General features: G+C 46.6%; 1 protein-coding gene across 1 annotated transcript; it reads left to right on the forward strand.

Moving 5' to 3' along the window:
* Positions 1-19,613: 19,613 nt before the first annotated feature.
* CST7 (cystatin F) lies at positions 19,614-74,354 on the forward strand. The gene is made up of 5 exons (XM_073673372.1): positions 19,614-19,746; positions 19,954-20,071; positions 70,220-70,380; positions 70,476-70,589; positions 72,515-74,354. The coding sequence occupies exons 1-5, from the start codon at positions 19,744-19,746 to the stop codon at positions 72,620-72,622; spliced, it is 504 nt and encodes a 167-aa protein (XP_073529473.1). The 5' UTR covers positions 19,614-19,743; the 3' UTR covers positions 72,623-74,354.
* The last annotated feature ends 30,193 nt before the right edge of the window (positions 74,355-104,547 follow it).

Genomic DNA, 104,547 nt, shown 5'->3' on the forward strand with positions numbered 1-104,547 from the left:
CACAGGAGCTCTGTATATAGAGTAAAATGTGTGTGTGACGCCTCTACTCGAAAGCCCTTTTCTTTACCCTGGGAGATGGGGGACTCAGAGTCGGGTCCTGTCATGGAGAGATGGGGTGCAGCCATGGCCCGGACCCGACTCGTGCTCAGGACCGTCACATTAAAAGGATGGTGTGGGCTTATCCGGGTTGAGCGGCTGATTTACGACTACGCCACCTGTGGCACCTGGTGAAGGCCACCAGCGCCGCTGCAGTCCGCTGAGGCATGGCGTTATGGCGGCCAAAGTTATTACTACTCCCCACAGGCGGAGCAAGGCTTCAGGGCAGAGGGACAGGATGGAGGGGGTAGTAGTAGAGGAGAACGGGTGCCGCGTCGTGCGGTGTAGCGCAGAATAAACAGTCCGGAGGCCATAGGGGTGAACTTCCAAGGCTTTACTCACTTTAGAGATGGCAGAAGGAAGGCGACTCCCTGCTCCCCGTGGAGTCCTGCGGTCACCAGAGACGGGGGTCCGACAACCTGCGAGTAAGTCCAGCATTCAATCGGGACCCTGCACCAGAGTGTTCCTGAACTACAGACCGAATCCTCTCCTGTCTGTGTGTGTGAATAGGCCGGGTCTCCCTCTGAGCTCCTCTCAGAACAAGGGCACGGGAGGCAGCTCCACTCCTTCCGATACCCGGTGGGATCCTCAGGGCCTACCGGGCTTTCCTGACCAGGACATAGAGTAGCAAGGTCGGGTGTCGGGGGCCGGTACCCCTCTTGCAGCCGGACTCCCTCTGAATATATCAGGTGGTGAGGACAGGTGGCGTACACGGCTCCGTCTGCATCGGAGTACACCTCCGATGTACACCTCCCGGCTGCAGAGGTGCACTGTGTATAACCGGAAACCATCTTCTGAACGTCCGGACATGCGCAGTGCACCTCTGAACCCTGTGATAACAAGAAAAAAGGGCTGACTAGTTAGGGTCAACTATTGCCCAACAGCTGCAGCCCTCAGATGTCTGCTTTACCTTGGCTGGTTATCAAAAATAGAGGGGCCATTTTAAAAAATTGTGTGGGATCCCCCTTATTTTTGATAACCAGCCAAGGTAAAGCAGACAGCTGGGGGCTGGTATTCTCAGGCTGGGAAGGTCCATGGATATTTGGTCCTCTCCAACCTAAAAATAGCACCCTGTAGCCGACCCAGAAAAGGCGCATCCATTAGATACACCAATTCTAGCACTTTGCCAGGCTCTTCTCGTTTGCCCTGATGTCTTGGCAAACAGGGTAATATTTTGGGGATGATGTCAGCTGTGTAATGTCCGCTGACATCAATCCCAGAGGCTAGTAATGGGGTGACGTCTATCAGGCACCCCCATTACTAACCCGGTAAGTGAATAGTTAAAGAAACACAGACACACAGGAAAAAAATACTTTACTTGAATAAAGACTCCCCCACACTCTCGTTTACTCATTTATTAATTCAAAATAAATCTAGAAAGTTCCGATGGTTTTCCAAGAACGTATTGTCCCACGACATCCATCGAATCCTATGGAGTCTCGTTGTGAGAAAATTCTCAGAACAAGACTTCATAGCTCACTTGCAGTCAGCGGTAGGCACGGAAATTCTCCTGCTCCTGCTTGCGGATGACTGCGAGTAACCCTATTGAGCTTGTTTCTGAACGAGACTCAAAAAAATGTCACGAGGTCCCCCCAACTTTTAATAACCAGTCAAGGGAAAGCGCACAGCAGTGAGCTGGTCTTATACTATCAACGAGAGCAGGAGTAGTCATCAGCCAGCACCTGACCGGCGGTAACCTTGTCACCGTCGGTCACAGCTGCTGGCTCATATACAGTGGGTACGAAAAGTATTCAGACCCCTTTAAATTTTTCACTCTGTTTCATTGCAGCCATTTGGTAAATTCTAAAAAGTTATTTTTTTTCATTAAAGTACACTCTGCACCCCATCTTGACTGAAAAAAAACAGAAATGTAGAAATTTTTGCAAATTTATTAAAAAAGAAAAACTGAAATATCACATGGTCATAAGTATTCAGACCCTTTGCTCAGACACTCATATTTAAGTCACATGTTGTCCATTTCTTTGTGATCCTCCTTGAGATGGTTCTACTCCTACATTGGAGTCCAATTATGTTTAATTAAACTGATAGGACTTGATTTGGAAAGGCACACACCTGTTTATATAAGACTTCACAGCTCACAGTGCATGTCAGACCAAATAAGAATCATAAGCTCAAAGGAACTGCCCAAGGAGCTCAGAGACTGAATTGTGGCAAGGCACAGATCTGGCCAAGGTTACAAAAGAATTTCTGCATTACTCAAGGTTCCTAAGAGCACAGTGGGCTCCATAATCCTTAAATGGAAGAAGTTTGGGACCACCAGAAGTCTTCCTAGACCTGGCCGTCCAGCGAAACTCAGCAATCGTGGGAGAAGAGCCTTGGTGAGAGAGGTAAAGAAGAACCCCAAGATCACTGTGGTTGAGCTCCAGAGATGCAGTAGGAAGATGGGAGAAAGTTACACAAAGTTAACTATCACTGCAGCCCTCCACCAGTCGGGCCTTTATGGCAGAGTGGCCCCACGGAAGCCTCTCCTCAGTGCAAGACATATGAAAGCCCGCATAGAGTTTGCTCAAAAACACATGAAGGACTCCCAGACTATGAGAAATAAGATTCTCTGGTCTGATGAGATGAAGATAGAACTTTTTGGTGATAATTCTAAGCGGTATGTGTGGAGAAAACCAGGCACTGTAGTGTTGGCGTTTCTGCCTCCTGCCGGGCAGAGACGCCGTTCCCCTCACTGCCACAGTCCCGGTCCAGCGTCCTCCAGCTCCCCTGACAGAGCCCAGGGTGCGCGAATCGCGCACAGCTTCCCGGGCACTGTACTTGGGCGTGCACGCTCCCTCCCTCTTAAAGTCGTCGCACGCGCCGTCCTAAAGAGTCCCCGGCCAATGGCCGGTGAACCATTCCTATTTTTAGCACCTCCTCCAAAATGTTGTTTGTGTGCTAACACTCTCCTCACCCCTCAGGTTCCAGTGCCCGCCAGCCTGTCTTTCAGCTGTGCCTGCCTGCCTGTCTATCAGCCGTGCCCGCCAGCCTTTCTATCAGCCGTGCCTACCAGCCTGTCTACCTGCCGTGCCCGCCGGCTTGCCTACCTGCATCACCTGTCAGTTTACCCGCCATGTCCGCCGGCTTGCCTACCCGGTTCACCTGTCAGGCTACCTGCCGTGCCCGCTTGCTTGCCTACCCACATGTACCTGTCAGCTTCATCCATCTGACCCGTGGGAGTCGCCTGCTCTCACTCAAGGTCAGTCCCAGAGTGGCACCTGGTTCATCTTCCCGGTCCCTCCTTGGTTCGCGGAGTCGACTAAGCCGCTGTGTGGCCAGGGTCGGTGCGGGTTGGCACTTAGTTACGCCCCTCTGGTCCCTCCTTGCATCACAGCACAGAGGTTCCACCACCGGGATCCATAACAGTTTGCACAGGCCATGGAACCCTTGGCTCCCAGGCTCCTTCGCTCTCAGACCTGTACCAAGAGGTTTCTCGCCAGAGATCCCAACAGGATACTATCCTGTCTTATCTGCGGACAGTCAACTCCCGTCTGGATGCGCTGTCCATCCTGACTGTGTCCGCCTCTAACCGAGCGGCACCCTCTTCGGCGGTACCTCAACCCAGTAGCACTGTGGCACCCGGTTTTGGACCCCAGTTTTCTGCGCCTCCACGTTTTCGTAGTGACCCTGTTCTATGTCAGGGCTTCATAAATCAGTGCACGCTGCACTTTGAACTCCTGCACACCAGTTCACCTCCGACCGGGCCAAGGTGGCATTCATCATGTCTCACCTCACCGGAAAGGCGTTGGCGTGGGTTAACCCTCTGTGGGAGAGAGGTGATCCTCTGGTGTCCGATCTCCAGGCTTTCCTCCGGCTTTCCGGAAGGTGTTCGATGAGCCTGGACGAAAACCTTCAACTGCCTCCTCACTTCTCCAACTCCGCCATGGGAGTCTCTCTGTAGGACAGTATGCCGTACATTTCCGAACCCTCGCATCTGAACTTGCCTGGAACAATGAGGCCCTGGTGTCCACCTTTTGGGAGGGCCTTTCCGGACGGATCAAGGATGAGCTAGCTAGTCGTGACATACCTCCCTCCCTGGATGACCTGGTGTCATTAGCTACCCGGATTGACATCCGTTTTCTGGAACGTACTAAGGAGGAGACCCATGAGAGGAAACCTCTGCGCCTCGCTCCAATTCTCCAAAGTCCAGTCTCGCAACCAGCACTCCCCCGAGTGTCGTCTCCAGAGCCTATGCAAATTGACCAAGTAAAGATGGTCAAGTCTTGCCAGGAGACCCACCGCGCCGAGAGGAGTTGCTTCTACTGTGGCAATGATGAGCATCAGATCCACTCCTGCCCGTTGAGACCGGGAAACTCCAGCGTCTAGGACCGCTCGAAGAGGTCATCCTAAGCAAGAGTTCTTCCTCTCCGCCCTTGACGCTGCCCGTTTCTGCTACCAGTGGTGAGACCCGTTTCTTCGAGACTGCCCACCTGGATTCCGGAGCCGCTGGGAATCTCATTCAATAGGCCGTTGCGTGGGCGTTTTCAGATTCCTACCATATGTCTGGTGAATCCTTTAGCGGTTTCCTCTGTGGATGGAAAGCTTCACCCTGAAACCATCTTGTTGGTCACTGAGCCAGTAACTCTTCAGGTGGGAATGCTGCACTCGGAGAAGATCTCCTTTTACGTACTGTCCGGTCTCTCTCATCCCCTCTTGCTTGGTCTACCTTGGTTACAGAGACATGAGCCCGTCCTGAATTAGAGCTCGGGTGAGGTGCTCCATTGGAAGGCAGGAATGCCATAAGACTAGTGTTGAGCGAGCACTAAAATGCTCGGGTGCTCGAAGCTCGGGCCAAGCTCACCGTGATACTCGGGTGCTCGACCCGAGAAATGAGCCCAATGTTAGTCTATGGGAGACCCGAGAATTTTTGCGGCAGCACCCCCAGCAGTCTGTAGAAAGCCTAAAAAGTGCCCAAAACGATAGTGACAGTGCTCAAATGACATGGGGACAGCATGGGGATCGCTCCAGGAAGCATTTCTGACCTCCAGGTCACTGCTGTCAACAACATGGTCAGAGGTATTAAGCCACTTTTACGGGCGCACAATAAAACGTTCAAAAACAAAACTGAAGCTGTTTTCCTGTGAAATATGTTAAGGAACATCCTTTCCAGGGTAAAGACTTGTGTATAAGGTAAAATAACCAAAAACAAAAATACTCCTCCACACCTTGGGCTATGTTCACAAGTAGCATTTTTTATGCGTTTTTGCACTTTTGTATTGCTTTCAACCATGACAAATGCATTCACCGGGAAATGTCATTTTAACATTTTACAACTTTATCTGGCCATGTGCTGTGTGACACATGCATACAGTGCTGAAAAGACATGGGAATAGCATGGGGAAGACCCCTGGAAGCATCTCTGACACCCAGGTCACTGCCTAAAAGTGTGCCCATCAGAAGTGATCCTTGCCGCATCAGAAGATGCAGACTTGCAAGTACTTATCTATCTGGGATGGATATTAGTACTCAGAAGGACTGTTTGTTTGATTCTGCAGGCTTTAGAGACCCTACACTGCCGATTTCGCAGTATAAATATCTCCCTAGCTCAGCAGCACTCTCCCTACACTGTCTGATCCGGAGCGACTGTGTCCATGATGGCGGCGCCCAGTTTTAAATACTCGAGGTGACGCTGTACGGCCAGCCAATCACTGTAATGCCCACAACCAACATGGCTGCGGCATTACAGTGACTGGCTGGCAATCCCTGCATGTTCATTGGCTCTGTAAAGAGCGCCAAACATGCAGGGCGGAGACCCGAGCTCCCGCCCGAGTAACCCGAAAATGCTCGGTGCTCGCCGAGCATCCCGAGTAGTGAGATGCTCGGGCGAGTACCGAGCAGTGTCGGCTCACTCAACACTACATAAGACCTGTCTGGTTCCGGTTCGTCCTGCTCGACCTCCGTCTACTCCGACTAACCTACCTGGCCTGCCAGCACCCTACTGGTCCTATGCAGATGTCTTTGATAAAAAGGAGGCAGAAACACTACCACCTCATAGGCCGTATGATTGCCCCATCGACCTAATACCTGGTGCTTCACCTCCTCACGGGCGAATCTACCCCTTGTCACTGGCCGAGACCCGTGCCATGTCTGAATACATTGAAGAAAATCTTGCTAGAGGATTTATCCAGAAATCCACCTCTCCGGCTAGAGCAGGATTCTTCTTCGTCAAAAAGAAAGATGGCTCTCTTCATCCTTGTATCGACTCTAGGGGCCTAAACCAGATTACCATCAAAAATAAGTACCCCCTGCCTCTCATCTCAGAGCTGTTTGACTGCCCAAAAGGCGCAAAGATCTTCACTAAGCTCCATCTTCGTGGGGCGTACAATCTTGTCCGGATTTGTCAGGGAGACAAATGGAAGACTGCATTCAGCACTCGGGATGGTCACTACGAATACCGCGTGATGCCCTTAGGTCTCTGTAATGCTCCAGCCGTCTTCCAGGAGTTAGTAAACATCTTCCGAGATCTCCTGTATTCCTGCGTGGTGGTGTACCTGGACAATATCTTGGTGTTCTCCACTGATCTGCCCTCTCACCGGAGGGATGTTCGTCAGGTCCTGCTAAGGCTCCGGAAGAATCGCCTGTATGCTAAGTATGAGTAATGCCTCTTTGAGCCGACTCCCTACCATTTCTTGGGTATATCATCTCTGAGACCGGACTGAAGATGGATCCTGAGGAGGTGTCTGCCATTTTAAAGTGGCCCCAACCTGAGGGGTTGAAGGCTATTCAGCGATTTCTGGGATTCGCTAACTATTACCGCCTCTTCATTCCTCATTCTCCTCCCGCACAGCTCCCATCTCTGCTGTCACCCGTAAGGGAGCAAACCCCAGGGAGTGGACTTCCGAGGCGGAGAATGCCTTTGTCTCTCTTAAACAAGCCTTCTCCTCCGCTCCAGTACTACACCGCCCTGATTGCAATAAACAGTTTTTCCTGGAGGTTGATGCCTCTTCCTCTGGGGCCGGAGCAGTGCTCACCCAGAAATCCTCGTCCGGGCGTATGGTGACCTGCAGTTTCTTCTCCAAACTCTTCTCTCCGTCCAAGCGCAATTACTCCATAGGAGATCGAGAACTGCTGGCCATCAAATTAGCACTGGAGGAGTGGTGCTACTTGCTTGAGGGGGCTCTGCACCCGGTGGTCATCTACACTGACCATAAAAACCTTGCTTATTTGCAGACCGCCCAAAGACTAAACCCGCGTCAGGCCAGATGGTCTTTATTCTTTTCTCGATTCTGATTCACTCTTCATTACCGTCCGGCAGACAATAACATTAAAGCCGACGCTCTTTCCCGTTCATTTCTGTCTACTGACCAAGAGGAGGAGCATCATTGACCCTTCCAGAATAATGACTGTTGCTCCGTTCGACCTGTTCCATCTACTTCCTAGTAAGACCTTTGTAGCGGCTCAGGATCGGAAAAGGGTCTTACTCTGGGTCATTCGTCCAAACTGGCTGGCCATGCCGGCCAGAGGAAGACGCTTCTGCTTATTGCCCGGCATTATTGGTGGCCCACCCTGCGCAAGGATGTTGTGGATTTTGTCGCAGCTTGTCACTCTTGTGCCCGTAACAAGATACCTAGGCACCTTCCAGCCGGTCGTCTTCTTCATCTTCCCATGCCTTTCACTCCGTGGCAACATATTGCAATGAATTTCATCACAGATCTTCCTGTATCGGTCGGTTGTACTGTCATTTGGGTGGTCGTTGACAGCTTCTCCAAGATGGCTCACTTCATCCCTCTGCCTGGTCTTCCATCTGCACCTGTGCAGGCTAAGGACTTCATCCATCACATCTTCCGTCTCCACGGCTTACCCCTCCATATTGTCTCGGACCAAGGAGTTCAGTTCACTTCTCACTTCTGGTCAGCTACGTGCAAGCTGCTGGATGTCTCTTTGGATTTTTCTTAGGCCTATCATCCTCAGTCCAATGGTCAAGTGTAACGTATCAACCAGATCCTTACCAGTTTTCTTCGGCACTTTGTCAACGCTCACCATAGCGATTGGGTAGATTTCCTGCTCTGGGCCGAGTTTTTCTATAACAACCATGTGAGTGAGTCTTCTGCTAAGTCTCAGTTTTTTGTGGTTTACGGTCGACACACCCAGATTCCGTTTCCCGTCTCCTCTTCAGTGGACAATCCTGCCGCAGAGTCTCTCGTCAGTGAATTTTCTGCGATTTGGGAAAACACGATCTGCGCTCCTTCAGTCCTCCGAGCGGATGAAGAAGCATGCTCATAAGAGACGTCTGGATCCGCCTCAATTCCGTCTGGGAGACAAGGTCTGGCTTTCCTCCAAATATGTCCATCTCAAGATACCATCATACAAGTTGAGTCCGCAGTTCATCGGTCCGTTCGAGATTCTGAACCAAATAAATCCAGTGGCTTACAAACTGAAACTCCCGGTCTACTTACGGATTCCCAACTCCTGTCACGTGTCTCTCCTCAAGCCAGTTGTCCTTAATTTTTTCTCTGACGATCCAGGTACCACTCCAGCTCCAGTCTCTGCTGATGATGTCTTTGAGGTAGAAAACATTTTGGCCATCAAGAGGGTAAGAGGAATGACTTTCTTTCTTGTGGATTGGAAGGGGTTTGGTCCTGAGGAGAGGTCTTGGGAGCCCAGGGGGAACATTCATGCCCCTCGCCTTCTAGAAAAATTTCTTGTGGGCCTAAAGAAGAGGGGACGTAAAGGGGGGGTACTGTGGCGTCGGCGTCTCTGCCTCCTGCCACCAGAGACACCATTCCCCTCATCGCTGCGGACCCGGTCCAGCGTCCTCCAGCTTCCCTGCTGCTGCCTGGGGTGCGCGCGTCGCGCACAGCTTCCCAGGCACTGTGCTTAGGCCTGCGTGTGTGCTCCCTCCCTCTTAAAGGGGCCACCCCTATTTTTAGCACCTCCTCCAAAATGGAGGTGCCTTTGCAATGCCCGCCAGCCTGTCTTTCAGCCGTGCTCGCCAGCCTGTCTTTCAGCCGTGCCCGCCTGCCTGTCTATCATCCGTACCCGCCTGACCAACATGCCGTGCCCGCCAGCCTATCTACCTGCCGTGCCCGCTGGCATGCCTACCTGCATCACCTGTCAGTTTACCCACCGTGTCCACCAGCTTGCCTACCCGGTTCACCTGTCAGGCTACCTGCTGTGCCCGCCTGCTTGCCTACCCGGATCACCTGTCCGGCTACCTGCCGTGCCCGCATGCTTGCCTACCCACATTACCTGTCTGTCTACCGGCCGTGTTCATCCACTGTACCTGTCAGCTTCAGCCATCTGACCCGTGGGCGTCGCCTGCTCTCACTTAAGGTCGGTCCCAGAGTGGCACCTGGTTCACCTTCTCGGTCCCTCCTTGGTTCACGGAGTTGACTTAGTTACGCCCCTCTGGCCCCTCCTTGCATCACAGCACAGAGGTTTTACTACCCTGATCTGTAACAGGCACTGCTCATCACCTGCCCAATACAATCCCAACAGTGAAATAGGGTGGTGGCAGCATCATGCTATGGGGGTGTTTTTCAGCTGCAGGGATAGGAAGACTGGTTGCAATTGAAGGAAACATGAATCCGGCCAAGTACAGAGATATCCTGGATGAAAACCTCTTCCAGAGTGCTCTGGACCTCAGACTTGGCCAAAGGTTCACCTTCCAACAAGACAATGACCCTAAGCACAGAGCTAGAATAACAAAGGAGTGGCTTCAGAACAACTCTGAGACCATTGTTGACTGGCCCAGCCAGAGCCCTGACCTAAACCCAATTGAGCATCTCTGGAGAGACCTGAAAATGGCTTTCCACCAACGTTCACCATCCAACCTGACGGAACTGGAGAGGATCTGCAAGGAAGAGTGGCAGAGGATCCCCAAATCCAGGTGTGAAAAACTTGTTGCATCATTCCCAAGAAGACTCATGGCTGTACTAGCTCAAAAGGGTGCTTGTACTCAATACTGAGCAAAGGGTCTGAATACTTATGACCATGTGATATTTCAGTTTTTCTTTTTTAATAAATTTGCAAAAATTTCTACATTTCTGTTTTTTTTCAGTCAAGATGGGGTGCAGAGAGTACTTTAATGAGAAAAAAAAATTAACTTTTTAGAATTTACCAAATGGCTGCAATGAAACAAAGAGTGAAAAATTTAAAGGGGTCTGAATACTTTCCATACTCACTGTACTGTCTTATGTGTGACAGAGTGGGAACTGTGATACCCAGCGGCTCTCACCTGCAGTGACTTCAGTAAGGTTACCGCCAGTAAGAGCCGTTGTTTCCAACGCTATCACACAGAGGACAGTGTGGGAACCGCCGGATGTTCAGACCCCCCATTGACTTGAATGGGGTTCGGGTATGATATCAAGTTCGGGTATCGCTCTGGTACCCAAATCAAACTTTTTAGAAAGTTCGATCGAACCCGACGGACCTAAATGTCCACGGGTACGCCCATCCCTTGTCAAGATGGAACTGCAAGTTTCAGCCTTATTATCATCAAATTATTTGATTACCGTTAGACCTCATTCAGACGTCTGTGTTGCACGTAGGTGCTGTATTTGTTTTCTTCACGGATACAACATGTACCCATCATAATCTACAGTGCTGTTCACATGTCCAGTTTATTCTAGATGAAAAGAGCCAATACAAGTTTCTTGGTCCGTAAAAAATCTGAGTTTAATTTTGCAATGGATAGGAGAAGCTTTGTAATTTATTTATTTCTTTATCCATCCGTGAAAAACACTGATGGCTAAAAACTGATACACTGATGCACAACATCATCATGACACCTGTACCATTTTTTCATAGACATGTGAATGAGGCTTTTGGCTGCGGTCACACATTACAGTCACATTGCTTTTTTTAAGTTGTCCATTTTTCACATACTTATTCTATCCATATTTTTCACTCATAGAACACGTGCCATTATAGTCTATGACAGACCTGGTCAAAGTGCACCCCCAGGCCACATTTGGCCCTTTGGCAGTTCCAGTCCAGCCCCGTCGACCAAGACAGCCGAAGGGCTGAAACAGTGTCCCACAGGCCACACAGTGCCCTCCCCCGCCCACTGTCCATTCGCCGCTGCCATCACTGTTTTCCACATTCTCGGGACGCAGACAGCAGTGAATACATTATATTCATTCCGTATATAGGAGGCTATGTGGGGGCTCATACTGTATATATATATGGGAGGCTATGTGGGGGCTCATACTGTATATTGGAGGCTATGTGAGGTTCATACTGTATATGGGAGGCAATGCGGGGGCTCATGCTATATATAGGAGGCTATGTGGGGGCTCATTCTATATATAGGAGGCTATATGGGGGTTCAAGCCATATATAGGAGAGTATGTGGGGCATCCTACTGTATATAGGAGGCTATGTGGGGGCTCATGCCATATATAGGAGGCTATGTGGGGGCTCATGCCATATATAGGAGGCTATGTGGGTGCTCATGCCATATATAGGAGGGTATGTGGGGCCTCCTCATGTATATTGGAGGCTATGTGGGGCCTCCTTGTATATATAGGAGGCTATGTGGGGCCTCCTCGTATATATAGGAGGCTATGTGGGGCCTTGTCCTGTATATAGGAGGCTATGTGGGGCCTCCTCATGTATATTGGAGGCTATGTGGGGCCTCCTTATGTATATTTGAGGCTATGTGGGGCCTCCTCATGTATATAGGAGGCTATGTGGGGCCTCCTCCTGTATTTAGGAGGCTATGTGGGGCCTCCTCGTGTATATAGGAGGCTATGTGGGGCCTCCTCGTATATATAGGAGGCTATGTGGGGCCTCCTTGTATATATAGGAAGCTATCTGGGGCCCCCTGCTGAATATAGAATGCTATGTGGGACCTCCTGCTGTACATAGGAGGCTATCTGGGGCCTCCTGCTGTATATAGGAGGCTATGTGGGGGCTCATACTGTATATAGGAGGCTATGTGGAGGCTCATTCTATATATAGGAGGCTATGTGGGGGCTCAAGCCATATATAGGAGAGTATGTGGGGGCTCATTCTATATATAGGAGGCTATGTGGGGGCGCAAGCCATATATAGGAGAGTATGTGGGGCCTCCTACTGTATATAGGAGGCTATGGAAGTGCATTGAGCTGTAGGGTGCATTGCTGGAAAAGGGGGGGGGAACTCTTTAAATCTCTTAGTTTGCGAGTGTGAACGAGCTAACTGTGACTGGAGCGTAAGTGCGAACGAAAGTAAGTGTGTGACTTGTTTTTCAGTGACTTTGTATTCAGGGAGTTTGGAAGGGAGGACTTTGGACTGAAATGCTGTCTGTATTTTATTAATTCTTTACTTTTCTTTTTACTTAACATTCTGTCTATTGCAATCCCCATTAGGAAATGAGCTCCATTATTGACAATGCTATCCAATGTACATCTTTCCACATGTATGCATTCCTTGAACAGCCGGTCGGGGTTGCTTACTGCTGCGCGAGATGTGTGCACGTTGTGCGCTTGGAAGCCCAGGTACTGGATCTAAATGAGCAACTGGCAACACTGAGATCCATTGACAATATGGAAAGGAGTCTGCTGCTCACTGAGCAGCAGCTCACTGGGGTAGATGTGGGGGAGGGTGGTAGTCGGGAGCTGCAGGACAGTGAGGCCACTAGTTGGGTGACAGTTAGAAGGGGGGGTAGAGGGAAGAGTGCCAGGGAGGCTAGTCCTGATCTGGCACACCCCAATAAGTTTGCAAAGCTGGCAGATGAGGGGAGTGACGGTACAGGGGTAGCGCTGCTGCAGCAAGGCATGTCCCCTGAAAGCCGGAGGAGTGTCAGCTCCAGTAAAGAGGGAAATAGGAGAGCAGGGCAGGCCAGGCAGGTGCTGGTAGTGGGGGACTCAATTATTAGGGGAACAGATAGGGCAATCTGTCACAAAGACAGGGATGGTCGAACAGTGTGCTGCCTACCTGGCGCTCGAGTCCGCCACATCACTGATCGGGTTGACAGATTACTGGGAGGGGCTGGTGAGGACCCAGCGGTCATGGTGCACATTGGCACAAATGACAAAGTTAGAGGTAGGTGGAAGGTCCTTAAAGATGATTTCAGGGAATTAGGCTGCAAGCTGAAAGCAAGGACCTCCAAGGTGGTATTCTCTGAAATACTACCGGTACCACGTGCCACGCCAGAGAGGCAACGGGAGATTAGGGAGATAAATAAGTGGCTCAAGAACTGGTGTAGGAAGGAGGAATTTGGGTTCCTGGAGAACTGGGCCAACTTCTCAGTTGGCTACAGACTCTACGCTACGGACCGGCTGCACCTCAATGGGGAGGGTGCAGCTGTGCTGGGGGAGAAAATGGCTAGAAGGTTGGAGGAGTGTTTATACTAGGGATTGGGGGGGGGTATTCATTTTATAGGTGGGGAAGATAGTGCAGATAGTGACCTGGGCACAAATAAAGAAATTGGGGGTGGGGTTAGAACAGTCAATAAAGTAAGAAGGAATAGAGGTACAGAGAGATACATAAAATGCATGTACACTAATGCCAGAAGCCTCACCAACAAAATGGAGGAATTAGAATTAATTTTGTTGGAAAATAATTATGACATCGCAGGGATATCTGAGACGTGGCTGGACGAGAGCCATGACTGGGCAGTTAATTTACAGGGCTATAGTCTGTTCAGAAATGACCGTACAAACAAGCGAGGGGGGGGGGTGTTTAGATGTAAAATCATCCTTAAAACCCGTCTTGCGGGAGGATATATGTGAATCTAATGAAAATGTAGAGTCCCTGTGGGTGGAGATAAGGGGAGGGGGAAAAATAATAAATTACTGATAGGGGTTTGTTATAAGTCTCCAAAAATAATGGAAGTAGCGGAGAATATCCTCGTAAAGCAAATAGATGAAGCAGAGACTCAAGGAGAAGTCATTATTATGGGAGACTTCAACTACCCTGAAATACATTGGGGGACAGAAACCTGTAGTTCAAGCAAAGGTAATAGGTTTTTGACAACTATGAGAGACAATTACCTTTCACAACTGGTTCAGGACCCAACAAGAAGGGGGGCACTGCTAGGCCTAATATTAACCAATAGGCCAGACCGCATATCAAATATACGAGTTGGGGGTCACTTGGGTAATAGTGATCACAAAATAATATGCTTTCATGTAACCTTTAATAAGATGTGTAGTAGAGGGGTTACAAGGACACTAAACTTCAGGAAGGCAAATTTCCAACGGTTGAGAGATGATAGTAGTGCAATAAACTGGGACGATATCCTGAGACATAAAGCTACACAAAGCAAATGGGAGACATTTATTAACATCCTGAATAGGACCTGTGCACAATATATACCCATTGGGAATAAACATGCTAGAAATAGGAGGAAACCACTATGGCTAAATAGAGCTGTAAGGGGCGCAATAAGTGACACAAAGAAATCATTTAGAGAACTAAAGCAAGTAGGTAGTGATGAGGCATTAAATAAATATAGAAAATTAAATAAATTATGTAAAAAACAAATCAAGGCAGCAAAGATTGAGGCAGAGAGAATCATTGCCAGAGAAAGTAAAAATAACCCTAAAATATTCTTTAACTACATAAATAGTAAAAAACTAAAAAATGATAGTGTTGGCCCCCTTAAAAATAGTCTGGGTGAAATGGTGGATGAGGATGAGGAAAAAGCCAATATGCTAAATGATTTTTTTTCAACCGTATTTACACAAGAAAATCGCATGACAGAAAACATGTTTAGTGATAACAAAAATTCTCCATTAAATGTCACTTGCTTAACCCAGCAGGAAGTATGGCGGCGTCTAAAAATCACTTAAGTTGACAAATCCCCGGGCCCGGATGGGATACACCCGCGAGTACTGCAGGAATTAAGTAACGTCATAGATACACCATTATTTTTAATCTTTAAAGATTCCATAATAACAGGGTCTGTACCACACGACTGGCGTATAGCAAATGTGGTGCCAATATTCAAAATGGGGACAAAAACTGAAATTATAGGCCTGTAAGCTTATCCTCTACTGTGGTTAAAATCCTGGAGGGTTTTCTAAGAGATGCTATACTAGAGTATCTGAAGAAGAATAACCTCATGACCCAATATCAACATGGGTTTACGAGGGACCGTTCCTGTCAAACTAATCTGATCAGTTTTTATGAGGAGGCAAGTTCTGGACTGGACCAAGGAAATGCAGTGGATGTTGTGTATATGGACTTTTCAAAAGCTTTTGATACGGTTCCACACAAAAGGTTGATACACAAAATGAGAACAATGGGGATAGTGGAAAATATATGTATGTGGGTTAAAAATTGGCTCAGTGATAGGAAACAAAGGGTGGTTATTAATGGAACACACTTAGACTGGGTCTCAGTTAACAGTGGGGTACCACAGGGGTCAGTATTGGGCCCCCTTGTTTTTAACATATTTATTAATGACCTTGTAGGGGGCATACAGAGTAATATTTCAATATTTGCAGATGACACTAAACTCTGCAGGGTAATCAATACAGAGGAGGACAAATTTATATTACAGGAGGATCTATGTAAACTAGAAGCTTGGGCTGATAAATGGCAAATGAGCTTTAATGGGGATAAATGTAAGGTAATGCACTTGTGCAGAGGAAATAAAATGTATAATTATATGCTTAATTGTAAAACACTGGGCAAAACTGTAACTGAAAAAGACCTGGGTGTATTGGTGGACGACAAGCTCACGTTTAGTGGCCCGTGTCAGGCAGCTGCTGCAAAGGCAAATAAAATAATGGGATGTATTAAAAGAGGCATAGATGCTCATGACGAGAACATAATTTTACCTCTATACAAGTCATTAGTGCGACCACACTTAGAATACTGTGTACAGTTTTGGTCTCCGGTGTATAAGAAAGACATAGCTGAACTAGAGAGGGTGCAGAGAAGAGCGACCAAGGTTATTAGAGTACTGGGGGGTCTGCAATACCAACACAGGTTATTATGACGCACCCCCTGGGCCATGTTCAGGGGATACCCGGAGCCGGATCTGGATAGGGGTAGTAGTCCTTGTGGCGGTGACCCGGTCCGTGCCCAGGGTGTCAAACTAAGTGGCAGTCTATGGCAGTAGATGTTAACTTGGATGTCGACTACGCCACCCGTTGAGTGCGGCTTTGCAGCCGCCGCTGCAGAACAGTCCGCTGAGGCCGGTGGTATGGGTGCAGCGATGATGGTATAACCCCCAACGGGAGGGGTATGGCCTCAGGGCAGCAGATGAAGATGATGGGGGTTGTGACGGTCAGTAAGAAGAGTCAGAGTCAGGAGATGCAGTTTCAGGGGTTTTACTCACAAGTGTTCTCTCAGTCACTCTGGCCTTGAGTGACCACCCGAGCCGTGCTGCGTCCACCAGGTCCTGGACTCGGCTAACCCCCAGGCAGTTCTGAAGCGTGGTCCTGAGCTCCCTTCTCTCTCTCTGTCTCTGGCCGTTCCCACCAGGGATCCACCTTTGGCCGGCTCCCTCGGGTCTCTTGGTGGTCAAGCCTCCTCTGGGCTCCCTGACCCTATACTTGGTGTGCCTTTCTGGTGGATTTGGTGAGGGTCGTGGCAAATCTTGACCACGACCTCCGGTTCCTGGCTGAGGATAAGTGGCCTCCACCAGTTCGGGTTCCGGTACCCGTGTCCGCCAACCCTTCACCCTTTCTGGTCTGTTTCTGGGTTCTTGGGGTTCCCTCTGTCTTTCTCTCTGGGTCCTTCTTTCTCCTCTCTCCTCTGCAGGCTTAGCTCTGGAGCTGGGCCCAGCCGGAGCCACAGCTCCCTGTCAGCCCTCCTGGCTGAACTCCTCTGCTCTGCTCCTCAGGCTAAAAAGACCCTGTCCTAAGATGGTGCCCACCATATATACTCCCTCTATGTGTGAGCCCAGGTGACTAGCACCCAATGAGCTCCTAGCTTTACCCAGACTACTCCCCCTATCTGCCCCTACACTACTGGGATGTTCCACCCCCCTCCCACTCCAGCCAGGGACAGACGCTGTCGTACCTGCACATATACTGGTGGGAGTACCGTTGATCTGTCCCCCGGAAATGGGATGTATGTAGTGCATGCAGCCTACTGAGCTCAGTCCCACACTCCATCCTTACCCGGGAGTGGAATACCACACCTCTGGCTTGAGGCGTAATACCCCTGTAGCAGCCGAATCCTCAGGGTGCTACAATTACACTTGGGGTTATTTACTGTGGAAAAAAGAAGGCTTAGGGGTGATCTTATTACTATGTACAAGTATATGAGGGGACAGTACAAAGACCTTTCTACTGATCTTTTTGCTCTGAGGCCAGAGACGGGGACAAGGGGGCATCTTCTAAGTCTGGAGGAAAGAAGGTTTAATCATAATCACAGACGGGGATTCTTTACTGTAAGAGCAGTGAGACTATGGAACTCTCTGCCGTATCATGTTGTAATGAGTGATTCACTATTAAAATTTAAGAAGGGCATGAATGCCTTCTTGAAAAGTATAATATTACAGGTTATATATACTAGATTCCTTGATAGGGCGTTGATCCAGGGAACTAGTCTGATTGTCGTATGGAGTCGGGAAGGAATTTTTTTCCCCAATGTGGAACTTAGTGTTTGCCACATGGGGTTTTTTGCCTTCCTCTGGATCAACATGTTAGGCTATGGGTTGAACTAGATGGACTTAGTCTTCCTTCAACCTTAAAAAAACTATGTGGGGGCTCATGCCATATATAGGAGGCTATGTGGGGGCTCATGCCATATATAGGAGGCTATGTTCGGCTCATGCCGTATATAGGAGGATATGTGGGGGCTCATACTGTATATGGGAGGCTATGTGGGGGCTCATACTGTATATGGGAGGCTATGTGTGGCATATACTGTATACTGGAAGATTTGTGAGGCTCATACTGTATATGGGAGGCAATGTGGGGGTTCATGCTCTATACAGGAGGCTATGTGGAAGCTCATTCTATATATGGGAGGCTATGTGGGGGCTCAAGCCATATATAGGAGAGTATGTGGGGCCTCCTACTGTATATAGGAGGCTATGTGGGGGCTCATGTCATATATAGGAGGCTATGTGGGGCCTCTTCCTGTATTTAGGAGGCTATGTGGAGCCTTGTCCTGTATATAGGAGGCTATGTGGGGCCTCCTCATGTATATTGGAGGCTATGTGGGGCCTCCTCGTGCATATAGAAGGCTATGTGGGGCCTCCTCGTATATATAGGCGGCTATGTGGGGCCTCCTCGTATATATATGAGGCTATGTGGGGCCTCCTCGTATATATAGGAGTCTATGTGGGGCCTCCTCGTATATATAGGAGGCTATCTGGGGCCCCCTGCTGTATATAGAATGCTATGTGGGGCCTCCTGCTGTATATAGGAGGCTATGTGGGGGCTCATGCCATATATAGGAGGCTATGTGGGGGCTCAAACTGTATATAGGAGGCTATGTGGGGCCCCCTGCTGTATATAGAATGCTATGTGGGGCCTCCTGCTGTATATAGGAGGCTATGTGGGGGCTCATGTCATATATAGGAGGCTATGTGGGGGCTCATACTGTATATAGGAGGCTATGTGGGGGCTCATACTGTATATAGGAGGCTATGTGGGGGCTCTTATGGTATATAGGGGGCTGTGTTTGGGCTCTTACTGTATATAGGTTGCTGTGTGCGGGCTCATACGGTAAATAGGGGAATGTCAGCATACTTAATTCTGCTCAATATTAAGTGATGCAATTAATATTAATATAAAATAATTATAATGAATATGTTAATAATATTATTATTGAGCAGAATTAATTTATGCCTATTGGTTTGACCTGTACAACAGTCAACAGTCTCTCATGTGGCCTCTTGGTTAAATTAATTGCCCACCCCTGGTCTATGGGCAAGAGCAATCACTCCGCAAAAAAACCCTGAAAAGTGAATTTTTTTATCTGAATTGTGGATTAAAATCACCCAATTAAATCAATGCATCAGTGGAAAAAAAAAACGGATAGCACATGGATGCCATCAATGTGTCATCTGAGAGCTGTCTCTTTTTATTACTGTTTATTACTGTTGAGTTAATGTGCTATCAGAGCATCCTCGGGCTCTATCCAAGCACTCGTGCTTGGCGTGCTCCGCTAATATGCTTATCTCCCTGCAGCTGTAGACGGACGCAACACATGCGGGGATTGCCTAACAAACAGGCAATCTGTCTACTGCCACAAAACATGGAGCCACAGGGAGACAAACATATTAGCAGATCACGCTGAAGATACTTTAATAACACCTGAGCATGCTCATATAGCATGTTATCCGAGCACGTTCGCTCATCACTAAAAAAGATCCATTTTTTTTTTCTTTTATACAATAAAAATAGATGCCTTAGCAAATAGCAGCCTCTAGTGGTTACAGGTGGGATTAACAGAATAACAGGTTCTGGCAAATAAAAATAAATATAATAGATTTAAGAATAAAAAAAAGCAAATAAAGAGAAACTTCGAAGAGATTCTGCTACCAGACAGCTCTTCATTGCAAGTATCAGTAAGCGGTTGATAATTGTGCAATTTTTATGCACCATGAAAAAGTAGCAATTTCCCATAAGTCAGTGCAGCAGGGGTCTGATAACCTCATCAAGGCAGGAAGTGGTTAACACATACTTGTTTTTTCTATAGGAGGCAGCAGTGAAGTAATTAGCTGAATAGTCATTTCCAACTCAAGGATGTGCAAGATACACAAAAAAGAAATATAATTCAATTTCAAGCTCCTGCTTAGACCAATACATGGTAGTTCCTTTTTAATAAGTCTGACCCAATTATTTAATGGTGTAAATGAGGGCTTATCAGTGTGTGTGGAGCTGCATTGGCAGTGGGCTGAGTGGGTAAGATCTGTGCATTGCAAGTAACAGGAAGACTTCAGGGCAAACCAGTAAGCAGAAAGTTTCCACACAAGCTCATCTTCCTGTGATAAGTGCTGTTCTCCTCTGTCCGCAGCTTTCTCATCATCATCATCATCATCTGCTGCTCTGTCACCTGCAGGACAACATGGCAGCTCCCTGGAGCTTTGTGCTCCTATTCCTAGCAGCCAGTGCTTCGTCTGGGCCGGTCAGTGGTGAGTATACAGCGTATATACCTCTGTCATATCTTGTATAGGACATCTAGCCGGATGAGTAAAAAGTACTGATCGGCTAAATAAAAGCTTCATGTTGTTTGCGAAGGTTTTTATTATTTTCTTTTCCTTTACTTGCCGTGACACACTGTCGTTTTTGTTTTTTTTTATTAGATTTTGATAACGAATGATTTATCATTATAGAAAATCCAACAGCTACAAAATTATAAGGCTACGTTCCCACAATCAATATTTGATGAGTTTTTTTTATGTTGCAGATTATTAGGCAAATTAAGTTACTTAAAGTTTTTATTTTTTTCATTGCATTTTTGACTCTGCAGTTTTTGTTTTTCTGGTAAGTTATATTTTAAATAAAGCTGCTTTGTTTTTGATACTTTGGCTTTGACCAAACTTCATTGATACAGTTATGTTCGGATTAGATGCATTTTTTGGGGGGGGGGGTTTTGTGCGTTTCCACCACACAAACTGCACTAAAAGCGGATGTGTTTTTTACCTGCGGATTTTCCACCTCTAATGTAAGTCTATGGGGAAAATCTGCACAGAAAACTCAGCGTAAACACAAGAGAAACTGACATGTTGTGGATTTGTAACACGGACCGGAGCTCAGTTTACACTAAATAGGAAAAAAAAAACGCTGTGGGCATGAGATTTTTGCTGGAACTTTAGGACGCTGCGTTTTTTTGCTCAGCATCAAAGATTTACCAAAAACTCAGTGTTGGAACTTAAAGAAGTTGCCCACTGCTTTTACATTATTGACCTATCCTTAGGATAGGTCACCAATGTCTTATCAACCAGGGTCCGACACCCGGCACCCCCATCCTCACCAAATACTGAATGTATGCACGTGGCCCAAGAAAGATTAGTGGAAACACGAGCATTGTGGTAATAGAAGACTTATGAATAAGTTGAACTAAAAGGCTTTTCTTTTAAAGATGAAGCATGGCTGAAAATGCTACTTCTCTGTTGTATAGCAGAGCAGGGAGCCTGTACAGCTTCATCTAAGGCCTCATTTAGATGTCCAGTAATTTTTCACAAATATAAAAAAAAAATAATCCGAGAGTCTTCAGTATTTTTCATCTGAGTTTTATCAGTGTTTGATGTGTTTGTCAGTATTTACCATCATGTATGAAAAAAACCTTCTCCTAGTCCCTTCAATTTTAATCATGGGCAGCACGCAGATTGTAGATTGTCCGTGATTTTCACATTTGACACATGCTTGTATGGGTAATGTGTATCTGGATTCTGCCATCAAAAACGGACATGGCGAACATGTGAACAGTCTCATAGATTATAATGGGTATGAGTTCTATCCAGGAAAAACATAGATAGAAAATGTACATGAAAAACTGACGTCTGAATGAGGCCAAACCAGTACTTTTAGGTTATGTGCGCATGACCAGCATTTGCTTGCAGAAATTTCGACAGCGGTTCTGCACCTCTTGGCAGTAAAAACACTGTGGAAATTCCGCCGCATTTTTTCCAATGAATTGTATAGGAAAAACGCACAAAGAATGGACATTCTTTTAACGCACATGAAATTCTGTAAGGAAAAATCCTGATCATGTGCACAGATCTTGCAAAATCTCATATAAAATGCTGGGGTAAGATTTGCAATGCATTTTTGGAGCCAATTCCGCTTGGATTTACCGCATCATAAACGCATAAAAACGCACTGTGTGCACATAGTCTTAGGGGATGTTCACATGTTGCGAATTTGCTGTAAATCTGCAGTGTCCTAGAGTATTAACTAGATATTATATTTCAACAAATCTCATACATATTAACAAGAGATATGGATTTAAAAATCTGCAGGATGTCAATTCTTTGTGCAGGATCATTGTGTTTTTCACTCTTTGCTAAATGTGAAAACTACCAAAAAAAATGCTGCAAAATCCACAACTAGTGCATATAACAATGTGTATATTGAATGATACTATAGTAGTGTTGATGGGAAACACACTGCTCAAAAAAAATAAAGGGAACACTAAAATAACACATCCTAGATCTGAATGAATGAAATATTCTCATTGAATACTTTGTTCTGTACAAAGTTGAATGTGCTGACAACAAAATCACACAAAAATCATCCATGGAAATCAAATTTATTAACCAATGGAGGCCTGGATTTGGAGTCACCCCCAAAATTAAAGTGGAAAAACACACTACAGGCTGATCCAACTTTGGTGTAATGTCCTTAAAACAAGTCAAAATGAGGCTCAGCATTGTGTGTGTGTGTGGCCTCCACGTGCCTGTATGACCACCCTACAATGCCTGGGCATGCTTTTGATGAGGTTGCGGATGGTCTCCTGTGGGATCTCCTCCCAGACCTGGACTAAAGGATCCGCCAACTCCTGGACAGTCTATGGTGCAGCGTGACGTTGGTGGATGGAGCAAGACGTTGTTGGATTGAGTACATCTGGGACATCGTCTCGCTCCATCAGATTCAGGTCTGGGGAACGGGCAGGCCAGTCCATAGCTTCAATGCCTTCATCTTGCAGGAACTGCTGACACACTCCAGCCACAGGAGGTCTGGCATTGTCCTGCATTAGGAGGAACCCAGGGCCAACCGCACCAGCATATGGTCTCACAAGGGGTCTGAGGATCTCATCTTGGTGCCTAACCACAGTCAGGCTACCTCAGGCGAGCACATGGAGGGCTGTGCGGCTCTCCAAAGAAATGCCACCCCACACCATTACTGACCCACTGCCAAACCGGTCATGCTGAAGGATGTTGCAGGTAGCACATCGCTCTCCACGGCGTCTCCAGACTCTGTCACGTCTGTCACATGTGCTCAGTGTGAACCTGCAGGATATTCAGTCTCTGGACAGACTGAACATTGGAGGAGAGATCCAGTAGCTAGGCAGCGGAAACTAGGAGCAGGAGACATCAAGGTGTATGTGTGTGTTAATCTAACTGAACTGTGTGTATTCTTTGAGTTCATCATACTGTGTTAGGATGGGCATCATACTGTATGGGGGGCACTGCGGGGGCCATGAAAAGGGTACCTTACTGTGTGGGAATACTAATGGGCTTCATTAGGAGCAATATGTTTGTGTGGGCGTATATAAAGGATGTTGATGGTGAGGCTAGGTTACTGACAAAAAATAAAAATTGCCATATCGCAGTATGTGTCCCTCTTTCTTTTATTTCATAGTTGAGGTATGTATGTCCCTATACAGTGGGGAAAAAAAGTATTTAGTCAGCCACCAATTGTGCAAGTTGTCCCACTTAAAAAGATGAGAGGCCTGTAATTGACATCATAGGTCGACCTCAACTATGAGAGACAAAATGAGAAAACAAATCCTGAAAATCACATTGTCTGATTTGGAAAGAAATTTTGTTCAAATTTTGGTGGAAAATAAGTATTTGGTTAATTACAAAAGTTCATCTCAATACTTTGTTATATATCCTTTGTTGGCAATGACAGAGGTCAAACGTTTTCTGTAAGTCTTCACAAGGTTGGCACACACTATTGCTGGCTTGTTGGTCCATTCCTCCATGCTGATCTCCTCTAGAGCAGTGATGTTTTGGGGCTGTCGCTGGGCAACACGGACTTTCAACTCTCTCCAAAGGATTTCTATAGGGTTTAGATCTGGAGACTGGTTAAGCCACTCCAGGACCTTCAAAATGCTTCTTACGAAGCCACTCCTTCTTTGCCCTGGCAGTGTGCTTGGGATGATTGTCATGCTGAAAGACCCAACCACATTTCATCTTCAATGCCCTTGCTGATGGAAGGAGGTTTGTGACGCGCCCCCTGGGCCGTGGGGTACTCGGTGCCAGGTCGGTAGATGCTGGGAGATGGCACAGTGGCAGTGACCCGGTCCGTGACCCAGGGCGGTCAATTAAAAAGGGGTTTATTTACAGGGGATTTATGTACAAAGTTCGTGACGCCACCTGTGGTATGCGGCTAAGGGAGCCGCCGCTGCGGAGCAGGTCCTCTGGAGCTGATGTTACTGCAGCAGGGATGATGTGGCTCTCCACAGGTAGAGCTTAGCTCCAGGGCAGTGTAGATGTTATGGGTTGTGCTGGGCGATGTAGTGCAGGGGTGATGGCGCAGATAATAATCACAGAGACAGTGGGGTGCAGTCTTCCGAGTTTACTCACAGTTGTTAAGTTCCCCAGGTTGCACTGTCCAGCTTACAGCCTCCCACGTCGCGCTGCGTTCACCAAGCAGGGGTTCAGCGATCCCCCAGATAATTCAGGAGCACTTAACGGGACCCCTTTCTGTGTGCCTTTCTCAGTCGTCTTCCTGCGCTGGCTCTCACCCTCCTGCCCTGCGCCATGCAACCAGTGTCCCAATCCGGTAGCCTCTGGTTTTGTCGGGCGACCTGCAGTCCCCTGGACCCTCTGTGGCCACCTTCTCGGCAATATAGTTGCGGATGTGGCCACTGCACCTTGCAAGTACAGCAGCCTCCGGTTCCTAGCTGAGCCTTGTAGTTCTCCACTAGTTAAGGGGCCGGTCCCTTCTGCGGCTTGATCCCTCCACCGCCTGGCAGATTCGGGCGTACGGGTGGCCTCCAGCACTTCCCGTACCCCTGGGATCCCTTCTGTTCCTGGATCCTTTCTCCTGCTCCCTCTCCTCTCTCAGTCCTGGGCCTCTCACTAGGCCCGCCTCCGGAGCAGAGCTCTTGCAGAGCCTCTGCTCCCCACACTTTCCTCCTCTGACTGACCTGTCCTTCTAAGATGGCTCCCCTTTTTATACAGCTTCTGAAGTGCTCCCCTAAACTACGTCCCCCCCCCACTCCAGCCAGGAAAGGGGCTCAGCAAGAATCAGAGGCATCTTGCCCCTCCTGCTGGCCTGGAGTGGTGTGTTGGATGCAGGTGTTAGGGTCCCGGGCAGTACTCCATCCTTACCTGAGAGTGAGATACCACACCTCTGGGTGAGATGCAGTACCTCTGTGGCGACTGAACCCTCAAGGGCGCCACATTTGCACTCAAAATCTCACGATACATGGCCCCATTCATTCTTTCATGTACATGCATCAGTCGTCCTGGTCCCTTGGCAGAGAAACAGACACAAAGCATGATGTTGCCACCCCCATGCTTCACAGTAGGTATGGTGTTCTTTGGATGCAACTCAGCATTCTTTCTCCTCCAAACACGCCGAGTTGTGTTTCTACCAAGCAGTTCTACTTTGGTTTCATCTGACCATATGACATTCTCCGAATACTCTTCTGGATCATCTAAATGCTCTCAAGAAAACTTTAGATGGGCCCGGACATCTAATGGCTTAAGCAGGGGAACATGTCTGGCACTGCAGGATCTGAGTCCCTGGCGGCGTAGTGTGTTACTGATGGTAGCCTATGTAACGTTGGTCCCAGTTCTCTGTAGGTCATTCACTAGGACCCCCGTGTGGTTCTGGGATTTTTGCTCACCATTCTTGAGATCATTTTGACCCCACGGGGTGAGATCTTGTGTGGAGCCCCAGATCGAGGGAAATTATCAGTGGTCTTGTATGTCTTCCATTTTCTAATTATTGCTCCCACAGTTGATTTCTTCACACCAAGCTGCTTGCCTATTGCAGATTCAGTCTTCCCAGCCTGGTGCAGGGCTACAATTTTGTTTGTGGTGTCCTTCGACAGCTCTTTGGTCTTCACAATAGTGGAGTTTGGAGTGTGAATGTTTGAGGTTGCGGACAGGTGTCTTTTATACTGATAACACGTTCAAACAGGTGCCAGTACTACAGGTAATGAGTAGTGTTGAGCCACCCCCGTAGTGTTCGAGTTCGGTTCGTCGAACACCCGTGTGTTCGCCGAACTGTTCGTCGAACACCTTCGAACACCGTTAAAACCAATGGCAGGCAAACAAAAACACATAGAAACACATAGAAAACACCTTCAAAGGTGTCCAAAAGCTGACAAACTGCTCTGAAGACACAACTAACACATGGAAAAGTGACAAGTACATATAGTCATGCGAAAAGAAAAGAGGTGGAGGAGTAAAAGGAGGGGGAGACACAGATATAGGCATGTCATGCCCTTCTAAAATCCAAAAAGTGAGAAGCCGACACGTTCAGTCCGCTCCTGCCCGTGCCACCTCCGTGTCGCCGGGTTTGTGCCAGAGCCGCGGTGAACCCTGACGGCCAGCCCCCCTCTCCCAATACTGGTGCCTGTCCGCTGGTGGGTCGAGCGAGCCCCCCTGTGGTGGAGGCAGCTCTAAGCTTTTTAATTTAAATTGTCTCTCTAATTTGAATGAATACACTTTAAATCCATTTACAAGGATCTATTGGAGGGCAAGTCTCATGCCAGCAGCCGCGTAATTCCAGCTCCAGTAGCGTCCACTAAAGCTGCTGCAGTTAAAAAGCTTTTATAAGGATCGAGCTCGGCTGTCCACCGCAAGGCATCCTACTGCCAGTCCCAGCCCCTATGCCTTGGGGTGCCTCCTGATGCTCTTCACTAAGTATCCCATGGTCCCGAAGCATTTCCTTTGAAAAAATTAAGTGTCTAAACTACAGGTGGTGTAGCTTGCTTAACAGCCGGGATAATCCGCTGACTAGCAGACACTGCTACTAGGCACAAAGTATTTCCTGGGCTAGATGCAGTTAAAAATTTGTAATTAGATACTCTCGTTGGATGCTGAGAAAGCATTCCATAGAGTCTCCTGGCACGCCATATATGATTCTCTTAAAAAGCTTGGGGTAGGGGTCTAGGGGACCCTTTTATAGCCAAAATCACGGCCCTGTATCGCAATACGTCACCTAGGCTGAAGATAAATGGAACTGTATTACCCTGAGGGCTCGGTTGCTACAGAGGTATTGCACCTCACCCAGAGGTGTGATATCTCACTCTCAGGTAAGGATGGAGTGTGGATCAGGACCCGACACCTGCATGCATTACACCACATTGCCGTGGGGCAGGGCGACCAATATGCCCCTGAGATGGGCACGACAGTCCCTGTCCCTGGCTGGAGTGGGGGGAGGGAACACTGAGGAAGGGGAACCCTGTAGTGCAGGAGCAGGGAGGAAGCAGTTCCTGGGTGCATTGAGAAGGGAGTATAAAAGGTGGGCACCATCTTAGTTCAGTGCAGAGAAGTCTGAGCAGAAGTGGCAGGGAGCAGGGGCTCTGCATGAGCTCTGCTCCCGAGGCGGGCCTAGTAACAGAGGCCCAGGCCTGGAAGAGGGAGAAGGAAGGAAGAGGAGCGGAGAAGGCTCCAGGAACGAGGAACGAAGGGATCCCAGGGGTGCGGACGGGCGAGTCGCCACCGCACGCCCGAATCCACCTGTGTGGAGGGGTCAGGCCAAAGGGGGAGACCGGTCCCCGAAACTAGAAACAGGAGGCTGTGACATTTTATGTGGCGCAGCCCCTCGCTACACCCGCTAGGAAGGCACCACATAGGGTCAGGGAAACTGGCGCCAAGTTTACCAAGAGGAGGCCCGAGGCAGCCGGACAGAAGGGTTGGTAAGAAAGGCCAGACAAAGGACACACAAAGGGGGTCCTGTGAAGCGCTCCAAAGTTATCTGGGAGTTGTCTGAGCCCCTCACCTGGTGAGCACAGTACGACGTGGGCAGCCGTTACCTGCAGACGTGGTCTGGATAATAAGAACTGTGAGTAAAGGCCCTGGACTGCATCACTGACTCCGTGTCGTTACTGCTGCTGCCCTGCACCATCACCCCCATCCTCTGCATACACTGCCCTGAGGCTATACTCCTCCCGTGGGGAGTTATGCTACACTCTGCTGCACCCACAACACCAGCCTCAGCGGTCTGCCCTGGAGCGGCGGTTCACTCTGACCGCAATCCACGGGTGGCGTAGTCGGACATTTAAACATCAAAACCACATAAATAGTTCCGCCACTGGTTTGACCGCCCTGAGCCACGGAACCGGGTCGCCGCCACGGAGACTACAACCACCAGCATCCACCAAAAAGGGTCCGACTCCGGGTGTCCCAAGGCCCAGGGGGCGCGTCAGAACATTTTCATCACCTTTCACAATCACCAATGGGACAAGGCAGGGATGTTCTCTGTCCCCTCTCTTATACATCCTAGTGACGGAGCACCTGCTCTCATCAATTCGCCATAACCTCAATATTAGGTGGATTGAGGTGGGAGGCACCGAGTACAAGTGCTCTCTATTTGCTGATGATGTCCTAGTATATATCACTCAATCACATATATCCATTCCTGTTGTTATGGCTGAAATAGATCACTTTGTTACATGGTCAAATTTTAAAATCAATGCAGCGAAGTCTGAGGCCCTCGATGTCTCCCTCCCCAAATCCATATAGGATTCCATCCAGTCCAACTTTCCCTTTGCCTGGCCCTCACAGGGTATCAAATACTTAGGAATTCCTATTCATAGAGACCTCTCCCATCTATGTTATCTTAATTTTGGGCCCTTTATTGAACAACTCCATACAGACCACGGTTGGCAAGTTAGAACTGTAAGATTCACTACGTGAACCACTGGTGTTTTGTGGAAAAGCACATGTACACTGTGTTCCAAATTATTATGCAAAAAGTGTTTAGGAGTGATAAGGGAAGAATTTGTTTGTTTGTCAGTTAAACTCATTGATGGTGATGTGTGTCAGGGCTCTTTATATCACTGTAAGCAATTGCAGACACCTGTGCTAATTAGTTTGGCAGGTGTGTCCAATGAAAGGCAAGACTACTTAAGAAGGCTGTCTCACATTATTAAGCAGCCTACATTTTCTGCCAAAATGGGAAAGAAAAAGGATGTGTCGGCTGCTGAGAAGCAACAAATTGTGGAGTGTTTAGGTCAAGGCATGACTACAATCAACATTGTGCGATGATCAGGATGAAGTGTCTTGGCAATCAAGAAGTATGTAGCTGATTCACAGTACACACGTGTGCGTGCTGATAAGGGCAAATTGAGGACTCTTTCCTACAAGCAATTACGTCAGGTTAAAAGAGCAGTGGCAAAAAAGCCTTGTCATAGCAGCAGACAAGTTTTTGAAGCTGCTGGTGCCTCCAACGTCCCCCGAACAACAAGATGCAGGGTCCTTCAGAGGTTTGCAGCTGTGCATACGCCATCCTGTCGACCTCCTCTATCCACTTCACACAAGCAGAAACGGCTTCAGTGGGCCAAACATTACATGAAGACTGATTTCAAAACTGTTTTGTTCACGGATGAGTGCCGTGCAGCGCTCGATGGTCCAGATGGATGGAGTGGAGGATGGCTGGTTGATGGACACCCCACGCAAACACGGCTACAGCGCCAACAAGGAGGAGGTGGAGTAATGTTTTGGGCTGGAATCATGGGGAGAGAGATTGTCGGCCCCTTTAGGATCCCTGAAGGCGCTAAAGATGAACTCCATAATGTATGTGGATTTTCTCAAACAGCACTTCCTGCCATGGTTCAAGAAGAAGAACCGTGTATTTCACAGCAAGATCATTTTTTTGCATCATAATGCACCATCTCATGCTGCACATAAAACATCTGCATCTCTGGCTGATATGGGCATAACAGGGGACAAACTTATGGTGTGACCCCCATGCTCCCCTGACCTCTACCCCATTCAGAACCTCTGGAGCATCATCAAAAGGAGTGTCTATGATGGCGGGAGGCAGTTCACATCTAAGCAACAGTTCTGGGAGGGTATTCTGTCCTCATGCAAAACAATTGAAGCAGAAACCATCCAAAACCTGACAAATTCAATGGACGAGAGAGTTCAGAAACTCCTTTCGAACAAGGGGTCCTATGTGAAAATGTAACATCACCTAGAATAAAGTTTTGAGTTGAAAACTGTTTGATTTCAGTTTCTAATAACCTGCTAATGCTTATAATTTCAAAAATGACCATTTTTTTTGGTCTTTATTAAAATGAAAAGGTTGATCGAAAAGTTTGGCGGATCTAAGAGTGTGGCAACCCAGTAGTCATGATTACTTCGAATTCTGACAATATGAGGGTCATGTTGCAGGTAGTGCAGCAAGAAGGCACTTATGTGTCTTGCGCATCTCGGAGCCCCAAAATTATTTTCCGGGCTAGATGCAGCTAAAAATTATTATTAATTTTAAATCTGGTGAAGCTTAGTATAGATGGCCTAATAGGATCAGTGCTGCACACTGCTACAAAGCCCAAATTATTTTCCAGCCAAGATACAGATAAACATGATTAGTAATTTTAAATCTGGTGGAGCTTATTATAGATGGCCTAATAGAATCAGTGCTGCACACTGCTACAAAGCCCAAATTATTTTCCAGCCAAGATGCAGATAAACATGATTAGTAATTTGAAAGCTTAAAACGGTTGGTAAGGTGATTTTAACCAATCATCCATCTTTTACTCTCCCCAGGATGACACAGGGGTAGAAAAGTCGTTTCGGATCCATGATTTGTTCATCTTTATGAACGTGAGTCTGTCTACATTATCAGTGGAGAGCCGCGTGCGCTTATCTGTCAGCACACCACCAGCAGCGCTGAACACACGTTCAGACAGAACGCTGGCTGCGGGTCATGACAAGATCTCCAAGGCGTAAGTGGCTAGCTCCGGCCATTTATCCAGATTGGAAGCCCAAAAAGAGCAAAGGTCCAGTGACACAGTCATGGCTTCAATGTTTACTTGGAGATACTCCTGTACCATCGTCTCTAGGCGTTGACTATGTGTCAGACTTCTTGTCTCCTGTGGCCTTGCAAAGGATGGGCTAAAAAAGTGGTGAAATGATTCCGCAAAATTGATGTTACCAGAAGATACTGTGGTTCTGTTATGGTTTGAGTGCTGAACACTTGACGGTCCCACGGTTGGCAAGTTGGAACTGTGAGATTCACTACGTGCACCACTGGTGTTTTGTGGAAAAGCACATGTAAGATTCTGCAACAGTCTCTACTGATACTCCTGCATGCGTGCATCCCTTTCTATGGCAGGAATAATTTCTGCAAATTTACTTTTGTACCGGGGATCTAACAGTGTGGCAACCCAGTAGTCAGGATTATTTCTAATTCTCACAATTCGAGGGTCATGTTGCAGGTAGTGCAGCAAGAAGGCACTCATGTGTGTTGCGCATCCAGGAGCACCAAGTCCCTGTTGTGTTGGTGGCGAGGTAACAATCATGCTTCCTTCCTCTGTCCTCTTCCCCCAACCTCGCACAACAGAAATGTGATCAAGGTCTCCCTCATCTGATGAGTCTTCCATCAGTTCGTCCTCCACTTCTTCCTGGGCTCCTGCACCTTCCTCACTAGTTTGACTGCTACCATGCGCCCTGGTAAAACCATCTCCCCCACCCTCACATGCCTGCCGCCTTGGTGCTGCCGACCGTCTGGACCTTGCAGATGTTAGCCCTTCCGCATACAACTCCTCCTCCTCTACTTCCTCCACCTCCTCTTGTGCCACCACCTGACTCCGAATTCTGTTTAACATGTGCTCCAGCATGTAAATCACCGGAATAGTCATGCTGATAATGGCATCGTCAGCACTAAACATCTTCGTCGCCATTTCAAAACTGTGCAGAAGGGTGCATAGGTCCCTGATCTGAGACCACTCCTCCAGCGTGATTTGCCCCACGTCTGGATCTCGTTGGCCCAGGCTATACGTCAGAACGTATTGCACCAGGGCTTGTTGGTGCTGCCACAGTCGCTGCAACATGTGCAGAGTTGAATTCCACCGGGTAGTCACATCGCATTTTAGCCGGTGAAGTGGCAGGCCCAACGACTTCTGTAGAGATGTAAGTCGCTGAGCTGCGGGATGCGAACGGCGGAAGTGAGCACACAGCGACCGTGCCCTCTGCAGAAGGCCATCTAGTCTGGGATAGTGGCTAAAAATTGCTGGACAACCAGGTTCAACACGTGAGCCATACAAGGCACGTGTGTGACATTGCCCCGGCGAAGGGCCGCACCCAGGTTTGCAGCATTGTCGCACACGGCCTTCCCTGGTTTCAGGTCCAGTGGAGACAACCATTCATGAAATTGGTTCTCCAGAGCTGACCACAACTCCTCAGCTGTGTGACTCACATTTCCCAGACATTTCAAAGTAAAAACCGCCTAATGACGTTGAGCCCTACTGCCAGCATGGTAAGGAGGTGTGCAGGATCCCTTCTGCGCAGTTAGAAAGCTTGTGGCATGACCAGACAGGCTTTGGGTGCAGGTGGAAGACCGAGAGGAGGTTGAGGAGGCAGAAGCAGTGGAGGAACTTTGACATAAAGAGGATTGACGCACAACTCGTGGGGACGGCAAGACTTGGACAGTAGCCCCTTGTCCTGCTGTCACCATAGTTACCCAGTGCCCAGTCAGCGACATGTAACTCCCCTGTCCATGCCTACTCGTCCAAGTGTCTGTGGTGAAATGCACCCTGTCACACACACAGTTTCTCAAAGAAGCGGTGATGTTGTGTGCGACATGCTGGTGGAGCGCAGGCACACCTTTCTTTGAGAAGTAGTGCCGACTGGGCATCTGGTACTGGGGCACTGCGACGGACATAAGGTCTCGAAAATCCTCTGTGTCCACCAGGCGGAAAGGCAGCATTTCTGTAGCCAAGAGCTTGCAGATGGTGAAATTCAACCTCTTAGCTTTCTCATGGCTAGGAGGAAATGGTCTTTTACTTGTCCACATCTGAGGGACCGAGGGCTGGCTATTGTGCTTAGACGGGGTTGATAAGGGTGTCCCCGGCAAACTGCCGGTCTGTGAGGAAGATGCAGGCGGACATGTTAGGTTGCCTTGATCCAAAGGTGGTGCTATCGATGTCGGACAGCGCTCAACACCAGCTGGTGTTACCACCTCCAAAGAAAATGATGACCTGCCAATCACGCTGGCTGTTGCGGGTAAAGAGGTGGCAGGTCTGCGCCCCAAACCAGGTGTGACTGCTGTCCCCCCAGTCACAGAGGATGAAGAGGCCGTGGATGCACAAGATATGGCAGACGATGGTTGGCCCGGCCGGCTAGGCCGCATTGTAGCACACTGAGCTTCCCACTGCAACTTATGCTTCATGTCCATGTACCGGTTCATGCATGAAGTACTCAAACTATGTATTTTTTGGCCTCTACTTAGCTTTTGCTGATAAATGTTACAGATAACACGAGTTGGGTCATCTTTATCGATCTGAAAAAATGCCCAGGCTATGCAAGGCTTAGCACCCATGCGACCTGAAGAGCCACCACGACTTGTGGTGAGAGGCAGAGTTGTGTTTGAGGATGCAGTTGTTGACGTGCTTCCAGTACTACGTCTCTGTCCAGGAAGGCGCAACCTGACCTCGTCGTCACTAGCATCTTCCTCCACCTCCTCTGCTGACCTCATCTCTTGGCTGACTGTGGGTTGACAGTAAGTGGGATCTCCAACCTCATCATCATCACCCTGTGCGTTATCACACCCGTCGTCCTCAGAGCCAACCTGTTCCTGCCCTAACAAAAAACTAAAGTTGTCGCTCCAATCAGGTATTTGAGTCTTATCATCGTCTTCCTCATTGTCTCCACCAACAGGAGTTACAGTTTGGGAATGAGGGTCTACATTATGGTCAGAACCTTCTGCGTCTGGTCCTGGATCCGACTCATAAAGATTCTGGGCATCAGTGCAGATCATTTCCTCGTCTGGATTCACAGAAGCGCTGGAGTCGACCTCTGATTCCCAGGCTATAGTATGAGTAAACAGCTCTGCAGACTCAACCATCTGTTCTACCTCATACTCAGACGGGCAGCTGGAGATTTGGGAGCTGTGAGGAAGCAAGTGCGATTGGGGTGACACCTTTGAGGACTGGAGTATTTGTGATGTTGATGTGGAGGAGAGCCCACTTAAAGGAGCACTTGATATCCATTGAAGCACCTGCTGTTTTTGTGCCTCATCTAGAATTTGTAGCGATTGGCGTGGCCGTAAGAAAGGGATCTTATCACATTGTCCGCTAAAAGAAGTAGACATTTTAGTTTGGCTGGAAGATGGTCTTTCTTCTGCAGATGTTACTGTTGCTTTAACACCTACCCCACGGACACAACCTTTTTTCCCCTTCCCAACACGCCTATTCCCCTTTCCACCAGCAGCAGGCCTTTTTCCACTCATTTTGGTGGTTAACTAATTCACAACTCTGGAGTTGTTTGCACAAAAAAACAATGGATGGGAACCGAGCAGAGCTGAGTGGCCAAACTGTGGTATTAGGCCAAAACTATTGGCTGGGTTAGATATAGAAAAAAATTATATTCAATTTGCAACCTGATGGAGGTCAGTATAGATGGACTAAAAGAGAAAGTCCCACACACTGCTAGAAGGAAAAATATTTTTTCAGAGCTAGATGCAGAAAAAAATTATTTTTAATTTGCAACCTGATGGAGGTCAGTATAGATGGACTAATAGAATGATGCTATGCCCAAAAGATTTTACTTCACTAGGTGCAGTAAAAAAATTGGTATTCTATACACAGGTGGTATATCTTGCAACACAGATAGGCTACTCCACTGACTAACACACTCTGCAATAGGCCAAAAAGGATTAGCTTTGCTAGATTCAGCCAAATGCTGTGAAAAAAACTTGCACAGCACTGGCACAGACCTGCCTGGCAAAAACTGATAGGAACTGATGTAACCTAGTCCTGAAAAGGACTCCAATTACAATTAGTCTTTACTCCCACAACCTATCTATTTAAGAGCACAGACCTGCCTGATAAAAGTCGTAGGAAATGCTGTAACCTAGTCCTTAAAAGGTCTGCAATCACAACTATTCCCTACTCCCAAGCTATCTGTAGATTTGTGCGAAAATTGGCTTGAAATTAACAAGGTATAGCGCACACAGCAACAGCGGTGCCGTCTAACACGCAGCTGCAGCAGTGAGAAAATGGTGGCCACGGGGAAAATGGCTTGGTCTTATAGGGCAAGGACATGTGACATACACTGCCAATGACACATGCCCTTGCTTGTGTGAAAAAAAGCACTTCGCTCCGTGTGTGCGCTGCTGATAGGCTGACAGATTGCACCTCCCCACTGTAAATGCGGGAAAGAGAAAAAAAAATGGAGATCTTCATTATCCCTGCAGAGATCCATCCCCTGCCCCTCCCCCCACCCCGCTGTACACTCAAACTGCGTATTAACATTAATTTTTATCATTACTGAGGAAAAAATCCAGTTATGATTTTGGTGCACGAACAGTTATCGATCATAACCTCCAACAGCCGAATTTTTCTCAAATCGTTCGTGTTCGCCGAACGGCTCGAACACCGCCCAAAACAGCTCGAATTTGAGATTGGCGAACAGTTCGAGTAGAACAACGCTCATCTCTAGTAATGAGTGGATGGCAGAGGAGCCTCTTAAAGAAGAAGTTACAGGTCTGTGAGAGCCAGAAATCTTGCTTGTTTGTAGGTGACCAAATACTTATTTTCCAACAAAATTTGAAAACATTTCTTTCCAAATCAGGCAATGTGATTTTCAGGATTTGTTTTCTCACTTTGTCTCTCATAGTTAAGGTCTACCTATGATGTCAATTACAGGCCTCTCTCATCTTTTTAAGTGGGAGAACTTGCACAATTGGTGGCTGACTAAATACTTTTTTCCCCACTGTATAACACTAATGCCAGCACTCCTGCATGATCCCTCTTCCCCCTCCATGCAGGGACGCCAATATACTCACCGCCCCGGCTATGAGCCCCCCATATCCTGCTTTTGTCTTGCTCCTGCGCACACCACACAGGCTTCCCAGCGGCGTGCCTAGTGCACTCTCACTCCCCAGTTCTTAAAGGGGCAGCGTGCATACTTTTCAAATGCCCCATCCAATAGTGAACCTGAAACCATTCTAGCGGTACTTGAACCAGCACCAGTGTCTGTCCTGGTTAGCGTTCCAGAGTCTGTACTGTCGGAGCCTGTTACAGTATAGGAATCCAGCCCTGCCTGTGACTCCGTGACAGTATCTGTTCTTCTCGAGGATCGAGAACCTGTGTAGTCTGAACAGAGTCCAAACTCTGTCCTGACAGTAACTCCGAGCCCAGTCTGTGTCTGCGATCCTGACCTCTGGGGTCAGCAGCTGCAGTATCAGGGACTGCCTATGAGTGATATTTGGCGGCTACCTGCAGCTCAAGTCTAACTCCACAATTAGGAGCTCTAGAAAAGACAGGGTAGCCTCTTAGCCATGCCCCTCCTAGGTAAGCCCAGCCACGTGGCACAGTGGGTCCATGATCCACATGCGCCACACGTGTCCGTGACACCCTATAAGACTTTTAAATTCGGGAGACCCACAGATACTCTATGCATCATGGTACATACTCAGACTAAAACACAGATGGCTGAAGTTGGCAAAATGCCTCAGACTTCCATATATCACAGTCTGAAACTGCCATTTAAGGACTAACAGCGGGTTTTTGACCTGAACTTAACAATCTTATATATGGCTATGTGGCTGTCTAATTTGGGTCAGGAGTCCAGAGGTCAGTCCGAAAAATCATGGGACCGTAATATACATCTGTCTTAATTCAGACTTGAGCTAAGTTAAAACTTTTTTGCGGCCCATGTAGTAAAGGTTAATCTTTGTGCTGTGCAAAAAAATCGCAGAATGCAGTAGTCTGGTCTGATCTACAGGCCAAACTATTGCAAGGAAATTTCAGACGGCTCCTGGACATGTCCACGATGTGGACAATCAGACGGAGCCTCATTCAGAGCAAGTTGGTTTCTAAATTGTGGACATGACAAGCCTAAGTTTTACAACACTTATATCTGAATTTACCATAGGAAAGAGTGGTAGTAACACTCGCCCACTGACACACATTAAGCTGGAAAACCCAGAATAACCCTCTAACGATCCATGATTGGTCGCAATATGGCTTCTATGATTTCTTGGCACAGATTGTGGCTCACGACCATGTCTCAGAGTGGAATGTAGCTCTCTGGGTAAAAAAGGTTGCGGATCAGAGGTTCAAGTCCCCAAGGGGACTAAAAAGTAAGATATTTAAAAAATAAAAAAAAAAAGTATTCAAAAAATTAAAAGGATATAAGAATTCCAATCACCCCTCTTTTCACCCCCCAAAAATAAAAATATAAAAAATACACATTTGGTATCACCGTGCCAGTAAAAGTCAATAGGTAAAAATGGCAGAGAAAAAAATGTAAACACCAGTATGGCGGGGTTTTTTTGTACACTGCAACTCTGTAAAAAAAAAAAAAATTTTTTTTTTTTTATCGCTCAAAATGCTGTATCTACTCCAAAATGGTGTCCGTAAAACCGTCAGTTCGTCACCAAAACAGACCTCCACACAGTTCCATCAACTGGTGGAAAAATAAAAAGTTATGGGTATTGGAAGAAGTGGAGGGAAAAAAAACGAAATGCAAAAATGAAAAGTCTACGGATATTTAACCCCTTTCTGGCCTGGGGCGTATTAGTACAGCCCAGGCCATCAGCCCCAGTTCAGTGAGGGCTCCGGCGATGAGCCCGCACTGAACCGGGCACATGTCAGCTGATTATTACAGCTGACATGTGCCCGCAACAGCCGCAGGTGGAATCGCGATCCACCCGCGGCTGTTAACATGTTAAATGCAGGGTGGACAGCAGTCTGAGCTGCCACATTTTACCTCAACACTCCCTGGTATCTACAGTATTAGATCACGGCAAGAGGATTGACAGCAATGTGAGCAGCCGTTTCTTACCTCAGCACACGTGGTATCTCCAGTATTACATCAGAAAAATATGGTGGACAGCAGTGTGAGCAGCCTCTTCTAACCTCAGCACCCCTGGAGTCTCCAGTATTACATCAGAAAAATATGGTGGACAGCAGTGTGAGCAACCTCTTCTAACCTCAGCACCCCTGGAGTCTCCAGTATTAGATAGATAGGGTGGACAGCAGTGTGAGCAGCTACTTCTTCTCAGTATTAGATCAATGTATCCACTGTGGGCACATCTTGGTGATTACCTCCCTACACAAAATAATTGGCATTTGCTCACTAAATGTATTTTATCATTTTATTTATATTGACATTTCCTATAGTTATTTAAGCTTTTTTTTCCCTATTCCCAGAGAACCTAATTAATGAGAGACTGTGAAATGATACACTTACAGAAAACCATTACATACCCTACATTTACTGTACTTGGTTGAATAAGCAAAACAGCATTCTACAAATCAGGGGTGCCCAACCATTTTTGGTCTGAACTCCACATTGCTGGTTTGACCCAACCCAATGGGCCACAATAAAACTTCATAAACATCTAATAGCTGCTGATTCCATTTTAGGACTCTTATCTATCGTGAGGATAGAGGTCACCGTTTCTCTCGTTCACATTTCCGAAATGCCCAGTCAAGTGTTTCCCTTCTCCCATAAACTACAACGGTTATGGCAGCATTTATATGCAAGGCAACATCTTTACTTCATCTACTCCTTATCTAGATGATGACATGGTCACAGACATTGCTACACAGTGAACCATTAATAGTTACCCTATGGTGCTACCTGACTCTCTCTCCTACTCCCTAACATGGAAACTACTTATGAGTGGCCACCAAACATGGTTAGTTATATCTGTGGCCATGTAGTTGAGGACCACAGAGAAAGGCATTTTTTTCACATTATATAATTAATATAAATGCCAAATATACATATTAAAACTTATCTGTCCATGCATTTTTCTTCAAGCCTTTACTCACTTGGGCATTGAATCAATAAATTCTGCTATCTTGAGGTGTAGAAGGTTTGGCCCACTCTGCATGCTTTACATGGGATCTCACTGCACTATCAAGCATAGCCAAGACGTGTTTTTTATAGGATCCATGTCAGGTGACTGACTAGCCCATGGGTTCTTTTAGATGTTGATTTTTTTTGCCTGACAATCTTGGGTCTTTTAAGCAGTATAACAAGGAGCTTCATCCTCCATGAACAGAGTAGCTATTATGCTAAGCAGCCCACCTAAAAATATTGGAAGAAAACCCTACCCAACATTCCTCTTGACCCCGTAGCCTGTACACTTGTATGTTGTACGCACGTGTTCTAAACAGGGACAGAGAAAAAATACCTCTTTATTTTCCATGAAAACAAAAGGATTGGACATGTTAAAATCCACAGCCTGATCTTTCTTATCTGCCACATATGCCACCCCCATACACATTAAGTCTACTGACCCTGCTGAAATCTATGGGTTTGGCTGACATTAATCTAGCATGTATGGCGACCTTAAAGGAGTTGTCCACTGCTTGAACAACCCCTTTTTATTCCCCATGTTTGGCACCGATAAAATTAAAAATGCCTATACTCCCCTCCGGTGTCGTTAAAATGGTGTTTGCACTCGCATTCCCGGGGCTCACGTGCGGTTAAGACATGTAAACCCTGCGCCCAATCACCGCTGGCGTCCCTGTCCCCATCTTCGGACGTATTATTAATCAGGAGGGAGTTGGAGGGTCGGCCATAGCTCTCACTTACTCTTGATTACTTATATGTTCAAGGAGGGAGGACAGTGACACCAGCGGTGATTGGGTGCTCACCACACGTGAGCTCCAGGAACGCGAATGCCAAGACTGCTGCAACAGCACCAGAGGTGAGTAACTATTTTTAGTTTATCGAGGCCAAACATGGGGAATGAGAAGGGGTTGTCCTAGTAGTGGATAACCCCTTTACGAGCTACACAAAGAAAGCTGTCCCATATGTATTATTTTTATATTTTTGTGGATTATATTGTCCTTTAAAAAGAATTTCATCTGCAAGGAACTATTACTGGGGCACTACATGCCAGTGTTGTCCGAGAGAAGATTTATTAAAACTTTCTGTCTATGGTCATCCAAGGACCTCACTGATTACTACTGTATGAGACAAACGAGTGTTACTCACATCTGGCATTTTATTTTGACATTCACTCGTCCAGTTATTGGTAACATTTTTGTAACATTATGTGGTTTTCTCTTTGGCAATGGGTCCTATATTAGAATGTGTGAATTTTGCATGTTGTTAGTGAACCTGCCTCTAGATAGAAATAGGATTATTGTTAAAGAGGTTGTCCACTATTAGAACAACCCCTTCTCATTCCCCATGTCTGGCCCTGATAAAATAAAAAAGCTTATACTCCCCTCTAGTGCTGGCACTGTCCCAGCTATGTCCGCATTCACTCTCCCAGGGCTCATGTGACGTTATGACATGCGAGCCCTGCGACCATCCCCGCCGGTGTCACTGTCTCCTCCTTCGGACATATAAGTAATCAAGGGGAGGTGAGAGTAGCCACAACTCCCACTATCTCTTGATTACGTATACGTCCAAAGGAGAAGACAGTGACGCCGGCGGGGATGGTCGCAGGGCTAGCATGTCATAACATCACATGAGCCCTGGGAGAGCGAGTGCCGACACCGCTGGAACTGCACCGTCACTGGAGGGGAGACTATAAGCTTTTTTCATTTTATCTTGCCAAATATGGGGCATGAGATGGGGTTGTCCTAGTAGTGTAGTAGATACCCCTTTAAGAGTATCCATAATTAGAAATGTTTCATAAATGGTATGCATCTGTCAAATTAAAAATGATTTGTCTCGTCTTATACAGAGCTCATAACTTTTAAGTGCTTGTATTTCAAATCAGCTAAATTGTTCATTTTGCAATACAAGCCAGAAAACTGGCAACACTTCTTGTAGATAACAAATTAATACTTTTACCGTATTTTTCGGACTATAAGGCGCACCGGATTATAAGGCGCATTAACAAAAAAACTCTGCTGAAACGTTTTGGTCCATATATAAGGCGCACCGGACTATAAGGCGCATTAAATTAAACAAGGCTCAGACCGTAAATCAAATTTTATTTAACTCTTTCACAATAGCTGCAAATCAATACATTTGCTTTTTCAGTTCATTCTTCTACCACAAATCCATCAAACTCTTCATCTTCAGTGTCAGAGTTTAATAGCTGGGCGATTTCGGCATCAAGCATGCTCGGGTCCTCCTCATCATTATCCGAGTCGGTCTCGCCGCTGATGTTTAGCTCTTCTTCAGTGATAATTCCAGACTTCCTGAAAGCTCGGATGACACTGGAGACTGATACCTTCTCCCAGGCATCCACGATCCACTTGCACATAGTGGCATAACTCGCCCGGCGTTGCCTCCCGGTGTTGGTGAATGTGTGGTCCCCTTCTGTCATCCAATGCTCCCATGCAGCTCTCAATTTAACTTTAAAAGACCTGTTGATGCCAATATCTAGTGGCTGGAGCTCCTTGGTTAATCCACCCGGAATGACGGCAAGCTCCGAATTAGTTTTCTTCACTTGGTCTTTGACAGCTTCGGTCAGATGGGCGCGCATAGAGTCACAGACCAATAGGGATGGGGATCTGTGAAAAAAGCCATCCGGTCTCCTGACGTAGACCTCCCTCAGCCACTCACTCATCTTCTCCTCGTCCATCCAGCCTTTTGGATTAGCCTTGATGATGACACCAGCAGGAAACTGTTCCTTTGGCAAAGTCTTCCTCTTGAAAATGACCATGGGTGGTAGTTTCTGGCCATTAGCCTGACAGCCGAGAACTACAGTGAAAGATGACTTCTCGTTTCCTGTGGTACGTATAGATACCGTACTGGTCCCTGTTTTCTCAACAGTACGGTTTACGGGGATGTCAAAAGTGAGGGGGACCTCATCCATGTTAGTGATGTGTTCTGGTTGGATCTTCTTTTCATTTATTTTGGTTATACAGTAGGTGCGGAAAATGGCCAGCTTCTCTTCATAATCCTTTGGCAGTTGCTGGCAGACAGTAGTTCTGGTGCGGATAGAGAGATTACGCCTTTTCATAAAACGAAAGCACCATGAAGGACCTCCTCGAAAGTCCTTGATCTCCATGTCGCGTGCTATCACTGTGGCTTTTAGGCGAATAGAGACAGTGGAGACGCTTCTACCTGCGGCTCTTTGTTCGATAACCCACTGTTCTATTTTTTCCTCCAAATGTGGCCATCTTGCTTTCTTTCCTCGGAAACTCAGTTTGGTCTTCTTTCCCTGGCGTAGGGCATCTTCTTGTTTCCTCCACTTACGCACCATAGATTCATTTATGTTGAATTCTCTTGCAGCTGCTCTATTTCCATGCACTACTGCATGACTTATAGCTTTAAGCTTAAAATCTGCATCATAAGCATGCCTCTTAACAGGAGGCATTTATGGGGTAGTCGGTATAGAAACTTAAGCACGGGGCTCCTGCGCACAGAGCTGTATGTGTCACCGCGCTCAGTGAGGATCCTGACTACGGTGGCCGTATTGCTTAAGCCAGGTGCGGGTCCATATATAAGGCGCACCGGACTATAAGGCGCACTTTTGATTTCTGAGAAAATTCTGAGATTATATGTGCGCCTTATAGTCCGAAAAATACGGTACTTTGCTATATGAAGCTACATGATTTCTTATTGCAGGGGTCTTCCAGATGTTTTTTTTCCTATGGGGCTAAGAACTTACCGGCAGGTAGTTGCCAACTAACTGCCTGTTCTGCCCATGACCTTTCTCCCAACTCAGGCGTCGATTCTATGGTTTTATTTGACCTGACATCAACAAAACAGATTTTTGTCTTTCGTGCTGCTCTGTTGATGGGGCATTACTGATGACATCGCACTGATTGACATCTGGCTACTCGCAGTCAATCGTCATGACATCAGCTGTGATGTCCTGTCAACAGAGCAGAGAAGAAGAGAAGGAGCTGTTCTGTCCGCATAACATCATGGGAAGTAGAAGTCCATGACCTACTCTGAGCCAAAACATATCATCACAGGGCAGAACAGACAGGTAGTTAACAACAACCTGCCGATAAGTTCTTGGCTCCATTGTAATAACCCCTTTAATCCAAAACACATGTCCTTTGCTACTTGATCTCTGTATCTGAAAATCTGACTGTGTAGCTATAGTAACTTGTGCCGCTTCAAGATTTAAAGGGATTGTCAAAACCTCTGATGACAGATTGAAGTCACTCTGTCGTATGTTACTGCAGACTTCTTAATGCTGACAGTGTATGGTGCGAATGCCATCAGGATTCCCCAGTATTATTGGAGAGCGAGCAGTCACGTGTCTGTAAGTATGCGATTTTCATACATGCGGTTATGTGCCAGTTAGACGTGCTCAGCTGCTCTCAATTCATTTGTATTGAGAGAAGGGATCGGAATGTGATCAGATGTATATAAATCACATTCTTACAGTCATATGACTGGCTGCTCTTACTTGAAATACCAGGAAATCCTTAGAGCATGCATGCCAGTGGTGGACATATCATTGGTGCAACCTGTGCGGCCGCGGGGCCCAAGAGATAAGGGAGCCCATTTCTACCTCCGAAGAAGGTGCAATTTTGCATTTTTAGGAACTCTTGGGCTGCCAAGGGCCCATATATTGTTCTTGCACAGGGGCCCTTTTCGGTCTGTACCGCCAGTGATGCACGCTGTCAGGATTCAGATGTCTACAGTCACAGAGCGACTGCAGGTATTTATTAGAAGACCGGACAACCCTTTTAAGTATTTTCTAATACACAGATAAGACTAGTCTGTCTGGTAGAGCATCAATATACAACATAAGCTTATTATGTGCATTAAAGCTTGTCAGCACAAAATGACTGTCCGAACAAAGTAGGAGATCTCTGTGTACCCTTGGTGTGGCCAAACGGTTCAGTGATCTCCTGTAAAAATCCCAAAGGGGAGTTTAGAAGGGAGAAGAGTGTGTATAAAATCTAACTTTTATTACAAGTAATTGTTAAAACAAATGTTATTAAAACAAATTGTATCCACATACATCCTATTACAGATGTAAATAGGAGCACAGTCGTTAATATCTTATAGCTCTGACGACTGCGAGGTCTCGATAAGGTCAAGTTTAGAAACACAAATGAGTGGTATACCTGACTATTGTCCCTCATAAATTGTATCTCCTGTAAAGCCAGACCTGTCAATCAAGGCCAAGAGTGGCAGAGGTAGATGTAAAACGAGTAAGTGGAAAGGTGAACTGTTTGGCCACACCAAGGGTGCACAGCGCACTTGTGCTTGGTTTGAATGGTCATGTTGTGCTTTTATGGTCTTTAGCAAAAGGGGTGGTGATCACAGGATTCTCTGGGGGCGTGTCTTTACACTGTTAAGTATAGCCTACTCAAAAGAAAAAAAAATTGAATAGACACTCAGGGTATTAAATATAAAATATATTTTTTATTAATACAAAAAGATAAAATAGAAACGGGGAGAAAGACATAAAATAGGAAATTTACACAGGAAAAACATAATCCCAAAAATGCATGTGGGGAGTGGGTATGTTAAATAAATGGTGATTTCCCTGAATGAATACAGTATAAATATATGTAGATCTAAATATAGCAGCAAGATACATAAATATATAATACATATAAATAAATAAATCTAAGTGGATAGTTTAGATATAATCATACTGCAATAAATATTAACTGGGAAAAAGAACAATACCATGTAAAGGACACCCCAGAACTCCAACGCACGTTTCGCCAGGTTGCTTTTTCAAAGAGCATGAAAATGTGTGAAATTATATCCCATTTGCCTTTTTTTTCCTCTTTTTTTGTGGTGTTCCACTACACACAAAGGAAATAAACATGTGTATAACACATGTGTAATTGTAGTATTTCTCCCCGAAAATTATTGCATTTTCTGGAACAATTTCAAGGATGCCAAATTATTCGGCCATAACTGTACATGAAAATAAGCAACTTCTGATATATCTTATCAGAAAAATCTGCTTCATTTTTTGCCAGAATTGATCAGTCATTATCAAAATTGTCAATTCTGAGTAGTGTTGAGCGAGTATGTTCGTTTAAACCTTTCGCCGAGTATACTCGGCCGAGCGCCGAGTATTTATAGAATGTTCGGACTTTAAGTTTTTGTTGCTCAGTGAACATGATTTGCGACTGTTTGACAGATTTAATACATGTGAGGAATGCTGGAAAAAACAGGAATTCCTTACATGTATTAAATCTGTCAAACAGTCGCAAATCATGTTAACGGAGCGACGAAAACTTAAAGCCCGAACACGCTATAAATACTCGGTGCTCGGCCGAGTATACTCGGCGAAAGGGTTAACTGAACATACTCGCTCATCACTAATTCTGAGGTAAAATCTGTATTCAATGAAGACAGACTTTCCAATTAGTGAGCTAGGAGATGGCAGCTACTATGGATACAATTCTATGACCAAATGCAGAACTACTGAACGTGTGAACTTGGCCTAACACAAACTGTATTTTTCAGACTATAAGACGCACTTTTTTCCTCCAAAATTCTGGAGGAAAGTGGGGGGTGCGTCTTATAGTTCGAACATATGTTCGGCTGTGGGTGGTCTGGGGCTGGGGGGAGCGGCAGCGGGGGATGAGCGGGACACAGCAGGTAGCAGTCACCTGCTGCAGCCTATCCTGTGCCCACTACTAAAGAAAATGAATAGTTCCATGGGCGTGGGGAGCAGGGAATATTCCTTTTCCTTAATAGCGGGCACACTGTAGCCGCAGCGCGGCTCCTGCTGCTCTCGGCGGTCAGTGTGCCCGCTATTAAAGTCCATGAATATTCGCTACAACCCACTCCCATGGGTTGTAGTGAATATTCATGGTCTTTAATAGCGGGCACACTGACCGCCGAGAGCAGCAGGAGCCGCGTTGTGGGTACAGTGTGCCGGCTATTGAAGAGACTGAATGATCACTGCTCCCCACGCACAGAGTCCCGTCATGGAGAGAAGTGACTATTCCGGCACAGTACTTCACTGTGTAACAGCGCATGGCAGGAATACCATGCGCTCCCTGCCATGCGCGGCTCACACAGAGTGTCCGCAGCAGAGCAGGATACAGCGCTGGAGGAGAGAGGAGGTGAGTATGATTGTTTACATTTTTTTGTGGGCAGCACGATGGGGCTCAGAGGGTGCCAAGCATACCAGGATTAAGGGGTGTTGTGTATACCAGAATGGGGGAATCAAGAGGTATCATATATGCCAGGATGGGGGATCAAGGGGTGCCATGCATACCAGGAAGGGGGATCAAGGGGTGCCATGCATGCCAGGATGGGGATGAGTGCCATGTATACCAGGATGGTGATGGGGGGGGGGCATGTATAACAGGAAGGAGGAGCCATACATACCAGGATATAGGATATTAACAGAATTGGGGGATATTACCCCAATACCGGTGTCAGCAGCAGACTCCCTCCCCCATAACAGGGCATCATGGCCACATTTTTTGCTTACATTTTTTTTTCCATTTTCCTCCTCTAAAACCTAGGTGCATCTAATAGTGCGAAAAATACGGTATGTTATGCTCATACACTCTGATGAAAATCAGATTCAAAACTCTGGTGAAAAACAGTTGGTGTTTTTACATACAAGAAAAGTCGCTGATGTCTGAATGAGGCCTAATGCACTTACTAAGCACACACGCTCTTTACAAATACTTAGCATATTGATGCTCTACTGGTTTCATCACTCGTAGCTTGGAGTGATACCAGAAATCTTTGCAGTCAGCTTTTCGGTTAGATATAAGGTGATGACATGCAGATAAACCGCCACTGTTTATCTCACTTTTCATATCCTTGTAAAAAAAAAAAAAAGTCATATTCTACAAGTCATAAAATAGATAAAATCCTCCGACTGAATGTTCTTTTCTGCTCTATTTCCTGCCAATCTCTGTTTAGGACAAAAAGTATCAGAATATGCTACACACTGTTACATGTGTAAATGGCCATGTCTGACCGCTCCTGCCTAAATTAGTGGTTCAGCTGACTGATAATTTAATTTATATGGGCACCTCTATTATGATATACAATATACAATTGTTGGTAGACTAAGACAGTTTTTGTTCATGTTTGGGCCCTTTGTGAAGCACAATTGCTAAAAAGCTCCTTGTATTATTTGGTCAAACGTAACCACAGAGCTTTATCCAGGTAGATTACATTGGTATATTTACCTTTTATAATGAAATAAATTGTATATTGGCAGTTAATGCTCCTATCGTCTATATAGTGGCATGAGAAGGTAAAGCAGCGCCGTGAAATCCATTGTGGATGAGTGCAGACTCCATCCCCAATGTAACCAACGGATGTGAAAGAGATGAAAGCCGCACTCCAGAAGATTCGAGTGAACAGTGGTGTATTCACCCAAATTCATAAGACATCTGACATTTCATCCCCTCATTTAAGTTATTTTGCAAAATGGCTCCGATGACGGGCTGAAGCGTCGCATGTCTCTGGATTTGGGTGAATAAAACACTGTACACATTGATCTTCTGGAATGCTGCTTTCATCTTTTCTATAGCTATTGGTTGCATTCGCATATGTCGCAGTCTTCCATTGGAGCTGTACATCAGAAAATCCTTTGGACGAATACTGCCGACTGGAAGTTCAAATGTGATGTGAATTAATCTTTAAGGGTGAAAATCAAAGTGAAGCCCCTTTTACTAGATAATTTAGGGTGCTGAAGGGGTTTACACTAGTACCACCCTTGATGGTAAGTGGGTTGATTGTAATCAGTCGGACTGGGTTGCCAAGGGCCCACCAGTAACCAACTCCAGGGTCCCACTTTTCAGCTACATGCAAATGTGACATTATCCTCTATCACAAAAAATTCTATAACAATGATCTGGGTAGATTGGTAAATGAATAAGATGTCGTCTTTGTCTGTATATAGTGATTCAAGAGTATTGTGCCAAGTACTGCTCATATAAGAGGGTGGTTGCCTACTCCTGCACAGGGGCCCATCGGAGGATTCTCCTGTTCTCCTGTGGGCCAGTCCAAGCCTAAATATAATATCCCTGGTACAACTCAGGCTCTCGCATTACAAAACTAAACATCTAATCAGAAGTATTTGAGGGGAACCTGGGACAGATATACTCTGCTTTTACAGTTTTATTTTAGCTTCTAATTGTTTCAAAGCAAAAGTTAATTATTCAAAACGCAAGAAATGTTTAGCAAATCACAATATTTTTAAAAAAAATTACAAGAAGAATATACAAACAGTTGACAAATATGGGCTCTAAAAGCTAAAGAACTTGCATCATTCAAGACTTTTATAAAGCTCCTGAGGTAGTAGCAGTGTGGGCAGACTTTCAGCTGGCTCCAGACCCTAGTGCCTCAGTGAGTCCAAAAAGTCTGCCAATTAAAAAGACAATGTACTTCATGATGGTGGTAAAATTTCTTAGATATGACTTTTGTGAAAAAAACAAATTTGGCAAAAATGTTGCAATTTTTAAACTTTTAACTTTTATGTCCTTAAACCATAGTTATGTCACACAAAATGGTTAATAAATAACATTTCCCAAATGTCTACTTTACATCAGCACAAATTTTGAAACATCATTTTTTTTTTGTTAGGAAGTTATAAGGGTTAAAAGTTGACCAGTGATTTCTCCTTTTTCCAACAAAATTTACAAAACCATTTTTTAGGGACCACATCACATTTAAGCTCACTTTGAGGGGTCTATATGACAGAAAATATTCAAAAGTGACACCATTTTAACCACTTCGCACCAGAGCCTGTTTTTGCTTTCGTGACCAGGCCAATTTTTTTCAATTCTGACCACTGTCACTTTATGAAGTAATTACTCTGGAACGCTTCAACGGATCCCCCTGATTCTGAGACTGTTTTTTCGTGACATATTGTACTTCATGATAGTGGTAAAATTTCTTCGATATCACTTGCGTTTATTTGTGAAAAAAATGGAAATTTGGCGACAATTTAGAACATTTTGCAATTTTCAAATTTTGAATTTCCATGCCCTTAAATCAGAGAGATATGTCACACAAAATAGTTAATAAATAACATTTCCCACATGTCTACTTTACATCAGCACAATTTTGGAACCAAAATTTTTTTTTTGTTAGGAAGCTATAAGGGTTAAAAGTTGACCAGCGATTTCTCATTTTTCCAACAAAATTTACAAAAACATTATTTTAGGGACCACATCTTATTTGAAGTGACTTTGAGGGGCCTTTATGACAGAAAATACCCAAAAGTGACACCATTCTCAAGGTGCTCAAAACCACATTCAAGAAGTTTATTAACCCTTCAGGTGTTTCACGGGAATTTTTGGAATGTGAAAGAAAACAATGAACGTTTAACTTTTTTTCACAAAAATGTTACTTTAGACCCAATTTTTTTATTTTCACAAGGGTAACAGGAAAAAATGGAATACACAATTTGTAGTGCAATTTCTCATGAGGGAAAACCACTATTTGGGTACACTGAAGGGTTCGGAAGGGAAGGAGCGCCATTTGACTTTTTGAATGTAAAATTTGTTTGAATAATTAGCGGACGCCATGTTGCATTTGGGGAGCCCCTAATGTGCCTAAACAGTGGAAACCCCCCACAAGTGACACCATTTTGGAAACTAGACCCCTTAGGGAACTTATCTAGATGTGTGATGAGCACCTTGCACCCCCAGGTGCTTCACAGAAGTTTATAATATTGAGCCGTAAAAATAAAATTTTCACATTTTTCCCACAAAAAATGTTTTTCATCCCCTAATTTTGCATTATCATAAGGATAACAGGAGAAATTGCACCATGAAATTTGTTGTGCTATTTCTCCTGAGTACGCCGATAACCCATATGTGGGGGAAAACCACTGCTTTGGTGTACGGCAGGGTTCGGAAGAGAAAGGAGCGCTATGTTGGCTGGGATAGATGGCAGACACCATGTCACATTTGAAGAGTCGCTGACATGCCGAAACAGCAGAAACCCCCACAAGTGACCCCATTTTGTAAACTACACCTCTCAAGGAATTCATCTAGGGAAGTAGTGAGTATTTTTTAATTTTTAAATTTATACCATTGGGCAGTGAAGAAAACATTTTTATATTTTTACCACAAAAAAATGTTTTACCCTCAGATTTTACATTTTCACACAGGGCAATGGGTTAAAATGGTGCCGAAATCTGTCACACAATTTCTTCTAAAAGTGGCAATGCCCCATTATGTGGCTGTATCGTACCGCTTAGCCATACGGCGAGATCTGGGAGGGACGGAGCGCTATTTGACAATTGGACAACAAATTATTGTAGAATAGGCATTTGGGATTTGGGAGCACAAAATTTTCTGAATTTCTTTTGGGGGGCAAGGGCCATTTCACTTTTCCAGAGCCTTTCTGCTACCAGTAACTTGGAAGTCCCTTATATTTTAAACAGATGACGGACCTGAGTGGGGACTAGCTTTTTTTGAGGACTGAGTTGAAGCTTTTATTGGGAACATTTTGCGTAACATTTATCCGGCGCTCTAGGCTGAGCACTTACATTGGAGTTCCCATCTAAATTTCCAAGTGATGTAATTCAGATGAAACCCCTGCGGGATCCATTCACTGTAATGAGGCAGCAGAGTTACTCTGGACTCCGTCTGGCCTCTGTTTAGCGGTGTCCTTTTTTTCAGAAGTGCACAAAACTGTGGCCAACCGCACTTTTATGCATGCCTAAAAAAACTGACACCGTGGGATCACAGGCCAGACGGCATCCACAGTGGCCTATATCTGCCTCATTACAGGGAATCTTCCGTCATGGGTTCCGTCTGAATCACGTATTTCAGAGATTTACACGGAAACTCTGGTGTAAGTGCTCAGCGCAGAGCGCAGGATAAATGTGAGCAGAGCCTTACTGCAATCTTTGGGAGACATAATAAACAAATCAGTAGCAGGTGAAGAAATGGTTTTATTTATTTTTTACGGCGTTCCTCGTGCGGTATAAGTGATGAGATTACTTTATTCTTCGGGTCGGTGCGATTACAGAGATACCAGATTTATATTGGGTTTTTATGACTGACAGCTGTCACACACTAAAAGACGCTTTTTTTGCAAAATCTAGTTTTTGCATCGCCATATTTTGAGAGCTATAATTTTTCCATATTTCGGCCGATAGTCATGTGATGGCTTGTTTTTTGCAGGAAGAGTTGACATTTTTATTGGTACCATTATTGTGTGCGTGACATTTTTTGATCGCTTTCTATTCCGTTTTTTGGGAGGTAAAATTAACAAAAACCAACAATTCAGGAATTTGTTTTTTGAGGGTTTTTTTTATGCCGTTCTGCATGTGGTAAAAATGATAAGGCAGCATTATTCTTCGGGTCAGTATGTTTACAGGGATACTACACTTGCTGTATATTTTTTTTATGTTTTGGCGCTTTTACACAATAAAACAATTTTATAGAAAAAATATTTTTTTTTGCATCGCTTTATTTTGAGAGCTATAACTTTCTTTTTTATTTTTCGGCTGATGGAGCTGTATGGCGGCTTTTTTGTGTGGAACAAGATGAGGTTTTCAGCGGTACCATGTTTATTTCTATTTCTTTTTTATCGCATTTTTTTTCCACTTTTTGTTTGGCGATATGAAAAAGCATAGTTTTTTGCTCCGTTTTTTATTTATTTTTATTACGGTGTGCACAGAAGGAGTTAATTAGTGTGACAGTTTTATAGATCGGGTTGGCGATACCAAATATGTGTACTTTTTTTGTTTTTGCATAAATATACGGATTTATTGGTTTAATATTTTATTTATTTATTTTTATTTTGTGTGGGTTTTTTTTGTTTGTTTTTTTTAAACATTTTTTAGACTTTTTTTTACATTTTTACCTAGTCCTGTATGGGACATTAATTTTTATTTTTCTAATCACTGTTCTCATGCAATGCAATAGACATGTATTGCATTGCATGAGAGCTTTGCTGACAGTTTCACACTGTCTGTCTCCTGCTAGACTTCAGCGGCAGGCTGAGCCTAGCAGGACACCATACATGGCAGATCCGGAGGCGGTCATGTGACCTCCGGCTGCCATGACAACGGCAGGTCCTGTAAGACATCAGGGGGCTGTCGGAGAGGTAAGTGCACGACCCCCTCTCTCACTATCTTCTAAATGCCGCGATCACTATAGATCGCGGCATATATAAGATAGAAAAGAGTTAACATCATTGGGACCTGATCCAATCAGGTCCCGATGATGTCCCCTGTCAGAGCTGTCGCTCTGCACCACGCTTGCTGAGCGCTGCGGGACCACCGACCGTTCATAAACGTCGGCGCTGCACAAAGCCCAGGCAGCGCCGACGTTTATGTACAGTGGGCGGTCTGGAAGCGGTTAAAAACTGCACCCCTCAAGGTGCTCAAAACCACATTCAATAAGTTTATTAACTTTTCAGGTGCTTCACAGGAATTAATGGAATGTGGAAGAAAAAAATGAACATTTTTAAAATTTTTTCACAAGAACAGCAGAACTCCCCCCCCAACCCCCCCCCCATAAGTGACACTATTTTACAAACTACACCTCGCAATGAGTTCATCTAAGAGTGCAGTGATCATATTGACACCACAGGTGTGTCACAGAATTTTATACCATTGGGCAGTAAAGAAAAAGTAATTGCATTTTTACCACCAAAATTTGGTTTTAGCCCCAAATGTTATATTTTCTCACTGAGAAATGGGTAAAAAATGGTACCAAAATTTGTCCACAATTTCTGCTGAATGTAGAAATATCCTATATGTGGCTGTACAGTACTGCTTAGCCACACGTCGAGACTCGGGAGGGACGGAGCACTATTTGCCTCCTGGAGTGCATATTTTCCTAGAATAGTTTGTGGACTCCATATACAGAGACCCTAGGTACCAGAAGAGCAGAATCCCCCCTCAAGTGACCCCATTTTGGAAATTATACCCCTTTGGAAATTTATCTACAGGTGTGGTGAGGATTTTTACTCCATGGGTGTTTTCCAGAAACAAGCAGCAGTGGATGTTGCTAAGTGAAAGTTGCAAACTGCCATTGTAGTGACTAGTATGTTATCCCCAGCTTGTGGTTCTGGAGACATGCACCCATAAAATAGGGGGGGCTCTCATCGCTACAGAAATGTTAAACATGTGGATGCTAAATGTGGTTTAGGCACACTGCGGCTCAGAAGGGAATGGTGCATTTGGAGCTGGGAGCGCAGAATTTGCTGAATTTCTTCTGGGGGGCGATAAGCCATTTCGCTTTTCCAGAGCCTTTGTACTACCAGTAACCTGAAAGCCCTCTATATTTCCAATAACAAATAATGGACCTGAGGTTTTTTTTTCTGGATTTATTTGAAGCTTTTGTTGGGAACATTTTACATAACATTTTGGATCACATTTATCCTGCGGTCTACGTTGAGCACTTACTTTGGGGTTTCCATCTAAATCTCCAAGGATCCATTCACTATAATGAGGCAGCCAAGTTACTCATGACTCTGTCTGCCCTCTGTTCAGTGTTGTCCTTCTTTTCAGATTTGCACAAAACTGTGGCAGACCGCGCTTTTATGCATGCCTAAAAAGGCGGATGCAGCCAGATGATAGGCCAAAGTGCCTCCTTCTGCCTCGCTATAGGAAATCTTCCACCAGTTCCGTCTGAATAACGTATTTCAGAGACTTACATGGAAACCCTGGCTTAAGTGCTCAGTGCAGAGCGCAGGATAAATGCAGTCTTACTGCGATCTTTGGAAGGTGGAAAGAAAAAATCAACAGCAGGTGAAGAATTAATTTCATTTATTTGTTACACCGTTCCTCGCGTGGTATAAGTGATTAGACAACTTTATTCTTCGGGTGGGTGCTATTACATCAATACCACATTTATATACTTTTTTTATGTTTTGGCGCTTTTACACAATAAAACTATTTTATAGAAAAATATTTATTTTTGCATCGCTTTATTCTGAGAGCTATAACTTTCTTTCCCCACTGATGGAGCTGTATGGTGGCTTGTTTTTTGTAGGACAAGATGTCATTTTCAGCTATACCATTTTTATTTTCGTTCGTCTTTTTGATCGCGTTTTATTCTACTTTTTGTTCTGCGGTATGATGAAAAAGCAACATTTCTTGCCCTGTTTTTTTTCTTTTATGTTTTTATGATGTTCACTGAAGGTGTTAACTAATGACAGTTTTATTGGGCAGGTGTATATACCAATCAGCGATATTGGCGCCAAATTTAAAAACCGCTGTGCTGATTGGTCGCGGCCGCCGGCCACGACCAATCAGCGAATTGTATTAGTGAGGACCGCTCCCCGGTCCTCCCTTCACACTTGCCATGGGGAGATCAGCGGCCCTAGCCGCTGATCTCCCGACGGTAGCCGCATGGAGGTCAGCGGCGCCGCCGGTCGGGGTACTTCGGCTGCATCGCAGCTGACCTCTGTGAAGAGCGGTGTTTAAAGTTGGTGCCAATATCGCTGATTGGTCGCTGCCGGCGTATTAGTGTGGGCCCGGGAGCGGCGCTGCTTCTGCGGGTACTTCCGCTGCGAGAAGCTGGGAGATGACCGGCTGCTCGCAGCAGAAGCATCCCGACCGGTGGTGCCGCTCCCCGGTCCTCCCTTCACACTTACCGTCGGGAGATCAGCGGTCCTAGCCGCTGATCTCCCGACGGTAGCCGCATGGAGGTCAGCGGCGCCGCCGGTCGGGGTAGTTCTGCTGCGATCACCCAGGAGATGACCGGCTGCATCGCCACTGACCTCCGTGCAGCAGATGAGCCGCTAACGGCCGCCATCTTTTTTTCTGAAATCCCACGTCGCTGATTGGTCCGGACGCGGGATTTCCTGGACAGACAGACAGACAGACGGGATAAGACAAATATATATATATATATATATATATATATATATATATATATATATATATATATATATATATATATATATATATAATACACACACATACAGGGTGGTCCAAAAGTAGGTGGACAGAAAGTGTAATAGAATGTTCCTGTGCTGGTATAATCTTATGAGTGTGCCCCTACTGTGTAATGGCTGTGTCTGACCATACAGGAACATGGTCTGATCATTCCACATCTCCTGGGCAGGGGAGGAAGCAAAAGAGTATACAGACAGGACAGCAGGGGATCGCATCTGATTCTTTCTTCTAAGAAAAACATTGTTTAAAAACAGGCAGGGAAATGTTTTACCTCACAAAAAGAATCAGCTGTGATCCCTCTGCTGTAATATCTGCATACTCTTTTGCTTGACCACCCACCCACCCAGGAGATGTGGTATGATCAGACCATGTTCTGTACGGTCAGACACAGCCATTACACAGCACACAGCAGGGACACATTTATAAGATTATCTCAGCACAGGAACATTCTATTACACTTTGTCCACCTACTTTTGGACCACCCTATATATGCACACTGAAGGCATCAAAACTATGAATTAACACATGTGGAATTATATACTTAACAAAAAAGTGTGAAACAACTGAAAATATGTCTTATATTCTAGGTCAGGGGTCTCAAACACATGCGGCCCTTCAGGCTGCTTCATGCGGCCCACAGGCACAATAGACCCCGATCGTGGCCCGATCCAGGAGCTGCCGGCAGCTGCGCTTCAGTTCAGTGTATTGCCGCGCAGAGACCGACTCTCTGCACAGCAATACCAGTGGCAGCCGCCGGCCTATCAGAGGCCAGCAGCTGCCATGTGCGCGTGTCAGTGACATCATACGCTGCTGCGCTGGGACGCAGATGTCAGCTGCTAGCCTCTGATAGGCTGGCACTGGTATTGCTGTGCAGAGAGTCGGTCTTTGCGCGGCAATACACTGAACTGAAGCGCAGCTCCTGGATCGGGCCGCGATCGGGGTCTATGGTGCCTGCGGGCCACAGGTGCAGAAAGGACGCCGAGGGAACGGAGGACAGGTGAGAAGACTCTTTTTTTTTTTTTTTCTCTTGTATGTGTAGAATGGCACAAGGGACAGTCCTCCTAGATGGGGAGCAGGCTGGGGACAGTCCTAAAACATGGAGAGCAGGCTGGGGACAGTCCTAAAACATGGGGAGCAGGCTGGGGACAGTCCTACAAGATGGGGAGCAGGCTGGGGACAGTCCTACAAGATGGGGAGCAGGCTGGGGACAGTCCTACAAGATGGGGAGCAGGCTGGGGACAGTCCTACAAGATGGGGACCAGGATGGAATATTACGACAAGATGGGGATAAAGATGGGGGCATTGCAAGATGCAGACCAGGGTGGGGCACATTACTACAAGATTTTGGCAGAAAAACTTCAAAATACAGCATGAAAAAATATTTTTCCACTAAAAATGCTGCTTTATATCTAAACTAAATTAAACAAAAAAAGTGCATGTTTTATTATCGCCACATCCATAACGACACAAGCTATAAAAAATAAAACAGCAAAAATGTTCAAAAGGTGTATATAAAAAAAAAAATGGTATCACTAAAATTGTCACTTTGTCCTGCAAAGAATGCGGCCCCCCAAATTAATTTTTTTCCGTGTGCGGCCCATATACCCAGCCGAGTTTGAGACCCCTGTTCTAGGTTCTTCAAAGCACACTCTTGGAATTCTCTTGATTAATTAAGTATATAATTCCACATGTGTTAATTCATAGTTTTGATGCCTTCAGTGTGAATGTACAATTTTCATAGTCATGACAATACAGAAAAATCTTTAAATGAGAAGGTGTGTCCAAACTTTTGGTCTGTACTGTATGTATATGTATGAATTATATATATATATATAATATATATATATATATATATATATATGTATGAATTAAATAAATATATATATATATATATATATATATATATATATATATATATATATATATATATATATATACAGTTATATGAAAAAGTTTGAGCACCCCTATTAATCTTAAGCTTAGTGTTTTATAAAAATTGGCGTTTTTGCAACAGCTATTTCAGTTTGATATATGTAATAACTGTTGGACACAGTAATGTTTCTGCCTTGAAATGAGGTTTATTGTACTAACAGAAAATGTGCAATCTGCATTCAAACAAAATTTGACAGGTGCATAAGTATGGGCACCCTTATCATTTTCTGTTTTTAAATACTCCTACCTACTTTTTACTGACTTACTAAAGCACTTTTTTTGGTTTTGTAACCTCATTGAGCTTTGAACTTCATAGCCAGGTGTATGCAATCATGAGAAAAGCTACTTAAAGTGACCACTTGCAAGTTGTTCTCCTGTTTGAATCTCCTCTGAAGAGTGGCATCATGGGCTCCTCAAAACAACTGTCAAATGATCTGAAAACAAAGATTATTCAACATAGTTGTTCAGGGGAAGGATACAAAAAGCGGTCTCAGAGATTTAACCTGTCAGTTTCCACTGTGAGGAACATAGTAAGGAAATGGAAGAACACAGGGACAGTTCTTGTTAAGGCCAGAAGTGGCAGGCCAAGAAAAACATCAGAAAGGCAGAGAAGAAGAATGGTGAGATCAGTCAAGGACAATCCTCAGACCACCTCCAGAGAGCTGCAGCATCAACTTGCTGCAGGTGGTGTCACTGTGCATCGGTCAACTATACAACACACTTTGCACAAGGAGAAGCTGTATGGGAGAGTGATGCGAAAGAAGCCGTTTCTGCAAGCACGCCACAAACAGAGTCGGCTGAGGTATGCAAAAGCACATTTGGAGAAGCCAATTTCTTTTTGGAAGAAGGTCCTGTGGACTGATGAAACCAAGATTGAGTTGTTTGGTCATACAAAAAGGCGCTATGCATGGCGGCAAAAAAACACAGCATTCCAAGAAAAACACTTGCTACCCACAGTAAAATTTGGTGGAGGTTCCATTATGCTTTGGGGCTGTGTGGCCAATGCCGGCACCGGGAATCTTGTTAAAGTTGAGGGGCGCATGGATTCCACTCAGTATCAGCAGATTCTTGACAATAATGTTCAAGAATCAGTGACAAAGTTGAAGTTACGCAGGGGATGGATCTTTCAGCAAGACAATGATCCAAAACACCGCTCCAAATATACTCAGGCATTCATGCAGAGGAACAATTACAATGTTCTGGAATGGCCATCCCAGTCCCCAGACCTGGATATCATTGAACATCAGTGGGATCATTTGAAGAGGGCTGTCCATGCTCGGCGACCATCAAACTTAACTGAACCGGAATTGTTTTGTAAAGAGGAATGGTCAAAAATACCTTCATCCAGGATCCAGGAACTCATTAAAAGCTACAGGAAGCGACTAGAGGCTGTTATTTTTGCAAAAGGAGGATCTACTAAATATTAATGTCACTTTTCTGGTGAGGTGCCCATACTTATGCACCTGTCAAATTTTGTTTGAATGCAGATTGCACATTTTCTGTTAGTACAATAAACCTCATTTCAAGGCAGAAACATTACTGTGTCCAACAGTTATTACATATATCAAACTGAAATAGCTGTTGCAAAAACACCAATTTTTATAAAACAATAAGCTTAAGATTAATAGGGGTGCCCAAACTTTTTCATATAACTGTATATATATCATTCATACATATATATATCATTCATGCATATACATATATATACATATATATCATTCATACATATACATATATATATATCATTCATACATATACATACAGTACAGGCCAAAAGTTTGGACACAACTTTTCATTTAAAGATTTTTCTGTATTCATGACTATGAAAATTGTACATTCACACCGAAGGCATTAAAACATGTGGAATTATATACTTCACAAAAAAGTGTGAAACAACTGAAAATATGTCTTATATTCTAGGTTCTTCAAAGTAGCCACCTTTTGCTTTGATGACTGCTTTGCACACTCTTGGCATTCTCTTGATGAGCTTCAAGAGGTAGTCACCGGAAATGGTCTTCCAACAATCTTGAAGGAGTTCCCAGAGATGCTTAGCACTTGTTGGCCCTTTTGCCTTCACTCTGCGGTCCAGCTCACCCCAAACCATCTCGATTGGGTTCAGGTCTGGTGACTGTGGAGGCCAGGTCATCTGGCGTAGCACCCTATCACTCTCCTTCTTGGTCAAATAGCCCTTACACAGCCTGGAGGTGTGTTTGGGGTCATTGTCCTGTTGAAAAATAAATGATGGTCCAACTAAACGCAAACCAGATGGAATAGCATGCCGCTGCAAGATGCTGTGGTAGCCATGCTGGTTCAGTATGCCTTCAATTTTGAATAAATCCCCAACAGTGTCACCAGCAAAGCACCCCACACCATCACACCTCCTCCTCCATGCTTCATCGTGGGAACCAGGCATGTAGAGTCCATCCGTTCACCTTTTCTGCGTCGCACAAAGACACAGTGGTTGGAACCAAAGATCTCAAATTTGGACTCATCAGACCAAAGCACAGATTTTCCCCTTCTCCCATGACAGCACCACCTGAGAGAGGGTATCCGCCCACCAAGGACAGGAACCTACTGAATAAAAAGGCGGTACCTCTCCTCCGCATCAGTTTTGGTTCCTGTCCCTGATGGGAGCCTCACCAGGTGGTACCTCACGTACCTGGATTATGGACGGTGCGGCCTGGAGGCCGTGGAAGCAGCAGATGGTCCCTGTTCCCAGCCCGTCTGGCTGCTGCCCGGGTCTGCGTGTGGGGAGGAGGTGCTGTTTTTTTTTTTTGGATTCCTCCCCGCGTGCGCCGGGGCCTGCGGCCGGGTCTGCGCCTCGCAAAGATGAACTGAGCGCGCCGGCCGGCAGGTCTTCCGGGCTGCGCACGTGGGGGTCGCGTCGCACCCTGTGATGGAGCGCGCCGGAAGTCCGGGCTGCGCACGCGCGGGGTGCTGACGCGCCCTATTACGGAGTGCGCCGGAAACCGGGTCTGCGCATGCGCGGGTGGGAAGCTGTCATCCCGCTGCAAGCGCGCCGGGTGCCGCTGGGCTGCGCACGCGCAGAGGCAGGTGGATCTGCGGGTAGCGCGCCAGCTGGCTAAAATTTTAAAAAAAAATTTAAAAAAAAGATTTGAGATGAGCACGCTGCCGGAAGGGAGGAGCCTAAAGGAGGTGGAGCCCTACTGCTTTTAAGGATGGGGAGCAATCAGGATGGCGGTGTCTGCATCCCCGCCATGATGGATGAGGAACCGCAGTCACCTGGGCAGCAGCTGTCACCGCCACAGGAAGTACAGCAGCAGCCACCGCCATCAAAGCAGCGCAAGCAGCTCAAACAAATGGAACGGGAATCTTCCCATTGACAAAGTCACAGCAGTGAGGGGCGTACGAGTTCCGGCAAGACTGGTCAGAAAAGACTTCGTCAGTCCACCTCCGCCAGATGGGAGCCCTCATGTGAACGGCAACCACCGCCTCCGGTACCCTAGTCTGAACAGCAGTGTGGTGAGTGATCTTCGTGAAAGTCTCACCTTGAATAATGTGCTCTTCTCTCTCTCTCTTTTCCTCCTTCTTCTCCTTTTATTTCTTGGGGCAGGAGGCGAAGAAGTGTAGTGCTAAAAGTAAAAACGGGGAGTGTGCTTTATGCAAAATCGGTCTTCCCACCTCCTATGCCAAAAACCTATGCTCGGACTGTATTCAGAAAACCATTGCAGAGGAGTCCCCCAGGTTTTCTTTAGAATTAAAGGATCTAATCCAGACAGAGGTCAGAGAGTCTTTAAGAGGCTTAACCTCACTCAAAAAGAAGAAGCGAAAACTAGTTTCTTCAGAATCAGAGGAATCAGTGGAGTCCCGTTTTACGAGAGAACTGCCTTCCTCCTCTAATCACTCCTCATCGTCATCGGAGTCTTCGGATGATGATGGGGGGGGCAGACCTTGTTTTTCGGTTGATAATACTGAGAGACTAGTTAAAGCCGTCAGAGGGACTATGGGTATTACCGATACCAAAGTGCCCAGAACAGTCCAGGATGTTATGTTCGGGGGCTTAGACCAAAGGAGGAGACGCTCATTCCCGGTCAATGACAGGATTAAATCTCTGATAGAAAGGGAATGGAAGAAACCGGAGAGGAAGGGTCAGCTGCCGTCATCCTCCAAGCGGAGGTACCCCTTTGAGGATGAGGATGCGGCTAAATGGGACAAAACCCCTAAGATTGACGTGGCCATTTCAAAATCTTCAAAAAAATCCACTCTGCCCTTTGAGGATTTAGGAGCCTTAAAAGACCCGCTGGATAAAAAAGCGGAGTCCTTCCTTAAGCAAACCTGGGAGTCGTCAGCAGGGGCCCTTAAACCGGCAGTAGCAGCGACCTGCACTGCTAGATCTATGATGATCTGGCTTCAACAATTGGAAGACCAGATCAGGGGGAATGTGTCCAGGGAGAAAATTCTATCAGACCTTCCTCTTGTGCAGGGAGCGGCTGCATTCCTGGCAGATGCATCGGCAGATTCAGTTAGGCTGGCTGCCCGGTCTGCAAACCTCTCTAATGCAGCCCGTAGGGCGCTATGGCTCAAGAGCTGGCCAGGAGATGTGCAGTCAAAGTCTAAACTGTGCTCAATCCCTTGTGAGGGGGACTTCTTGTTCGGCAAAGGTCTAGATGACATCCTAGATAAAGCCGCAGACAAAAAACATGGATTTCCCACGGTGTCTGGTTCCCGATTTAACAGTTCCTTTCGGAAGAGAAAATACAGCCGCAGTAAAGCTCCCAGAGACCAAGGTAGCTGGAAAGACCGAAAGCCGTATAGCAGAGGCTTCATGTTTGGGGGTCCCTCCTCCGAGAATAAGAAAGCCCCTAAGTGACAGTTCCCCCCAGGTGGGAGGAAGATTGTCCCACTTCCTGCCTGCCTGGAAGGAAATTTCATCCAATTCTTGGATCTTAGGGATAATCAGGAGGGGGTTCACATTAGAGTTCAAAAGCAGGCCCAAGAACACTGTCAAAATATCAGCCCCCAGAGGTTTAGCGGAACAGATAGCCTTACAGCAGGAAGTTCTCTCTCTGCTCATGAAAGGAGTTCTGGTGGAAACACCTGCACCCGAGCAAGGAAGAGGATTCTATTCGACTCTCTTCCTAATAAAGAAGCCGGACGGCTCCTTCAGGACCATTGCGAACTTAAAGAGACTGAACGACCATTTAATCTACAGGCCTTTCAAGATGGAAACAATAAAATCTGCCATAAAGATGTTATTTCCGGACTGTTTTATGTGCGTCCTCGATCTGAAGGACGCCTACTACCACGTCCCGATTTTGCCAGATCATCAACGGTTTCTAAAAGTAGCTGTACAATTCGGCAGGCACGTAAGGCATTTTCAGTTCGCAGCTCTTCCCTTTGGCATTTCCATGGCGCCGAGAGTCTTCACAAAAATCATTCTGGAGGTCACAGCGCACTTGAGGGAAAGAGATATTTTGGTCATCCCTTATCTGGACGACTTCTTAGTAGTGGGCAGATCAAGTCAACTCTGTGCTCTAGCCCTGGCGGACGTCATGGCCAGTCTAAGACGCCTAGGTTGGCTGTTAAATCTGGAGAAGTCAAGGCTGGAACCAAAGAGGGTTCAGTCTTTCCTGGGTCTCATTCTGGACTCAGAAAACCAAACCTGTCTTCTGCCAGAGGAAAAGAAACTGAAGATCAGATCCCTAACATCTCAGGTTGTCAGCAATCCGACCATGACCCTGAGGAGTGCAATGTCTCTGTTGGGTACAATGACGTCTTGCATCCCGGTGGTTCAGTGGGCCCAGCACCATTCCAGATGTCTTCAACAGGAGATTCTGGCAGCGGACAGGCGGCTCAAAGGTCGCCTGAATGGGAAAATATCTCTTCCAGATGTTGTGATCAACTCCCTGGACTGGTGGACATCTCCGGTCAACCTATCTTTGGGGGTTCCTTGGACCTTCCAGGTGTCGGATACAATTACAAAAGACGCAAGTGCGGAAGGTTGGGGAGCTCACCTAAGGGATCGTTCTGTACAAGGCCTCTGGTCGGGCAGCGAGACAAGTCTCTCTTCCAACATGAAAGAGCTGTTGGCAGCCAGAAACACGCTAAAAGAATTCAGTTCTGTTCTTCAGGGTCCTCACGTCAGGATAATGTCAGACAACAGATCAACAGTCGCCTACATCAATCATCAGGGGGGTACCAGGTCTCTCCCTCTGATGTTAATAGCAGATCAGATCTTCAGGTTTGCCGAGAGTCGGCTGGTTACGCTCTCGGCACTGCATATAAAAGGGGAAGAGAACATAAAGGCCGATTTCTTGAGTCGTCACATCTTGAAACAAGGAGAGTGGGAGTTGAATCCAGCCGTTTTTCAGCAGATTGTGGATCGGTGGGGACAGCCCCAGATAGATCTGTTTGCAAACAGACACAATCGGAAGACTGAAACCTTTTGCTCCCTGAATCCAAAAGAGGGGGCGTTTGCGGTGGACGCGCTGCAGATTCAGTGGGATTTCACTCTAGCTTATGCCTTTCCCCCTTTAGTACTGATCCCTACTATCCTGAGGAAGATCCGAGAGGAACGGGCGAGGGTTATATTGATCGCCCCGTTCTGGCCCAAGAGACCATGGTTCACTTGGATGAAGAGAATGTCCCAAGCAGATCCATGGGTTCTTCCGGACATCCCGGATCTCCTCAGGCAGGGCCCAGTCTGTCATCCCCAAAGAGCGGGCCTGCATTTGACGGCTTGGATTTTGAGAGGTCGCTATTGACGCAAAGGGGGTTTTCTCCGGATCTTGTTACTACCCTTCTAGCAAGTAGAAAGCCGATAACAACTAGAATCTATGGTAGAACCTGGGCTAAGTTCTTGTCTACCTCGGGTCAGTCTGCCAAAGGGAGGATTCCTATTGAGGCCATACTAGAATTCCTCCAGAAGGGGTTAAACATGGGACTAGCCACCAGTACTCTTAAGGTACAGGTATCGGCTCTGGGGGCACTGTATAATTATGACTTGGCAGCAAATAGATGGATCATTAGATTTATTAAAGCCTGTCATAGATCCAGACCTATTCCTGTTCCAAGAATGCCTCCTTGGGACCTTAATTTAGTTCTGGAAGCATTAACCAAACCTCCCTTCGAGCCCTTAGAGAAGGTTTCAGAAAAAATCTTAACTTTAAAGACTGCGCTATTGGTGGCCCTGACATCAGCTCGTAGAGTCAGTGACTTACACGCACTATCCGTTAACCATCCATTCACTCAAGTATGTATGGATAGAGTAATCTTAAGACCAGACCTGGCCTATCTTCCAAAGGTAGCCTCCAAGTTCCATAGGACGCAAGTAATCACTCTCCCTTCCTTCTATCCTAATCCTAGGGATTCTGAGGAACATAAGCTTCACACCTTAGATGTTAAGAGGGTGTTAGTCCAGTATTTGGAAGTGACAAAAGCCTGGAGAAAGAGTGACGCTTTATTTATATCCTTTCAGGGGGCTAGGAAAGGACTTAAGGTTACAAGGGGGACCATAGCTAGATGGGTCAGGGATACTATTACCTTAGCCTACTCTTCTAGCAATCTGCCGGTTCCTGAGAACCTGAAGGCCCATTCCACCAGAGCGGTAGCTGCTTCCTGGGCTGAGAAGGCGGATGTGCCCATCGACATTATATGTAAGGCGGCAACTTGGTCATCCCCCGCTACATTTTACAAACATTACCGTCTTGACCTTTCCTCTTCTACTGATCTGTCCTTTGGTAGAAGGGTGTTGCAAGCGGTGATCCCTCCCTCTGGTATTTGATCTCTATAAATCTCTCAGGTGGTGCTGTCATGGGAGAAGGAGAAAAGATCCTAGTTACTTACCGGTAACGGGATTTTACAGAGCCCATGACAGCACCCTATTAATTCCCTCCCCTTTATCACTGTGGTGTGCACTTTTTTTAAGGTGTTTAGTACATATGTTGAGGTGGTGGTTATGTATTAACCTGTCTTCGGAGGCCCTCTCATGCTCTGAAACAAAACTGATGCGGAGGAGAGGTACCGCCTTTTTATTCAGTAGGTTCCTGTCCTTGGTGGGCGGATACCCTCTCTCAGGTGGTGCTGTCATGGGCTCTGTAAAATCCCGTTACCGGTAAGTAACTAGGATCTTTCCACTGGTCTAATGTCCATTCCTTGTGTTCTTTAGCCCAAACAAGTCTCTTCTGCTTGTTGCCTGTCCTTAGCAGTGGTTTCCTAGCAGCTATTTTACCATGAAGGCCTGCTGCACAAAGTCTCCTCTTAACAGTTGTTGTAGAGATGTCTGCTGCTAGAACTCTGTGTGGCATTGACCTGGTCTCTAATCTGAGATGCTGTTAACCTGCGATTTCTGAGGCTAGTGACTCGAATAAACTTATCCTCAGAAGCAGAGGTGACTCTTGGTCTTCCTTTCCTGGGGTGGTCCTCATGTGAGCCAGTTTCTTTGTAGCGCTTGATGGTTTTTGCAACTGCACTTGGGGACACTTTCAAAGTTTTCCCAATTTTTCAGACTGACTGACCTTCATTTCTTAAAGTAATGATGGCCACTCGTTTTTCTTTACTTAGCTGCTTTTTTCTTGCCATAATACAAATTCTAACAGTCTATTCTGTAGGACTATCAGCTGTGTATCCACCTGACTTCTGCACAACACAACTGATGGTTCCAACCCCATTTATAAGGCAAGAAATCCCACTTATTAAACCTGACAGGGCACACCTATGAAGTGAAAACCATTTCCGGTGACTACCTCTTGAAGCTCATGAAGAGAATGCCAAGAGAGTGCAAAGCAGTCATCAAAGCAAAAGGTGGCTACTTTGAAGAACCTAGAATATAAGACATATTTTCAGTTGTTTCACACTTTTTTGTTAAGTATATAATTCCACATGTGTTAATTCATAGTTCTGATGCCTTCAGTGTGAATGTACAATTTTCATAGTCAGGAAAATACAGAAAAATCTTTAAACGAGAAGGTGTCCAAACTTTTGGTCTGTACTGTGTGTGTGTATATATATATATGTATATATGTGTGTGTGTATGTATGTATGTATATGTATATATATATGTATATGTATATATATATATATATATATATATATATATATATATATATATATATATATATATATATATATATATATATATAAATAAATTTCATTCGTACCTATATATTTCATTCATACATATACAGCTCTGGAAAAAATGAAGAGACCACTGAACAGTTTTCTATTGGAAAGCATGGCAAGACGCTTGAAAGCTGTGATTTAAGAATCATGGTTAGTCCACCAAATATTGATTTCTGAACTGTTCCGGAGTTAAAACATGAGTAATTTGAGGTCTGAGAGCACTGTTTCTTTTTTAGTATTTTGACGCTTTATCATTTGCTGCAAATAAATACAAAATTTTTAGCTTTGCATTTTGGAGACATGTTGTCAGTAGTTTATAGACTAAAACAACAATATACATTTTACTCAAAAATATACCTATAAAGAGAAAAACTGAAAATTTTGCAGTGGTCTCTTAATTTTTGCCAGAGATACATACGTATGCATGTATGTATGTGCTTATCACTAAATTAGAAGATCATCAAAAAGTTAATTTAGTTCAGTGCTTCAATCTAAAAAGTGAAACTCATATATTATATAGAGTCATAACAGAGTGATCTATTTCAAGTGTTTTATTTCTATTAATGTTGATGATTATGGATTACAGCCAATGGAAACAAGAAAGTCATTATCTCAGTAAATTAGAATAATTAAAAATAAACACCTGCAAAGACTTCCTACGCATTTAAAAAGGTCCCTTAGTCTGTTTAAGTAGGCTCCACAGTCATGGGGAATACGGCTGACTTGACAGATGTCCAGAAGGCAGTCATTGACACACTCCACAAGGAGGGTAAGCCATAAAAGGTCATTGCTAAAGAAGCTGGCTGTTCAGAGTGCTGTATCCAAGCATAATAATGGAAAGTTGAGTGGAAGGAAAAAGTGTGGTACGAAAAGGTGCACAAGCAACCGGGATAACCGCAGCCTTGAAAGGATTGTTAAGAAAAGGCCATTGAAACATTTGGGGGAGATTCACAAGGAGTGGACTGCTGCTGGAGTCATTGCATCAAGAGACACCACACACAGACGTATCCAGGACATGGGCTACAAATGTCACATTCCTTGTGTCAAGCCACTCATAACCAATAGACAACGCCAGAATCGTCTTACCTGGGCCAAGGAGAAAAAGACCTGGACTGTTACTCAGTGGTCCAAGGTGTTGTTTTCAGATGAAAGTACATTTTGCATTTCATTTGGAAATCAGGGTCCCAGAGTCTGGAGGAAGAGTGGAGAGGCGACAATCCAAGCTGCTTGAGGTCTAGTGTGAAGTTTCCACAATCAGGGATGGTTTGGGGAGCCATGTCATCTGCTGGTGTAGGTCCACTGTGTTTTATCAAGACCAAAGTCAGTGCAGCCGTCTACCAGGAAATTTTAGAGCACTTCATGCTTCCCTCGGCCGACAAGCTTTTTGGAGGTGGAAATTTCATTCTCCAGCAGGACTTGGCACCTGTCCACACTGCCAAAAGTACCAATACTTGGTTTAAAAACAACAGTATCACTGTGCTTCATTGGCCAGCAAACTCACTTGACAATACCCCATAGATTCTCTATAGGGTTAAGGTCAAGAGGAAGATGAGATACACCAGACCCAACAATGCAGATGAGCTGAAGGCTGCTATCAAAGCAACCTGGGCTTCCATAACACCTCCGCAGTGCCACAGGCTGATTGCCTCCATGCCACGCCACATTGATGCAGTAATTGATGCAAATGGAGCCCTGGCTAAGTATTGAGTGCATTTACTGAACATATATTTCAGTAGGTCAAGCTGTTGTTATAAAGTATTCTAATTTACGGAGACAGTGACTTTTGCGTTTTCATTGGATGTAAGCCATAATCATCAACATTAACAGAAATAAACACTTGAAATAGATCACTCTGTTTGTAATGACTCTATATAATGAGTTTCACTTTTTGTATTGAAGAACTGAAATAAATAAACTTTTTGTTGATATTCTAATATTGTGAGAAGCACCTGTATGTATGCATTGCAATGGTTTATAACTGACAGTTCTACTCTGACACAAGTTCTGCACTGGCACAAGTTGGTTAGATCATGCACTGCACATGATCTCATGAACTTGCAAGACCGGATTTCATCATAACAACATCAGGTTGTGGCAACTATCAGGCCCTCGCAATGACGTTGCATGGGCACTGATCGGAATGCAGAGTGAGCCCTCTCTGATATCGATCACAGCATTTGGGGGGTTAACCTGCGGGCACTGCTCCTGGCAGTGAGTGCCGGGTGTCAGCTGTGATATCACTATGGTGCTCTCAGATTGCACAGCAAAACCTGCTGACAGATTACCCAAGCAGGAAGATAAAAATAAATAAAAAGCCAAAGCTTCTCGAAAATGGCTTAAACTGTAATATTAATGTGGCACCCCAGGGGTCTGGTTTTCCACAGTAACAGCAATGTTATGTCTGAGAGCAGGTGGGAGGTCTCTTGGTCAGGGATCCTATGCATGCCACACCTCCTGCCCAGTCCTGGGAGGGGAAGAACTTCCCCTATATAAACCTAGGGCTGAGGCAGGGTGAGTGAGTAGAGAAGAAGCAGAGGAAAGAAGCAAATATAGGAACAAAACAACAGGAGCTCTGTGGGAGCAGTGTTACAAGGAGTCAGGGGCTGGCAGCTGCAGAGCTCGCCCTGACTGAGAAGTGATCACCGGAGTCCGAGGCTGTGGGGACTAACTCCTATCCAGCAGCAGAAACCGACCGGCAGGGGATTGCAGGTCCTCTGGCCCAGAAACCCGAAGGCCCCGAGTCACCGGCCATACGGGTGAGCACCACACGGTACACTCAGGGACGTGGGCTACTTATACCTGCCTCTAGCAAGGTAGCCAGAAGAGTATCGTTAGTTTGGGAGGCCTACAACTCCGCCTGGCCAGGGGAGATCCCATCTGCTCAAGGACTGACCAGGCCCCAATCGCTAGCCAGTACTCCGGGAGGGTCTATCTTTGTGACCAGTAAAGACCCTGAACTACACAGTACCGTCTCCGAGTGGTTCCTGCTACCCCCATCATCCACGTCGGCTGCCCTGAGGCCATACCCCTCCCGTTGGGGGTTATACTATCACGCTGCACAATCCTACCACCGGCCTCAGCGGTCTGCCCTGCAGCAGCAGCTCCCTGGCTGCACTCAACGGGTGGCGTAGTCGTCCAACATCTACCGCTAAAACAGCGCCACTTAGTCTGACTCCCTGGGCACGGACCGGATCACCGCCACGAGACTACAACCCTCAACAGATCCGGCACCGGGTAAGCTCCCGCGTGCGCAACGCAGCGCGACACAGGCCCAGGGGCGCGTCATTAATATCAAGTCAGAATCTGGCTCTAAATTGATCTATAAATGAGTTGGCCAGGTCGGTTATCTGTGGCTACTGGAAGAAGCCCTGAGAACCACTTCTCACCATCTACTTTTCTTGTGACTAGTCGTTCTAATGCAACAACTTCATTGTGGTATGACGCACATGTGACATTGTGCCAAGCTGGCTAATCTAAAGAGCCGTAGGTGGGAGGGGGGTTCCTCGACGCTTTTCCATTAGGTACAGATTACTGACCTAGCCGCTGAATTAGGTCCTAAGAATCAATTCACACCAACGTTCTTGCAAAAGACAATGAAGAACCTTGTATTTTCAGGCTAAGTGCCCACGATGCAGAAATGCTTTATATTTTTTACGCTTCTCCCTGGCAGGAAAAACGCATGCGGATTTTAAATGCGGTTTTCCCGCCAGGTAGAAGCGTTTGTGAAGCGTCTTTGCATGCATTTCTGCATGCGGGTTATCAAGCGCTTTTCCAAGCGATTTTAGCATCACTTGGAAAAGTGCTTGACAACTTGTTCACACTATATAAATCCATGCAACCGGCATGGATTTATAGTAGTGTGACCAAGTTAGTTAAAAAAAAGAATAAGAATGGTGAAAAATAAAAAAAATAAAGTTTATACTCACCTTCTAATGTCTTCCTGGTGTTTTGTCTGCTCCGTCCGGTGTCTTGCACTGCTTGCGGGGGTGTGAAGGACCTGCGGTGACGTCATTGAGCCATGTGATGGGTCACATGACTCAGTGACGTCATGGCAGGTCCTTCACATCAACGCGAACATTGCAAGACACCGGACGGAGCAGACAAAACACCAGGAAGACATCAGAAGGTGAGTATAAACTTTATTTTTTATTTTAAATTCTTTTTTTTACAGTTTCTATGGTACCCAGGTCTGGATGAGAGTCTCCTCTTCTCCAGACTTGGGTACCATCCGCACATTGAACCGTGTGATATCCGCATGTGCAAATGCAGTGATGCGGATGTCACGTGGTCCAATGCAAGTCAATGGCGGCGATTACGCAACATGGGCATTGAAAGTGCGGCTCGTCATTGGGGTCCATGGGGGACGGATTACCAAGTGTTTCCCAAGCATTTATGCTGCGGAAATTCCGCAGCATAAACGCTTGTAAAACGCTTGTAAAACGCTACGTGGGCACCCACTGTGAAGAAGTTAAACAGTTTTGTACAGAAAAATGCTAATAATCTGCAGCGCTCACATGTGCAAAATTGTCAGAGACCTATAAACACATACACAATACTAGAAATGCTGCCGGAAACCATTCTAATCTAAACTGATCTAAAGGTGGTGAGTGGTTTAACATTCAATTATTTTGCTGTATTATAATGCTAATGACTAGAAATGTTTCCTGTAGTTCAGAAAAAAAAAATCTACTTTTCTTATATTTTAGACTTCCACCCGTCCACTGTAAACCCTGGATTTCCCAGAAATGCCAGCACTAATGACCCTGAAGTAAAGAAAGCAATGAGGATAACAGTCTATGCCTTTAATAACATGTCCAATGATGTCTATCTTTCCAAAGAATTAGAAATCCAAAAAGCCATGATTCAGGTGTGAACTGTGTAACATTACTTGTGTAGATACACACTCTGTCCCTGATTACTATCTTCAGCATGTAAATTGTATATTTATTTATTTTTTTACAGATTGTGAAAGGTATCAGATATATGCTAAGTGCAAAGTTGGCAAGAACAGTCTGTAAAAAGAACACCGAATACAATTTGGACAAATGTGACTTTCAAAAAGGGAGTATGAAAAGAGTAAGAAACTTCTATATTATTATGGCTTTATATAGTAATATTTACCGTTTCTGCCTTGTTCTTATTGAAAATGTAATTTTAATAGCGCACAAGATAAGAAACAGCCTTTCTTGACGAATGCCAAGGTGCTTTACACTACTCTATTAGCTTGGCGTCAATTCAGATTTAGACTGGACAGTTTTTTCTAGACTAGATACTAGGGATACAATCTTAGGATATGTTCACATGAAGAAAGTACCAAAGTGGCAGAAGCCGCATTACTACAATAGAGCAAACCTGCAATTAAATTGTTAATAATGTTATGGGAAAGGTTCACATCTGGCATGACACTGAGATTAGTCATTGGTGTACAGTCATACCCAAAAATTTGAGACTAAAAAAAAAAAAAGACCATGAATAAGGTTTACCGCTGAAACGCCTAAATCCATCCAGCTGCCCATTTTATTTTTCTGACCAGTCGTGGGTGTTTTTAATGGTGACAGAAGTAAAGTTTTATACATTTACCTGGAATGATGTCTCATCGCTGGATTCTTTCCCCTTTGTGTACATGAAGCTGTTGCTCTGACACCATCCGTGCGGGTTCATCCAGTCCTGGAACAGCATCCTCTCCCAGTGTGGTGAGCTAACTGGCTTTTTCTAGAAGGAAAAAAGTTGTTGCTTCAGTTTTATAGTAGGAATTTAACTCTAGAGTGTTATGAAGAGTGATCAGATGAATTGGAAAAAAAATGTGTCATTCCTTGCCATGTAAATTAATCACAAAACCCAAATTTCCCTGAATTTCAGCTCTGTCACAAAATGGCCTGTTTACAAAATTTCAGTGATCTTCTTATAGGCTCAGGAGAAAGTGTTAACAAGGACAAGGCATCTGATATCACTCTGTAATGCTAATCAAATTATGGGAGCAGACTGTTGCTTTAAAAAGGGGCAGGTGCATAAAATCATTGTCTTCTTCTGTTAAACATGGGAGCCTCCAAGGAAACACATGCAGTCATCATTGTTTTGCATCAAAAGCGCTGTACAGGCTAGGACATTGCTGCTTATAACATTGCCCCAGATCAACCATTTATCAGATAGTCAAGGACTTCAAAAAGAGGTTAAAATGCTATGAAGAAGGCTTCTGGGCCCCCACGGAAGTCCAGCGTGTGCCTGGACAATCTCATAAAGAGGATTCAACTATGGGATTGTTCAAAACATGGGCAAAGATTGTTCAAGAATGGCATCAGGCAGGTGTATGCATGCACAGTGAGGCAAAGGCTTTTGAAGGGTGGCCTAGTATCAAGAAGGGCAGCAAAGAATCCACTTCTCGCCAAGAAAAACATCAAGTTCAGTATGCCATTTTGCAGGAAGTACAGGGAGTGGACTGTATTGGATTTGAGGAATGGGGTAAAGTTATTTTCTCTGATGAAGACCCCTTCAGACATAAGAATGACTGTTTTGAGAAGAAAAGGTGAATGCCACCATGAGTCCTGTGTCATGCCAACAGTAAAGTGTCCTGAGACCACTATCAGTATGGGGTTGCTTTCATCCAAAGAAGTCGACTTTCTCACAATTTTGCAAGCAGGGGACAATGATGAGAGATTCTTTCAGCACCCGGTGCTTGGGAACAGCTCTAACTGTACCTCTGATTCCCAGGCGCTGGTACGTGTGATACTGATGACACACGGATGTTATCTGTGTGTCATCAGTATGCACGCGTGTGGGGCTTTTTGTGGAGTGCAGAAAAACTGATATGTCAGCGTGTTTTGCGCACAGACAAATGGTCACCCATTCATTTGAATGGTTCTACGTGTGTGTGTCTCCAGCACATTTGCAAACTGTGACCACACTTACTGGAGACACGGACGTGTGAAAGAGGCCTGAAAGTTGCATGAGAAACATACTATGATGTTATATGCACTGACTTTTTCTGTTTTTCTCTTCTTTAGGTGTTCACCTGTTATTCTGAGGTGTGGAAAATCAGCTGGTTGAACTTTGAAAAACTGTCAGTCCTAGAATGCAGTCCGGATCTAGCAACACACAGAACACGAGACTAAAGCAACTTCCTATAGGGCTGGATATCTGCTGAGTACAGATACTACCGAATGGGAGAAATGTAAAAAGAAAACTGTAAATTAAATAACTAAATAAATATTGTTGAAAAGCGTTCATATCTACACAAGTGAAGAAGACACATCCACGTCACCAAAAATGTATTTTAGGATTCAATGGGTTTAACACTGATACGCACCTGCATTTCTCAAGCTAAGATTTACTGACAATAGCACCCAACATCACAGACTATTCAGTGTATTTATCTTTATAAGAAAATAAATAGATCTTATGGTGATTTAAAAATGAAACGTGTGTTCTGAATGCATACAATATGCATTTTTTTTTCAATTTAAAGGAAACACGGAATCCTGTATCAGACACTGGTTTTATGATTTCAGCAATGTGTGTTTGACTCTGAATTGCAGTGGCATTTCAGAAAAGGACATAATTTAAAAGCTGCTGGAGACTAAGCTGCACAGGAGACTAGTCAGGAAGGTAGGTCCCCGCTCCATCCCGCTGCCAGTGACTGACTGGTCTCTCCCTATACATGCACATAGAGCAGCAAGGGAGAAGCCGCTGACTCGGTCCATTTGACTCGGTCCCCAGCAGCTATTTAAAGTATTTTTCTCCGAAACATTGCAGTATTTAGCCCCATCACGACATATCATGTATATTTGTCAGATGCTGTGTCCCTAACTTTGATGCGGGCTCTCACGTTGAGCCCGCATCTTTCCCCGCACATAAGGGCCCATGATGGCTGACTAATTTAGCCATCAACAGCCGCATGCTGTTAAATTCCACTGTCAATCTCTGACAACAGCAGTTAACATGCACCGACAGGGGTGCATGTCATTCTGCACTCCCATCGGCGCCCACATGACGTGATTGCAGGGTGTTTATGGGTTGCCATGACAGCTGGGGGTCTGCTGAAGCACTGCTATGTATAGTACAAGCAATCATACGATTGTAGCTTCAAGTGCCCGAAGGGTACTATTAAATACAGTCCCAAATAGTTTTTTTAAAACTATGAAAAAAAAAAAAAAAAACACAAGTTAAAATAAATAAATAAATCAACTTAAAAAATACACATTTTTGGTATCGCTGCGTTCAGAAATGTCCGTTCTATCAAAATATGCAATAAATTAACCCGATCGGTAAACAGCATAACGGAAAAAAAAATAAAACTCAAGAATTATGTATTTTTTTTGCCTCATTAACAGTGCAATAATGTGCAACAAAAGGCGATCAAAACATCATATGTACTCCAAAAAACAAGCCCTCACACAAACCCATATCCCAAAAAATGAAACCTCTACGGGAAAATGGAGACACAAGGAAAGAAAAAAATATATAAAATTTTGGCGTCTGCGTACTCGTACTGACCTGGAGAATCATGTTGCCAGGTCAGTTTTACAAAAAAAAAAAAAAATTGTGGAATTGCACTTTTTTTTTGCAATTTCACAACACTTGCATTTTTTTCCCGTTTTCAAGTACAATATACAGTAAAATAAATGGTATTGTTCAAAAGTGCAACTCGTCTCACAAAAAATAAGCCCTGATATTGCTATATTGATGGAAAAATAAAAAAGTTATGGCTCTTGGAAGAAGGGGTGGAAAAATAACGGAAAATCGACCAGGGTGAAGGGGTTAAAGAGAACCTGTCAACAGGATTATGCTCAGTAAACTACAGGCATTGTCATGTTGGAGCTGTTACACCGATTAAAATAATACCTGCGGAGAAAAAATAAACTGTTTTGTGGTTCTTGTGTAATCTTTGAAGTTTTCATTTAATCATATGTTCGTGCTTTGGGGTGGGCCTGTGGGCGGGTCTTTTTTTGGTGCTTTGGCCTCATTGTCATCATTCTGGGCTTAAATGACAGGTGACTTAACCTTCAGTGATCGGCCTTCAATTTTAAATATCGCGCCTGCTCAGTCGGTATAGTGGTCTTAAAAAAACGATTGGTCGTCAACAAAATAGTGCCGGAGGCGCATGTGCGGTAACATTTATTGGCAAGCAATGCTCTCAATCTGCGCATGCGCCACCCATTGTGTTCAGAGGACCAGTGCAGGAGCGCACACAAGAAGAGGCTGTCATTGCTGCTGCACCTAGGAGCGCACACAGGATTGCTCCCAACATATTTGATATTACTAGTGTTAAAATAAGTTCAACCTCACTGTGCCACCAATGTATTAAACTATGAGTATTAATTTTCTGGCTGACTACCTAGTTAGATAGGGATAGTATATGTACATACATAGGGATATTGAATATAGATCTTATCAGACAGCAAATAGCATTGTAAAGGCAGTTAGTGAAGATGTAGATAATTTGAGAGGAAATCCAGTTTCCTGTAGGTTAGTTAGGTCTATTTACTTAATCTGTTCCCTATGGTCTTGTTGCTCTCAGACTGGCATTTAAATGGTTGTTTGTGTGCCAAGAATGGAGGCCATATCAGATAGCAAGTTCTGAAGGTGAGCAAGGATTAAGTGGCAGAAGGATTCCAGATCTCGGGCAAGGGCGCCCAACAAAGCCTAAGAGGAGGACGGGTTCCTTATCTCAGGCTGGGAGACCTAAAGCAAGGACAAAGCTGAAGGAAGGATTCCTATACTAGACAAGAAGCTAGAGTGCCACATTACTGGGACACAAGTTCTCCTACGGGGAACTGAAGATACGGTGGCACAGGAAGGAGCATGTGGCCCTCATCAAATGAACATTGATAGTAGAAGTGAGGAGTCATACCGACGCACTCCAGCCAGTGAGGCCCTCACAAATCAACTGGGAGTTGAGACTAGCTGTGAGGTACCGTAGTGACCCTTGTGGTCCTCACACGTATAATGTGAAGCTATGTGTGCTGAAAATACACTCCGTAAAGAAGCCAAGAAGAACGTGTGGGGTTTTGCTTGTATAACACACTGGGCATTCTTCAAACCCTCGTGCACCACTCCAGGGTGGAGTACTAACTGCATCACCATTGACGCTACATTTGGAGATGCCACAATAAAGTAATAATGTCAGAATTTAATAAAGTAAACATTTATTTACATAAAATAAGCAAAACTTTATCTTGATGCCTCAAGGATCTGTTTTGCTTCTGGAATAAGAATCAATAATCTTTACAGAAAAAAAAATAGTTTGAGAAATGGGAAGAAATAGCTAGTGAGAAAAAAAGCTTGTTAAACAATTGTGCAAAATTACACCTGGGTTAACTGCATTGTGCTACATCCTCTTTCTCAAAGACGCAGAGGGCAATTTTCCTGGATAGCTAATAATGACAATAATGCCTGCTTCAAACGTCGGCTTTTTGTGTGTTCTATCCGTGGTTTTCACAGAACATGTATCCATTATAAACTATAGTGATGTTCACATGTCCGTGTGTCCTCAAAAACATCAGGGAGATATGTCAATTTTTGATCCAAGCAGTGATGAAAAAATGACACTGGTCAAACACTGGTCTGTTTTTACGCATGAGAAACCTGAATACAGCAGGCGGAGAGAACAAGAAACAAATAGTTGTTTTCAATAGTTTATTACAAAGTGGTGGTTTAAGGGATTGTCTGGCCTTAAGGTACAAGTCTGCAGTCACTGTGAGGATTCTCCGGCGCCGGGAGCATTATGCACGTGACCGCAAGTATGTGATTTGCATACATACAATCATGTACCGTCTACACATGTGCAGCCTCGCTCTATACAAGTGGCCATACAATTCCACTCAGAATGTGGCCAGAAGTATGCAAATCGCATATTTGCGGACACATGACCACCCGCTCCCAGTGCGCTGTTAGGATTCACAAGTCTGCAGACTTGTACCCTAAGGCCAGACAATCCCATTAATTTGATAAATTGTGGAGGCCTCAAATTGTGCACCAACACAGCATACCTAACCAGGGAAAGCTGCAACAGTAATTTTGCTTTCCCCTCCCCACCCTCATTGAGGCTGTCATCACTAAACCATACTTTTGTTTGATGACAAAGAATTGACACCTACTGATGGAAAATTCTGCTCATTTAAAAAGGTCAATATGGCCAGATTCACACATTTGTGTTTGGTTTTCTGATTACGGACTGTGACACTCAGACCAGCCACAGGTCCCATGATGTGAAATCAACCGCCTCGTAGCCATTTATGAAGCTGTTGAGTCAGGAAATCTGCGGTTGGCTAATACATAGCGAAATACTGATGTATGAATCTGGCCTAATAAGGATGATGAAATTGTGTCAATTTAGAAATTTTTAGGAATTCAAAGAACTGACGAATTAAAACAATTTTGCGTTTACACATTGCAGAAGATGGCATCAGGTTGATAAGGAGCTTATAATCTCAGGTGGGCTATCCCATAATGCCTTGTAGCTATCACCTTACATCATAGCAGGAACTATCGTAGCCCTATATAAAAGCAGAAGCAGAAAAATGCAGCAGCCATTTTCTGGTGACTCTGATTAATAAGAGGACATAACAGCTCAGTTTAACCATTTTACTCCCGAAAGCTGTTTGCATGTTAATGACCAAGCCAATTTTTACAATTCTGACCACTGTCACTTTGAGGTAATAACTCTGGAACGCTTCAACGGATCCCCCTGATTCTAAGATTATTTTTTAGTGACATATTTTAATTTATGATAGTGGTAAAATTGATTTAATATGGCTGGCATTTACTTCTGAAAAAATCGGAAACTTGGCAAAAATTTAGAAAATTTTGCAATTCTCAAACTTTGAATTTTCATGCCCTTAAATCAGAGAGATATGTCACACAAAATAGTTAATAAATAACATTTCCCATATGTCTACTTTTACATCAGCACAATTTTGGAACCAATATTTTTTTTGGTTAGGAAGTTATAAGGGTTAAAAGTTGACCAGCATTTTCTAATTTTTTCAACAAAATTTACAAAACCATTTTTTCAGGGATCACATCACATTTGAAGTGACTTTGGGGGGCCTTTATGACAGAAAATACCCAAAAGAAAACAATGAACATTTAACTTTTTTTTCTCAAAAATTTTACTTTCGATCCAATTTTTTTTATTTTTGCAAGGGTAACAGGAAAAATGGACCCCAAAATTTGTTGTGCAATTTCTCTTGAGCTCACTGATACCCAATATGTGTGGGAAAACCACTGTTTGGGCACACAGCAGGGCGCGGAAGGGAAGAAGTGTCATTTGACTTTTTGAATGTAAAATTTGATTGAATAATTAGCGGACGCCATGTCACGTTTGGAGAGCCACTGATGTGCCTAAACAATGGAAAACCCCCACAAGTGACACCATTTTGGAAACTAGGCCCCTCAGTGAATTTATTTAGATGTTTAGTGAGCACCTTGAACCCCCTCGTGCGTCACAGAAGTTTATAACATTGAGCCGTAAAAATTAAATTTTCACATTTTTCCCACAAAAATGTTTTTTAGCCACCAGTTTTGCATTTTAATAAGGGTAACAGGAGAAATTTCACCATACCATTTGTTGTGCAATTTCTCCTAAGTAAGCCAATACCCCATATGTGGGGAAAAACCACTGTTTGGGTACACGGCAGGGCTCAGAAAGGAAGGAGTGACATTTTGGAATGCCGACTTTGATGGAATGGTCTGCTGGTGTCATATCACGTTTGGAGAGCCCCTGATGTGCCTAAACAGTGGAAACACCCACAAATGACATCATTTTGGAAAATAGACCCCTCAATAAATTTATTTAGATGTTTAGTGAGCACCTTGAACCCACAGGTGCTTCACAGAATTTTGCAACGTGGATCTGTAAAAATGAAAATAATATATTTTTCCCATAAAAATGTTGTTTTAGCCCCAATTTTTTCATTTTCACAAGGATAGCAGGAGAAAATGGACCCAAAATTTTTTGTGCAATTTTTCCTATGTACGCCAATATCCCATATGTGGTCAAAACTACTTTTGATGAACACTGCAAAGCACAGAAGGAAGAAGCACCATATTGAAGTTCAAATTTTGCTGGACTGGTTTGAGGGTGCCATGTCACATTGCCAGAGCCCTTGAGGGACCAGAACAGCAGAACCCCCCCATAAGAGACCCCATTTTACAAACTACAAATCTCAAGTAATTAATCTAGAAGTGCAGTGAGCATATTGACACCACAGGTGGATCACATAATTTTATACCTGTAACGGGTCTGGGAGGCGGAACCTCTGAGCTACTATACAAGGGGGCGGTCCTTGTAAGGGAGCGGGTGGCGACCAGGCAGGCAGTCACAGCAGGTGACCGGGACAGTCTCTGGGTGTACGGGCAGGAGGTCACGGCAAGTGACAGGGACAGTCTCTGGATGAACGGGCTGGAGGTCACGGCAAGTGACCGGGGCAGTCTCTGGGTGAACGGGCTGGAGGTCACGGCAAGTGACCGGGGCAGTCTCTGGGTGAACGGGCTGGAGGTCACGGCAAGTGACCGGGGCAGTCTCTAGGTAAAGGGTAGGTACGACCTGTGATGGCTGAACCTCCAGGTAGGCTAGCAAGGCAGATGGAGGATGTGTGCTCCCAGGTGAGCAAGCGAGAGTCTCTGGAATAGCAGGTGGTCACAGCATGTGACGGCGAAGCCTCCAGGTAGGCAAGCAGGCAGGTAGCGGAGAAGCGCTCCCAGGTGAGCGGGCAAGAGTCTCTGGAATAGCTGGTGGTCACAGCACGTGACGGCGGAGCCTTCGGGCAGGCAAGCAGGCAGGTAGCGGAGAAGCGCTCCCAGGTGAGCGGGCAAGAGTCTCTGGAATAGCTGGTGGTCACAGCACGTGACGGCGGAGCCTCTGGGCAGGCAAGCAGGCAGGTAGCGGAGGAGCGCTCCCAGGTGAGCGGGCAAGCTGGTCCATAGACAGACTGAAAGGAGTAGAAAGGCAGACCGTCGGACCTCAGGCTAGCAAGCAGGCAGGTAGCTGATGTGCGCTCCCAGGTGAGCGGGCAAGCTGGTCCTTAGACAGACTGACAGGAGTTGTAAGGCAGACCATCGGACCTCAGGCTAGCAAGCAGGTAGCAGGAATAACAGGCAGGAAACAGACAGCAAACTGGCAGGACTCTGGCAGGAATCAGGCAGGTAACTGGCAGGTAACTGGCAACGGGACCTGAGGGCTGAAGCAGAGTAGAACAGTGCAACAACATTGCTCGGGCACCTCCATTTTGGAGGAGGTGCCTTATATATGGTGAAGTCCTCCGGCCATTGGCCGGGGACTCCTTAGGACGGCGCGCGCGGCCCCTTTAAGAGGAAGGGAGAGCGCGCGCGCGCGCCCTAAGCACAGTGGCCGGGAAGGAGCGCGCGCTGCCAGCAGAGCGGGAGGAGGACGCCGGGCACGGAGCAGGGAGGTGAGGGGAACAGCGTCCCTGCCTAGCAGAGGGCAGGGACGCCGGCGCTACAGTACCCCCCCCTTTAGGCCCCCCCTTTTTTAGGCCAGACAGAAATTTAACAAGGATAAGAGGGGCATGGATGTTCTCCCGGGGCTCCCACGTTCTCTCCTCAGGACCAAACCCCTTCCAATCTACTAGAAAAAAGGTCTTTCCTCTTACCCTTTTGGTGGCAAGAATGTTCTCTACCTCAAACTCGTCCTCAGCAGAAACCGGAGCAGGAGGCGTACCTGTAGACTTGGAAAAAGAGTTAAGTACCACAGGTTTGAGGAGAGATACATGGAAGGAGTTAGGGATCCGTAAGTTGGCCGGGAGTTTCAATTTATAGGCCACCGGGTTGATCTGACTGATGACCTCCAGGGGGCCGATGAACCGAGGCCCTAACTTGTAAGAAGGTATCTTGAGTCGGACATATTTAGATGAGAGCCAGACTTTATCTCCGGGACGAAATTGTGGAGGATCCAGGCGTTTTTTGTCAGCGTGTCTTTTCATCCGTTTGGACGACTGAAGGAGTGCGGATCGGGTACTCTCCCAAATGGAGGAAAATTTGCCAACGAGAGATTCCGCAGCCGGGTTGTCCACAGAGGTGGAGACAGGAAAAGGAATCCGAGGATGCTGACCGAAGACTACAAAAAACGGGGATTTGGAGGAGGATTCGCTCTCGTGATTGTTATAAGAGAACTCGGCCCATGGTAGGAGATCCACCCAGTCTGAATGATGGGCATTAACGAAGTGCCGGAGGTAACTGGTCAGGTTCTGATTGATCCGCTCCACTTGACCATTGGACTGTGGGTGGTAAGCGGAAGAGAAGTCCAGGGTGACGTCTAGCAGTTTACAAGTGGCTCTCCAGAAGCGTGAGGTGAACTGTACCCCACGATCCGACACGATGTGGAGGGGCAGGCCATGAAGACGGAAGATGTGACGAATAAAGTCTTTAGCTAGCTCGGGTGCAGACGGGAGGCCTGGCAGGGGAACGAAATGAGCCATCTTGGAGAAGCGGTCTGCGACCACCCAAATGACCGTACAACCGGCAGAGACTGGGAGGTCTGTTATAAAGTCCATTGCTATATGCTGCCAGGGGGCAGCAGGTACTGGGAGCGGAAGGAGGCGACCAGCTGGCAGATGTCTCGGAACCTTGTTGCGGGCGCAGGACACACAGGCAGAAACAAAGTCTATTACGTCCTTGTGCAGGGTAGGCCACCAGTAGTGCCGGGTAATAAGCTGGAGGGTCTTTTTCTGACCGGCATGGCCAGCCAGTTTAGACGAGTGACCCCAGTGAAGGATCTTCTCCCGATCAGGTACTGATACGAACGTCTTTCCGGGAGGGAGACGATTTAGACTCACGGGAGCCACCTGCATTACTCTGGCGGGATCGATGATGTGTTTCGGATCTTCCTCGAGATCAGACACCAGAAAGGATCGAGACAAGGCGTCCGCCTTGACGTTTTTGTCAGCCGGGCGAAAATGAAGAACAAAATCAAAGCGAGCAAAAAACAAGGACCACCGGGCTTGGCGCGGGTTAAGTCTCTGGGCATGCTGGAGATAAGCCAAGTTCTTGTGGTCAGTGTAAATTATTACCGGGTGAAGAGCCCCCTCGAGCAGGTAACGCCACTCCTCCAATGCCAGTTTGATGGCCAATAACTCTCGGTCTCCTATGGAATAATTGCGCTCTGAGGAGGAGAAGAGTTTAGAGAAGAAGCCGCAAGTTACCATCCTCCCGGAAGATGATTTTTGAGTAAGTACCGCTCCGGCTCCAGAGGAGGAGGCGTCAACTTCCAGGAAGAACTGCTTGTTGCCGTCCGGGCGATGCAGCACCGGGGCGGAAGAGAAGGCCTGTTTTAAGGAAAGAAAGGCCTCCTCTGCTTCGGGCGGCCACTCTTTGGGATTAGTACCCTTACGGGTGAGCGCGGAAATTGGGGCAGTCCGGGAAGAGAAGTGTGGTATGAAGAGGCGGTAGTAGTTGGCGAAGCCCAGGAACCGCTGAATGGCCTTCAACCCCTCCGGTCGAGGCCATTTCTCGATGGCAGACAGTTTCCCTGGATCCATTCGTAGGCCGGTCTGAGAAATAATGTAGCCCAAAAATGGAAGCGAGGTCTGCTCAAAGAGGCACTTCTCGTATTTAGCGAAGAGGTGATTCTGCCTGAGCCTGAGCAGGACCTGACGAACGTCCCTCCGGTGAGTCTGAAGATCCGGAGAGAAGACCAAGATGTCGTCCAGGTACACCACTACGCAGGAGTAGAGAAGGTCCCGGAAGATGTCATTGACCAACTCTTGAAAGACGGCAGGAGCGTTACAGAGACCAAAGGGCATTACCAGATATTCATAGTGGCCGTCCCGGGTGTTGAATGCCGTCTTCCATTCATCCCCCTGACGGATACGAACCAGGTTGTACGCCCCACGGAGGTCCAGTTTGGTGAAGATTCTAGCCCCTCTCAGACGATCAAATAACTCCGGAATGAGCGGAAGGGGGTACTTATTCTTCACCGTGATTTGGTTAAGGCCTCTATAGTCTATACAGGGACGGAGAGAGCCGTCCTTCTTTTTTACGAAGAAGAAGCCTGCTCCCGCCGGGGAGGTAGATTTCCGGATGAATCCCCTGGCCAGATTCTCCTCAATATATTCGGACATCGACCGGGTCTCAGCAGCGGATAATGGATAAATACGCCCACGGGGAGGAGTAGTACCGGGTAACAGGTCGATAGGGCAGTCGTATGGTCTATGAGGGGGTAGTGTCTCTGCTTCCTTTTTATTAAAGACATCAGCATAAGACCAATAAGGAATCGGAAGTCCAGGTAGATTAGCTGGGGTAGGAGAAGGACGGACGGGATGGACGGGAACCAGACAGGTCTTATGGCAGTCCTGTCCCCAGCGAAGGACTTCTCCGGTCTGCCAGTCAAGCACGGGTGCATGTCTCTGGAGCCAAGGTAGACCTAGCAAGAGGGCGTGAGAGAGTCCAGGCAGAACATGAAAGGAGATACTCTCAGAATGCAGCATTCCCACCTGTAGAGTAATGGATTCGGTGATGAGTTGGATGGGGCGTGGTAAGAGACCCCCATCCACGGCAGCAACAGACAAGGGTACAGCCAGAGGTTTGGTGGGGATGCGGTATTTCTCTACCAGGGACTGTGAAATAAGATTCCCGGCTGCTCCAGAGTCCAGTTGGGCTAGTTCGAAATAACGGTTCTCCCCGCAGACGATTGAAACTGACAGCAGCAGAGATGGAGAGGATTTATTCTTGTCTAGGTCGACCTCTCTGAGCGAACCTAGACACAGGCGTTTCCCGATGTCTCTGGGCAGGCACGGATCCGGTGCTCCTTACTGCCACAGTAGAAGCAGCTCCCCTCGGCACGGCGTAAGTCCTGACGGGTTTTGACCATCTTGGTCTGGTCGACCTGCATAGACTCAGGAGAGTGTACCTGGGGAGAGACGGAGGGAGTGACGGGTTTCTGAAAGGTAGGAGCTAGACGTGGAAACCTCCTCTCACGGGTGACCTCTTTGGCACGCTCCTGGAACCGTAGGTCAATCCGGGTGGCAAGAGTTATTAGGTCATCGAGAGTGGTAGGAATGTCCCGACCGGCAAGTTCATCTTTAATACGGCCGGACAGACCCTCCCAGAAGACGGATACCAGAGCGTCGTTATCCCAGGCCAGCTCCGAGGCAAGGGTATGGAACCGTATGGCATATTGGCCCACGGTGAGACTTCCCTGACGGAGGCGTAGCAGAGATGATGCGGATGAGGTCTTCCGTCCGGGTTCGTCGAAGACTTTCCGGAAAGCCGTGAGGAAGGCAGGCAAGTCGGACACCAGGGGGTCTCCTCTCTCCCATAGAGGATTTAGCCAGGCCAGGGCCTCCCCGGTGAGATGGGACATGATGAAGGCAATTTTGGCCCGGTCGGAGTTAAACTGGTGGGACAATAGTTCAAAGTGCAGGGTGCACTGATTTATGAAGCCCCGAGCCTGGGCGGAGTCGCCTCCGAAGCGAGGAGGTGCAGAAAGCCGGGGTCCGGGGTAGGATACCATGGTATTGGTGGTCAGCGGAGCTGCCGGGTTGCGAGTCATGGCACTGGCGGTGGTTGCTGGTGGAGCAGTCAGAGTATCCAGGCGAGAATTGACATTCCGCAGGTGACCCAGGATGGACTCCTGTTGGGACCTCTGACGGGACAGTTCATGACAGAGGTCCGAGAGCGAGGGAGCTTGGGTGCCACCGGGTTCCATGGCCCGAGCAAACTGTAACGGGTCTGGGAGGCGGAACCTCTGAGCTACTATACAAGGGGGCGGTCCTTGTAAGGGAGCGGGTGGCGACCAGGCAGGCAGTCACAGCAGGTGACCGGGACAGTCTCTGGGTGTACGGGCAGGAGGTCATGGCAAGTGACCGGGACAGTCTCTGGATGAACGGGCTGGAGGTCACGGCAAGTGACCGGGGCAGTCTCTGGGTGAACGGGCTGGAGGTCACGGCAAGTGACCGGGGCAGTCTCTGGGTGAACGGGCTGGAGGTCACGGCAAGTGACCGGGGCAGTCTCTAGGTAAAGGGTAGGTACGACCTGTGATGGCTGAACCTCCAGGTAGGCTAGCAAGGCAGATGGAGGATGTGTGCTCCCAGGTGAGCAAGCGAGAGTCTCTGGAATAGCAGGTGGTCACAGCACGTGACGGCGAAGCCTCCAGGTAGGCAAGCAGGCAGGTAGCGGAGAAGCGCTCCCAGATGAGCGGGCAAGAGTCTCTGGAATAGCTGGTGGTCACAGCACGTGACGGCGGAGCCTCCGGGCAGGCAAGCAGGCAGGTAGCGGAGAAGCGCTCCCAGGTGAGCGGGCAAGAGTCTCTGGAATAGCTGGTGGTCACAGCACGTGACGGCGGAGCCTCCGGGCAGGCAAGCAGGCAGGTAGCGGAGGAGCGCTCCCAGGTGAGCGGGCAAGCTGGTCCATAGACAGACTGACAGGAGTAGAAAGGCAGACCGTCGGACCTCAGGCTAGCAAGCAGGCAGGTAGCTGATGTGCGCTCCCAGGTGAGCGGGCAAGCTGGTCCTTAGACAGACTGACAGGAGTTGTAAGGCAGACCGTCGGACCTCAGGCTAGCAAGCAGGTAGCAGGAATAACAGGCAGGAAACAGACAGCAAACTGGCAGGACTCTGGCAGGAATCAGGCAGGTAACTGGCAGGTAACTGGCAACGGGACCTGAGGGCTGAAGCAGAGTAGAACAGTGCAACAACATTGCTCGGGCACCTCCATTTTGGAGGAGGTGCCTTATATATGGTGAAGTCCTCCGGCCATTGGCCGGGGACTCCTTAGGACGGCGCGCGCGGCCCCTTTAAGAGGAAGGGAGAGCGCGCGCGCCCTAAGCACAGTGGCCGGGAAGGAGAGCGCGCTGCCAGCAGAGCGGGAGGAGGACGCCGGGCACGGAGCAGGGAGGTGAGGGGAACAGCGTCCCTGCCTAGCAGAGGGCAGGGACGCCGGCGCTACAATACCATTGGGCAATGAAGAAAAAAATTACATTTTCACCACCAAAATTTTGTCTTAGCCCCAGATTTTACATTTTCACACTGGGAAATGGGTAAAAATGGCACCAAAATTTGTCCCACAATTTCTGCTGAATGTAGAAATACCCCATATGTGGCTGCGCAGTACTGCTTAGCCATACCCGTTTGGGAAATTATCTACAGGTATAGTGATGATTTTGACTCCATGGGTCTTTTCCAAAAACAAGCAGCAGTGGATGTTGCTGAGTGAAAATTGCAAACTAATGTTGTAGTGACCAGTACGTTGAAGTGACCAGTACGTTGTGCCCAGCTCATGCTTCTGGAGACATGCACCCGTAAATTAGGCAGGCTCTCATCGATACAGAAATGCCAAACATGTGGACGCTAACTGCAGTTTAGGCACACTGTGGGACTCAAAAGGGAGGTGGGCATTTGTATTTGGGGGCACAGAATTTGCTGAATTTCTTTTGGGGGCTAGGGCCATTTCACTTTTCCAGAGCCTTTGTACTACTAGTAACATGGAAGCCCCTAATATTTCCATTAACAGATGATGGACCTGAGTGGGGACTTGCTTTTTTTGTGGACTGAGTCGAAGCTTTTATTGTGATCCAAAATGTTATGTAAAATGTTCCCATTTATCCGGTGCTCTACGCTGAGCTCTGATATTAGCGTTTCCATTTAAATCTCCGAGTGATGTAATTCAGATGAAACCCCCGAGGGATCCATTCACTATAATGAGGCAGCAGAGTTACTCTGGACTCCGTCTGGCCTCAGTTCAGTGGTGTCCTTTTTTTCAGAGGTTCACAAAACTGTGGCCGACAGCACTTCTATGCACGCCTAATAAAAAGACAGACACAGCCGGACCACAGGCCAGATGGCACTCACAGTGTCTCCATCTGCCTCATTATAGGAAATCTTCCGCTGGGGGTTCCATCTGAATCCCATATTTCAGAGATTTACACGGAAACCTTGATGTAAGCGCTCAGAGCAGGGTGCATGATAAATGTGAGCCGAGCCATACTGTGATCTTTGGCAGGCAGAATGAACAAATCAGCAGCAGGTGAAGAATTGGTTTTATTTACCATAAAACACTGAAGAAACTGTATAGATGTGTGACAGCACCACAGTGAAGAAGAGTAGCGTGTGAAGAAAAGGGAAGATTGTCATATGCGTTTTTAATGGAAATTCTAGGCTTTAGAGAGGAAAAACTAGTGAATTAGAGTTTCAAAAGACTCTAGTTAATAAGGTTTTAATAATCGTGATGGCAGTGTGGGTTCTGTGCCAGGCAGATAATTTTTTTCATAATGGAGTTTTCTGGACTCAGGATATTAGTGGCTTATTGTTAGCATAGACAATCAATATTACATTGTGGGGTCCAACTTTCAGCACCCTCTACTTTTATGTTTTAAATAATAATTTGTATGTTGCACTGTATATGGTAGCTAAATGTGAAAAGGTGTTTTCTAAGGGTTAGTGGATTTCACTGAATGTATTGTATTTTAGTAATTGCACTGAATTTGATATAAGATGGATTTGCTTTGTGCATGGTGTTTTCTATACATGGCTCTTAGAGGTAGCAAACTGGCCAGTAGGTAATTAATGGCTGGTTAAGAGTGTTGAGCGAATTTGCTCGGCATTTCAAATTCGGGTTCGTGGTGCAGGCTTGTTCAAAGCAAAAAGTCGGCTCCGCCCACGAACATCCTGATTTGCCACACTGTCACGCAGTTATCTGCGTGACAGTGTGGCAAATCAGGGATGTTCGTGGGCAGAGCCAATTTTTTGGCGCGAACAAGCCGGAACCCCGAATACAAACCTGACTTATTAGCTGCATTCGTGTCCTCCGTGCACAGATACTGCAGAATATAACAGTGGAGCAGGGAGCCGTCAGGTCCTTTTTCCACAGTTCAGTCTATGTAGAGTGAAGGTACTGCAAGGATCTTTAGGCCACATGACAAAGTAGCGGAGAAGTTGAGCAGGACTCAGACAAGTTGTGTGTGCTGATGTAGCAGAGTTGTTCTGTATGGGCTCATATAAAGGACTTGGCGAGGTTAGGGTAGTAGCTTAGTGTAAAATAAAAATTCCCCCGTCTCAAGTGCATGTGCCTCTTTCTAATCTAAAGTTGGGACGTATGGTATCAGTAACAGAGAAGCGACTGCTTTTTACAGAAGCAGAACTGGTAAGGAAAAATTGGAACTTCAAACAGGAGTTACAGTAGAGAGAGAAATACTCTAAGTGTTCCCCAGAATACAGGAAACAGTTCAGCCTTCTAACACCCTAATGAAATAAAAGGATGTTTAAAAAATGATTCTCACATAAATGAGACATTTTGGAAATGTTGTTTTTGACTTTTTGTGTGTGGTTTGACTATCTGGTTTAAGCATGTAATAATTCAGGGTTTGAAAAATGCAAATTTTTCAACATTTTTCACTAAATTTCAGATATTTTCATAAATAAATGCAAAAGTTAATTGTACTTTTAATTGGTATATTTAGGAAATGTGTCACAAAAAATAGTCTCAGAATCTCTGGGACATTAAGAATTTGAAAGTTATTACCCCATAAAGTGATATGTCAGAATTGAAAAATGGGGCTTAGTCGTGAAAGCTAAAATTGCCTCAGTTACTAAGGGGTTAAAGTCCAGAGTGTCTCGTGTTGTTCTTCAACCAAGGTCTCCCAAGATTTCCACCATCTAGAACAACAGAAGGAGACACTGAACACACACTATAGAGTTTTATTTGTGCTGATGTTCTGGGGGTGGTTAGACATCTCAGTCAGGCCGCCTCTTACATAAACACTTAACAGGCTACAGTGCTTGAAGGAGTGATGACGGACCTTCAACAGCTGGTCAACAAGTGTGGATAGACATCCATAAATCGTGTATGGATAAATATTCTGATTCTGGAAAACCTTTTTCAACTTTTACTACTTCCTTCATAATTTACTACTTGGGTCCTCAAGCATGTGGCTCGGGAGCCACGTGTAGCACGGGACTATGATATGTGGCTTAAGGCATGAGCACCAGGAGTAGAAAACAGTTAAGAAGAGGAGGTTTCCAGATGATGACTTTTGTGAGTAACCCTGCATAGAAGAGCAGATCTGGATTTGCATATTCTGGCTGTGGGGCTGGAGTAGTGGTCCCCAACTCTGGTCCTCAAGAACCACCAACAGATCATGTTTTCAGGATTTCCTTAGTATTGCACAGATGATGAAATTATTGCCTGTCAAGTGATGCAATTATCATCTTGGCAATACTAAGGAAATCCTGAAATCATGATCTGTTGGAGGCTCTTGAGGACTGGAGTTGGAGGAACACTGGGCTGGAGCGATAAATATGGCAAGCTGGAGAGGAGGATACTGGCAGTTGGAGAAGGTGCTTGAATCTGGATGCGATAGTCTTGCGAGTGTGCTTGATGCGGGAATACCAAATAGAGGTAAAGTGGGAACCCTTGGATGTAGGTATACTTCCTACACACGTGGTCAATCTATCTATTTATCTACTATCTATCTATTTATTATCTATATACACACGTGGTCAAAATTGTTGGTACCCCTCGTTTAATGAAAGAAAAACCCACAATGGTCACAGAAATAACTTGAATCTGACAAAAGTAATAATAAATTAAAAATCTATGAAAATGAACAAATGAAAGCCAGACATTGCTTTTCAACCCTGCTTCCACAGAATTTTTAAGAAAATTAAACTCATGAAATAGGCCTGGACAGAAATGATGGTACCCTTAACTTAATATTTTGTTGAACAACCTTTTGAGGCAATCACTGCAATCAAACGATTCCTGTAACGGTCAATGAGACTTCTGCACCTCTCGACACGTATTTTGGCCCACTCCTCATGAGCAAACTGCTCCAGTGGTCTCGTGTTTGAAGGTTGCCTTTTCCGGACAGCATGTTTCAGCAGCAGAAGGGAAGGAAGGGAGACACAAATCCATTACTTAGTGGGTAGGCGGAGCCCCATAGGATAGTTCACCTCAGATTAGAAAACGTGACGACCGGCCCCTCCAGTATAAAGGCTCCTCCTACTCCCATGTTCTCCAGTCTTTTATCTGAGGTCTCAGAGGATAGTCGCTGCCTCGGCAGCTCCTCAGAAGAGTTTGTTTTTTTTTGTTTTATATCCAGCGAGACCTGGACCCCCCGTGGTCTAGAGGTCTCAGGGGGTCTCGGCACAACTGAGACCCCTGACCCTCCCCTGGCGGCTCTGTGTACCCCTTGAGGAGGTCCCCACAGAAGCCTGCCGGCCCCGGGGGATACAGGGCGCTCCCTGGCGGAGGCGCACACCACATCTGGGGGTCCCTGCGTGTTCCGCCGTAGGGGGGAGCAAAGGGCCACGGCGCCACACAACCCTGAGGATCTCTGTGGTGTTCAGCCGGGTAAGTGCTCTTTTGCATAAGAGTGCCTTAACGGCTACGGCAGCAGCCGCCGTTTCTATAAGTGTGACTGCCTGTGTGTTTTTGTCTATTGCAGACGCTGCCTTTACTGGGGGGAGCAGAGACGGAGGCCAGTAATGTTTATATGTGGCCCCACATTGCATTTTGTATAAGCGCACATTTTTTTCTTTATTAGCGCACGCTCTTTCTTTTCTTGCTTCCTGCCTTCATAGAGGTAGGAAGCTCTCTGTCTAGCGTTCTTTTTGCTTGAATAGCGCGGGCTCTGTCGGGGGGCGTGGCTTAGCTTCTCCTGGCTTCCTGCCGTCATATCTCAGGCAGGAAGCTCTTGGTTTGGGCGCGCGTTGTGTCAGTCCCTGCTTCTCCTCCGGCTTCCGTGTTCCATCGAGCACCTCCTGCTCTCTGCTCCCCGTCCACCGCCACACACTCAGGAGGAGCGGTCGCCGCGGTATCGGTGAGTTCCCTCTGCCTTTGGCAGAGGTTCCCTGACAGCGTTTTTCACTTTGGCTAACCTGCTAGGGAGACATAGTGAGCGCTACCGCTTCTCTTTTGAAACTATTTACTTCGCTGACCTTAGTAGGCAGTGTAGTATTTTAGTTGCAGTGATATTAACCCCTTCTGAACAGAATGGTTCTTTAGGGTTGTTTTTTCTTTTCCTGGGGAAACACCTTGTGTTTGAGGGCGCTTCTCCCTGTTGATTAAGTTAAATTATTTGCTCTGGAGCTCTGGGGTAGCTCTCTCTAAGGGTGAGCTTTAACCCTTCAGAGCTTGAGGCATACAAAAAAAAAAAAAAAAAAAAAAAGAGTTTTGAAAACAGGCTGTGCAATTTTCACACTTTTATTTGCCATCCTTATTGTAACATCCTGTCATCTGGTGTGGGTGGCATGTCGGATCAGGGGCCTGGGAGTGCTGACCGCTCTCCTGATCCGTTCCAAGTTCGGTCGCACGCTTCTGATACACCCAGGCCTTCCACGACGTCAAGTTCGACCCTTAGTGATGTTAAGGTGGAAGCGCTCACTCGCTCCATTGATAGTCTTTCTAGCCTCCTGAGTCAGTGGGTGTCAGCCAGATCGCATCCGTCGCCATGAGGAAAAAAGCGCCGCAGGACTGTGGCACTATCTCCCTCGCACAGCGCATCAGAGGTTTCGGTTTCACCAACGAGTTCGGTTGAGGAAATCTTTGATTCTGAGGAAGAGGATCGACGAGGTCGCTCTATTTCACTTTCAGGCCGCGTAGATGTGCTTATTAAGGACATGCGGGAAGTGTTACAGCTGTCTGAAGAGCCGGCAAGACCGTCTAAGTCTGCCCGGCTATATCAGGAAACGCGCCGTGCTCGTCCAACGTTGCCTGCGCATGAGGAACTTAACGAGGCAGTGGAGAAGGAGCGCCGGTGTCCGGATAAACGCTTCCAGGGGATGCGGTTTTTTGATGCTCTGTATCCCTGCACTAAGGAGATGGTCACTGATTGGGTTCCTTCTCCCGAGGTGGATATATCCATGTCTCAGTTGAGCAAGTCCTCCTTGCTTCCGGTTAAAGGGAAAGCCAATCTTCAGGATCCTCTGGACAGGAGATCAGAGTCAGCGGCGAAATCCATCTATGAAGCCGCAGGTCATGGTTTCCGAGCGGCCTTAGGGGCCATGTGGGCCGGTGAGGCTTCCCTGCGGTGGTTGGATCAGCTGCGAACGGCATGGCAAGATGGGACTCCGCGGTCAGAAGTGGAAAAGCTTTTTCAGTTGATGGAAGAAGCCATGTGTTATGGCAGGGATGCAGTACTGGACACTACTTCAATTTTGTCCAAAGCTCAAGCTTCGGCCGTCACAGTTAGAAGAGCACTGTGGCTTAAGCAGTGGACCGGAGATACAGTATCCAAGCAAGGTTTGCTTAGTCTTGCATATAGGGGCGGTCAGCTTTTTGGTTCGGACCTTTCAGAGCTGATTGCCAAGGCCAAGAACAAGGATGTTTCCCTGCCTCTAAAGAAGGCAGCAGCATCCACATCTGGCAGGTCAGGGCCCGGTAGAGGTCATCGGTCCTTTCGGACCAGGGGACGATTCGGTCAGCCTTCTTGGAGATCAGGTCGTCCTTCGTCCTCCGGCAGATCCTCCCAGAAATCTCGTACTCCTTGGAAGCAACAGTCCCGTCAGGACAGACGGGAGGTTGACAAAAGATCCGCTAAGGCTAATTGACGCCAGAGATCCCCCCGAGGGTTCTCGGGTGGGAGGTCGTCTGCTACAATTCGGGTCAATTTGGGCATCCCACATATCGGACGCCTGGGTGACGCGGGCTATTTCATAGAGTTTCATTCTCCACCTTCAGACAGGTTTCGTCAGACATGCATTCCATCCGTGCCAAGGCTGGCTGCTGCACTGTTACAGGAGGTTGACTCTCTCCTGCAGCAGGGTGTGGTGGTTCAGGTTCCTCCGGAAGACCAGGGAAGGGGTTTTTACTCCAACCTTTTTGTGGTCCCCAAAAAGGAGGACAAGTTTTGCCCGGTACTGGATCTCAGAGATTTGAACATTTACGTCCGAACACGGAAGTTCCGCATGGAGTCTCTCCGTTCGGTGATAGCGACCCTGTCGCAGTACGATTTCTTGGTGTCTATCGACATCCGCGACGCCTATTTGCATATCCCTATCGGCAGGGCTCACCAGCGTTTTTTGCGTTTCCCCATAGGTCAAACCCATTACCAGTTTGTGGCCCTACCATTCGGGTTGGCCTCGGCACCCAGGGTTTTTACAAAGGTTCTGGCTCCTCTCATGGCGCTTCTTCGAAGACAAGGGGTTACGATCCTCCCCTACCTGGACGACCTGTTCATAGTGTCGCCCACAGCGGAGGAGGCGATAACAGCTCGCGACCTCTCCCTTCAGTACCTGATGGACTTCGGGTGGCTGATCAATTGGAAGAAGTCGTCATTGGAACCAGCGCAGTCCATTCTGTTCCTGGGGATGCATTTCGATACAGTTCGGGCAGTTGTGTCTCAGCCTCCTGTCAAACAGGCGAACCTTCGGCTTCTGGTCCAGGCTATGAGGTCGGCGTTGTCAATGTCCCTTCGGGAATGCATGCGCCTTCTGGGTCAAATGGTGGCAGCTATGGAAGCAGTACCGTTTGCACAATTTCATTCCCGGGATCTCCAAAATCTTATTCTGACACATTGGGATCGATCTCTGACTTCTCTGGATCGCTCGGTCGTTTTCTCCCGCAGGGTGCGAGAGTCTCTTGGATGGTAGTTACGTCCAGAGACTCTATCCCTGGGGAAATCCTTCCTTCTCCCGAGGTGGTCGGTGATTACCACCGACGCCAGCCTGACGGGTTGGGGGGGGAGTTTGGAACGACCTCTGGGTTCAGGGGGTCTGGTCGTCAGAGGAGTTGTCTCTCCCGATCAACATTTTGGAGTTGAGAGCGATATTTTTCTGCCTCCAACATTGGACGGTCCTTTTGAACGGTCTACCGGTCCAGATTCAGTCGGACAATGCGACGGCGGTCGCGTATATCAACCATCAGGGTGGGACGAGAAGTTCCAGACTCATGATGGAGGTCTCTCGGATCTTGGTTTGGGCCGAGTCCAGGATTCCAGCAATCTCTGCGATCCACATCCCAGGTGTGCTGAATATCTCCACGGACTTCCTCAGTCGCGAGCAGGTGGATCCTGGGGAATGGAGTCTCCATCCAGATGTTTTTTCTCTGCTGTGTTCCCATTGGGGGACTCCTCAGGTGGACTTGATGGCGTCCAGGCTGAATGCCAGGGTTCCGACTTTCATGTCCTGGTACAGGGATCCAGAGGCTGTGGCGGTAGATGCTCTAGTAGCCCCGTGGGACCAGTTCGAGCTGGTCTATGTATTTCCGACGATATCCTTACTTCCTCTGGAAATCCGATGGATCAAACTCGAACGAGTATCCGTAATCTTGGTAGCACCGGATTGGCCACAAAGAGCGTGGTATTCGACACTGGTATCTCTTCGAGCGGCGCTTCGGTTTCCACTACCCCTTCGCTCGGACTTGTTAAGCCAGGGGCCCATTCGTCATCCGGACCTGAGGTCACTTTGTTTGACAGCGTGGCTCTTGAGACCGAGATCCTGACCCGTCGCGGGTTTTCGCCCGAGGTCATTGCTACCTTGCGGGCAGCCAGGGGTCCAGCTCCGACTAGGATTTATCACAGAACTTGGGAATCTTTCTATTCATGGTGTTCTGGATCTTCAAGAAACCCGAGGGTTTTTTCCATCCCCAACTTCTTGGCTTTTTTGCAATATAGTTTGGCCAGGGGTCTAGCGGTTAGTACTGTGTGGGGTAAGGTGTCTGCACTTTCCGCACTTTTTAGAAGGGCTATTGCCTCACGCAGGGATGTGCGTTCTTTTTTTCGCGGAGTCGCACGTCAGTTTCCGCCGCGGAGGGCAGTTGTGGCTCCGTGGCGGCTTAATCTAGTCCTGGAAGCCCTTCAGCATAGGCCTTTTGAGCCTATGGATTCTGCTAAACTTTCGTTACTTTCTTGGAAGGCGGCCTTCTTGGTGGCAGTCACCTCTTTGTGAAGGTGTCGGAGTTGGCGGCACTATCTTGCTCGCCTCCGTTTCTGGAATTCCTTCCGGATCGCGTGGTGCTTCGTACCCGTGAAGATTTTTTACCTAAGGTAGTGTCACAATTCCACATTAATCAGGACATTGTGTTGCCTTCTCTTTGTCCAAAACCTAAGAATCCAAGGGAGCGGGCCTTGCACTCGTTGGACTTAGTGCGGGCATTGAAGTTCTATCTTACAATCACACGAGGTTTTCGGAAGTCGGACTCTCTTTTTGTGATTCCGGCTGGTCGTCGGCGTGGTCAACGTGCTTCCAAGGACACGATAGCTCGGTGGATCCGGTCGGCTATCCTGGAAGCGTACCGGCTCAAGGGCGAGCCTTGTCCGGTTAAAGTTCAAGCTCATTCCACGAGAGCCATTGGCTCATCGTGGGCTTTTCGTCAGGGGGCCTCCGCAGCGCAGCTCTGCCGGGCGGCCACCTGGCGCTCTGTTCACACCTTTACTAAGTTTTATAAAGTGGACGTGAGTGCTTCCGTTGATGGGGCCTTGGGACGCAGGGTCCTGCAGGCAGCGATAGTTTAAGTTATCTCTTTATTGTTTATTTTTTCTTTATTCAGCGCGGTTGGCGCTCTTGCCTAAGTTGTTGGGGTGTTGGAGATTCTGCCACTATTTCCCACCCTTAAGTGAGGTACTGCTTTAGGGCGTCCCACTAAGTAATGGATTTGTGTCTCCCTTCCTTCCCTTCTGCTGCTGAAAGTCGGATTTTGGTAAGAACTTACCTGTAAAATCCTTTTCAGCGAAGGAAGGAAGGGAGACTCAGCACCCTCCCATGGCAGAAGAGGTTTTGTTGTGTTTCTAGATGCAGCGCGTCTCCTTCCTGATGACGATCATCTGGACTGGGTTTAGCGCTCTACGGCTCTCCTTCCAGTATCGCCAGCTCTACACAGTTGTCAGGTCCAGTGAGGTATGCCTAGGACTGTGTGTTTCTATTACATAACCTGTTTTCTCTCATTTCTGAACTTTCAGAAGGGGATGTGTTGTTCTGCTGGTGTTGTCTGCTCTTCCTTAGCTTGTGTACGGACTGGAGAACATGGGAGTAGGAGGAGCCTTTATACTGGAGGGGCCGTCCGTCACGTTTTCTAATCTGAGGTGAACTATCCTATGGGGCTCCGCCTACCCACTAAGTAATGGATTTGTGTCTCCCTTCCTTCCTTCGCTGAAAAGGATTTTACAGGTAAGTTCTTACCAAAATCCGACTTTCAGCTCTTTCCAAAGATGCTCAATAGGATTTAGGTCAGGGCTCATAGAAGGCCACTTCAGAATAGTCCAATGTTTTCCTCTTAGCCATTCTTGGGTGTTTTTAGCTGTGTGTTTTGGGTCATTATCCTGTTGCAAGACCCATGACCTGCGACTGAGACCAAGCTTTCTGACACTAGACAGCACATTTCTCTCTAGAATCCCTTGATAGTCTTGAGATTTCATTGTACCCTGCACAGATTCAAGACACCCTGTGCCAGATGCAGCAAAACAGCCCCAGAATATAACAGAGCCTCTTCCATGTTTCACAGTAGGGACAGTGTTCTTTTCTTGATATGCTTAATTTTTCCGTCTGTGAACATAGAGCTGATGTGCCTTGCCAAAAACTTCCATTTTTGTCTCATCTGTCCATAGGACATTCTCCCAGAAGCTTTGTGGCTTGTCAACATGTAGTTTGGCAAATGTCAGTCTCACTTTTTTATGATTTTTTTTCAACAATGGTGTTCTCCTTGGTCGTCTCCCATGAAGTCCACTTTGGATCAAACGACGGATGGTGCGATCTGACACTGATGTTCCTTGAGCTTGAAGTTCACCTTTAATCTCTTTAGAAGTTATCCTGGGCTCTTTTGTTACCATTCTTATTATCCGTCTCTTTACTTTGTCATCAATTTTCCTCCTGCGGCCACGTCCAGGGAGGTTGGCTACAGTCCCATGGATCTTAAATTTCTGGATAATATGTGCAACTGTAGTCACAGGAACATCAAGCTGCTTGGAGATGGTCTTATAACCTTTACCTTTAAGATGCTTGTCTATAATTTTCTTTCTAATCTCCTGAGACAACTCTTTCCTTTGCTTCCTCTGGTCCATGTTGAGTGTGGTACACACCATGTCACTAAACAGCACAGTGAGTATCTGTAGCCCTATATACAGGCCCACTGACTGACTACAAGATTGTTGACACCTGTGATGCTAATTAGTGGACACAACTTGATTTAACATGTCCCTTTTGTCACATTATTCTCAGGGGTGCCATGATTTCTGTCCAGGCTTATTTCACAAGTTAATTTTTTTTTTTAATTCTGTGGAAGCAGAGTTGAAAAGCAATGTCTGACTTTCATTTGTTCATTTTCATAGATCTTTAATTTATTATTACTTTTGTCAGATTCAAAGTTATTTCTGTGGGGGGGGGGGGGCACAATGTCTGTGTTTTTTGTGTGGGTATCTACCACATTGTTACTTACATTAGTAGGGGTTGTCATCTCAGTCGTACTTGTGTCAGTTTAAAAAAAAAAAAAAAAATACCCCATTCACTCAATGGCTGCAATGTGAGCAAAGCATGTGCGTTATTTTCACAATTGCATACAATAGGCTGCACCAGAAATACTCTTATTGGAATCTGACCACATCTCCATTTTTGTGGAGCCTAAGAAATTGCAAATAGTGAAAACTCTGAAATCGTGGGTAAAGATTGCATTATTTCCAGAGGAAACAAATATAGAAACTGCCTTTCAGTTTTGTATGTTTTCTACATAATGGATATGTGATGCCTCACTTCTATATGCGATCTCAAAAACTAGATATATAAAAAAAAAAAATCCCATTAAGCTCCATAATCACAGACTATTAGGCTGCATTCACACAGCAGTTATGCTGCGCTGTGCTGCTGCATTCCTCGTTTTCCTTGCACAATCAATGAATTTTGTAGGGAAACAGCTGCTTGAATCAGGAAAAGGAGATTTTTGTGTACTCACCGTAAAATCTCTCTTAGCCTCTAATTGGGGGACACAGGACAATGGGTGTTATGCTGCTGTCCACTAGGAGGCGACACTATGCATAATCTGAAAAAGATTAACCGTGGCTCCTCCTCTGCAGTATACACCCCTGGACGGCGTCAGCTTCTCCAGTTTTATGCAAAAGCATTAGGAGGAACATAACATGGATAACATAATCATGTCTATAAGAAGGCAACTATGTACGAGCTCAAACAAAGACAATATGAGAACGCAACATAATAACGGCCCGACTGGCGTCAAGGTGGGAGCTGGGTCCCCCAATTAGAGGCTAAGAGAAAGAGATTTTACGGTGAGTACACAAAAATCTCCTTTACTCTGTTGCCTCATTGGGGGGACACAGGACCATGGGAAGTCCCAAAGCAGTCCCTGGGTGGGAAGCAATGGACGAATATTGTGTAGACAGGCCCCTAGAATTGGGGCACCGCCGCCTGCAGAACACATCTACCCAGGCTCGCGTCTGCTGAGGACTGAGTATGAACGCTGTAGTGTTTGGTAAACGTGTGTAGGCTAGTCCAGGTGGCTGCCTTACACACTTGTGCCGAAGCCTGGTGCCGAATGGCCCAGGAGGCCCCTAGCGCACGTGTAGAGTGTGCCGTAATTCCTGCTGGAAGAGGAGAATTTTTGAGGCGGTGGGCCTCTTGTATGGTGGATTTGATCCACTTGGCAAAGGTAGCTTTGGAAGCAGGCAGACCTTTGCGGCCGCCTTCCAGTAGAAGGAAAAGAGAATTAGACTTCCGGAAGGGCGCAGTCCTAGACACATAGATACGCAATGCCCTGACAAGGTCAAGCGTATGCAGAGCCTTCTGCACTCTATGAATCGGGACTGGACAGAGGGATGGCAGTGAAATTTCCTCATTGAGGTGGAAGTTGGACACAACCTTCAGAAGGAAGGATGGGACCGTACGGAGAACTACCTTGTCCTGGTAAAAAAACAGGAAGGGCCGTCTGCAGGAGAGTGCTGTCAGTTCAGACACCCTGCGTAGCGAGGTGATTGCCACCAGGAAAACCACTTTCTGGGATAGAAGGCGGAGTGGGACTTCCCTAAGGAGTTCAAAGGGTGTTTCCTGCAATGCTGTCAGCACAAGGTTGAGGTCCCACGTTTCTAGTGGTCATCTGTAGGGGGGAACCAATCGGGAAACCCCCTGAAGAAATGTCTTTACTTGCGGCTTCTTAGCAATGCACTTCTGAAAAAGCACTGAGAGAGCTGACACCTGGCTCTTAAGGGAGGCCAGGGACAGTCTGGCCTCCAGACCCGATTGGAGAAACCCAAGTACCCTGGGGAGGGAATAAAGGAATGGGGTCTGGCCACGAGATTCGCACCAGGTAAAGAAGGCTTTCCAGGTACGGTAATAAATCTTAGCAGAGGTTGGCTTCCGTGCCCTGATCATGGTTGCAATGAAGTCTGGAGAGAACCCTAACTGGGTTAGAACCCAGGTCTCAATGGCCACGCCGTCAAATTGAGGGCCCCTGGGTTCTGGTGGTAGAACAGGCCTTGTAACAGAAGATCCGGGCGGTCGGGGAGATGCCGGGGGACGTCTGCTGTGAGCTGTACGATGTCGGCGTACCATGTACGTCTGGGCCAGTCCGATTAGGACAGTTGGAACTCCCTCTTGCTTGATCTTCCTCACCACTCTGGATATCAGGGGGAGAGGTGGAAAAATGTACAGGAGCTGGAACTGGGTTCAGTTCTGAACCAGGGCGTCCCCTTCTAGCGCCCGCGGGTCATGTGTTCTGGACATGAAGTTGGAGACCTTGGCATTGAAGTGGGATGCCATTAGGTCCACGTCCGGAGTCCCCCAGCGATGGCAGATCTGGCGAAAAACTTCAGGATGGAGAGACCGCTCTCCCGAGTCCGATGCTTGCCGGCTGAGGAAGTCTGCTTCCCAATTGTCCACACCCGGAATGTGGACCGCAGAGAGAACCGAACCTGTGTCTTCCGTCCAGTGGAGAATGTGTGTCACTTCTCGCATCGCCTGGGCACTGCGGGTCCCCCCATGGTGATTCACATATGCCACAGCCGTGGCATTGTCCGACTGTACTCTGATGTGAGAGGCTGCCAGTAAGTGATGGAAGGCCCTCAACGCCAGGAGGATGGCACGAATTTCTAAGATGTTGATAGGAATGGTCGTTTTCTGGGGACCACTTGCCCTGTGCTCTGTGGTGTAAGTGCACCGCACCCCAACCCATCAGGCTCGCGTCGGTGGTCAGAACCTTCCATTGACCCGTGAGAAAGGATTTCCCCTTTGTTAGTGAGGCTGGCTTGAGCAACCAGTGCAGGGACCTCCTGGTTGACGACGTCAGCTGGAACTCCCTGTCGAGAGAAAAAAGGGGTTCCTGTCCCATGACTTGAGTATGGCTAGTTGGAGAGGCCTGAGGTGAAGCTGGGCAAATGGGACTGCTTCTATTGCCGCCATCATCCTGTCGAGGACTCTCATGGAAAACCGGAGAGATCGAGGGGATTTGCTGAGGAGGGTGTGAACTCCTAGATGGAGAAGCAGTGCCTTGTCCTCGGGAAGGAGCACTAGACCCCTGAAGGTGTTGAATAGCATTCCCAGGAAGATCAGAGACTGATTCGGGGTTGGTGATGACTTTTGTAGGTTGACTAACCAGCCCAGGCGACTCAGAGTGTCGGTTGTGATTGAGACGCTGAGCTCGCAGTCCTTGAAAGTAGGAGCCTTGATAAGGAGATCATCCAGGTATGGAACGACTACTATGCTTCTGGAGAGCAGGACGTCCATGGTGGCTGCCATGACTTTGGTAAACCCTCAGAGCCGTGGCGAGTTTCGAACGGGAGAGCCACTAACTGGTAGTGGTCCTGGTCAATTGCCAACCTGAGAAATCTCTGATGGGCGGGTGCAATTGGTATATGCAGGTATGCGTCTTGTATGTCTATGGAGGCGAGAAATTCTCCCTTCTCCATGGACGCAATGATGGACCGAAGGGACTCCATGCGGAAGTGACGTAACCGTACATATTTGTTGAGCTGTTTTAGGTCCAGTATGGGCCGTACGCCGCCTCCTTTCTTGGGGACTATGAATAAATTGGAGTAGAACCCTCGGAAGCGCTCGGCCGCGGGGACCGGTACTATGACTCCTGCTTGAAGCGAGAAGGCCGCTTGGCGGAAGGCACAAGCCTTGGCTGGCGGTTGAAAGTGAACTGTATCTTGTATCCCGAAGACACTAGTTCCCTGACCCACCTGTCTTCTGTAATAGGCAGCCAGACTTGATGAAAGAGCAAAAGTCGGCCGCCTACAGGTGGGGTCGGTGTCTTTTGGAGTCCGTGAGTCATGATGAGGAGGAAATCTGAGATTTTCCTCCTTTGGACTTTGACTGGCCTGCTTTTGACTGCCAGGTCTTGCCCGACTTTTGCGTCGACCGCGAGTTGTCCCTGCGAGGGGAGCGGTTGCTATTTTGTGCTGGACGCGAGACGGATCAGCCCGAAGAGTTCCGAAAGGATCGGAATAGAGTTTGGTAACGCTTCCTGTAAGTTTGGGTTTCAGTTGGGGGAGAGAGGTACTCATACCCCCCGGTGGCGTTGGATATCATCATGTCCAACTGTTCGCCAAAAAGTCGACCACTGAGGTACGGGAGGTGCGTGAGGGACTTTCTTGAGGCTGCATCTGCTTTCCATTCCCGCAGCCAGAGGATACGCCGAATCGTGACGGCGTTTGATGCTATCCCCGCTGCACCCCTTGCTGAATCCAGAGCTGCATGAAGCATCTAATCTGCTACAACTGCTATTTGAACCGTTTGGTCCGACAGCTTAGGAGCAAATGCTTGGAGGCCAGCTTGTAAATTTTTGGGGCCAAGCCAGGAGGCCTTTGCAGCCCCAAACTGAAGCGAACGCGTGAGCCAGGGAGGCCCCTGCGGCCTTGAAAATTGAACGAGCCTTGCGTTCCACCTGCCTGTCTGCTGCATCCCTGAGGGTTGAGCTATCTGGCAGTGAAAGGGGTGACTGTGGTGCTAGCCTAGAGACTGGGGGATCCACTTTGGGTGGATCTGTCCATTCCTTGGTAACCTCCTGTGGGAAGGGGTACCGCGCCTCCAGATATTTGGATTTAAGGATCAATTTAAACTGTGGGTGGCCAAAGAGATCTTAGGCGGCTTCAGAGCTCCTTCGAAGGAAATGTTCTAGTGCCTCCGGAGGCAGATCAGAAATGTCCAGCACCCGATGGATGGACGAAATTACGTCCTCAACTAGCGTTGTATTGCTAGGGGGGATTGGGATCAGGGACCCTTCAGTTTCCTTGTCAGAGTCGGAATCACCGATGTCTTCCGAATCCTGTGTATCGATAAGGCGTCTCCTGCCGGATGAGCCGGGGTGGAGACCTTCTCTGGTCGGGGATCGCTGCGGAGATCTGCATTGTCTGTCCCTGGTAGGGGACGGTCTAAATGACCTGGGATTACGGTGTCTCTCCCTAGAAGGGGATGACCGTGTGTTATGGGATGATGCAGATGAACGTGACCTGTGGATCCGGTTGCGTCCTAACCTAGACGTGGATGTGCCCGGGTCGTCATGTCCCTGAGTCGAGCTCTCCCTTTGCTGGGTAGCGTTCATAGCCGAGGCATGGCGCTGCAGAGCCTGAAGCAATGTGGAGGTTAGGTTGTCAATAGACTGCGTCATAGATTGCGACATCTGAGTGACCCATTCCTGCGTGACATTAGACCCGAAGCATTGGCAGGGGCTTCTTGGGGCTCTGGCACAGTAGTCTGGATGCAGTCCTGGTAGTGCGGGTACGTGCTACCACAGGGGAGAGTATTACTGCAGGCTGTACAGAGTGCATAATAGCAGTCCTCCCTGGTTCTCTTGGACCTCGAGTCCGGCATAGTGCACAGGGGTGGCTATGCAGAGGAGCTTATAAGAAATAATGGATTCACAGCCGAGGAGGAACTCCAACTGTGATCTTACCCCACCAGTGTGCCCCTAGGTCCAGCGCTGAAGATTCACAGTCCTGTGCCTCCCCGGAGACTGGCAGGCCTGGTCTGTATCTGCCGACCGGTAGCTGCAGGGTTAATTCTTTATCCTGCAGCAGATAATGGCCGCCGGAGTAAAGTTTAAGGAAGAAGGGGGGCGGAGAGCTGAAAAGGGCGGCAGTTGCTGTGTGAAATCGCACCCTTTCAATCTGGATACGCACCCTCTATGACACTGTAGAGTGTCATATTTGTCATCCGGGGGGGGCGGGCCGGGGGGGCGGAGAGGTGGCGGCTTCGGCCTAGCCGAGGCCACGGTCTAAATTAGATGCCTGATGCCCAAAAGGGCTCCAGGCCGGCGCGCAAGTCCGGGAGGGGTCCGGATCAGATCCGGACCCCCCCGGATTTAAAGGCAGGATAGCGGTGGGGGTATAAGCGGAAGGGGGGACCTGAGAAGAGTCCCCGAGGCACCATAGAGCTGGTGCTGCCGCAGAGACAGGGCGCAGGGAGGTCTGTGCCTGTGTGTTGTGCCGTGCCTGCCAGCACTCCCCCCCCGGCCCCGACAGGAGCCCACAGCAGGGCTGGGGTCCCTGGATTCAGCTGCAGTGTGCTGGCTACTGTGAGCTGCAGAGTGCTGCCTGTACAAGCCCTACCTGAAGTGTTTCAACCTAATGCCCCCCAGAGGGGGATTAGGGAGGGTGCTGCTGTCACCATCAGGGGGCTTTATCCTCGCCTCGACCTCAACCCAGAAACCAAAAGGAATTGGGGAAGGAGGGGGGTCTCGACTTCGAACCAGCACCCGAGGGGCTGGGGAAGGAGCGACATGGGGAATAGCCATCTCGACTTCAACTGTGCACCCCGTAATAGGGGGCAGAGGAAGGAGCCATGCCGGGAGTCTCGCAGGAGACCCACTTTTCTTCATCTGTAATCCCGTCGGAGAAAACAGAGTAAAAGTTTTAGGTGTGCCTCCTATGCGACACTAAACAAAAACTGGAGAAGGCTGACGCCGTCCAGGTGTGTATACTGCAGAGGAGGAGCCACGGTTAATCTTTTTCAGATTATGCAGTGTCGCCTCCTACTGGACAGCAGCATAACACCCATGGTCCTGTGTCCCCCAATGAGGCAACAGAGTAAACTGTGTACAACCATTATGATCAGTCGGACTGTCTTGCAGGTGAAAGCAGTTTCCCTGCAAAATTAAGTGATTGTGCAGAGAAACACTGGAAAGACTGCAAGCGACACAGGGTTGCTGTAATTAAAAGTTGCAGCATTACCGCTAAGTGGGAACAGAGTCTAAAAGAATAAGGAGGAAGTTAGGTTTAGAGAGAATGGCCTGGGTTTTCAATGTTTCGTTTTCCTTTAAAGTTACCATCTTAGTTAGCTTAATTTCCCTATGAGCAACTGCAGTATAGAGTAAAAATATGTGGACGAAATGAAATGTGAATAGATTTTCTATCTATCATAACTTACAAACAGCTGCAAAGTTGACAGATGCCGTTCCCAGGAGAACCCTGAACTGCATGTACCCCAAACTATTCCTCTGTATTGCAGCTATAGCTCATTATTAAAAATTTAAACAGCGCAACTAAAAAAAAAAAAAAAAAATAGGTTTCATGTAGCCTAAGACTAGGACCCTGCCCACAAGGAACCAGATAGTGCAGCTGGCACCAATTTAGAAAGGCAATATGTTTAAGAAAAAGCCTACTTAAATAACCAACATGGACACTGCCAACATGGAAGTTCCTACATAAACATGGAGTCAAAAGTCCACCAATATATGTTTCAAAAGTTTAATATATTTATATAAAAAAAATGGAATCAAAGTATACATGTAAAAAAGTCAATAGCAAGCAGACTTGGGTATTTATGGCAAGTAGTCCACACAAATGATAGGGAAGAGTAGATCAAGTTGCAAACGGTAAAAATAGAATAAAGTGCCTGTGCTTAACCTATATTAAAGTATCATAGCAAGTTCATGCAAAAAATGTAATCCAGCCAATAAAGATCATTAAGTATCCAATCCATAAATGGCAGACACTTATGCTCCCATACAAAAATCATTAGAAACGTAATAAGTATGTAGCTACATACAGATCTACAATTGATAACCTAAGCAACAAGATACATTCATCTCTTACACTTATCTTCCCATATGGGACACCATGCTTGCAGCCTTGACGCGCGTTTCGCGTAGTCTTCCTCGGGGGGCTACTCTTCCCTCCCTATCATTTGTGTGTGGACTACATGCCATAAAT

The sequence above is a fragment of the Phyllobates terribilis genome, unplaced genomic scaffold (assembly GCF_046119375.1).
Source record: "Phyllobates terribilis strain yellow unplaced genomic scaffold, ASM4611937v1 Scaffold_3__8_contigs__length_932513732, whole genome shotgun sequence".
Taxonomy (NCBI): domain Eukaryota; kingdom Metazoa; phylum Chordata; class Amphibia; order Anura; family Dendrobatidae; genus Phyllobates; species Phyllobates terribilis.

Bases quoted from the DNA above. Each gene is read 5' to 3' on its own strand.
- CST7 (XM_073673372.1), top strand. The intron at 20,072-70,219 runs GTGAGTATACAG...CTTATATTTTAG, and splicing joins TTCGTCTGGGCCGGTCAGTG to ACTTCCACCCGTCCACTGTA. The intron at 70,381-70,475 runs GTGTGAACTGTG...ATTTTTTTACAG, and splicing joins TCCAAAAAGCCATGATTCAG to ATTGTGAAAGGTATCAGATA.